The sequence below is a fragment of the Cryptomeria japonica genome, chromosome 2 (assembly GCF_030272615.1).
Source record: "Cryptomeria japonica chromosome 2, Sugi_1.0, whole genome shotgun sequence".
Lineage (NCBI taxonomy): Eukaryota > Viridiplantae > Streptophyta > Pinopsida > Cupressales > Cupressaceae > Cryptomeria > Cryptomeria japonica.
The window spans coordinates 315735225-315879403 of NC_081406.1; the positions used below are offsets into that span (position 1 = coordinate 315735225).

At 35.9% G+C, this 144179-nt stretch overlaps 1 protein-coding gene across 3 annotated transcripts; it reads right to left on the reverse strand.

Moving 5' to 3' along the window:
• Positions 1 to 23313: 23313 nt before the first annotated feature.
• Positions 23314 to 108362, reverse strand: LOC131070236 (proline--tRNA ligase, cytoplasmic). 3 transcript variants are annotated; one of them, XM_058005742.2, is made up of 15 exons: positions 108131 to 108362; positions 107945 to 107983; positions 107265 to 107403; positions 107034 to 107116; positions 106642 to 106734; positions 85998 to 86114; positions 85732 to 85919; positions 76423 to 76489; positions 72749 to 72871; positions 72467 to 72619; positions 61890 to 62174; positions 48789 to 49007; positions 33246 to 33339; positions 23785 to 23859; positions 23314 to 23628 (listed from the first exon to the last, which is right to left on the reverse strand). In XM_058005742.2, exons 2-14 carry the CDS (start codon positions 107954 to 107956, stop codon positions 23795 to 23797), a joined length of 1638 nt encoding a protein of 545 aa, XP_057861725.1. In that variant the 5' UTR covers positions 107957 to 107983; positions 108131 to 108362; the 3' UTR covers positions 23314 to 23628; positions 23785 to 23794. The 3 variants fall into 3 exon arrangements, with proteins under 3 accessions (XP_057861725.1, XP_057861724.1, XP_057861723.1); XM_058005741.2 differs by having other exon boundaries at positions 23779 to 23859; positions 107945 to 108060; positions 108168 to 108357; XM_058005740.2 differs by having other exon boundaries at positions 107945 to 108060; positions 108168 to 108356.
• Between the last annotated feature and the right edge of the window lie 35817 nt (positions 108363 to 144179).

Sequence of the window (144179 nt, forward strand, 5' to 3'; positions counted from 1 at the left end):
AAAATGGAGACAACATGTCAACTCTTCTCAAGGTTAGAAGTCTTCATCTCACAGAGAGAATGGAGTAGTTTCCTCCTCCCCTGTTCAAACACTAGCAGTCAAGTCTACAGATAGGCCGCTGAGTAGAAGCTCTCGGTCAGGAGGTGATGGAGAAAAGTCGGAAGAGACCATTGCTCGACTGAAAACCACTTGTGAGAAGGATGACCGAACTACACCACTCAAAGGAAAGTCGCCCCTCTCTGATTCTAAAGGTATTTATCAGAAAATAATTGATGATCATTCTTTCTCTGCTTTGCTTGAAATCCCCTCCTCTCCTATACAAAGTACCCCAGGTGTTATCAATAGAGGATCAAAATCTGAGATAACCTCTCCAACTTGGTTGAAGACAGAGGTTGAAAAGAAAAGAAAAGAAAAGAAAAGTTTCCACTCATGTCTCCACTAAAATTGACACAGTTGCATTGTTGCTGCAAAGTTCTCGTAAGCCTAAGAAGGCTAAATGAATGTCTCAAATTATCTCTGATTTTTCTTTTGGCCACCAAATCCTAGAAATTGTTGATCCTGTTGGGAATGTAGATGCAAGTAATGTAACCGAGAAGGATTATAAGATCAACCATGTGGATATGTGACCCTCTACTTTAGAAGAGGATGTTTATCATGCTGACTTAGTTCACGCATTGATCAAGAGAGCGGAGGAACAGAAGAAGAAGAATCTTGAGCTCCAATCTCAGGTGCAATCATTAAAGGATTTCATTTCATCTTTCATAAATCCTACTGCTAGGGATTTTTCAAGTTCACAACTGCAAGGGATTGATCCAGACACTGTGAGGAAAGTCAAAGGTAACTTGGGGTATGCCAAAGTTGTCACCTACTGGATCAGTGAAATGTATAGTGTTGGTGTGAGTTATGGCACTAAGTTCATAATGTTGTATGTAAATATTTGGAAGAAAAGAAAGGATCTATTAACAGAGCTGCAACAAGTTAGAAGAGAACATGGGAGTATTTGTGTGCTCTCAAAGGAAGTCACAAAGCTCATGTCATTAATACATGCCATATTAACCACTGAGAAAATAGTTGGACATCCTAGGGAGGAATCCTATTTGGCGTGATGCATTAGATTGGAAGGAAAAAATCTATCGTGACTATGTTGATGACATTGATAATGCCCTAAGACATTACTTGAGTGACTTGCTGAAAATAAAGGAAAACCTCTGTGCTCTGGATGTTGACCTTATGGACAGTTTTGAGGAGAATGTGCTAGAAGCTGGTGAAACGGTACGCCAATTAAAAGATAATTATCAGAAGAACGTTAGGGACCCTCAAAGCATATCTTTGGAATCCTTTAAAGTGTTGGGTTGTCTACAAATACACACCTCTACCTTTGAATCTGAGATGGACAAAATGCACAAGAACATAGCTGCTACTGATGGGTTGGTTGCCAAATCAAGACCAAGGTTGTAGATCACCATTGTACCTGAGGACCTGAATATAGAGCCAGCTGTGAATAGGTACCACAAATACAGACAAAAGATCAAAGCTAAGGAGGCAGTACATGTTGAGTAAGAGGGGGAGATTATCGAGGATGGTGAACCAAAAGCTGAATAGATGGTGGTGGTTTCTTGTTTAAGGTTTTAATTATTTTTCTTGATCATTGGCTGAGAGGCCTAAAGAATTTCTTTAATAACGATTTCCTTCAAGAAACCGTTATCTTTCATGTTTTAAATATCTAGACTTTGTTTCTAATCAGGATCTTTTGGGCAAACTTTATTTTTCTCATAAGAGCAAAATCTTTATGCATGTGGTTATCTACTATTTTAATATAGAAGAACTACTGGTGGCTTTCATATATTCATAATCTTTGAATTATGGTGTGTGAATTCTTTTATGTTCTTTGAAATGGATGTAAGTTGGTGAATTCATATTGAAGTGGTGGATGATTTGAAAATTTCAGTTGGTGTGGAATATTATCTGTGAATGGTGTTTCATAGTGGCTTTATTTTTTTTGAAAATCTGAAAAATCCAAAATAGTAGTTAGTATTGTGAATGCCTTTATAAAGCTTTCTGGTTAAAATCTCTTTCCTTATTTTCTTTTTGGTTAAAAGCATATGAGTTGTTTATTCATTCATTGAAAATCATTAGAAGGTAGCTGCCACCTTGTAAAATAAGCAGATAATCAATCAATTAATAGTTTGTTAGACTGGTTCAACTATGGGTACATTTGTCATCTTCGTGGGCATGAGAATATAGAATTAGGTGACAAATTTGTTAACCAACATGAATTTATGTTTTTTATTTATCTATTTATGTTAAATCTTGTCAATGTTGCATCCTTTGACTTAGTTCTTACATCTTCAATTCAATCATATCTAATCATATTCAATAACATAAAAAGGGGAACAATTGATCGCAATGTTTCGCTCTCTTAGAGGATTGAAGTTGAGCCTAATTTATTATTTCCCAATGAAAGATGTGGAAATCGTTCCTAGTTTGCATTCCTAGGCTAGATACAACCATCTTCACCATTTCAATGACATATTTTATGTACTAAGACAAATTATTGCATTGTTGTCCTTCACCTCCTTCACAATGATGTATAATTTTCTCCTATCATCATAGATAGCTTCCCGACCTTTTCAACAACACATGGCATGCACTCATTGACATAACGTCACATAGAATTTCATCGTATGACCCAATCTGAAAATTAACTATTGACAACCCATTCACCACTAATTTGTGTTGTTTTTGCAAGCATGAAAATTTATAAGGATTGGTATGTTTTCTCTTTTTCAATCCTAATTTTGCTACTATCTCCTCAAAAACCAAATTATTTGTACCACCACTATCAATAGTAGCTTTACAACACTTGCCTCTACATTTCAAAAAAAAGGCTTCTTCTCTAAGATGGTCCATTTTAAACATTTCAAAAAAGTCTTTTTCTTCGGAGATGGTTCGTCCTCTTCTCCATCTAATTTCACCAACTCTCTCCCAAACCTAAGAGATTCTCCTTCCTTTGTTACTTTTTTATTTAGTGATGCTAGACTTTATTCTTCTTATGCTAGGTGAATTCCATTTGTTCTCCTCTTACTACTTTCTTGGTGTAGTTCTGAAAAGTCAAAGACCTAATGAATAGCTTCTCCATATTGGAAACATTTTCCCTCAGACCCCTTTTTGATGTTGCTGCATCCTCCTACAAAATATCCCCTACCTCTTATTCCTTGACTTGATTCTTTATTCCATTTAGAACATGCTTCTTGTTCATAGGCCTTATTTCCTTTACTATTGTTTGTCCTCTTTTTGTTGTCATTCCTCCTCTACCTCTTGAACTATTTTGTTTTCTTCTAGATATCTTCTCTTTAGCCTTTAGGGCATTCTAGTAAGCCTCTTCAATTGGTATACCATCTCTTTATTCATATGGTATTGTCCAAATTTTATTAACATCTTTTGAAACTCATTCATATAATATTTTGCATGCATATCTTTCTATTTTAAAGTGTGAAGCTTCCTAAACAATTACAGTTCATAATCTCTAGGGATAAACATCACTTTCATTTTGGTAACCATATGATTCCACAAACTTATCCTTGTCTCACCATTTGCAACTCTTTCTCTCTACAACCCCCTCCACCAAAGGGCAACAAATCCTCTGGGTTAAGTTTGTGCCAACTTTATGTGGGTCAAATATTTCTTCCAGGTCAAAATATTCTTCCAAGACCCCTATCCAATCTATCAAATCTTCAAGGTTTAATGGTCCAAAAAAAAATGGTACTTTTATTTGATTACCCTTGGTAATCTTTACATGAGCTCTCAAAAATTGTTCTTATCCTTCATCCACTAGCGATTCATTTCCTCCCTCAGATTCATCATCTACCACTTGTTTATCACTCATGTGATCTTCTGCATTCTTTGGGTTTTTCCTCAAATATGCAACCAAAGTCCTCAACACATTATGTATTTCAGTTCAAAATTTCTCAAACATCTTTTCCATGTTATGGTTTGTCTTCTTTGGGACATCTTCAACTATCATGTTATTGATGTTGAAGTATAGCATCGGTCAGTAATCTACTGATCTGACCGAGTCAACTAAGTTGTCTAATTGGCCTTAGACAACTTAGTTTAACAATTAATTATATATTGATATGATAAAATAATAATCAATATACATTGTAAAATAATCGATTAATATGATTCGATTCTATGTAATGATTAATATATGAATCGATTAGTATATGAATCGACTCTATGTTAAATCGTATTAACTTACTTAGTCATTAAGCGTGTTGATGGTTGAAGAGAGACATGTTGTTTGGAATAGACATCGTGTTAAGTATATAGGATCGATCTCTCCCTCCATTAGCAGATCGATGAGAGTAGAAGACATAAGTATTAGTGAATTAAGCAACAAATTACATTCATATCTAACACATCGAATTTGACCCATTACCAATAGTAGGTTGTACTTGCTACACATCGAATTAAAGGCCCAGTCAAATTACTTATCTCTCTGTAGATCGTATTCCTTGATCTGCGAATTTGCTGTCACCTCCCAGTTTGCATTACACAAACAACAATCAGATCGAGTTCCCTCATTGTGGGGTGATTTATGTGTCTACCAGCAGATCATCATTATAGAGCAGATCGAACCCATAGGTTGAACTGTGTTGATACTTTCTTAAGAGGTGAAACTAATTCATTGTCAAATAATTTTGTAAATGTAATCTGATCACCAAAATTAACATGGTATCAGAGTGAGCTTGAGCAAAGATCATATCAGATTTATATAAGCAAGATTATCTTCTATTATTATCTTCTAGTTCATCTACTTCTATCAACGTCAAGATGGTGAATGGGATTAGAGTTGAAGACAGACTTAAAGGAGCATCAAACTTCGTATCCTAGAAGTTTAGAATTATGTTTGCCTTGGGGAAAATGAATTAGACAAATTTGTGAAGAAAGCCATACCAGAACCAACCAAAGAGGATGAGAAGCTTCAATGGAAGAGAAAGAACCATAAAGCAATGCAGATGTTGGTTGACTCGGTGAAAGATCACATCGTGCCAATTATCTCCAAGTTGGAGACATCATATGGCATGTTCAAAGCATTAGAGGAGATGTATGAGATAAACAACACAAGCCAATCTCTTGCTCTAAAACAACAACTTCACCATGTCAAAATGATAAAAGGTGAATCCATCACCTCATACTTCATGAGAATTACAGAATTGAGAGATAAACTCTCTACCATTGGACACACCATAGAGAGTAAAGAGTTAACCATGTTGGCACTCAATGGTCTCCCTTCTTCATGGGAATCGTTTATTTAAGGGATAAGCACAATATCAAAACTCCCTAAGTTTGATCGATTAAAAATGGACTGCATTCAAGAAGAGTCAAGATTAGTCACTAGAGGCATTGGTCAAAGTTCTACAAATGAAGATATTCATGTTCTTTCCTTGCACTCCTCAAAGAAGAAGGGTAAGAAAGGACACTCCGAAAGAAAGAAAGCTAAGGAATCAAATGGTGCTTCTACATTCAAAAGAAGGAAGGATATTTAAAAAATCCAATGCTTTAGATGTGACAAATATGGTCACTATGCAATGAAGTGTCCAACTAAGACTATGCTTCAAGCTTCCATTGCGGATGTTGGTGAGACTCCTACACAAAAGGATTCATATATATTCAACCCTTTCAAGTAATGTGCCTATCGACCAAAATACTTGGATAATTGATAGTGGTGCATCTCGCCACATTACCATATTTAGAGAACGTCTAAATAATTTAGTGGAGAGAACTTTAAATGAACAAGTGACCATTGGAGATATACTAGTTACTCTGTGAAAGGAATTGGGACCTCTTCTCTTCAACTAGATTCAGGAATTTCCTTGGAATTGAATGATGTAATATTTGTTCCGAGAATTAAGAGAAACATTGTCTCCATATCATCCTTGGAAGACAAAGGTTATCGAATCACATTCATGGATGGCAAACTCCTTGCATGGCCAAAGAAATCAAACATCAAGACAACTCAAGTCATTGGAGTTCGTCATGGATGTCTTTATAGACTTTGCACTCTCCCTCCTCAAGCCTTACTTCATGATTCATCTAGTACTTGTGAGATTTGGCATAGAAGATTGGGTCACCTTCACTTTCGTGCATTGCCTACAATGGAGAAGATGGTTACATGCCTTCCAAAACTCAACCAGGAGCATGAAGGAACTTGCAAAGGTTGCACATTGCAAAAGAACACGAAAAGCACATTTTATAGTAGTGAAAATAGATCCAAATGTATTCTAGAGCTCATTCATTTAGATTTATGTGGTCCTATGTTTTTTGCTTCCTTGAGTGGTTTCTTGTATTATGTTATTTTTATTGATGACTACTCTAGGAAAACATGGATCTATTTTTTAAAAAGTAAAGAGTCTGATGAAGTACTTATGAGATTTAAGGAATTCAAAGCTCTAGTAGAAAACATATCAGGAAAGAGGATCAAAGTCTTGAGATCCGATAATGGAGGAGAGTATACATCTGGTAACTTCCATAATTTTTTTATTGAAGCTGGGATTAAGAGGGATTTTTGTGTTCCCTATAATCCTCAACAGAATGGTGTGGCCAAAAGGAAAAATAGAACTATTGTGGAAGTAGCCAAATCCATGATCCATGACCAAAATCTTCAAACCTTCTTTTGGGCTGAGGCTTCTAGAACTGATGTCTATGTTCAAAATAGATGTCCTCACCGCATTTAGGAGAATAAGACTCCTGAAGAGGCATGCATAGGGTTGAAGCTAGATGTAAGTCATTTGAGGATCTTTGGTTTTCCAGTGTACATACATATACCCAAAGATAAGAGAACAAAGTTGGAGCCTTCTGGAAAGAAGGGAATATTTGTAGGCTATAGCGAAACATCAAAAGCCTAGAAAATTTACTTTCCAAGGAATAAATTGATTGAGTTGAGTAGGGATGTGAAATTTGAAGAGGATGTTGCATTCAGAAAGTCCAAGGGCATCCATGAAGTGGACATTGAAGATCAAGAGCCTCCTCAAAATATGGAAGAAGACGATGCTCCTGAGATCCAGAGGGAGACTCATGAACGTGAACAAGATGATGATCTAAATGGCCCCTTGAATCCTACTGATGGGCCAATTGACATTGTGATTAGTAAGAAAAGACCTCTTTGGGCAAGGAAAATGATGCAAGAAGCTGAAGGTTTTGCAGCCCCAAAAGGTACATTTAGAGAAAGTAAGAGACCTCATAAGTTCTCTAGCTATGTTGCATTGATGAGTCAAATCACTGAGTCACAACCTTCTAGTGATGAGGAAGCCGCTAGTCAACAAGTTTAGAAAGATGCCATGACAAAAGAGTATCAGTCTATTCTAAAGAATGATGTTTGGGACATTGTACCTAGACTAGAAGGTAAATTAGTTGTTTCTTCTAAATGTCTCTTTAAGATCAAACATGTTGCTGATGGTAGTATTGAAAAATACAAGGCTAGGTTTGTGGCTAGAGGATTCTCTCAAAGGGAGGGAATTGACTATGAGGAAACCTTTGTTCCAGTTGCCTGATACACCTCTATGAGAACCATTATAGCTATTGTAGCATCTAAAGGATAGAACATTCATCAAATTGATGTAAAGACGACATTTCTAAATGGTATAATTGAGGAGGAAGTGTATATTGAACAACCTAAAGGATTTGTGGTACATGGGAAGGAATCGCATGTTTGCAAGCTGAAGAAGGCATAGTATGGCCTCAAGCAGGCACCACGTGCTTCGTACGAAAGAATTGATCGTTACCTGATGGGCTTGGGTTTCTCCAAGAATGATGCAGATTCAAACTTGTACTTCAAGGTAATTAATGGGGAAGCGTTAATTTTGATTCTTTATGTTGATGACTTACTTATCACTGGAGAATATCATTTTATTATCAAATGCAAGAAGGAGATAGCCTCTGAATTTGAGATAAAGGATCTTGGTTTATTGCAATACTTCCTTGGTTTAGAAGTCTGGCAGAAATCTAACGGGATCATTATGAGTCAAGGAAAGTACACCATAGACATTCTAAAGAGATTTTGGTATGATAGATTGTAAATCCATGACCACACCTATGGAGACCAACTTGCATAAGCTAAGAGAAGCTCTAGCTATTTCAGATCTGGTAGACCCTACACTATACAGACAAATGATTAGATCTTTAATGTATCTGGTCAATACTAGACCAGATATTTGCTATGCAGTAAGTGCACTTAGCCAATTCATGTGCAAGCCAAAGAAAATACACCTAGTTGTAGCAAAACATATTTTGAAATACTTGCAAGGAACAGTTGGATATGGCCTGAGATATTCTTCTAATATGAACTTGAAGCTGCATGGATTTACTGATTCCGATTGGGCAAGATGTGTCACCGATTGGAAGAGCAACTCCGCTTGTTGTTTCAGTTTGGGTTCAACTATGATTTCTTGGTGTGTTAGGAAATAGTCTTCAATAGCACTGAGCTCCACAAAAGTCGTATATTGCAGCATATGTAGGAGCACGAGAAGCAGTATGGCTTTGGAAGCTTCTTGCAGGATTGTTTGGACAATCCTTAGAACCTACAATTATCCATTGTGATAATCAAATATGTGTAAAGCTTTCAGTCAATCCTGTATTTCATGATAGGTCGAAGCATGTGGAGATCAAATATCACTATGTTAGACACATGGTGGAAAGAAATGTTGTTCAATTAAGATATATTAGTATTGATGAGCAAACAACAAACATCCTCACCAAGCCTCTCTCCAGAGTAAAGTTTGTGTACTTTCGAGGTAAGCTTGGTATGGTGGAGAATGAAGCTATAGCTGAGATTGAGTCTCAACTTCATTGATTTGTTTATATTTGTTTATTTATATACTAATGTATTCTTATCTTCAAATGATGTTTAAAGTGTAAACTCTTGTTAATGCATTTCTCCTTGAGGGAGACTTGAGGTGTAATTCCTTATCTCCACCCTTTGATATGGTTCACGGTGGATGTCATGTGTGTGACACCATGACAACATCACGTGAGAGAGTTTGTGATGATTTTCTTGTACTTGTGTGTTTACCCTCTAGATGATCCATGGTGAATATCATTGTGAGGTGATGATCTCACAATGATAAACACTTGTACATCTTAACATTATTGTGAGGTGACGATCTCACAATAATAGTTGATATCTCGTGAAGTGATATCTATGGATATGCCATAATGGTGGATATCATGTGAGGTGATATCTATGGATAAGCCATAATGATAGCTCCGCCACTTGAGAATGTTGATTTATTTATACGTGTATGAATTTGAAGCCGGATCTCTTTTAAAGAATGATCAATGGTAGTGGTGGATATTACTTGAGGAGATATCTATGGTTGATATCACGTGAGGTGATATCCATGGATAAGCCATAATAGTGGACATCACATGAGGTGATGTCTATGGATATGCCATGTTGTTTGTTATCACGGTGAGGTGATACCTATTCGTTCACCATCCATGGGAGTAGCCATGGTGAATGTCAATATGTGACTCAAATCTTAAGTAAGATTCCTCCCTAGCTAAGAGGAAGTGTTGCAGTATAGCGTCGGTCAGTAATCTACTGATCTGACTGAGTCAACTAAGTTGTCTAATTGGCCTAATTGGCCTTAGACAACTTAGTTTACTAATTAATTATATATTGATATGATAAAATAATAATCAATATACATTGTAAAAGAATCGATTAATGTATGATTCGATTCTATGTAATGATTAATATATGAATTGAATCTATGTTAAATCGTACTAACTAACTTAGTAATTAATTGTGTTGATGCATAATCGATCTAAGGGGGAGAGACGTGATGGTTGAAGAGAGACATGTTGTTTGGAATAGACATCGTGTTAAGTATATAGGATCGATCTCTCCCTCCATTAGAAGATCATTGAGAGTAGAAGATATAAGTATTAGTGAAATAAGAAACAAATTACATTCATATCTAACACATCGAGTTTGACCCATTACTAACAGCAAGTCGTATTTGCTACACATCGAATTGAAGGCCCAGGCAGATTACATATCTCTCTGCAGATCGTATTCCTTGATCTGCGAATTTGTTGTCACCTCACAGTCTGTATTACACAAACAACAATTAGATCGAGGTCCCCCATTGTGGGGTGATTTATGTGTCTACCAGCAGATCATCATTATAGAGCATATCGAACCCATAGGTTGAACTGTGTTGATGCTTTCTTAAGAGGTGAAACTAATTCATTGTCAAATAATTTTGTAAATATAATCTGATCACCTAACAATTGATCTCTACTCTTTTCCTCCAAACTCAACCTCCTTGAGATTTTCGTGTCCCTCTCTCCTCTTTGCAATCGCAAGACTCCTCACAAGCTACAACAATTGTTCAAAGCCTTAGGGATACCTATCACTTCAACTCTTTGCAACTTCTCACCACCTTGCAACAAGAACCTTTCTCTAATACCATCTAATGTATTTGAAATTGGGGACTTCTATCGAATAGCCAAATCTTGCAACCAAATATAGAATGCAATAACACAATAGTGTTTCTAGCATAAATTGAACCCTAATTTTATTGTCTAGAAAAAATTACATTACGTGAGTACAAAATGGATCATTTCTTGATCTTATTCATCCCTCTATAATTCACCAAAAGATCCTCTAATTAGTGCAATGATCTAAATTTTATCTGTTGGTGGTTAAGAAGTCGAATCGGGTTTGATCTTGGTCATGATTTCTTGATGTAATTAAATTATAAGATGGTGAAATTGAATTCATTGAATGCATTTACATATAAATCCATAGCAACACATCATGCAAATTTATGTTTAGTTGATCCTAGTTGGGAAGGTAAAGGTGAGAGTTAGCTCAACTCAAAGTATTTTTTGGATTTGGGTAAGATGATTTTGTGACCAAAAGGATGTTCAGTTGACCAAAAACTTTTGCTGACACATGAAATAGTTCAAATCATTGTGGGTAGAGTAAATATGTAAATGCAAAGAGTTGATCTTACTTGGGAAAGGTAAAGGTGATAGCTAGCTCAACTCAAACTAATTTTTGGATGTGGGTAAGACGATTTTGTGACCAAAGGGATGTTACATTGACCAAAAAGTGTCATAACACATGAAAGAGTTCAATTCATAGTGGGTAAAATATGTATGGATATGTATAGATGCATAGTTGTAATATATAAGTGGATAGGGAAAATATCTAGAGATATGTAAACATGTTGATGAGAATGAGGTAATTTTATTACATCATTACATCATTCATTAACATGTTTATGTAGAAAGGCAGTCTCCTCAAAGTAAGCACAAAACTAAATTGGAAATTATATGAGTGCCAGTTTCACCAATACAAATATTCTAATGAGGTTTATAAATATCCTATTTTTGTCAACTTAACTTATTATAGATTCTTGATTCTAAATTTGCATTCTACTTCATTTATTAAAATATTATTCTCCAAAAATTTAATCATCTTTTCTATATGTTTTACCAAAAAAATTCAAAATATTCATCTATGATAACTAGAATATTTTTTCCAAAAAGAATTTTTCTAACATGTAGAATTTGTTCACAATTGAAAATTTCACTAGCATTTCCTACTAAATACCTCTTTATCTATGTCATTCACATTCATTTAAACTATACCACTAAAATATTTACTTGTAACAGAAAAAAAAGGTCGAGGGAACACAACCCATTATAAAGAACCTAACTATTTATGTCACTATTGAAGGTTCTTTTCAGTTGAATAATGTAAGCTCCCCAAAGATACCACACAATGACATAAAATCCAACCAAAGGTAGAAAACAATAATGCTCGTGCCAATTCAAAAAGCCTCAAGCGCATTACAAAATAGCTTCCACCTACTCAATGAGGGAAGCACACATGGTCCACTATGTTACATTGTCAATTAAGTCATGGGTTTCCTCTCATAAATTTTCAAATTTTATTTTTCTTCCCCTCTATTTGCCTACAATCCCATAGTTTGGTTTGGTTATTTTTCTCTATTTAGGAATACTAGTAGTATTGGGGAAGAAAACTTATTCTTCATTCTCAATGAGATCTTACATATATAACTCTTGTTCTTTTATAAATTTATATGGGAAATTATCACGATCCTAAAAAATCACTCCACACAATGTTGAATGTCTTCATCATTCTCATAGAATTGGTTTGCACAAACAAGATCTTATCCAATAGAAAAATAAATGTGGTGGAGGTCAAAGGATCAATTTCTTTGATTAAGAAAACATGATGTACATGAAAAGCTATGATCCCTTCATTAAAATCCCAAGGTAGAGAGCTAGTAGACTTAGACTACTAAAAAATGTACTCATGATTGCATTAGATGAAATTATTGTTATGGATGTATTTCCTCACCTATGTATTAAGGCTCACAAATCAAAGGCAAGAACTTTAAAAAGAGCACTAATATTTTGTGACCAATTATACTATAATGAAAGTAACCCTTCAAAATTCAAATCCACATACCCTATGATGAGTAATTTCTCATAGTATACACAACATGCTTGGAAATTCCAATCATGAGATGAACCCTCACATACCTAATCTTTAATTCTATCTACTTGATATCTAGTTTAGCAAACTTACCTGCTTAGTATATCAAGTTTTCGATGTCTAGTGTTCATCATAACCAAAGGAAGGTTATACATGTGCAACCAATTTGAAATTTTGGGAATGATAGCATCCATAAAATCAAAAATTTTGAACCACAAGGCCACAAATAATCCAACTTTTTTAAAGAACCATTGGTTGTTTTGCCTCACAACATTGAAGTGCTCAACAAAGTGAAACCACTTTTGGAAAAAATAAAATCATCTTCAAAGACCACCACTAAAAGAGTTGCCATCCTCCACCAAGTATTTTTAGTTTAGCACACAAAATCCTCAAGAGGGAAATTATCCAAGCACCTGAAAACAAGAGACAAACTAACAATAGTGTTTGATGTTATATTAACACAATCGTCAAGAACATGGAAATCAAAAGGCTCTACCACAAAAACCATCATTATGCCACCTAAAGAAAAGGCAGGAATTTTAGTAAACCATCAAAGAAAATTAGACAATTAAGATTTAAAATGTTATCTATAATACTTATTATCAATTCAAATTCATTAATCACAACAACACATCTATCAACCGACAATGGAGAGAGATTAGGGTTGTCTTTCAATATTTTTCTCTTGGGGTGGAAAGTGTTTTACACATTTTTGCACTCCCTATATAGTTGTGGATGCATCAATCCATCTATAACAAGTGTCCAACACACCACAATTGTAGTCAAGCATTGCGCGGGTGAGAGGAATTTCCTCCTAACCACACTTAAATATTCTTCAACCACCTTAGGTGTGGTACTCTTCCTCCAATCTACAACTAGGAAATGCCTAAACTCATTGTCACCACCTCCATCAAATGATAATTCTCATTCATTCTATCCATGCTCCTTCGTGTACTCATGTTTTGTCACTACTACTAATCTTCTTACAAAATTTTCTTTTAACATCTTTTAATCATTGTTTATTATTGAAACATTTCTTATCTAAAGCATATGAGTCTTCTTATTTCAAACAACTAAATGTAATGTGTTTCCAATCACCTCAATAAAAACCAAACAATTGCCAAGTGAGACAATAGTATTTCAATCATTTAAAGTCAAGCCTAATAATTACACGTGCATGCCTCTTACAAGGCAAAGCGATCAATGGATATAGAATCAACCATCTTATTTTTAACCCAAGTTACATAATTTTATAAATATCTATAATTGTTGATTATTTGTGCTATTCCTAAACATAAACTAATTAAAAAAGAAAAAGTAAGTGTTCCCCAATAAAAATAGACAACTATTGATCATTTTTTCAAATGAATGATGTGTAAAATTGTTATTGAATCATTTGATGTTTAATGAGAGTGGATTATTTTTCTATGTCTTGTAATAATGTAGACAGGAAGGAAGAGGAGAATTTGGAGATATAGTTGAAGTGGATATTTGCCAAATAAAATTAATAGGAGAAAACCAAAACAATAATATATATTTTGAGTTTAGAAAAAGAATTAGATGAGTTTTTAGATAGTTGTAAATCTTATCGGAATCATCTAGTACAACTAAATCACATTTTAATGCAAGTAAATATGGTTTTAGTTGAGTTTGTATTTTAATTTGTCTCTTTTACTTTAATTAGCATTCAATAATGAAGAAGTTGAGAAATACAACTTCAGAGATCCCAAAAACACTTGCAAGCAAAATACCTATCACAAGAGAAGAATGGAAGCAAAAACCAATGATAGCTCTGAAGAAGAAGATTATCATTCAGAGAGAGAATTTCAATGAAAAAGTACAATACAATCCTTATAAAAGGATATTAGCAACCCTAAAGGTGTGCAACCCTAAAGAAACCCTAAAGGGATAATGTGTATTTAATAATTAGAATAATTATTAAATACCTACAATATTATTAAATGCCTAAGTTTAGCTTAAGCGTATAATATAATAGACTACTAATTAAATAAATAATTATTAGCTAATACATGATAACTCTAACACCCCCCCTAAGATGAACTTAGTGAGTAGCTAAAAAACTAAATGCATGAAGCAAAAAATGCAACTACATGATGAAGGCAAATTTGAGTCCCGACAACAAAGCCTGATGAGGTACCCACTCACAACCAAATCTCTATGAACCGGAGAAATAGAGAAAACCACGTGGGAAAAAACTCCTCCAAAAAGAGATGGAAAACAAGTGAAGGACTGAAGAAGCCTCCAAACAAGAAGGTTCCAAAAGATAGGAACAAAAGAAGAGCAGAGGAATCACTGAAGCGTGAAGAACCAACAAACACCGTCGAAGAATAATTGTCGATCTGAAGAACCTCCACTGAAATAGAAGATGATCAGGTAGAGAAGACTGCAATCTGCATGAGTTCCCTAAAATAACACTACTCGAACCAAATGGCAAACAAAGGCAAACAATTGAACTCGAAAATACAGATGGCAAAAAACACCAAAGTCTGAAGAGTTGATCAATCGAAGATGGAGGGTTGCCTCCAAAAATAGGAATGAAAGAGTGTACTCCAACGAACCAAGGAAGCATTAGAACCAACAACCAACAAGAGAAACCCCCCCATAATGCTGACAAGGGAGAGGTGATAGGTACACTAAAATTGAATGCCAAGAAAAATTGCATGACGAAGAACTAGGAACATCCAAAGTGCAGCAGAAAGTACAAACACATATAAAAGCTAGTGTCGTGGAAGGAACACTCACTTGAAACACATCATGAGGCTAATGTCGTGGAAGGAACACTCACGTAACAAAGGTAGATGGAAAACAAAGCCAAACATCAAACCCCCCCATGGCACTTTATAATGGAGTGCGAGTACAATAAAGCACAAGATGTGCAAGATCCCAAGCATGCAAGGCATAGTGACACTTTATATCAGTGTGTTTGCAAAAAAATAAATGCTTACAAAATAATGTATACAATGCTAAAAAAAAGACAAAAGGCTGGAAATACATAAATAATAGCCAAAGATGAGTCATCCCACACAAAGATGAATAAAATGTACCAAGAGCATAATTTGTAAATAAGACCCATACCACTGGAAAGAGAACAGAAGCAACTTTCCAATGATATCTCGTGTGCCAAAAACGAAGTCTGGATGCTCAAGATATGCCTCCTGGAGTGCAATAAAGAACTTCCGGCTTTGATGTCAAAAAAAGTCATCAAACTAGCAAAAAAAGAAGGACAACCTCCATATTTGAAGAGATATCGGAAAGATCTTTTCGACGCCTATTCATTTTCAAAAATCTGACTTCATTTGCCCAAGTTATTACAAAAACACCATCTGCTTGTCAAAAAGCCTTCAAAGAAAAAAACCCCTCCCTGCTGGTGGCAGGGAGGTGGAGACTGGGCTGAGCGGCGACGGAGCTGGTGGTTGGGTGGCGGAGGTTTCCGGGTGGCGGGGCTACAGAGTTTTTCGGGTGGCGGGCTGCTGCTAGTGGACGGTTGTTTAAAAACCGTCGGGTGCTTGCAAACCCCAACGGTAACTGCCAAGGCTCCCATGGCGGTCTTGGAGACCGTCGGCGGCTCCAAGGCCGTCGCGGTTAGAGTGTCGACCTAGGAAAGCCGTTAAACTGCCCTAAAATATATTTTTTAATATTTTTTTCTCGAATATCGTGCCCAATAAGGGCAAAAATAAAATAAAAAATTGTCAGAGCCAAAGTTGTCCAAATTGGACAAATTTTATATGAAAATGGGGGTTTTTGGGTATTCTGAGCTCAATTGTGAGGTCTGTTTGAGCCCAAAATGCCCAGAAACAAAAAAAAATCTCCCCAAATGCAAATTAAAAAATCTTTGAAAAATCTTGAAACCCTCCAAAAAATCTTTTGAAAAATGAGAAACAAGTAGCAGCAGATGTAGGCTTTGATACCATGAAGAAGTTGAAAAAGACAACTTCAGAGATCCCAAGAACACCTACAAGAAAAATACCTGTCACAAGAGAAGAATGGAGGCAAAAAACAATAATGGCTTTGAAGAAGAAGATTATCATTCAAAGAGGGAATTTCAATGAAAAAGTACAATACAATCCTTATAAAAGGATATTAGCAACCCTAAAGAAACCCTTAAGGGATAATGCGTATTTAATAATTAGAATAATTATTAAATACCTACAATATTATTAAATGCCTAAGTTTAGCTCAAGCGTAGAGTATAATAGACTAATAATTAAATAAATAATTATTAGCTAATACATGATAACTCTAACAAATAATTTATCAAAATTCAACATGTTTATATTCTTGGTTTCCACTCTAATTCTACCATTACAGAAAAAATAGATTTGATGAACAATATCATTATAATATGATTGGATAAAATAGACAAATATTATAAAGACTATATTGAACACGTAACAATATTTATTTGTTGTATTGATTTAATTAAATTTTAAAAATATTTATTTATTTCAATTAATTTATTCATTTTCCCTATTCTATTAAGCTTGAATTTTATATTGTATTAATCCATTTAATTAATACTCTCTAGTCTCTACAACATGTTTGAGGTTAGTTTGTATTTATTTTTAATAAGTTTACAACATCTTAAGGATCTTAGAAGGATTGTAGTAGATCAAGTGGGTGTGTTTGTGAAATTTGTATTACTTTTGATATTTTAGATATTTCAAAGGTGGAAGTGATTCTCATTGCACCTTGTTCAAAAGAACAAATCTGCCCAATCACGTGGTCTTATAAAGATTGCATTATAAAGTTATTTTGTTAATTCATTTGTAGTTACTTGTATTAACCTTCTTTTAACTTAAATTTCCTTAAAGAGGCAACAAACACATATCCCCATTGGATTAGAATTAATATGAGTTTGGGCTAAGTTATTTAAAACTATGCTCAAATATGGAAGCAATTCCTTTATTTGGATTCTGTTATTCCATTTTGGGAATAGAATTTTTATAGAAAATCTTAGAAGAATATTCATGGAATTTATTAGGGGTTTGTGGTTTCTCAAAAGTTTTGAAAATTATTTACTTTCAAAATTTTCAAATGGAGCTTATGGGATGAGTTTCAATTTAGAGATGATTTCTATATGCTTGGGAATGTGTTTTGAGATGGAACAATCTCTTGGGTGTTTCGAAGGAGATTTTTCTTATTTAGTATTTTCTTGGAAGCCAAGTTTACATGTCTGTTGGATCTCTTCAAAGACTGGAGAAATGACAATTAGTTTTCCTTCATCTTGAGGCTTTTTTTTAGTAAAATGAAGTATTTTCTTTTGTTCGAATAATTTTATTTGCATTTTTCCTTAATAAGAAATTATGAGAACACTAAATATTATATTTCCATAATATAGAGCTTGTGTAGCTTTTTTTGTGCATTTGATGCAAAGAGAACCTTATAGGGATTTATGTTTCTTTATAAGTAAATAAAAGCTTTATGTTTGAGGTTTACCTTCTATAATTGGTTCAAACCCTTCTCTTGATATGGCTTTGTATAAATTTGTTTGGTTTAAAACCTTATTGCCTAAAGATGGCCTTGTGAATGGTGCTTATGGATTTAGTGTTTAACATTGTATGTGGCTTTATATGAATATAAGTTTTCTTCATTGGAGAAAGAAAACTTCATTAGTGGAGTCAATTATTTCCTCATGGTTGAGAAAACCTTATTTTGTTTGTAATAAAAAAATTAGTGGTTTTGGTTATGAATAACTCTTAGGTAAACCCATGACTCTTGAGAGAGACCATGTGTAAGATCTTGGAGTGCCTTATAAGAGACCACATGTGAGCATATTTGTATGCCTTTTGTTATAGCTTGTGTGTTGTTTGAGTTGTAAGCGTGATTGCCTTGTCAATCCATGAACCTTTTCCTAAAGCTTAAGGATCTACTTGAATAGCATTAACATCCATAGATCTTATTGATGTCATATGATCAAGAATTAGCTCTTAACTATTGACTATTAGGTGGTTTAGTTCTTTAGGGCTCTTTCTTGGTGAAGATGAATAATCTATCAATAATTAAATCCATTTTTATTTACAAGCAATTTTTAAACCTTCCTATGTATGTCTATTTAAAGAAAGTTTTATGGAAGTTAATTGTTTTACATATTTGTAAGGATTTTTTGAATATGTCCACTTTAAAATGCCCATTTATAATTTTTTATAGCTCAAGTGTGACAATAACTTAATTGATAGATCAATGGGCTATAATGCAAGTCCAACTTTCATTAAGTTATACCCCATATTCAAGTTTCATGAAGTTATTGAAATTTTTGCATTCATAGACCTTGCATAATTAATTATATGTTATATATCACTTGTTAATTGCTTTACCAACACAAAGTAGGCACTAGGTAACTTCTCATGTGAGAGGCTAGATAAATGTGTCTTCAAATTTATTTGAACATTTCCACTTCTAGATCCCATGAAATTTATAAGAAGACAACATTGTGATCACATCTAAGGTTTTACGATAGAATCTAGGGTGTTGTAGTTGCATCTACCTATCACAATAGCACCACCTCACTATGATTTTGTATAACTCATTATGGGCTACCCTCGTGTCTTGTACCTATAATTCTAAAAAATACTAAATTATAATAAAGTTGTGCATTCTTTCCAAAAATTTGCTTTGCAATTACCACTTGAAAAACATGTTTTGAAGGTCTTTCCTACATAGTTTAATAGGTCTTTAGTATTCTTTGAAGTTATTTTTAATGTGCAAATAATTATTTGATATATTCATTTGTTTTAGAAATAATTTATATGACCTTGTCATTTTTATATTATGGTTCATAGGATGTTGGTTAAAAATGTTTCATTTAGATAATAATAAATGTATGTTGGTATAGACGTGATTTGTATGGTTAAGAAGTTAATAAATCTCTAGTATTCTCTATAATTTATTGAAAGAGAGAAATCTTGCATGTGTGAATTATGACTAGATACATATTCTTGTTAGTGTGTGTTATACATATAAGAAAGCATCTATTAAAAATGAACAACTAGAGAAAAATGAAATTTTGCGTTCATCCTTTCCTAATAGAATATTGTCTGGGAATTGAGAAATTTAATTATCATTTTATACCTTCTCCCTCTCTTTAATATGTTTTTGATTAAAAAAGCAGCATTAACTAGGGCACTGACCCTTAACATAGATAGAGACTATCAAAAAAAGAAAAGCCCACAGGCAGGAAAAACAGCACATCGGAGCAAGCCCAGGACCAACAAGGTCGAACAAAGGGAACTTGTCCAACCTTCAACAAGTCAAACCCAACTCAGGGAGGGGTGTGGACACCCAATCCATGGGGGGGCGAGGAGGGCTTCCCCTTCCACCTGCGACAAACAATAGTCCAGGCGATACTACTCTCGAGGCCATCAAGGAATGACCAAGCGGAAAGGGTCCCACTTGTAAACCATCAGTAAAGCCACTGTCATTAGGAATATTCAAAAAACAATCAGGCGGGGAAGACCCCGCAGAGACACTGTCAAACTCTTGTTGCAGAACAACAGCAGAATGTTGTTGTAGAACAACAGCAAGAGCATAATCGCCAAGAGAAGAGTGAAGCAGAGGCGAAGGAGCAACAGATGTAGGAGCCAAGGGGGCATAAGAGTCCACGGTAGCGGTAATATCAATAAAGGCCTCATCAGCAGTAAGAGGCACCTCATCTTGAGAGGGTTCAACTGAAATAGAGTCTGAAGCATTAATAGTCAAGTGATCTTCAGTAGCACCCTTCCACCAAGTAGCAACACCTTTGCGGCAAGAGAGTGAACAGTTTGAAGCTAAGTGACCCATTGAGAAGCACCTTTGACAACGAAGAGGGAAGGCCCTCATAATCCAGCAACTGAGTCCAAGGCCTCTCCCCAACCATAAGAACCACATCCCTAGGGAGGGCCAGAGATATGTTGACATCAATTAATAGATGAGCAAAGGTAGAATGACCCATGGAGAACGTGGCATCATCAGCCTTCAAGAAGTTACCAATGGAGTTACCGATGGCCTCAAAACAAGAAGGATCCCAGAAATGAAGAGGGAGATTGGGGAGGCGGACCCAAACCGAACGAATAGAGAGATATTCAATAAGGGGGTTGAAGGAAGAAGTCCAGGGCTTAATAGAGAGGGCGATATCCCCCCAAGTCCACAACTTTCCCAGAACCAAATCACGATCAAGAGTAGAGGTAAAAGAAGCAACGAAAAAGCCTTTAGCACAAGGGAAAAGCTCAATGCCATGAGCAACTAAAGGCTTCCAAGAATCACTCACCCAACGATGAAGGTCCGAAAGAGAAGGCCAAAACCCAGCAAATTTGCAGACCAAATCATTGCGTTGATAGAAATCAACATTCTCCACTACCTCCCGGCCACAGACCACAACAGGGGAAGTCTTAGCACAAGGAAGAGGACGAACCCCCTTAGAAGGATGGGCAGCAAATCCAGCCACACGAGCAAAGCTACGATTCCTAGCAAAAGGAGGTCTGAGCTTAGCACCCACATGAGGGATAACAGGGAACTTGACACCAGCAACACTAGCCCCGGCCTCAACATCAGAGGAAGGAGCTTCGTCGGTAACAGGAACAGAAGGACAACCCCTCAGACCATTAGCATCACCAATAGGAGTCGTAGTAAGAGGAGTTGAAATAGTCGCAGCACCAAACAATAGCCTTTCAACAAAGAAACCATCCACAATATGGGGAGTGGCAACCACCCATCCCTCAACAAGTGCATCACTCTCGTAATTGAGAATGCCCACGAAGCGAGGTGCAGGCTTAGTCGCAGGTAGGGAGGGGTCTGCAACGGAGAAAATGCGGGGAGCGAGAGAATGCATTTCAAAATTCACGAGGAGTGGGCTTTAATATGTTATATGTTAATAATGTTGAGTGTATTGATGTATCTATTCATTACATTTGTGTGTCCAAGAAAAGAGAGGTGTTATATTTCTTATCCTCACATTAGTGAATCATGTTTGTAAATGAAGAGACACCATCTTGAGTGCATAGTGATGTTCTATTCTACCTCCCTAATAATTATAAATTTATATACTTTAAAAGAGGGAAGGGAACTTTTAAATGTATGTGTCATGATTGTTCCAACCTCATTTGGTGTATAGTTTACTCCTATGTATGGAAATAAAACAAGTATAAATTGTTATACATCTATTAAAGTAATCAACACGTCTCTTCCATATGTGTTTGTACAATAGAAGCAAATATCCTATGATGCTTGGGTTCACATATTCAAGTTGGCCAAGTTCCATTGACAACAAAAAAATCCACTTCTAGAGATGCTTTTAACCTTGGTATGGGTGCAATCACATGTACAAGCAAGAAATAACAAGGATTATCTCTCTCCTCAAAGGAAGTAGAGTATTGAAGACCAATTAAAGCAACATCTCATGCAATAGTACTTCAAATGATGTTTTTGAAAATGAAATTGTTGTGACAATCAAAGGGTGTTAAAGCTTGTCAAGAATCTAATCTTCCACAAACATACCAAACATGTGAAGCTTCAACGCCATTTCATCAAATTTGTAAAAGATAGATCAATTATGTTGAAAGATTATCCTTTTGAGAATCGAATTACCGAGATTCTAATCAAGTCTTTTGATTACTCAGAAATTTGAAACTTAAAATAAACTAGGTACCTAATAGATTGTTCATTTAGGTGTATTAATGTTTTATTGTAATATTTAGTATTCAATGGTCAACTTAATCATTAAGATAGACTTTAAGAGTATTCTTTGTTGTTTCGCTTTTTTATTGTACCTCGTCTTGTTGACGTCATTATCATATTATAACGAAGTGAATTGTACTCTTATTTAAGAAGACTTTTCTTCGTTTATCAAATATCTTGGTAATCATTGTGTTATATTTTTGTAGTAACATTGTTAGTGTTGCATTTGTTAAAATAAATAACATTTTTCCCTTGTTTCCACCCATTTTATTCTTAGCATTACAATTTAGAATGAGGTAGTGGTTTTCTTAATAATTTATTCTTCGTTACCTTATTTAAAAAACAATAATCCTTTAGAGAGAGAGAGAGAGAGAGAGAGAGAGAGAGAGAGAGAGATCCTGTAATTTTTGCGTTAGTCTAAAGATTTACTTAATGTTGCTAAAGAATAGACCTATTTTACATTGTTTTGCGATCCCATCCAAGATATAAGAGACTCAAGGACTTCTAACTAAATCTTATAAACAATTAGGTTAACACCACAAAGGAGGGCTTGCTTACTAAATTGTTAGAAATTACTTTTTTTCAAATAGTCTAAAGATTAGGATTTTTTTTTTTTTTTAAATTAAGGATCAAAATCCCAAAAGATAATACACCAACTTTAGCATGCAAATATACAAATAATAATATATAGTAAAAATATAACCAAGACCAATTTAATATGTTAAAATATCTAATGATAAAATTCACATGTCAATAATGGATGACTTGAAATTAACAAAATAATTGCAAATTGGTGAATTGTAAGTAGAAATAAATTTCAAATTAAATTATTTTGCTACCATGACATAATTATAACACTATTCAATTTCATTCAAAACATTAATAGGGCTGACAATTTAACAAATTATTGCAATGATTATTTGTAAAATCAGCCAATAAAAAAAGCACAATAAGATCAAAATATGACATACAATACTAATCATGTCATTCAAGTCATTAATACAATTGACATTTGTTTTAAAAAAGAAAATTTTAAGTTTTGCCTTGATTGTTTCTAATATAAACTAATAAAAAGACAAAAAAAAATGATATTTTTACAATCATTTAAAATAGAAAATTAAATAATAATTATAGAAAAAAAATTCAAAATTTTTATTGTATAAGATGATTGGTTAAATTGATGAAAGAAATTGCCTTCACAAAAACAAATAATAACTACAAATTTGCTAGTATTATTACTCATTAAAATATCTAATTTAATTATTAAATCAATTTGAACCGCCGAATAATCATTTGCTTTTGTTGTACACCTCCATGTAGTTCAAACCACGGGTTTTTTCAACGCAAGCATCAAAGCACACCGTCATCATTAAAGGATTCTACGAGGAGCTCTTTAACCCTTCATATAAATTTTACCACTGAAATCAAAGGCAAGTACCAATATTAATTAATCACTAATACTTTATTAAAGAAAATTTAAATTAATTAAATACCTATAACACACTGATAAAATCGAACAATGCACATTTAATTCATTAATTAACGAGGTTCCAAATAGAGGCCATTACAGCAACCTGGTGTGAATCAATAACTCCGGCCCCAAAGTGCCCATTTTTTGGCCGGTTTTCCGGACGCAAAACAAACAGCTCCTACAAGATCAAAAGAATAATTAAATTTTTCATTGCCAAAAAAGGGCCAATATAACAAAAGTAATATCAAACCACTAACTTTCTACCATTAAGCTAGAAACAACAGAAAAAGGGTCCTGGAACGAAATTCAGCTTTGCAATTAATGTATATGGAAAAACTCTGACAATGCGTGCTAGTGACTGGCAAAGACCAGAAGTGTAGGAGGGGATAGAGAAGTGGGGAGGATGGTGGAGAGTGTGTAGCCAAGTAGCCAGCAAACATAAAAGCACAAAAAGAGGTTCACCATAAGCAGTAGGGCCAAGGCTCGTTTGATGAATTATGTCACCACTGATTGAAATTCAGTTTCTACTCTAATCTGTTTACAAAAATAATGTGCACAAACTAAGACCACGCACAATACAAACTAGAGCAAAGCAAGAAGTAAGCAAAAACCAACATGTAGTATACTAATTAAACTAGTTTGCAATTTGCAGCTTAAGCAATGAACATACAAAAACTAGGCTAAAATGATAGATGAAAGAAGCTTTCTACTTGCATAAAAAGGAGGCCTCATAACTAGCTCTACAAGAACCTATGCACCCTGACAAGACTTTTAGCAACTCTTTGTACCTTCTTCTATCAAGAAAGCAAAAAGACCACTGTAAATTAGGATGAACACCGCTGTACAATTTTGATTCCAATCAACTGCAGCTTTAATGGAGGTTTGTGATACATATGAGAGCAAAATAGTGCATTATGTAGCAGTACGTAGAAATTATAACAGAAGATAGATAATCTCATAAGGTAAAGCAATATTATGGAAAACTGGAGAGGCTAGATGATCATCTACAGCATCATGCGACAGCACCAAAATGTTTAGAATAATTCAGTTCCCAAAGAATATCTCAAATTTAGGAATTGACTCCAGAGGAGGGAAAGGAAATCTTCGCACTTACACTTCTTGAATTTTACTTTTCTCCCAGATATTGGAGCCAATTAACTCAAGGGGAGGAAGTGGAAACCTTTGCACTTACACTTCTTGGATTTTCCTTGTCTCCTTGGTATTGGAGCCATGTATCAGTTATCAAGGTGATTTGGCATTACTATAAGGTGATGCATTGGGATTTAAGAGGCGCTAGTAACAGGAGCATTCAAAGCATTTACAATACATAATTGTTAGCTCTGATGTCCAAGAATTCAACCATGGACAGAATATAGAATCCAACAATAAAGTATGATGTGAGATCAGACATGCCACTGTCAAAAGAACTGATGAATGTCCAAAGCTGTTTTTACCAATATTTGCTCGCATGAAAACTTAAGTTGGGGAAATCAATCCACTTTTAGACACTTTTCATGCTTTCCACTGATTTACCTATTCACCAAAATCTGAATACACCTCTGTACAAGTTATTTTTCATGAACTGCTTACTCATGCATCATATACATATCATGACCTGCTGCATTTGCACGTTCTTTTTTTCTTAATGTTTTTATTCCAATCTGTTTTCCCCATTCCTCTATTGAAACTTTCAGCATTATGAAATCAATTTGCAATTTGTTTCAAAAGCCAAAATAATTTTTTTGGCTCAAGTCTCACTATCATATTTAATGTTCAGGTGACAAATCAATGCTAATATTTTATTCCATTTATAAAATTTTAACAAAGTCAATTCCTTCTTGCTGTAAGAACATTTCTGCTAAATCATGTACGACCTAAGTCACAAGGTTCGAATTCGACAGCCATGAAATTCGGATGAAATTTGACAAGGGAAAAATTCGAAAAAAAAATCGGATAAAATTCGCCTTCTATAATTTTGTTTATTTTTAAATATATGTATACTTCTAAAAAATTATCAGAATAGCGACCCTTGTTGGAGAAAATCCGAGGGCAACCCAGCAGTTGCAGACACCCATGATCCAATAGATACAAAGCATATACAAAGAATACCCACGACCAGCTGAGTTGTGTTTAGAGGCGGATAGCAGTGCTTTATAGAGGAAATTCGATTAAATTCGAATTTTTTTTATAGAAGTTCGAAATTCGATTAAATTCGAACCTCATCCATGAAAATCACCATATCCTGTGACTTAGCTGATAAGTAATAACTTAAATACTAACAATGCCATTAAACGGATAGGTGAAATCTGGCATATTAAAGTTGGAAAAATCAGCAAAAATCAAGCAGAAATGATTGAACTCAATAGTCAACAATTGAAAAATTTCACTGTTTCATGATTAATCACAATTTTCAATTTTTTCCATAGTAACATGGAGTTTCTTGACAAAGGAACCAAGGGCCTAAGTTTGGCGACGGCAACAGGGACCAGCAAGAGGGGGCTGGCGCAAATACATACAGTAATTGAAAGATTAGTTATAAAAAGATGTTAAAGGAACAAGTATAAGATTTGTAAATGAAACACTGGCATACTATATAACGTTTAAACTAACAAACATTAAAAACATGACAATGATTGAATTGAAATTTTAACATTAACGATAGTGGGCAGAAACTTTGTGAGCAAACCAAGAATAAGTATAAGAATTGCAAATGAAATTTTGGCATGATCAGTGGAGCTTGAACTAATAAACATAAAAAACATGACAGTGATTGCATTAACAATAACAATGGTGGGTGGAGATTTGGGATCTTGGAGTAATGCCCCCTTGTGGGGATTTTGGGCGGCACCCCTTGTGGGGATTTCAGGCAGTGCCCCTTGTAGGGGATCTGGGGGCAAAAGCCCCCAACAGGGTCGAGGGGCAACCACAAATAAGTGTTAGAAATGTTGTCATTAATGTCAAAGGAACCACCTATCTTGAACTAGTTGGGTTTAATATAGAAGAAAATAAAATGGTGATTGGAAAAGAAAGTTTTAAGAAATATATACAGAATTAAGGCAGATCTCGGGCAGATCATGAGCAAGAATTATTGTAGCAGATTGTGTGAAGGAAGAATATGCGGACCTAAATAAAGAGAATATACAGTTTTGAAATGGAATAAAGTGAACAATGAAACATCGTTTATAAGGCAGAAAATAAGATCAAATCTAGAGCAGATCTTCAAGGGAGAATTGGAAGTCATATTTATCAGATATATTAGAGCAGGATATATCAAATAGTGAATAAAATTGCTCCATGTAGTGTATAAGATTTTCAAAAAGGTAACAATTTAAAGAGAAGAATGATGAAAAAAAACCTCACCAACTAAAAGGGAAAGGATTGTCATTGCAAATTCAGCATATTGTATTTACATTTAGAAATTCCACCTATGCTTAGTTTATTTAAATTATTTTAATAGCCATCCCTACACCATCCCCAAAATTTGAGGAAAAATTTATTACGAAAAGTAATTGGTAAAAACTTGATTGATATTATTTACAGAAGCCGAAGCTTATAAAGAATCAAATAATTACCAAAAAGGAGCAAGTTTTTAAAAAGAAACTGCTGATAGATCGGAAACACGATCTTACATAATTATTTACATAAAATAAATTACTGACCATTAATAAATTATATACTAAAGTATAATTCTAATACCCTCCCTTAATAGTCAATCTGTCAACAACACCAAACTGCCCCCTGAATTTAGCAAACTTATCTGGACTGAGAGACTTGGTGAGGATGTTTGCAGTCTAATCCGCAGTTGGAACATACTGCAACTGAACTGAGTCGTCTTCAACAAGCTTTCTGATGAAGTGACAGTGAGTTTCCACAAGCTTGGTTCTTTCATGGAAGGCGGTATTCTTGGCAAGTTTGCGCACTCCCTGATTATCACAGAACAAGGGAGTCGGACCTGCTTGAGATATCTGCTTATCCGCAAGCATTAGGCGAAGCCAAACTACCTCACACGCTGCCTTAACTACTCCTTGATACTCTGCTTCTGTCGAGGAGAGAGCCACTATCTACTGCTTTTTACTAGTCCATGTGACTGCACCAGATCCCAAACTAAACACATATCCAGATGTTGATTTCCTGTCATCAACCGAACCTGCCCAATCTGAATCTGTGAAACCACAGAGTCTAGGATCATGACTCCTAGTGTAAAGAAGTCCATAATCAGAGGTGCCCTTCACATAACGCAGCACAAGCTTCGCCGCTACCCAATGATCAGCCGTGGGGGCTATCATGAAGCGTAAAATGTAGCTCACTGTAAAACTGAGATCACGTCTAATGGAAGTGAGATAGATGAGACTACCCACTAGTTGCCTGAATTGTGTTTCAAACTTGGCTGATAACTTCAGTCCTATCTCCATAGGCGTGGAGGCAGGTTTAAAATCCTGCATTTGAAACCTGTCAAGCAAGTTCCTGGCATACTTAGACTGAGAAATAAAAATGCTACCATCAGTCTGCCAAACCTCAACACCTAAACAATAATGGAGAAGCCCCAAATCTGTCATATCAAATGCCTTGCACAAGTCTTGTTTGATTTCTGCAATCAAATGTGTTGAACTACCAGTAATGATCAAGTTATCTACATAGACAACAAGAAAGAGAACATCATCACCAGAGTGTTTGATATATAGATTACTGTCAGAAGGGCTACATTGAAAACCATGAGCAACCAAGTACTATCAACCTTGATGTACCATGCTCGAGGAGCCTGTTTGAGTCCATAGAATGCTTTCTTGAGTCTACAAACTTGACGTTCTTTGCCAACAACCTTGAAACCAGAAGGCTGCGTCATGTAGACTTCTTCCTGCAACTCACTGTTGAGGAAGGCACTATTAACATCCATCTGATGGACTTTCCATCCAAACTGAGCTGCAATAGCGAGAAGCAAACGAATGGTACTCATCTTGGCAATAGGAGCAAAAGTCTCCTCATAATCAATGCCCTCCCGCTGTGTGAATCCTCGAGCAACCAATCTGGCCTTGTATTTATCTAAGGTACCATATGCATGATACTTGACCTTATACACCCATTCGCAGCTAATGGGTTTCTTCCTTGGAGAAAGATCAGAAAGAACCCAGGTGTTGTTCTTCAGAAGGCTCTGGTATTCTGCATCCATTGCCTGTTCCCACTCTGGAATCCCTTTCGCCTATGTAAAGGTCTGAGGCTCATAAATACTATGAATGTTGGCCATGAGAGCAAAGTTAATTGTATTTTGCAGCTTGCCCTTATTTCTGGAAGATCTACCCTCAATGAGCTCATTAGGACGAAGATCACTAATGGTCTTAGCCCACCATTTAGGCCGGAGAGTAGAAGTCCCAACATCAGATGTAGGAGGAATAACTGGAACTGGAGGTGGAACGGGTCCTGGAATAGGTGGAAAATTAGCATCATCCGAAGGAAATTCACGTAGTGCATCATCAAAATTAGAATCTACATCATCCCTCCCATTAGGTGAACCAAATGGAAGACGGACACCCAAATCAAAAGCCTTCAAAGGCTGATCCTCAGAATATTGCTCAAACGAGGAAAGCTGAAAAGGTCCTCGTTCTTCATCAAAGACAACATCACTACTTAAGGTAAGACAATCAGTGTCTATATCGATCAGCCGGTAAGCCTTGTGGTTGTCACTGTATCCTGTAAACATAAGCTTCTGACTCTTGGAATCCAACTTGGAGCGCTTGGCATCTAGAATCCAGACATATGCTAAAGAGCCAAAAACTTTCAGATGACTGATCCTGGGTTTGCGACCAGTCCAGGCTTCCTCAGGAGTCTTCCCCTTAACAACATGAGTGGGAGACCTATTAAGGAGATAGACTGCAGTAAACACTGCTTCTGCCCAATACTTCTTAGGAACATTTATGTGTTTCAGCATAGACCTAGCCATTTCTGTAATGATGTGTTTGCGATGTTCTACAACACCGTTTTTCTTAGGGGTTTATGGTGTGATTAACTAACGTTTTATGCCATGTGTATTACAGAAAGTGGAGAAAGCAGTAGAACAAAACTCCCACCCATTATCAGACCTAAGAGTAATTATAGAACAACCAGACTTTTTTTCTACTAAATCCTTAAATTTCTAAAATACAGAAAACACATTTGATTTCTATCTAAGAAAGTACACCCACATTTTACGACTGAAATCATCAACAAAAAGTAAGAAATACCTACACCCAGTAACAGAAGGAGTATTCATTGGACCACATACATCAACGTGGACCAATTGTAGTACCTTAGACGCTCGCCATGAGTCACCATCCTTGAACGGTGTCCTGTACTGCTTCACAGCCTGACAAGCTTCACAAACTCGTTGATTCTTAGTTTGAATTTCAGGTAGGCCATGTACTAAATCTTCCCGAACAAGCTGAGCAAGGTAATTAATGTTCAGGTGACCATATCGTTGATGCCACAGATTGGTAATAAAGGATGATTTAGTTGTGAAAGCATGCTCAAGAGAATCACCCGTATCCACGAGTCGGTAAAGACCATGATCCTCAATGCCAAAAGCCACAGTAGTGCGTGTCGCACAATCAACAATCAAACACTTGTGTGCACTGAATATCACATCAAGCTAAGGAGAATGTCGCATGATCTGACCCATAGAGAGAAGGCTTAGTATCCTTGAACGGTGTCCTGTACTGCTTCACAGCCGGAAAAGCTTTACAAACTCGCTGATTCTTAGTTTGAATTTCAGGTAGGCCATGTACTAAATCTTCCCGAACAAGCTGAGCAAGGTGATTAATGTTCAGGTGACCATATCATTGATGCCATAGACTGGTAATAAAGGATGATTTAGTTCTGAAAGCATGCTCAAGAGAATCACCCGTATCCACAAGTCGATAAAGACCATGATCCTCAATGCCAAAAGCCACAGTAGTGCGTGTCACACAATCAACAATCGAACACTTGTGTGCACTGAATATCACATCAAGCTAAGGAGAATGTTGCATGATCTGACCCATAGAGAGAAGGTTTAGTTCCATGCCAGGAACGTAGTATACATTGAGGAATATGAGATTCCTCCCACCAGACTATATTTGAACGTTGCCCTTGCCGACAATGGTATACTCTTCACCTCCTCCAAAAATAACTGAATCAGTATAGGGAGAGAATTTTGTAAACCAATCACGCCTGTGAGTGAAATGCCGATAAGCACAAGAGTCTATATACCAGGCAGAAGATTTCACGTGGTCTGCAAGTCTTTTACCCATTAAGGCATAAAAGGAAGACTCTTTCTACTCTTTGTGCTCAGCGACATTGGCTTTAGGCCGAGACCCTCCCTGCTTCCTTTGTTCGGAAGCTATCCGATTGCGACAACCTTTGATCATATGGCCATATTTGTGACAATAATTGCACTGAACCTTTTTCTTCTTCGAACCTTTCTGAGACTAGCTGGAGCCCTTCTGCTGAGATGGCTGAGATGTCTGAGCTTTGCCTTTATCCTTGTGAAAGGATTTGGCTGCAAAGGCTTGCTCTGAGGAGGATGAAGTGGCACCACTACCAAATTGTTGTTTCCAACGATCCTGCTGCAAAAGTTTGGTGCACAACTCTGGAAATTTTAAATCAACATTCGTAGACGTAATGTTCAATCTCTATGAAGTGCTCGTAGGATTTTGGTAGACTCTTCAAGGTAATGACTACCATATCCTCTTCCTCCATTTTCCGACCAATAGCTTCGAGCTGATCTCGAATGTCCTTAATCTTTGTGAGATGCTCCTATAAGGATATGCGTTCATCCATCATGATGGAGAACAACTGGTTCTTCAAGAAGAACGCTCGGCTTTTGTCGGATGTCTCATGCAACTCCTTCAAATGCTTCCAATTTTTGAGGCTGATTTACCAAAAGGGATTTGAGGTAACTGGTCATCTGTGACAGAGACCTTAAGAAGCATGGCAACTTCTCGATTGCGATCATTAAACTTGTCCTGATCTGCGCTAGTTGCGAAAGGACGAGATTCTTTTCCCAAAACAAGGTCATCAAGGCGACAATATTCAAAAATAGTTAACATGCCCTACTTTCAAGTGTTATAATTTTTTCCATTAAATCACTGACTGCCTTCCAACGTTAAGTTGGTCAATGACACCATCTTGCACGTTTCCCAAAGCACAGAAAACGAGAAAATCTGAAAAGGCATAAAACTAGAGCAAAGGCACAACCAGGTACAAACTTCAAAAATGTGAAGTACAGCTGGCATGAATTTTGAGACAATTCCACATGCATAAAAAATAAGGCACAAAAAACGATGCACCTAGAAAAATCCAAAGGCAACCCAGTTCAGATCTCGAAAAACCCACCCACGAAGAATCTACAATTTAAATTTTATTCCAACCACAAAATTTGAGGGTTTTGATAAAACCCTAGTCAGCAGATCACAGCAAAAAATCGCAGGCTGCAAAGAAGAAATCTGTCACCGTTAAAGAAAAAATTTGCCAAAAATTTCCATCGAAAAAAAAACAGAGGCAACGCGAAATAAAAATCACGGGTTGTAGAAGAAAAGTCGTGAAATCGCGTTGTGCAAAAGAAAAAACACGAGCTTGCAAAGAGAAATCGCGAAAAAGAATTCCCGCCACCTCCAAAATGCGAGACCTAGACGGATACAAAGAAGGATACGTCGCGCAGATACAAAGAAGGATATTTCCACCCTCGTCGCGAGCTATAGGTTGCAAAATTGCGAATTTGAGAGTCGCAAACTAAGCAGAGGCCATCGCAAGTAAAATGGTATCGTGGAAGAAAGCCAGAGAGACACGAAATGAAGTCGTGTCACCTAGATAACTACCTACACCAGAAGATGCAAGGAAAATCGAAATGACTAGAAACCTAGAAGGGAATAAAACGACCCTTAGACAAATTCGAATTCTAAAAAATTTCTTCCAAAAAAGTTTGAAAAAAAATTTGACGAATTTTTTAATGCGTTTCCCAGTCTGATACCATATTACGAAAAGTAATTGGTAAAAACTTGATTGATATTATTTACACAAGCCGAAGCTTCTAAAGAATCAAAGAATTACAAAAAAGGAGCAAGTTTCTAAAAAGAAACTGCTGAAACGGAAACACGATCTTACCTAATTATTTACATAAAATACACTACTGACCATTAATAAATTATATACTAAAGTATTATTCTAATAAAAACTTCCATCCAAGAAACTGCATCCAAGCATCCATTCCTAGAAACTTCGACAACACTGGCACACAATCATATTCAAATCAAGGAAACAATTGTAGATCTTTTTCAATTAATTGCATTCATGTTGCAAGGTTGTATACCAACTCATTCTACTTTGGCCACAACAGTTGTTTTTTCTATATAAACACCTAAGGTCAACCTAAAGAGCTAATCTGATAGATTACTTTGGCTGAAAAATTTTCAGTTATTAAGATTCTCTTTATATTGTCTCAATAATAATGTAAACACTAGCCTTTTGACTATATGGTGTAAGATGTCAGTTGGAACACACACATACACATATTTTAACAAGGAAAATAATAAGGTACAAAAGATGACAGAAACAGACCTTCAGGCAGATCTGGTTGATCAAAAGGCATGCACAGAGTCTTAGCTGCTCCTGTTTCTCCTTTAGTTCTTGTTTTAACATCCTCCTCAACATCCTGAATAGCACAATATTTAAATTCCATTGAAAATGTCAATATTCAGGAGAACCAAATGAAAAAAACAACCCAAAAAAAGTCTAAATGGTGACAAGATCAAGCATAGAATAGTTATGAAATGCAAAACTTAAGCAATATACAATTTTGACTATGGTATATTGGACGATTCATAATGAGAAATGAACTATTTACAATGGCAAATCAATCTATCAAATGATATCTGTGTTAGAATATAATATTACATCTGAATACTTACACAATATTAAGCAATACTAATATTTTACTGTTACTGTTTATAGTTTGAATAGAGGTTGTTTGGTTGGTCAGGTGTTTGATCAGCTACATGTTTACTGACTATTTCATTTGTATATGATGCAAACTACTTTCAATAATAAAACTGCACATTGCTTCTCCCAATTTTATTATGTTATCACAGTAGTAAACATTTCAGTGCCTCTGCATTACCAAGGTTTCATTTCACTGCCCTGTGATACAAAGGAGATTAAATGTACACGGAGTATTATCTTGTAAAGAAGCCCAAAGTCAGACACTGCCATAAAGTAAGTTTGAATGCTGCTGCAGACTGAAGAACGCAGGAAGCCCAACACAGGCTGCAGCCCAAAGGTGAAATGCCTACACAGAAAATAGAAATGCCTACATGATGAAGCACATTGCTGATCTTCCATTCACAAATTAGAGGTGACCATTGTGTGTTAGACAAAGAACATACTACAGTTCTGGACAAGACAAACGACCTATTACTGAAAGCCCCTCTCAAGAGTGTTATTGAATGGCATTATGGATAATCCTACAGAGACATCTGTTTCAATGTGTTGTACCTAAGCATATCATGTAAACAAATCATGAATACCAAAGTCTGAAAAATTAAAATTTTCTTTCAGAATAATGATTAAAGGTGCTCCATTTTCTTATTCCATCTCACTTTTCTAAAGTGTTGGTACCAATGGGATGTTTTACCTAGCTGGATCACCATCTAGGTTCTATTCACACTAGTTACTTAAGTTTATGTCACAAGTCATAAGGTTAAGTGTAATGTCCCCTATTTGTAGGCTGTCAATTCCCAAGAGCAACATCTATGTTACTACCTTCTATCATGATTACTTAAGCATAACTAACTAATTCTCTATAATATAACTTATGATGCCATTAAAACCATGCCTAAATCCAAACCAATCTGACCCCATTCCCAGAAGAGGGCTTGGCTGCCTAGGGCGCTTGACACAACCTCTTTAAGGTAGCCCAGATTACCGAACTCAGTCCATTCACCCTTGGGGCCTGCAGCCCAGATTTCAGGAGGAATCTTTCACCCTTGGAGCTTTCTATCGGATGGTTTTACTCCACCCTTCCCTAGCAGCACCCATCTCCCTTGAGGAATAGAAAATACAGAACTGATTATGATTTAGACGGTTTAAAGTCATTCTTATTTATGTTTCAGAAATTATCAATTTATTTGTTTATCTTATTATCTATTTATTCTTCAACCATGGATTAACTCTTTATTTAATATTTGATTTGATTTAAATCGTAAACTTGTTCTTTGATTTTATATATATATATATATATATATGATCAGTATTTATATTCTCCTTTAACTTCATACAGATTACTAACTGTTCCATTTGTATATATGATCAGTATTTATATTCTCCTTTAACTTCATACAGATTACTAACTGTTCCATTTGCATATATATATATATATATATATACTTAATGTATATCATAATCTTAAAATTATACAAATACAGGGAAATACAGAAATATTATTATATTTGCTATTGTAGTTACTAATGCTGGGTAATATTCTACATACCCGTGAGAGCAGAACGAAGTCACTGTTTACGTGCTTCTTTCTTTTTCTGTCTCCTTGCCATCTCCTTGTAATCTCCGCATTACCCCCATCTTTAAAACTGCTTTATGCATATTCATATACCTACATGGAACAATACGTCTTTTTCTGAAAAGTAATATTCATTAGTTTGTGACACTTAAAAGCTATTTGTTCCACCGTAGCTTCATAATGTTTAAGTTCCATCGTGGCTTTTCAAAGTCTAATTTTCATCGTGGCTTTTCAAAGTCTAAGCCCATGACTTTCTAACCGTGGCTATTCATATTAATATTGCAACCATTATGAGTATAAAGTAAATCGTGACTTTTCTTCAACAATTTGTTATTAACAATTCGTGGTATTAAACAATGCTTGGCTTTTGACTTTAGTCTTGTGCAAACTTATTAATATTATAATCATTAATATTTATAATATTGATAATGATTAATATTATAATATCTCATTTACATTTATAATATCTTGTTATTATATAATATCTTATTAACATTTATTTTTTTCTTTCTTTCTGATCACTACATTTGATATACACAGATCTTTTATATCACCACCTTTAGTCATCGTCTTAGATTGCTTCATAAATATAATCGCTGATCCTCTACAATTTTCTTAATTACATAATCATTGTCTCTTCTTCATTATCGCTGATTTATCCTTCCATTGAATCATTGCTACACATACTTAATTGCTTATTATTCTTCATAATCGTTGCTTTCTCTTGTAGTCACTATCATATATCGAATACCATGTAATCGTTGTCATATATTATAGGCTTATTCACTGCTCCTTATTCACTAAGGTATGTATATTGATAATGGCATTTGATCAAATTCTCAAAGAGGGGACATGACATTAAGACACATGTCAAGACCCTAGGTCTCACCTTTGACTATATAACCAAAGGGGTCCTCTTTGTATTCTTAATCAATCATCCCAAATCAATTATATTTATACTCTATCATTTTTACATCCTTTGATAATAGCATTATTCTTTCATATTTGATCTCTCTTGTGCTTCATCGAAGCTCCTAGATCTTGTGTGGCTACATTTTTACAAAAACTTGCATGTATAGAGCATTTTGTACCAACTCTTATATGGTATAAATGCACTAGAAGAGTTCCAATGTTCTTGGTGAGCTCAGTTCTCAGTTGCAATGAGTTTCAACAGCTGCTATTTATAGTAAGTGCTTCCATGGCACTAATCTTTCTAGGTTTTTTTGGGTTTGTTTCTTTGGTTCTCAGAGAATACTACTATTTATAGTAAGTGCTTGCATGGCACTGATCTTTCTCGGTTTTTTTGGGTTTGTTCACTTTCATCCTTGGAGAATACTGCTATTTATAGTAAGTGTTTGCATGGCACTAACCTTTCTAGATTTTTCTGATTTTGTTCTCTTTGGTCCTCAAAGAATACTGCTATTTATAGTAAATGCTTGCATGGCACCAATCTTTCTATAATTTTTTGAATTTGTTCTCTTTGGTCCTCAAGGAATACTACTATTTAGTGTAAGTGCTTGCATGGCACCAATCTTTTTGGGTTTCTTATCTTTGGTTCTCGAAAAACATTGCTATTTATAGTAGGTGCTCGTGTCGGCATATGTTACCATCTTCCAACTTCAGTTATGTTCCGGCACAATTGGGTTCCTATTTCCAGAGTCTTAGCAAGTTTCATAAGGAGATAGATATTATTTCAATATTTATACTAAAGTTATTAAAATGACTTTAAATTATTCACTTTAGTGTTAAATAATAAAGTGCTAAGTATTGATCCCAAAGTTCGACGCCTAGTTTGTAGGGGAAATATAACTTAAGTTGTTTTAAAAGCTTATTGAGAACTTTTTTGAGGGAAATTAAATATTTAAATTCTTTTGGAATGAACAAAAGAATTTCTTTTGGGAGTTGTTAAGAACAAAAAAACCTCTTCAATTTGCTGGTTTCAGTGATGAGAGATCCACCCTAACTGGATTTGGTATTTCATTAAGGAAATACATTAGGTTTCAAAGAATTTGGTGATTCAGGTCTTCAGAAGGATGAAATCTTCATGGGTTTTTAACTTTTTAATGATTGTTGAGACCCATATTATGATAAAAAAAAATTAGTGTTTATGGCATTGTTTTTTGGTGTGCTTGTGTAATGTCCCCTTCCTAATATAACTAGAATTCACCCTAGAATCATAATTGCAACAAATTAGGGTTAGGGTTACATCTTAACCAAGTAAATATTTGTTTAGATAATGTGATCATAGATTTGAATCTTGCAATCATAACATAAGCAACATACACAAATACATAAATACGTACATACACACACACACACACACACATATTAAATCATTAGGGTTAGACAAGATCACATCATATTCATTTATTATCAATAATATTATACAAGCATATTAGGGTTTGGAGGAAGAGACATGATGGGTCTGCCCGAAGTCATTTCTACACTAAGCCCAAGAGCAAAGTGAATGCCAAAGCCCTCTTGGCCTCACTGGGCAGTCAATAAGGACATATACCGAGGTGGCCTACTTAGTGGCTTGCTTGTAACTCCTTTCCCCATCAATGTCTCATCTCCCTAAAGACAAGTGCCATCTTGCGAAGTTGGGAAGAGGTCATACACTTAAGCATTATCTATTATGCATAAGCAACAAGTGATTGTAAGAAGGATAGTGCTGAGGAAAGAAAATCTGATATAGTATTAGTCTGTCGTATTCTGCCTGATCTGAAAATGAATTCACTTTGGTTTGTATGTTGTTCAACCTCTATGAGTCGATCCTAGACTGAAGTGTTGTTATGTTGAATGCTTCAATCTTCCTTGGCAGATATATTTATTTACTGACTGTGCTTGGAATCTGATTCTGCTTGAGAGATTCAATGATGATCCCCTTCCATTAATTGATTACTCTTTTTATACCTTCATATCTCATTGAGAAGACACATCTCTTTGGAAAGAGATATCCATTCAAATGGGTCATGTGTCCTCGTTGCTGTCTTATTATTCAAATTAGATCTGCATTTATGATTATTCATTACAATGCTTATTTTCTATTCCCCAAGTTGATCTCCCATTGATGTATTCCTCAAGTGAAATCGTCTCCCCTTTATATCTTCCCATGTGAGGGAGAGTCACACCTCTTCATCATACCTGCCCTTTGCAAGGGTCACAACCTTTGAAAATTATCACCCTTTGAAAGAGTTACAACCCTTCATTACTGCCCATTCCTTTCTACTTCCATTAATCCCTCCTTGTTTCACTGTTTCACATGCTCCCTTCTTTCTTCTTCCTATCCCCCATCCTCCATTCAAATGAGGTTCTCTTCTCCCTTTTATATCTCATGTTTGAGGGAGTCACAACTTTTCATTTCATGCCTTTTGACCATTCATTAAACTTAATTATATTTTTATTTTTAATTTTTATATTTTTATTTTAATCTTATTTTTATTCTTTTGCATTCTAATTGTATTATTATTATATATAATTAAATCCTATTCAAAGAGGGGACATTACAGTTTGATTTTAGTTTGCAGGGTTATGTTGCTGGTCAAACCCTTGTTTTCAAGCCAGTTTGTACGCCTACAATCTTGATGCCCTAATTGGTGGGCTGACCCCATGTTTATGGGTATTGCTTCAAACAATTCTACTATGCTGGATGACCACTTCCCATGAGAATTTGTGAGAATTCGTCATAGTTAAAACTAAAAGTCTCGAAATCAGAATGGACTCGCAAGCTTATTTTTTAGTCGAACTTGAACTTGGCACCCAAACTTGGCAAAAATTTGGCAAAGACTCTACAAATTGAAAATCCTAAGAAATTCAAAGATTTTTAAGTATTTAAAACTTGTTTAATGCACCCTTTAATAAATAAACCTTAAAGACACAATAACATCATCAAATAGAAGCTAATTTGATCACAGACACAAGTATACATCGATCACTTAAATATAAATGCAAATTGTCACTAAAGGAAATATCAATCTTAGATATATAAATATTGTCAAATGTATACAAAACTCATGGAATACGAAATCCATGGCATCAAAACAAATACCAAAACTAAAATTATAAAACTATGGCTCAAAGGAGGTTGCATTACTCATCCCAACATCACGACAAGTCATGTGTTGGCGTCTAAGATGGATCCTAGATGATGATGAAGCCATGATATTTGCTCGTGTCTCAATGACTGGTGTGTATATTCAAGTGAAGAATCTATTAGTATTTTTTTTTAAGCCTTAAATACTACATGTTTTTTTGTCAAGCTCATTAACAAAGAAGACTGGATTAGTAAAAAGATAAATGGTTATGTTCAATTTTTATTTTAGCTAGGATACTAATAACGGGCTTCTACTCTATGCAAAGCATGATTGATACATTTTGCATTGTGAAAATGGCATTTCTTGCCAACTATGACTTAGCTTGTATTCAACAGTACAAGGATTGTCGCATGCCAACTTTGCCTATGGTGGTCTTTGTATACTAAACAAGTCGTCCAATATATGAAACAAGATAATCTTGATTGTGGCTTTGATTGTGAATATGCAGAGATTTGCAACAAGGGATATGTATTTTGTAAAATTTTATAATCATGATTCATCATTGGCCTATTACTTGCTTAGACTTATAGTTTGATGGGGGTTCGCGGGCTACACCAAAACAAGGTTGATGGTAGAAACTCTCATGGGGGTCTGGAGACAATGCTCCCAACAGAGTCGTCGAAGGACACCACCCCCAACAGGGGTCTCGAGGTAGCACCACCAGTGGAGTCAACGGACGATGCCCCTCACAGGGTCCACAAGCAATGCCCTTGCCACCAAGCCCATATGAAAACCTTCAAAACCACACAAACCTTCATGGCACACACCATTTTCATATTCTTTTTTAAATCCTACATGGGCATGTCATAAACCAGAAAAACATTGAAATTTTGTTTTATTTTTTAAATAAATTAAATTGACCAGATCCTAGGCCCAAACTTGCCAGGACTCGACAAGTTTGGGTTGTTGATGTTTGTAGCTTCAGTTGGCGTCCTTCAGGCAGCCGACTACAATTAAATATTTATATTAAGGGGGGCCGACTTTGTGAAAGTCCGGCACCCTTGGGAAAGGATATAAGTTTTTATTATTGAGGGCCGACCCTTTGTGAAAGGGTGCCTCACTCATATATATACAAGATAAAATATTACAAGGGTAGATCAAATAAAAAAATAGTAGAGCAGTCTGCATACCGCAAGCAGGTCTTTACATAGGCACAGTGCTCAGGGGAGACGATAACAGTATATCGTCTATGGTTGGGAAGGCAACAGATCTGAATCGTTGCCTGTGGATAGACGAGCACCCCATCAACATTTCTGATCATAAAAACAACATGGGTGAGTGTCCACACTCAGTAAGTTTGGGAAAGACTCGACCAAGTCCGAGGCCAAGTTTCCCAAACTCAGCCAGCGTGGCTCGCCTTAGACACTGAATCTTGTTACCATGGTTTCGATTAAGTTCGGATCCACTTTCTATCACAGATACTTTCGGTTGTGTTGGTAAGGGTTTCATGTATAGCCGTCTTGTTGGGGTTACTAAAATCAGAATTGGTAGTGCTGCTGTTGTAATTTCAGACCTGCACAAGCTTATTTCGGACTTTTTTGGGAGTGACAAATCAGTTGGAGACTTTACTCCTATGTTGGTCATTATATGGTTATTGCCTTGGAGTGTTTGGAAGTAGCTGACGGTACTCAAGCAAATTTCAGACCTGTTTCTTTCTACTCAGTGGTTCAGACCTTAACGATTTGTTCATGATGCTTATATGAGGTATTTCATGTACTTGTTTATGTCTATTTCAATCATATGAAATGACTATATGCCTGCAAATAACATTTCAATTGAAAAGTTGATGTAATCAGAACTTGCAAGATTCAAATGACATAATATTTATTACAGCAGTGACCTATTCCATAGATTTTTGGTGCTGGTATCAACATTGGTATGTTTGGCATGCAAAAAAATTAATTGTGTTTTTTTTTTTTGAAATTTCAAAAAAAAAAAAAAAGATAAAATATATATTATGTATACCTACAGCCCATAGAAACAACAATCGGGAATAAAATGCGATTTTTCCGATTAATCGGGGATCGGATGGAATGCCGATCAATTCCCCAAAATCGCGCCTAATAATCGTTGACCGTTGAAAACGATTTTCAACAATTATTTACCGATTAAATCGTGGAAAATCGCGCGATTAATCGCGATCAAACGTCGTGCGAAAAAAAACCCCTAAACCGCCAAAAAAGGGCGCGAAAAATCATCCGTTTTTTTCTTTATAACCGTTTCGCGCTGCAGGTTTTCCATATCTCGCCCGATAACTTGCAGGCTGAGAGTGCGGTGTAGGGTTTGCAGGCTGAGAGTGCGATAGTTTGCAGATAGAATGTGAGTGGAAAACTTCCACTCAGAGCAGGTTTGCAGATAGAATCAGAGTACGAGCTGATTGCTGAGAGTGCGATAGTTTGCACTTTGCAGGTTTGCAGATAGAATCAGAGCACGAGCTGCTGCGAGTGGAACACTTCCAGGTATTTGCGCTCATGACCTGTGTAGGCATCTTAACTTTTGAACATTTTACTGATAATATTTAATATGACTGTAAATATTATCAGTAAAATGTAAATATTAAATATTACTAATTTTACTAATAATATTTACAGTCATTACAAATATTTTCAGATTTTTAGTAATGACTGTAAATATTATCAGTAAAATTAGTAATATTTAATATTTACATTTTATTGATAATATTTACGTAAATATTATCAGTAAAATGTAAATATTAAATATTACTAATTTTACTGATAATATTTACAGTCATTACAAATATTTTCAGATTTTTAGTAATGACTGTAAATATTATCAGTAAAATTAGTAATATTTAATATTTACATTTTACTGATAATATTTAAGTCATATTAAATAATTAATATGACTGTAATTATTAGTAATTGCTAAAATGTAAATATTTACAGTCATATTAATTATTTACAGTCATATTAAATATTATGACAGTAAATATTATATATGTAGATATTACTAATAATAATGTTTGTAAATATTATCAGTAAAATGTAAATAAGCATAAATACAATTATTAGTAATTTTAGATTTTTAGATTTTTAGTAATAAGCGTAAATATTTTGTTTGTAATTATTCGTAATTTTAGATTTTTTTTTTAATTAAACAGTTAAATATTTACTAATTTGTGTTTGGTATTTACTGTTAAATATGTAATTTGATTGTGTGTTACTGTTAATTATTAGTAAAATTTGTATTTCATTTTCATTTACAGTAACATTAAATTCATTTTTTGTTCAATATTCTTAGCTTTTAATATATGAAAATGTCATTTTCATTTAATATATACAGCCTATCATAGATTCAGAATGTCATTTTCTTTGAAGTTATTAACATTTAATATACAAAAAAATGCAAATTTTAATATAAATGTTCAGTTTTCATGATGAATGTCCAGCGTTAATGTACACAAACCCAACCCTAGATCCCTCAAAATTTAAAAACTAAGTGTAATGCTTTTGCAAAACTGATTCTTGATCACAATGCCACGCCAAAAAGACTTTGCATGGACACATTGCACAGCAATTCCTAGTAGCACAAAGGTCAAGTGCAATTGGTGTCAAGATGAGATCAGTGGTGGAATTTATCGTTTCAAATGGCATTTGTCAAAAGAACAAGGAAATAACACCGAGATATGCAAAAAATGCCCTGCAGATGTCTCGTATCAGGCAAAGAAATCTCTTGAAGGGATTGCTAAGAATAAGGCCAAAAAGGCAAGAATTGGGGTTGAACTAGGTTCTACTTCTACAAATCCTAGGATGCACGATTTGGGTGAGGATGGTGAAGATGAGAGTTTCAGGGAATCTGGGTCGACAAATAATTCTATAGCACGTGGACCAAACACAGGTGGAGGAAACACTAATGCTTTCTTCCAACCTCGTACCACACCAAGATCACAAACCACTTTGGAGAGTACAGGATGGAGGAAAACTGTCACTAAACAAGCAAAGAAGGCAATTGCTAATTATTGGTACTCCTCTCACACGGCATTCCATGCTTCCAGAAATCCATATTGGCAACCCATGGTAGATGCTATTGCAGCTGTAGGTCCTGGGTTTCAAGCCCCATCTTGTGAATCATTGAGGGTTGGTATGCTGAAAGATGCAGTAGAGGATGTTCAAGATGTTGTTAAACAACATCGATTGCAGTGGGCTAGAACTGGTTGCAGCATCATGTCACATGGTTGGACAAATAGAAGGAACCGAACTCTCATTAACTTCCTTGTCTCTTGTGAAATTGGCACTGTTTTTTTGAAATCTGTGGATGCATCTAATGTGATGAAATCCACAAATGCATTGTTTGAGATGTATGACGTGGTAGTTACAGATGTAGGGCCACAAAATGTGGTTCAATTTATCACAGACAATGCTGCTGCTTGTGTTGCTGCAGGGAGACTTCTGACAGATAAATATCCTTCCATGTTTTTTACACCATGTGCAGCACATTGCCTTGATCTAACCCTAGAGGACATTGGAAAAATTGAATGGGTTAAGGAAGCATTTCAGAAAGCTCACAAGGTTACCAAATTTGTTTATAATCACACAAGGGTTTTGGCTATAATGCGCTCTTTCACAAGAGGCAAGGAGCTAGTTCGACCAGGAGTGACAAGATTTGCAACATATTTCCTTGCATTACAAACATTATGTGAACAAAAAGGTAATTTGAGGCGAATGTTTGTTTCAGCTGAGTGGATGGAGTCTGGTTTCACAACTCAAGCAAATGGCATAGCAGTGGCAGAGTATATGTATTCTACCACATTTTGGGAATCTATTGAACAAATAGTAGAATTTTCAGAGCCTTTAGTAAAAGTCTTGAGACTAGTGGATGGAGATAAACCCCCCATGGGATATGTGTATGAGGCCATGGATAGGGCCAAGGAGGTGATAAGGAGTAAGCTGGAAAATAACAGGGATAAGTATATGCCGTTGTGGGACATAATTGATAGGAGATGGGATGGACAAATGCACACTCTTCTCCATGCTGCAGGATACTTTCTCAATCCTCTGTTATTCTATAAGACTGACTTCCTGGAAATTGATGCTGAGATCAAACAAGGATTCTTCAAGTGCATGGAAAAAATGTTTCCTGACTTGGAAAAATTTGATGCGGCTACAATAGAGCTGGAAATGTACAAGCATGCTAAGGGCTTTCTCTCTTCTAGGGCTGCTATACAAAGCAAAAAGACAATTCAACCAGGTAGACTCTATAAACTTTTGACAATCTCTTTATTTTGCCAACCATTAAGTTTGTTAAGATTATAAGATATTCTTAGTCTTACAATATCATCTCCATATAATGTGTTTTTCAGCTGCATGGTGGGCTTCTTTTGGAGATGAAATACCAAATTTAAGGTGGATGGCGGTGCGTATTTTGAGCCAACCATGTAGCTCATCAACTTGTGAGCGTAATTGGAGTGTGTTTGAACACATACATTCTAAGAAACGCAACCGCCTATCACAACAACGACTGAATGACTTGGTATTTGTTCATCACAACCTCCGCTTGAAGATAAGGAAAGCTCAAGGTGAGAATATTAATATATAGTTGCAGTTTTTTGAATTGTATTCACTATTCATTGGTTTTTCATTTGTGAGGGAAACACTAATTTCTACATGGGCAAAATCAGGAACTATTGAGGAATGCTTGCCAATTGACCTCGATGAGATATATCCAGAGTGCGAGTTGATTGCTGCTGATGATGCTGATGATGATGATGATGATGTTGATGATGATGATTATGTTGCTGCTGATCGTCCGCTTGTGTCTGAAGATTTTGATATCATGAGGCGAGCCAACTTTCGTCCTGAATGGGTTGAAGGAATTAGGACAGGCTCTTACCAAGGAGCTTCATCATCAGGGCCTCCTGCCCTCTAGCATGTCATTGCCTACATTTGAGATTTTGGAATTTTGTACTTAGTTTACAGGTTGACTTTGTTCAAAGTCACAAACTATATTGTAATTGACATTTTGACATCTATCACCATCTAGATATTATTTATGGTGTAGTATATTTTGTGGAACGTAATCAGTGATATGAATATAAACAACAAAAATCTATTTCCTGCAATTCATGTTTTCAAGTGTCTATTTTATTTGCCTACAATATCTCTCTATGCTATGGAAATACCCTAAAATATATAAAAAAAGAAGTTTTTGATTGTTTTTCTGCAATTTTTTACGTTTTTTTGTAAATCTGATATTTTCCCCATTTTTTCCCCATTTTTTCCCGATTTTTTGAAAAAATCTTATACTTTTGTTTTGCCGATTAATTCCCCAAACGATTATTGTTTCATTGCTACAGCCTACACAGTCTACAAGTACCACAGAGTACGCTAGTGGGGCCTACGTATGCCACACATTGCATAGCCACAGCTATCCACCACAACCGACGACCCCACCACAAACCAACAAGCCCCTCACTGAATAACTATGGATGGCCATAAACAGGCCAAGAAACATACAATAAAGCCCACCAAACCACTGTCAGTACCAAAAAGCAGTGTGCCATAAAATATATATTATGTATACCTACAGCCTACACAGTCTACAAGTACCACAGAGTACACTAGTGGGGCCTACGTATGCCACACATTGCATAGCCACAGCTATCCACCACAACCGACGACCCCACCACAAACCAACAAGCCCCTCACTGAATAACTATGGATGGCCATAAACAGGCCAAGAAACATACAATAAAGCCCACCAAACCACTATCAGTACCAAAAAGCAGTGTGCCAAAAAGTAGTTTTACACTTCAAACAGCGGGTTTTCACTTTTCACTCATCAAAGTGGTTTCAAAAATCTAAAACTGATTTTGGGCAGGACAACAAATATTTTGGCAATAGAGGGCATATTCTTACTAGCTGATGCTAACATTAGCATGACATCATCAATCCTTCACCCCAACCTGCTCCCTTCACAAATTGCAATTTTCATTTTGTACTTGATTTTCAAAGGCTTCATTTCCAATCATCAGAGCTTCTTTTTGCGAGCAAATTTTAAATTTGCAATAGAATTTCACAAGCTCCATAGTGGTGTAGAAAGTTTTTTATTTTGGTGTTTGGTTTTTTCTAAAAATTGCAAATTCTCACAAGAGTTGTCAGATAGTTCTCATTTTGATTACTTCTAGGGCTCTGCTTGGGTTCATAAAGTAACTTTTTTTTGGTGCAATTTTCTTTCAAAGTGCATATTTTTTCATGTACTTTGTTGTATTGTAATAAAATTTGTCTCATTCTACAAGAAAATTTTACTTTCAATTATGTGATCTAATTTAACATTTGCATGTACTAAGATCAAGACCACTTCATTGTTTTGGAGATTGGCTCTTGTAATTGCACTAAGTATAAAGAGTCAAAATCTTATATTGTTCAGGTGGATCCTCAATTAAGTGTTTGAAGGGGTAAGCTTGTGGTGGTTGATAACTTTCATTTCTATGCTATGGGTTCTTGCAGTGGAAAAACTCAAATTGAACTCTTTAACTCCATAGTCCATGTAATTATGCTTCATCAAAAAAACCAATATGAAACTATATAATGGGAAAAGGTTATCTAGGATATTGAAAAAAAATTATTCCTGAACCTACTGATTTCGGTGTGAAGGCAATGTGGGAAATCAATTGTGAGAAAACACTTGAATGTATCTGTTCATTAGTTTTTTAATTTACATTTTCATCTTGAATGATACAAAATGCCCAAGGAGGCTTGGGAGATGAAGCATAGGGACACACCCCCTAAGGGTACCAACTTGGATGCATCTATTGCGGAGTTCGCTAGAGATAAATCATAATACAGATGATGATGATGAGACTCTAAGACATGATGAGCGTAGTGGGAGTAGCGCGGCATTTACTTGTGGTTCAAATCATATTGAACCAAACGATGACCATGATCTAGATCCTTTTGATGGCTGATGAAGATTGAAGACAATTATTAAAAAAAATATTATTTCAATTTTCAAATTTTGTAATTGTAATGATTTTCATTTGAATTGTCCTAGACATATATGATATATGACATAATATTGAAATTTTGAACTATCAATTAGTATTTATCTTTATCACTACCATTGATCAACGATGAACTATCATACTGTCAAATTTATATACAATTCTGTATATTTATTAAATTATAGTATACAGCCATACCCAAGAGAAAAACTTCTTGTACCGACATATTGAAACACCATGCATATACCTGATCCCATACCAAAACCGGCAACTTAGCCCTTGGGCAAATAGCCACTACAATCTTTCACAAGTTTACAATGAATTTAGGATTAAACTGAACCTAAAACCTTGAGCATCAATTGTTACCAAACACAAAGTTAAATTACTTAACTAAATTAATCTCAATTTTTTTGCAATAAATGGGTACCTCGTCAAGCCTTATTACCTAGACCCATCTTTGAGTCCTTTTGCTCTTTTATTTTCCTCCCTAACTTGCACTTTGGGGGGGGGGGTTAGTGTGAACAAGGTTATTCCCTAAATGGTTTCCTTTTTGGGGTCCTTTTCACACCTACTTAGTTACTTAAAGCATTTGTACTTTTCTAGTGCGATGGAAATGTGCACACATGTGACTCCATCTCCTTTATTCTACATTGGTTTTAGATTTGCTTCTCTCGGTGGTCTACCCTATATATATAAACCTTTTTCTCTTATAATTGAACACTCTCTGTTGTATGCACATCGCACCCTTTGTTTAGGTTATTGATATTCTATTATGTTAATCTTCTTCTCTTTTTGTGAATAACTCTTAGGCATCTTGATCTTGGATAGGTACCTCCATGGCTAATCCTAACATGAAATGCATGTTCTGCTTGAACCATGATTTTCTTTAAGAAGTTGCATGTATGTACATGTTGTATATGAAATCAAACAAAAAGGTTTAAGAATAATTTGTATGATAGATAGAAATGTTGAATCCATTTAAATCTGTTCATACAATTAATTTTATTTTAGTAAAAGTATTTAGAATCCCATATCAGCTGTGTACAAAGTGTTAATATCATTTATTCCAGTTAAATAAAAGGAGGTTCCCCTTATGGAAGAAGATTGCTAGTTGCCTTCTTAAGCTGTACATTTGGTTTTGTCAAAAAAAGGAGTAAATAAAACATTAACACCCAATCCCAGGGCAGTTTGCATGTGCTTGGACTTATCCAGCCAACACATCTTTAGCCTTACAAATCTATTTTAACAATCAGAACTTGCATACAAGCATTTTTCTTACATATTCCTCATGACATCATGTTTCATGATTAGTATTCTCTAAGCCAAAGGTTTCATAATAGAGCCAATTAAAATTTTCAGACATACAATTTCCAAAACGGATTCCACATACTAAATATTCAAGTCAGTAAATCTTGTGTTAGGAAACTAAGAATTTAAAAAAGATATTTTTAGAAATGTAAAGGAAAAAGGAGAATCCAAAGCAAGATAACTGATATATGCCTTCAAGCAATTGTGAAAGAGAAAAAAGTTCGTACCGGCTCATCACACCATGGAGCAAGAACCATCATTTTGTCATTGAGAGCACACATAAATTCATCCCAATTCTCTACCTTCTTAATACAAGAGTCTCTTTTAAGCTTTGCTCTTTCAAACATGTCACTTTGAATCTTCTCCAAGAGTTCTCCAACACGTTCAGTTAACTGACCTAAAGGTACATCCTCCTTCACAAAACTATCTCGACGAACAACTCGAACCTGTCAGAGAGTATGATGATAAAATTAACATGTCAGACAAACACAGACTTGACCTGCAAATCAACTTTGGTTCTAATTTCATTATAAAGAAAATAAATGGTGCTCAAGTAGAGGAATGACTTCTAAGCAGTGTTTGAGGGTACTTAAAAATCAGCTCCATGTGTGCATATTAAGATAGTATAATTATGTATAGTAACACTCAAACAAATATTGTTTTAACTTTTAAGCAATATTATCTTACATGCATATGTACAAAGATACCAAAACCGAAACGTCACTACATTTCTGCACAAAAATTTATGTATCTAGAAACTAAATTGCACTATGTTGATGTAATAGTGTCAGTCGTATCCTTCTGGGCCGACTTAGACAATTAAAATGTCTAATTGGCCTATCGGCCTTAGACAATTTAGTCATATCGATTTTCCTATACTCATTCATATGCCGATCCAATGTTGAATCGAGTTTATTATCAAATAATAATTAAAACGTATTAATTATATTGCAACTGGTCCTTAACTAAGACGTGTTGATTAAACATAATGAAGAGGTATGGTTGTTAATTAGGAGGCCGACTCTTAAAGGAGACATGTTGGTTAGAATTACCAATGCGTGGGTATATATGTCGGTTCCGATTCACTTCCTAGGCAATCGAAATCATACACACAATCAGTTCGAATTATCAGCAGACAGAAACATTAGCAGATCGTGATCATTGGAGTGCATATACCTCAGCAGATCAAGGATACTATCTTCAGCAATATTGTCTCCAGCAGTTTGATATACTCTTCTGCATATTGTAACCTATCTACAGCAGTTCGACTTCTTCAGTTGAAGATTATTTTTGTATAAGGCAGATCGAACCTCCTATTGAAAGATTCTAAGTGAATCCTCTTATTGTAGTGCTTCAAAGTGTGAAGCATTTGTAAGACATTTTTGGTAATAAATTCAAGAGTTCAATTGCTGGGTTTTTCACCTTCAAGAGGAAGGTTTTCCCAGGGTAATTTCTGTGCACTTGTGTTTGAATTGTCTTTATCTAATCTGATCACCAAATTTAACACACTATATCCACTAGGGAAGATCTAAAAACACCAGAGAAAATAAAAAACAAACACACCCACAGCCTGATGAACGCTACCGATTGAACAAGGCATCTATTAGAACCAAACAAACAATTTAGAAAAAATTCGCATTGCATGCCTTATGTGCAAAGCAGTTAACATGTGAATCATGAACTGTGGGAAATAAAGATTTCCTTGCTTTCTGTTAATTGATCCTAGCAATACTTGAGTCTGGCCAGCATAGTATTGATATGATGAAAATGGCAGTGCTTGGCTTCATCACTTACTCCTCAAGACCATTCAATTTATATTGTATAAGGCACAATGTCAACATTTTTGTGTGTGTGTGTTTTTGTGTTTTTTGTGTGTGGATGTGGGGGTGTGTTTGTGTTTCCGTGCATGTGTGTTGCTGTATGCATGCATGTCTGTGTGTGCGTGTGTGAACAATTTATATTGGGCAGCAGTGGTTAATGAAATATTCAGGTAAACCAAATCTGATAAACATGATCTAGCAAACTTGATATTCCTAGAAATTGAAACAAAGATATTAAAGTTCATTCCAGACATAAATAGCAATTAAAAACCTCAAAATTTTATATTCAATGTGTTAGAACATGTAGGAGTTTATGATAAAACAAATTCCAGACCATGTTCAACAATTTTGTCCAAAGACGCACAGAGGAGGTCATTTCAGAAGTGTACCAGTCAATAGAAGATAAATAATTGAGGATCATAGTTAGTAAGACAGACTGTAAGGCCCATAGCCTCATAGGTACTGATGCCTCAATGTAACCATCTGGTCAGGGCTTATCATGACCTCCGATTGGGAGGCTGATGATCCATCTCCTTATGTGTTGTATGTTGCCTTTGGCTTGCTCATGATTTAGCATGTGAGCATTAACATGTTGGTGTATGGGAACCCATTGCTTACCCTTGTCTTGCGTAACTTATTGGTTTTGGAGGCAACTATGGTTAGATAGAGAACCAATTATCTTATGTTCTCTTTAATCACCTGATTCATCGCCTTGGATAGTTCCCAGGTGCCACATATGAATCTTGTATTTATTATTATCCTTGGATGCATTGTGATGCTCTAGAGTAGGGTAGTATGATTAACCCAGTTCATGTCTAGAAAGGGTGATTCTATAAATGTTGGTACTTCTTAGTGACCTCATGGAGTTTGATTATATAATGTTGAATGCCATGTATCCTCTATTTCCACTAATTAGTATTATTATTACTAATAAATAAAGTGTTTTTCAAAACTATATATATATGAATTAAAATTCAGTTTCGAACTTCATGCCCAAAATTGCATCCTAGACGGCCAAAACAAGAAGGTATAAATGCAAACTTTGGAGCACAATTGAGGCATCTAGTTGGCTTTCGGCAGTTGACCTATTTGGATTAATTTTTCTACTGTGTAAGAGAGGATGAAACACCTTGACTGCACTTCGTGAGGTTAGGACAAAAACCCTACCTGTCTTGGCAGATCCAAACCAGGGTTACCAGATTGGGCTAATGTTTGTGATCTCATTTTTAATTTCATGAGTACAGGTGCTGAGGGAGACTAGGACTATAATCAAGCAATGCCTATGCAAGAGTCGATCATCATAGTCAGGGAATCATATTATTTTTTGAGGTGGAAGGTGCCAAAGAGGGAATTATGTAGAGAGCTGATCGAACCAGATTCAGTTCCAATTCAATGCTGCTTTCATACTGCCAGATCTCTAAAAAAACACAAAAAGGAAAAAGGGATTACAATAAGGAAAAATGCACTGCAAGTGTTCATTAATTCAGTCTTCTATCCCCAATCCAGCTTGCTGGAAGGTACCAGGTGCAGCTTGCATTAGACCATGATCAGACCCTCCATTCTTGAGTCAATTCACCACTCAGGGCATCTGTGGGCAGAAGAAGAAGAATATAGCAGCTGCTCTGCATACATATGGATTTATTGTTCCAAATCTAGACCTAGACACTGTAAAGCTGCAGTCATTCATTCAGATCTGGGCACTGCACTGAGATCTACAGTGACTCCTTGCACCTCCTAAGAGGCACGAAGGCTGTTAGATAGCAAAATTAGGCTTGATGTGGGTAGGGTTTAGTTCTGGTTTGAAAGCAGATTGCTGGTAGATGTAACTTTGACCTCACAAACCCTTAGGGTTGTATTCAGATCTGCTAATTGTATGATTGAATCAAAATTTCAAATGTGTTTAGCAACAGAATATATACATGTTTGCTTTCAGACTTGTTCTACAGGTTGTGAGTTGTTAAATGTTGGTCTACTAATCTCCTAACCGAAGGAATATAGCAGAAATTATACCAGCAGAGATACGTATAACAGTTAGATAAATAGGGTGGACATCTCATTGAATTAAAAATTGATAAAGAGTTGCAACCTTTTGAGAAAGTGCTGAATGTCAACTTTAGTGTGAAATGAGACGCAAGCTTGATTGGCATTATTCCTTTCCTCTAGTTGACTACATGAATCTTGTTAGTACAGCAAATGTCACTAGAGATATACTCTATCGAGGAGAAAGGCTAGAACTGGTGCCTTAAAGGGCTTACAGTTTGAATTCAAATTGATAGCTGCTGCATTGCTCAATGGATGCTTACATAATGCCTCTTGATGGATATCTAGAAAGAGAAGAATAATGTGTCTGAAAAGCATGACTTTAGTTGCATGATGGAGCCTTAAAAAGAGCTCTATTGTGCTTTATAGCTCAAAAATTGGTTTATGCCTTTTGGAACAATGAAGTATGCAAGGAATGAGTTCCTAGCAATTAAAAAATGCATGTTCTTGAAAGTATGGTTATAAAGAACCTAAACAACGAAATTTCTTGAGAAATCTGAATCCTTGCAATTAAGAAAAGTGATTCTTGTGTTATATCGTTTCAACTTTTCCATTTCTCTCTCTAAAACTGAAAGTCAATTTGCAGTAACTGACTAAAACAAAACTTTAATCAAAATTGATTCAGATTGTTCAAACATGTTGGTTGAAGGGCGCTGATTTTTAGCTATTGGTAATCATTGTGTTGAAAAGGATGAAAGAGAATTAACATGTGCCATGTGATAGCAAGTGAAAAATAAGCACGTGGTTGTAGGCATGATACCTTGTGTTGTGGACTCCATTGTCCTCCTCCCTTGTAGGTGACTTGATTCAGTCATGTGGTGCACATACAGTGTGAAGTTTTTGAGACTGACCATTTACTTTTTGCTATTCATGATCTCTGTATTTGTCTCAGGGCGAAGAGTTATCATTTTATGTAGGTGTGTGAATAGTTAAGCCAAAATCTTCAAAAATTTATTATCGCATTACTCTTGAGATTGCATTTGATTTTATTGTTGAGAATATGCACATTTATTTATATTATTAGTGGAATTAATTTATTTCAATTTAGATATTCTTATAATTATGGTGGCTATGATTGTTTTATCAGATGATTTGAGTATGTTAATCTCATGTTAAGTGATGTGATCTTACAACCATATTCGGGAAGGATCCCTAGTAGATTATATAAGAGAGTGGACGGCTTGGTTTGCCTAAGATTTGTTCTTTTGTGTGTGTTCTCTTTTATCTTCTCTTGGAGAACTTACACAAATAAGAGAAACAAAATTTGGAAATACATAAAGGGGTCCTCTACAAATGACCCTGAGACCATCATTCACGCTGCTGCTATGATACAAAATTTTGGTCATGTGTCCCTGTCCCTTGGCTCCACCATGTTACTATGTCTCCATGGAACAAGGGATGAACCTTGTGATTTTTGTGATATTCATGTTGCGACATTTGTTTTAGTGAGACATAAATGTATAATGTACATTACCATATAAATTATTTGATCTAAAAACTATGCAAAAGAAGAGTTAAATGCTTGCATATGCATGAAAATGAATCATGGTGTCATGATGATAGCCAATATGAGAATTAAAAATTGCAAAAAATAGAGAAAAGAATGTTTCTTCTCTAATTGAGATAGCCTCATGGATGACATTTTGTATGAATACTATGGGAGTGGTGTATCTAGTAGTTAATCCCCAGGATTATGTTTGATCTCTGTGGCCTGTCTAGCCGTGTTCAAGCTTGATAGCGAGTTCTTGTTGATCTCTTTTGGTTACCTTCATTATTAACTCTATCTTGAGTGACTGCAATTGTGATAACTCAATTTTTTGGTTAACTTTATGTGTTGACTGTATAACTTGTAAGGTATATACAGTGAGGTTTGGGTTGCTTTTGCGTTCCACCTCTAGTGACTTCCAAGAGAAAGTCTATTTTAAGGGAAGGCATTGATGCCTTTACTATAGCCATCAAATCAGGACATATCATGATGGTATATGTGAATCTTGCTGTGTGTGTATCCATACGTATATGTGCGTATATGTGTATGTAAATGTGTATAGATATGTGCATCTGTAAAATTACATAAAATTTTACTTTATATTACAGTGTTTACTCTATGATTTTATATACTTAATTATTTCCATATGGTGCTATGGGGTTAGCCATAAAAATATGATGTTAGACCTAAATGCATGACTTGTGATACACCATTTTAGCATTGTGGATAACGCATCAGCTTACCTGGATGCATGTACATTGCAATTGTTGTTCACATAGACTTGAGAATCCATTTTAATGATGTGGTTGATGAGATGAATTCTATTGAAATAGAATCCACACACATGATAAATCTAGAGATGTAGGGTGCATTGCATGTGTGAATACTGCTCCTTAACTTTGATTTCTATTGCTTTGGCTATCAGTATTATTGTTTGATGTGGTTTGATGTGTGCAATAAGCATATAGGAAATATATATAACCTACCGCAAATTAATTTGGATAGATTAATATGGATGTGTGTTCACCATCTTAATCCATTTGTGAGATGAATAAGATGTGTCTATGCATTCCAATATAGACATATAATCCTGTGAGACTCTGGGTACCCTTGCTTTACCCCATAAATTATGCATAATATCTAATCCTTTAATTATGATGTATCGATATGTTCCAAGTATCTAAAAATGATTTATATTCATTTATAGATTTATTTGAGCATTTAAATTTATTGACAAAGTGCTTGGACAAATTTGTTTGAGAATGGCACCTTTTAGGCATCTTAAAAAGGTAATTTGAAAATTTCATGTTATTTGGGTGTGATTTGGCTTTTGATTTGCCATTTATGGATTTGGCATCATCTAGAAAGCCATAGGTGGCATTTTGAACTTTAAAAGCTAACAACTTAAAAGTTAATTTCATTTGCATTTTGAATTGCAAATTTAGATTTGAGTTTTATGTGAGTTTGGATTTGAATACGGAGAAGATATTTTGGATGTGAAAACATCATGGATAATACCTAATTTTGGAAATTAAACTTGCATTGCTATTCAAAAGTGGCTTTGGAGGAAATAGACACATGCCAAAAGTCTATTGGGTAAAGCTTTGCAAACTAGAGTAAAGTTATTTAACCAAAATGAAGCCTTGACAAGAGGGGTTGCCTTTTGGGGGCATTCATGATTTGCACATTGAGGACAGAATTTGGAAGCTTGAGAAGAAGACCAAAGGGGTTTTTAATTGTGGAAGGTTGAAAGCTTTGAGAAGTTTACTATGATTTTTGGAAGAAGATTTTGAACCTTGGGAAAGCTTGGATAGAGTGGGGTAATCACTATATTCCTACCCCTTTGATTTTTGGAATATGTCCCCTACTAGGAGTATACCAATTTCCCAATAATCAACACCCATTTCTTAATATTATCATGCCTTAAATTAATTTATTAAACTAAATAACCATATCTATTCATAGTACAATTGATAGCGGCTATATTCAAGCCCCAATTCTAAATTCCTTTCTAATCCTCAACCCTGGATGGGGATTTACTTGTCTAGGGTGCAATGACAACACCTCCATAATCAGGCCCAAGTTTCAACCTATGAGTACACTAACTTCTAATGTATTATGAATATATATGAAATTAAGTATGACTGTCATACATATTGCATACTACATTAACATTACTACTAATTCTGCCTAAGAACATTATCAGGCTTCATATATTAAGCATACATATTAAGCACATCCCCATGCATACCACCAAGAACAAGGATGTTGCTGCCTGTAACTTAGCTTGTATACCTATATTTAAAAAATATATGTAAAATATGCCGAGAGATATCTTATAATAGAAGAGAATCGTGTATAAAATAAATGTTCTTTTAAAATACTAAACACCAAGAATACAAATCCATTAAAGTCCTACATGCAAAAAGTTGTGAATCTAGCTGGAGACAAGTGGTGAGGGTTCTATTTTATTTGTAGTAATATAATAACACCTCCACAAAAGCTGAAACATGGCATATTTCATGCATTTACCTGTCATTTGCATGTCAAATTGTTTCAAAAATGGATTTTTGTTTACGGACATTTTGATGTCATTGTAGATGCCTCTCGGCATAATAACAGTTCTGATCTGATCTGATTGATGGTGATGTCACTGGATGCTTTTGATTCCTTTCCTTTATATCCCTCAATGTGAGGGAGATGTCACACCTCTTCGTCGTGTATGCCCTCTGGCAAAAGACACACCCTTTCACCATTAGCACCCTTCGAAAGAGTGAAACTCTTCATTATTTCTGCCCTTTGAAAGGGACACAACCTTTCACAATCAGATCTGCACTTCTGATTCCTAATTTTTCCCCCTTTGAAATGAGTTCTCTTCCCCCTTTTATACCTCATATTTAGTGGAGTCGCAACTTATCATTTCATGTCTTTTGACCATTTATTAACTTTAATCAAATCTAATTATATTTAATTATATTCATTTATATTTTAATTCAATTTTTATTTTTTATTCTTTTGTATCTTAATTTTATTATTAAATTATATTTTTAAGTGGGGCCATTACGTTATGTTATTTCTTCTTCCTAAACCTTCTCCTTGATAAAAATAGGATGCTTCCTCTTCCATGAGTATGTGTAGAAATGGTAAATGCTTCTCCTTCATTTATATTATACTTTTGTGAAAAATGAATGTCTTGGCATCCATTAAAGGAGCCTCGAGCTGTTGAGTTATTTTTTCCCCTTTGTGCATATTTATTATAGAATGGATGAGTCTTCTTCTATATTTGAAATGGTGTTTGTGAGTTATTATGGTTTTAGATTGTCTTAACATGTCTAGGATTGTTAGAAGTGTGGGAGGCAAAGAGTATATTTGGTTCTACTTATTAAGGGTATGAACATGCCTAGGAAGGGTTGATTTATGATTAGGAGCGATAAAGTGTGATTATGAGAAATTTGATGTCTTCTTCATGTTTGCTAAATACAACCTTGAGTGGGTAAAATTTTATAGCATATGATAGAGCTTTCAATTTATTCTCATGAAGGATGTTCTTTTGCGCATAAAGCTTACAAGAAGAAACTTACTAAAGCATACAATGTGGATTTGAGGTCCATTGAAGCTAGACACTTTTTGCTTTGGCCACTAATGACTCTCCTTTTCATGGTTCGAGTGTTCCATATTGTTCTTGAGACAGCCTCATGTGTATTTGAATGTTGCAAAGAGCCTTACTTGAATTTGTATATAAATGGATACATGTTTACTATCTCTTTGCAACAAAGGGTAATACTTGAGAGCATTCACATTGGTTGAGAGGTAGCTATACCTTTGTTGGCTTGAAGATTTGATGCTTCAAAGCTATGTAAACTTAAACATTTTTTTCTTACTTCATGTTTTGAAAAATGTATATCATAGTTGTGTATGCATTCTTGAATCAAATGAAGGTTTACACAATATTATACATGGGAATGGTTAGAGAGATCCTATTATACTCTATTTGAATTCATGAAATTATGCAAAAGAACCCTTATGAATTTTTATGATGAAGAGGGTTTACAAACATGAAAAATAAATTGTATGTTTTTGCTTTGTGAAAGATGGATTCTCTTGTTGGATAAATTTGAAAATCAATGAGCTATAGTGCAGGTCTATTGGCATTCTAAACCAAAAGATATGCTTAGAACCAACATGTAAATATAATTTCTAGATTTTGCATTTTTATGAGCTATTGTAATTTTGCAGTCCTGTTCGGAATTTTGTGGTCACATTTGGTAATCACAGTTGCATTGTTGTGCAGAGTCAAGTGTGTGCCCAATCCAATAGAAACACAACAGTAAGCTATGTCTATTCCATCCAAGGCTGCTAGTGGTAGTGGTGTCAATTCCATAAAAGAAAAGAGAAAGACTAGTGCTAGTGACAGACGGAGCAATTGCAACTATGATCAATATGCAAGCAAGGGATGTAGCAAAGCCTTCCATTACCAAATTTTTCTATGCCCATGCCATCCCATTTCATATGTCACATTCTTCTTACTTCAAACAAAAATTCAAAGATGTAGTTTTTGTTACTCCCTCATTTAACTCCACTTGAAGAACACAAACTACGCACTACCCTCCTTGTCAAAGAATATTCTACAATGACTTTCGTGATAGAAAACATCATGCAAACTAGGATTAGGATTGGTTGTTCTGCCGTCATGAATTGATGGATCATTATTAGACATCTGCCACTAATCAACATCATAGTCACATGTGCAACTATCTCTTATTTTATTAAAGCTATTGATAGTTCATGGAAGCGCAAAGATAAAGACTTCCAACTTCACATTTTGAAAAAGCCCATACACAAGGTTGGGGCATCAAATATTGTATAGATGGTCACTGATTTGGCATGAGTGCAAATTAGCTAACGTGATTGTGGAGGGTGCTTATAAACACATGTATTGAACCCCATGTTGTGTTCATGCATTGAAAGTAATACAAAAGATAGATTGGATGAAACAAGTGGTGGCAAAAGCTACAAATGTTCAAATGTTCATTTGCAACCACCACAAATCACTTGCTCATTTCAAGACTTGTTCAAATAAAGAATTTCTCAAACCTGTTGAGACTAAATAAGCCACTTATTTCATTTTGTCAAAGACGATGCTTGGAGTGAAAGGGCCTCTATAGTTGATGTTTGTAAATTTAGTGGAGTAGGTAGCCTAAAGCAAATACTACTTGAAAAAAATGTCAAAAAAAAGATCCTTTATGACAATTGGTAGTCCAATATGAGATAAAAAAATTGTTTATTTTATTAACAAATTGTTAATTTTATTATTATATATCAGATTTTAATATTTCTAAGTTTTTAACTTGTCAATTGATTGAGTCTTCTTCTTCTTTTTTTTTTTTGCAAATATGTTTGCTTCTTCATCTTACCTGTTGTAAATGTCATTAGATATGCTGATATAGACTCTCCTAGTCTTAGAGAGATTATGAGACATTTGACAACATGATTAGCTGAATGAAGCAAACAATTTGAGATAAGAATCCTGACTTGGGATTACAAGATCAGCATATTAAGCCTATTTTAATACAGCAATAAAACATTATGAACACCTCACTTCATATGGCAACCTTTGCTTTAAATCCCAAATTATATGCACCAAAGGTTGGGAGGTTGCCTCCTTGTAATGATGAAGAGGTGAAAAAAGGGTTAATGAAAGCCCTTCAAAGTATTCAAATGAATCAACTATACTCCATTCATAATGGCTTGGATTTACTAATCTTCAAGGTCCAACATTCAACAAACTAGATTAGAAGATAGATAGAGTTCATTAGCTCAAACTAAGCCTATTAAATGGTGGACATGGCATGAAAAAATACCAAAAAAATTGAAAATGCTTTGAGCTTTCCATTCGCCTCCTTTCATAGGTTGTTAGTTCCTCTGCTACAGATTGGAATTGGTCCACATACAATTTCATCCCTTCTATCAAGAAGAATAGGCTTACCTCTAGAGAAGCGGAAAAGTTAGTGGCCATGGATAGTGCCTTGCAACTTCGAGATCCTCAGACTTTACAGTAGCAATAGGCTCAACTTTACAATGGGATATTCATCCCAAAGATGCCACTCAGATTGATCAGGATGCACAAGAGGGATTGGTTAGGGATCCATTGGATGAGGCAACAGTGACAATGATTCAAAGTTGAACTCAACATTTGATTTAGTGTTGGCAAATGTTGATTAACGGAAGCAACATACTTTCTATGTTTTTGTCATTTTGTAGTTAAAATTTGCAATGTTCGGGCATTTTGTTGATTTTTTCAGTTTAATATAATATCTTAATCTATCAGACACACATTGACAATGAATTATAGAAGTGATTGAATTTTGACATTTATTAATTTATTGGCTTCCAATGTGAACTCTCAATTCAACTCTAATGTTATGCATTAAGGATCTATAATGTATATGATGAATGGCTTATCAATGTTATCAAATGAATATTTGAAATTTCCCTCTATCTCTGCAATTTCCCATATTTTTTTATATAGCCATCCCCTTTGCCATACCATAAAATGGCTTAAAAATATCTGTCCCCAAAACGCATCCCGTGATCCCCATTCCAGAAATTTGGTGGAACATAATGAAATGACTCTTGTGGACAGTATGGACAAAAGAGGATAGGTAAACACTAAGAATAAAAACTGATTATAAAATAGAAATTTATGACTTAAGAACAAAAATTAATTATCAATTGAAATTTACAAATCAAAAAAAACTAATTAACAAATAGAAATTACAATGAATTTTGCAATGCACTCACCAAAGTCAGCATCTAGATTGAGCTTGAACATATATTCAAAAATAATAAAATTTGATTGGATAAAACAAAAATTGATGTTTCTCCATGTATGGATAAGAACATCACACCATCTGAAAGAAAAGAAGCTGCAAACACTACACCTTATTACAGTCTCTGTTGAGGTTTAATTCTCTCGTTGCCTATGAAATGAATTTGGTTTTGTTAACATTAAAAAGCACATTTAAGTTTTAACTATCAATTCCCTTAATCCAATACTAATCAGGCAGATAGTTTGGGGTGTTACTACACTCACCCAGCTGAAATGATTAGCTCACACCTAAAATTTTCTTGTGCTGCTCAATACCCAACACGTCCTTATCATGTTATGAGTCCTCTGCCAATCCAATGTGAATGTAATGTTTCACATGGATGTATGTAAATTACCCAGCTGAAATGATTAGCTCACACCTAAAATTTTCTTGTGCTGCTCAATACCCAACACGTCCTTATCATGTTATGAGTCCTCTGCCAATCCAATGTGAATGTAATGTTTCACATGGATGTATGTAAATTAGGCTTAAGTATTTATGGTTTAAATGTAAAATGTCAAACTGTTGAAAAATAAATAAGAAATGAAAATAAAGATAACAAATGTTTAGATAATGGGCCAAACTTGAAAATAATAGATCCCTAATAGATTGTATAGATAAAATAGACTAAGTCAACAATAATGTCAATCTTCAAACAATAAGAAGTCATAATGTAACAGAAATCAGATGAATTACAATAAATATTTACAATAACTTTGTGCATTTTTTTAAATCACCTGATAAAACATTCTAGTACATTTTTAAAGATTATAAAACTGACAAAATGCAAAAAAAAAAAAAAAGAAAGAAAAAAAGTTTTCCTATATGCATGGAAACCCATATTAGACCACATACAAGAAAAGAAAATGCAAACACTACAGATTGTTAGAGATCCCAAATTTTCACTTTGTCCATGTAGAGAATTTAGTTTTCAGGCTATCCATGCTCTATACTTACTCCTCATTGGGAGAAAGGGAAACATAGTACCAGAACATCTATAGTCTATACATCATCTGATCACTGAATTCTCAAAATGGAAAGAAAATCAATATCAATATATATGTACACATAAAATGTAAGTACTGATACATAGTTATTTGTTTTTATCAATACCTGTTTGTTTGCTAGATCCTTGGGACCAATTTCAATGCGTAGAGGAACCCCTTTTAGTTCCCAATGAGAGTATTTCCAGCCAGGTGAATAGTTGTCTCGTAAATCTTCTTCTATGCGAATACCTGCTGCCCTCAGTGTTTGCACTGTTTTAATACATTCCTCTAAAATTGCTTGTGTGTCAGCATCTTTGTACGGAACTGGAATAACAATGGCTTGCAGTGGTGCCACTCGTGGGGGTAATACTAGACCTTTGTCATCCCCATGAATCATTACCATAACACCAATCTGAAAAAAATGAACAAACAAATTGTAAAGTTACTTCTCAAAAATTCTGAAATGCATGAAAAAGCTACTTCTCTTTTAGTATATGAAATGGTTTTAATTTGGCTTACAGCTTAGATCAATTTTGTTGTGTTTACTTTGTATCTTACACAAATTCTATCAATAGGTTTCAATTATTAAAAATACATGCCCATCTGGATTTTATATTCAGCAAGACTTGCAAATAACAATCAACGCTCATTTAATAAATTCATCACACAAACATACATCTCATCACATCCTAGACGTCATTATTTTGTATTGTGTTCTATGATTTCACATACTAGCGACAAACAATTATCTTTAATTGATATAGTTTACATTAGGAATTAAAAGATTACATTTTTAGAGTTTCTAACTTTGTTGCTGTTTAAACATATCTAATTGATGCTCAAAACAGGGGCATGGAACTACAAAATGGTGGTGGATACCATGACTAAAAGTGAACAATTATGCCTACTTGGTTTATTTCATTGTCCACAGCATTTATCTGGCTACACCATGTTTATCTTCCACAATGATAAGAACTCGTACTAAATATTTGTTTAGAAAGTTGGAATCTTTTCAATGGGTATGCTCATTTACTACAACAACAACTACAACTACCCATGATTCAAGCATAGAGTGCCTGACCAAACCCATGATGACTAGAAACAAGTACAACTTCTATAATTTTACAATGTCAATCCGTCACTACTTTAAAGAGAAAAATTTGCAAAGCTTTGTCATTGCTCCCAAGAGCACATTTGCAAGGGGTTTCAACTTTCAACTGTAAAGGGAGTTTCTTAGTGTTGCATAGGTTCACACAGTAAAAGGGCTCAAGCCATATTGCTGCATGCTTCCACTCATGAACTATTACAAACAAAACACTTCTCACTCCATAGTAAAAGCTAAATTTCAATGCTACTTTCATCATCATCACGACATATCCAGACTAAAACTTCTACTTTCAAGAGCTCAAGGTTATAGGGTATTCAACTGTAGAATTGAAGAGATGTCTCTTTTATCTTTTCAGCCTTCAGTTCTTATGAAAGGCTTGCCTCCTAGGTTCTCCCCAAACAATAACATTGCTGGTATTCTGGGACCAATTGGCTACTTAAATATATTGCCACCATTAAGAATTCAGAAGTCTTTCTAACAGACCTAAAATTTAACAACCTTAAGAACTAGCTAACATGTAAACACTTCAAGCATGCATAAATGATGGAGATGTATTATAATAAAAACAAATGAATAGAGATATCGTACAAGACAAACAAGCTTACTACTAAGATTGTATTGCTACTCATGCTCTCTCATTTTCTACTATGTTACTGTTATCACAAAAGCTTGCACCATTGCTAAGCTATCAACACAACAACCTTGTGAAACATGGAAACAACCCCGAAGTGTGGGACCTTGCGCAAGGGGGTTGAATCTCCGGAGAAGGCCGGCTTCCTTCTCATTCCAGGTGCAGGTGTTGAACCAACTCAACACTTCAAAACTTACTACTAAGCCTATCCTAACAACTTTCAGAGGCAAAAGGAAGAGAGAATTGCTTGGAATAAAAGGGGGTGATGCACCAAGAAGAGATTGTTTCTCTCCCTACCGAAATGACACAAGTAATTAAATGAAACACCCGGAAGGTGCACAACTTTTCAGTTGTATGAGTGACCCCAATGCATATATTAAGGTTAGAATTCACTGAATGCCAAGAGGGGAGAAGGATTCCCACAAGTCACACTCAGAAAAAACCAGTTAACACAGCATATATGAAGAGAAAAAATCACAAGACATACACCTATGATGGAGGTAAGAAAGCATACACAGCATACATAAGTTGAAAAGAGGCAAGAATGGTGATTTTCAATTAATCATAAGGCCAAAAGCCAATCTTACAGTTGCAGAAATACAAAAATTTACAAGTCTTCAAGAGAAGAGAAAAGCATAAGAAAGCTCAAGGCAGCAGGGAGAGAACCCTTTACAATGAGGCTTAAAAGCCATTATATAGAAAATGGTCACAAGGGTGATCATGACCCCTGCATGTCAGTCTGGAACTGCAGGGAAGTGCATGCACTTGACTTGTACATGCAAGCAACCTAGCCATACCTCCAAAGGCAATTTTGAGGAAGGTGGGGTGACAAACCTTCCAAAGTCAGGCATGACATAAGTCACCAAGCATGGCCCCATACCTCCCTTGATGGAAATCCTGTCAAAAACATTAAATGCACCCCTGTGGCTCCACAAAAAAAAGTGCATAAGTCACCAAAACTGTCGGAGCATTTAAAGCCTTGAGTGTCGATCACGCCATCCGAAAGTGTTGCAAGCCAGAAGCAAGTTTAGAAGACTTCGGGGACCGGGGTCACCGTAGTTGGGGAACTTCGGGGACCAGGGTCACCGTAGTTGGACAAGGAACTTGGTAACCTGGGGGTTCCGGAGTTCCGGGGTTGAAGAACAAGGAACTTGGGAACCTGGGGGTTCCAGAGTTCTGGGGTAGAAGGACAAGGAACTTGGGAACCTAGAGGTTCTGGAGTTCTGGGTTAGAAGGACAAGAAACTTGCGAACCTGGTTCCGGGGTAACTTCGGAGATCGGGGTGACCGAAGTTGGGAAGACTTAAGAACTTCCTTCTGACAAGACAACACTTCACACTTCATTATTCCATTGCTTTTCTCCTTGATCAACTGGGCAGCACTGGTCCATGGAACATATCTCTGATCGGTTCTCACTGATGGACCAAGGGTGTCATAAAATGACAACAGTTACCTTTATGCTTCTGTTATGCTAGTTTGGGTACAATCCATTTTGGGTTAGAATACCAGTCCAATGTGAGCGAGGGTGCAGCTAGGGTTCAGGATTTGGCCTGTGGGTTCATCCCGGATGAATCCAAGAGAACCCAAGAAGAATTTTTACTTTTTTTGAATACCTACATGTTACTTGTGTTCATTAACGCTAAAAGAAATATGTTCAACTGATCCTGAGTGGGGATGGAGTTGAACCAAGATATCGAACTGACTCTTGTGCTACTACTTTTGCCCATGCTCACTACAGTCCCACTCCATACATCCTCTTCTCGCACACATGTTTAGATTGCCATTTATTGGAATCACAAGACCACAGGTTAACTTACTACGTTGGTGGAACTATGATCTATGTGTTACTCTTCAGAGTGTTCCCATTGCTTAATGTACTACAACCAAAGCTTAAAGAGATGGGTATTTGCTATTAACTTTATTTGAGGAATCATAAATGTTGTCTTTCAAATTTAGAAAGTGTCATTATAGTTTCTGGCAAATGTTCTGCACACCTTACTGATTCAATCAAAGGAATTCCAGCTAGGCATGGTTGCATTTATTGACATTTTCTACTATAGAGCTCATACATGTTTGGCTTTTAAATGTACATGGATGTTGCATATGTAGAAATTGTTTAGATGATCTTATCCTTATACATTGCAATATTAGAGTATAGCAATATATAAACACAAATTCACCTGTGACAAAATTATTTGTTGTTTTGATCTGGGAATATACTCTGATGAACATGGTATTACATATATACATGGATATTGTCACATCGTTTATTGGAGTCATAGGTAACCCTATTTTTAGATATATTAATACCAATATGAATATTATGAATAATGATATAAGTTATAATTATATTCATATATTATATTTATCAATGTTCAACTAAGTTTCCTAACACGAAGACAAGGGAATGGGGGAATAGATTTCAGGGACAGGGCATGAGGGGCTAAAGTTTGAGGACAGCAGGGGGACGGCGGTAAAATATATAGTACTTGAAAAATAAGTTATAAATAGATGTATAACTATATAAGAAATAAGTAAATACATTGCGATGATTGCATTGAACTATGAACATTAAGTTATTATTATTAACAATAACATCTTAACAAGTGGTAGTTTTTAATAGTGAAAATCAAAACATAGACATTGGAATGAGAATTTTCAAAATTTCATAATCATAATTCACAATTACGATCAACAATGTTCAAACTTCAAACCTCAAAAACAAAATAGTAAATACTCGATAGTAATACTAATGACTCAGCACTCATGAGTCAATGGCTAATGATTTGATGCCTCTAATCATCCCCAAGTTCCTCACCAATCTCCTGATCACTAGAATTGTCGGACCCCACATGCTCAAGCTCATCTATACCAATACCAACCAGCCTTGTCTGTGTAGCATCATCATCAATCTATGCCGGCTCTACATCCTATCTAGCTGCTAGACTCTCCTTGTACATTTGCATGTTGTAATCAATGAGACACGAGCTATGTATAGCGACAAACATCTCTGCCCTCCTAGAAGCAAGCCTCTTCCTCTTAATGGAGTGGAAAAAGCTATAAGTAGACCAGCTCCACTCAGCAGCAAATGAACTAGAAACCTAGGACAGCAAATGAATAGCTAGAGTAGTAATCAAAGATCTAGGCCCATGCATAGTCCACCACAACTTGGGGTCTTACAATGACATAATCTCTAGATCTATCTTGGTTGCCTTTGAATATCCCCAAAGAGTGGCAAAATTTGTCTGCTCAGTATGAATCAAGCTGATCTCTATAGGATCATACAATTTCTCAATGGCCTTCATGAACCCATCCTTCACCTCAACATTCTCTATAGGTGTAATTCTGTTAAAACTTTGCACATACCACTTCGGGTGTAATGCATAGGCAGCCATGTGTAAGGGAGTGTTGAGCTTCTCCCATCTACGCTGAATGATCTGTTGAATATGCTCAGTGAAGAATTGTGTTGTGCTCATTGCACACCCATCCCCGTCCTAGACAGGGACCCCCAGTTTGTGTCTTTCAAGCTCGAAACACCAAGGAATCCTCAAATTCGTGAAGTTGGTATGAGCCGAAAGTCATTAATAAAGCCTTCATTTGCCCGAAACTTTTCCAAAGTCCAAATCGTGCATCTCGCAATGAAGGAGGGCGTTTGAGATAAAGTCGTAAGAAATCATCAAGGTTCACAAACTTGTGCATTCTACTCTGTGAACTCGAAGCCCTAGCTGTCGCTTAAAGCAAATTCGCACGATAAGTCATCCAAGCCGAAATGCAAGTTCGATGAAGCTCACAAAATAGGCCTCTAAGCCGAAAATATAAAAAAAAGAATGTCGCGAATTTGGTAAAGCATTTTAACTTTAAAAAAACTTTGCAAAGTGGCTTCTCAGCCCGAAAATTGAAGTAGGGCATCATTTTTGCAAATTTTTCAAAGTGGTTTTACCCCGAAAATAGGGAAGAGCGTCATTTTTTATAAATCGCGAAGTTTGCATTTTATCATTTTAACCCGAAAATGCAAGTCATGAGAAAGGCGTCACTTGAAAACTTGCAAAAAGTCGCTTTAGCCCGAAATTGGGCAAGCATCCAAAACGCAAAACTTATAACACTTTTCAAAACGCCCCTCTTGGCGGAAAATCGCGAGTTAAGTAAAGGCGGTAAAAATAAAACACTTTTCAAGCTTGCAAAGAATGGTCTTAGTCCGAGAATAGGGCATCACGATTTTTTCCTAAAGGGCGTTTTAACTTAGAACTCTCCCATGTTAATTTTAGATCAGATTGATAGCAATAATCAGAAGTAACACAATGAACACACAGAACACAAGAGTACCCTGGGAAAGCCTCCCTCTTGGAGGTGAAAAAACCAGCAATTAATCTCAGTTTATATTAGGCAATAATCAATATGTGACTTTACAAGTTTACTTCAACACTTGACGCAATATGAACATCAGCATATACACAGCAGTATGATGAACTTATCTACAATATACTTGACTGAAGATGATTTGCTGCTGCTGATCATAGGACCATTCGCTGATCAAGGAGTCAATTCGCTGACCATGAATGATAACTGCTGCTCCAGAATTAGTTCGCTGCTCTTGGAGATGAATTTGCTGCCATAGGGATATGCTCGCTGATCTTTATGATGCAGTTTACTGTCCTTGTATTTATTTTCGCTGACTGGAAAATTTCACTGCTGATCAAGGATGTAATTCGATGTCTTCCATTGTGTATAATGATGAATGAATGAGCCTTGTATATATATGTGATCTTAGCCACCTAATTCATCCTAGGTCGGCTCACAAGGATAATCAATTAATAATAATATGATGACCTAAACTTGGCGCCCAATATAGGGTCAGCCCCATTGCATTTACAAGTTACAATGTTCAATATAGGGTTAGCCCTATCCACAAGTTACATCGCCCATTATAGGGCCAAACCAAATTACAAGCTATGTTTAATTTTGCACATTTAACGTGACTAAGGCCGATAGGCCAATTAGTCACCCACAAGTTACATTATGGGTCACGCCCAATTTTCACATTTGCAAGTTACATACACATATCAACATCCTTAATGGTTACAAGTTACATAATGCGTTTGGGTCCAGCCCAATACCCAATACAAGTAATACTTATATTTGATCCGAACTAGCTATTATTTCAACATCCCAGTCCAACATCGCGCAATACGTAAAAGGGGCGTTTAACTTTAACATTTGCAAAAGTGGTTTTAACCCGAAAATAGGTAAAAGTGAAAATCGCGAGGTTTACATTTTGTTCTTCTAGCCCGAAAATGAAAACAAATGAAGGAGGCATTTAAAACTAAAACTTTCCAAAAACCATTTTTCAGGCCGAAATTCACGAAAATGCCCAGGAGGCCGAAAAGGTCAAGTTTGCATTTTGTCCTGTCAAGCCGAAGTCGCTCAGTATAGTGAGAGCGAAAACATTCTAAAGATACATCTCACAAAGAGCTTCACTGAGACAAAGCCAGACATTTAGAAATTTAATATTTATTAAATTAAATTATTTAATTTTTCAAATTGATTTATTAAAGTGAAATCAATGGTTTGCATGTCGCAGGACGTCATCAGAAGGAACCAGGAGAAAGCCTGAAACGACAAAGCCAAGCACTGAGAGCTAAAGAAGAAGATGCAGGCACGCGCTGCGGGAGAGCAACCGAGCATTGGGAAGCGTGTCGTTGAACAAAGCTGAAGTCCACCACCAGGACCAAAGACCAAAGAAAACTCTGAATGCGGCAAGTCTATGCATTCTAGAGAAATACACAGCTGGATTTAATTCCAGAAGTTCAGTTTCTGAAAACTAAAACTGTTTTATTGTAAAACTGCCTGTGGGCCCCACTCAGATATTTTGAAAGAAAGGGGAAACAAGTCAGTTGTGGACAGTTATGTCCAACTACCGGATAGACTCAAATTAATGCCAAAACAGTTGTGGGTAGTTGGGATAGTGGTTGGATAGATAAGTGAGAGTTTAATGGGCATGGGTTAGGGCTACCAGCTTCTGGAAGGCAGGTCAGGACCCTTGGATGCAGTCCATCCTAGCCTCTGATTCATATTGTAAAATCTATAAAGGCAGAGACCTTTCTTTTGTAAAGGGTTAGAATTTTTGGTGGTTAGACAGTTAGATTGTTAGAGAGTTAGAGAGTTAGATTTTAGAAGTTAGAATAGGTTAGATTAGAGCAGTAGCATAGAGATGTTGCAGAAATTGTTGTAATAGGCAACTGAAATCAATATATAGACATTGATTTGGTGTTTATCATCTTGTTTTCATCCTATTTGCATGGTTTCTTTAAGCATTTTAGATAGATCTTTCTGTTTTGGGTGTGCAGGTATTTGATAGATTCAGGCTCACACCATTGAGGATATACTGATTGTGTATCCTTTTGTATGGTTAACCTGAGCCTTTGAATTGTGCTTAGTTCAATTGCAGGTGTCCGTCTGAGCTGCGCCAGAATTGGGTGCTTAGCCGTGTGTTTGCAGTCTGAAAATCTTCCAAGTCCCTTTGAAGATTGCGCCGTTCCTGCAAGGTTGTGAGCTATTCTGGCCAAGCAGGTATTGGTTATGTTGAATCCGTCTACCCCAATACCAGTCTTGTTAGGTTTAGATCTCCTATCCCTTCCCTTTTGATTTTATTTCGCAGTCCGAGAATTGCAGAAGACCATCTAGTTGCAAAATCGTAAGACACCTTGTGCTCCCAGCAAATCACATCAACTACTAAGCTATCCTGCAGTCAAGACCTGACAACCGAAATATTGAGGTCATCCCCATTGATCAAAATTAACACAGCATTAGGGATTTCCTTATCTCAAGAGAGGATAGGATTCTTAGCATTTCTATTTTGCATTGGCCGGATGAAGTCGTAGTTCCGCGACTTTCGCCACGTCAACAAATTGCATTGTGAAGTCCTCTCGCACAACAGCCTTCATTTGATCAAGCATAGAATCAATACACTCATACACCTCTCCAAGGGAAGGTGCATTAGAATCCTCATATTTAATAGCTTTGAAGACTGGAGTAATGATGGAGGCAATATATTTGGCATCAGCCCAAAAAACATCATTATTCACCACCTCCATCACCCTCAACTCCTACTGTGTCTTCAACTCAGGCCACCGGTTCCATTCTGCTGTCATAACCATTACTTGCAATGCTTCTTGCCACTCGACAATCCTCTCCAACAGAATAAAGTATGATGCATACTGAATCTCTACAGGGTTCATGCTTAATTCTGGGTTTCTAGAGTTGTTTGTGGTTGTCTTTCCTTAAGACTAGATGTTTAAAGGTTTTGTTACTTGTGTACTTCTTGTCTTCTTTGGGATGGTTGGTTATTTCTAGTGTTGCTAGTTCAATTCAGAAAGATGTTTAAGATTTTTACCATTCAGTTTTGATTTTGTATCTTCTAGGTGGATCAAATTTAGCTTTTGTCAATTCAAACTATAATAATGCCTGTCTTTATTCAGGTGAGGGCCCCAATGTATCAAAAAGAACATCACAATAGCAACAACAAAAATGCAACAAATGACATGTTAGTGGAATTACCCTGTGAATGTTGTGATACCAAGTTAGAATTTCCAACTTTCTGACAGACCCAACTATTAACAACCTTGAGAACCAGCTCAAATGTAAATAAATCCAGCATGCTTAAATAATGAAGATGAAATAGAAGCAAAATAAAAGAAATATACAGTAAAAGAATAACAAGCTTCCTCGTAAGACTGCATTTTTGTTATTTCTGACAGACCCAAAACTTAATAACCTTAAGAACCAGCTCACACGTAACTACTTGCATGCATAAATAATGATGATGTAATATAAGCAAAATTAAAGAAGATACATAGTAAAAGAAGAATAATCTTCCCCACAAGACTGCATTTTTGTTACCTTATTGTTCCTCTTGCTCTCTCTTTTCCTCTCTTATCAAATGACTAAGAGCATCTTGTCTATATAGCAACTCAGGAAGAAAACTGCATTGAATGCAGGTGGTAGAAAAGTGGGTTAGTTGAAATGGTAGGTGCACAAGTTTATCCAGTGTGGACAATCCTAAATGCTAAAGCTAACAAAGAAAACTAGCCTAAATAAACTTAACATAAGAGGTGTATTTACACTAACAAGTATATCCATGGATCTGCTTCCTCCATTCTGATAGTCCTTGTATGCTTCTCCTCAACTTCTTAAAAAAAAGGATATGATCAGTAGATATGTCAAAGATAACATTTATCACCATACATTCAAGTCACTTGAGCCTTTTCCATGCAACCTTTCAGCCCCAAGATGGATTTATTGAAGCGTTTCTTACAGATAAATGAAGTCAAGGTTGTCCATCTACGCTCTCCCAAAGTATCCCCTTACCCAATTGAGAGGGGTTTCTTCTTTCTAGTTATGGTTAAGAGAAACAATCGTATTCCTTTGGTGATAGGATCGGTAGAATTTGTTATTTTTGTTTGCTCCAAGATAAGTAAACTGAAGAGCACTTTATTTTGATTATTTTATCTATCAAGAGATTTGAGGAAGATATCGCTATTTGTACAGGGACTCAAAAAGTTCCCTAACCACAGCTTTTGTTATCACATAAGAGGTACTTGGCCCTTTACCTTAAGAAGGTTCTTATTTTTAGACATCTTACCTCACCAAGTAGTAGAAATACCAAGCTGAGTACCTCTATTCAGCCTGTTCAAGCCATTGTAGGTGTCAATTGCCTTCTGGATACGCATTTGGATACTTAAGTTTTACACACAAAGGCAGTTATCATATGGTTTCAAATGTCAAATTTCACTACCAATTTTAAATAGAAGCTTCATTCTGGTACATATTCCAGTTTAAGAGTATTTATCACAACGAAAAATTATTTTTCAAAAGACTTGAATTATCCAAGTATTATGCAGGCATTAAATTACTCGTAATAACAACTGGAAAAAAATGTGTTAACCAATTCAAATATAATGAAATCTTACTGTACGAGTAGTATATGCCCATGAATTTTGCCAAACCATGGACCTTTCTCCTTTTTCATTTTCAAAAATTATTTCGAACATCTTTGCAAAATTTTGCCCAAGACAGTGCGATGTAGCACCCTGTATACCACGTCCTGTGTTGGGAATAAAAGCCTGCAACAAAATAACATACAATTCAGACCCAGTACTTCCAAATATTATGTTAAGTGTCATCCTAATATCTAAATATTATTCCAAGCAAGATATTTAGCACCTACTTTCAGATTACAGACAAAGCCATACCTCTACAGTAGTTGTGTAAAGACCGCCAGCAAACTTTTCTACCTCACTTTTCTTTCCCTTTATCACAGGAACTCCTAGAAATTCTTCATATATTTTGCGATACAGTTCCAAGATGGCAAGCACCTATGTTTAAGCAAAGAACATGTCAAGCCCTACAAAAGTACTTACTGAAAATAAGGCAAAGGCCATAGAAAACTGCTTCTCAAGAGGGAGATTTCATCTCATGAAAAAATAGGAAACTTCCATTGAAGTACTGGTCAAGGATTAAAATGTACAGAGACTAATTGCCTGAAACAAACACAAAGAAACGCATTCTATCATTTAGCCTAGTATTCACCAACAGAAAATGTACAGAATAATTGCCTGAAACAAACACACAGAAAAGCTTCCATGAAGGAAGTTGTTTCATATATCACTTGCCGAGAGTTTAAAAAGCCAGAACTGGCACATACAAAAACATGAAAAATGTAATTATATTTTGATTCATTAATAATTTTATCAAAATCAATAATAACAAAGACAGGAAAAGATGATAGTGAAAAGAGAACAAGAACTGAAATTTTCAAATAAAGATTGGTTTGAATTGCAATTTTCTTATGCCTCTAATTCTATTGCTTAAAAATTCACCAAATCGCCTTCATACAAGCTTCTTAGAAAGGTTACCTTTCCCTTCAAGTTGGATACACCTAAAAATGTGTCTTGGAATTGCCTGTTCAACTTAAACAATCTTCATATCTTGCATGATAATCAAGCAAGCCTTTACCTAGTGTTCCATGGGGACACATCCCCAAGGGTCCAGGTGACACTCCCAACATTACCGATGTTCTAGGGGCTTGGGAACTTGGGTACTGAAAAGAGACGTCCCATTTTTTCAGGCCTGGACAGTCTACTCCAAGTGGTGCATAAAATATAAAAATAAAAAGGTAACCTTTTAACAGAAAAAATAATGCTGAAAACCCCTAAAAGTCTAAAAGGAGGATCATCATTGCAAGAGCAGTACATTGTATTTACATTTTAAAATTATAGCTACTTTTAGTTTGTTTAAATTATTTTACTAGCCATCCCCAACATCCCTCAAATTTGGAAAAACGATTTCCATCCCTAAAACCTTGTCACCATGTCCCCACGATGTCCCAAAAGTCAGAGAAACACTCGATTTATTTGATGTAAGAAATTGTCTTTTACAGCCATTTCTTATTTTGCATTTCACTTTGGAAAGATTTAATTAACTTAAACATATTTAATTAAATTTTTCATTAAATTTTTCATTTTATTAAGGCACATTTGATCCATGATGAGTCCCAGAAATATCTGCAAGGCACTTTATCAAGGTTGTGATGCAATCTAAGTTTTCTACTACTTAAGATAATTGAGGTTCCCAAAAATTTCAGAAGAATGAAAGGAAGCATCCAAGAAAGAGAAAACCAACAAAAAAACACCACTGCACCGAAGTAGCAAACTGCAGATCTCAGTAAAACACAATGAAATCCTCAAACATGAACCAGCAATCTGCAAAACACACCCTCAGAGTATCACCATGCCAAGGCCATGCCAACAAACCAACACAAGAAACCGACTTCACCTTCCAATCAACCCAGGAGATCTGAGAACATATTACTAATAACATTTCACATAGTACCTGCATAATCAAAAGAAAAAGGTGGAAACACAAACACGCAAATTAAAACAAGAACATTAGGTACACTTCACTTCATTCATTCATTTTCTAAATTCCCAATGTCTTACACAGTAAACCGACCTCTTTAGATAGCATCACTAATCCAGTGACTTGTGATGCACAGCCCATATGAGATAATTCCACAAATTAAATATAGGCATGCTGCATATTGCAGTATTACATCATTATGTGAGTGCAAATGTGATAAATCCACACAATGCAAAATTAATATTGTAAAATAGATCTAACATCTTTCCATCTGTAATTAATAGAATATTAGGAAGAATGCCCCTGTGAGGAGTTATTTTCATAAATGTGACAACACACAGGAACATAGCAACAGCCCAATCAAAAGACTAGTTGGAGATATTTAACATGTTTCTACACATTTGTTATTAATTAACACAACACACATGAGCCCCACGCACACATATGAGCACTCAGCACATACATCCACACATTGATGGATCTGAAATTTGTTATGGTTGTATAACTATACGGATATGTATCCAAAACACAATACATCTAACCATTTTTGCAATGTTGAAAATAGTCTGGCATAAGGGACTGCCTAGCATTCCCTATATTCCAATGGATATCCAAATTCTCAGATATCTCCACAGGGAGCAGAGACTCTGCAGATGAGTCCAGATGTCTCAAAAGCTAATCATGACATCCAGTTTGAACATTAAACATATTTTTAAACTCTGCTTCATCCTTATTAAAGAATTGCATGCTGTAATTCAAATGATATTTATTTCAAGAGAACCTGTTGCCAAATCTTAAACAGAAACCTAAGGTTCTCAAACTGGTTTTCTAAAGCCAACTCCTGATAGGAATAAACCAACCGCATGAGTTGGAGCTAAAACATTTCTCCTCCAAGAAGGTGTGTTGTACAGTTCATACATTGACCAGCAAGGTATAACAGTGGAACAGCTTCATAATAGAAGATATAAAAGGGAAATGAATTCTGAAAATACTTAAATACACTAAGCCATAGGTACCTAATCTGGTTGGATTTGGTTCTAATCTGGTTGAGTCTGGATTTTGTGGATAGCCAGATTTGGTTCTGATTTGGTCCAGTCCAGAATTCTTGGAAAGCCAAATTTTGTTCTAATCCAATTCAGCCAGATTTGTTAGACATCAGGATTTGTCCAATTTTGTATGGATTTGAAAGTTCCTATATAGATATTTTACCAAATTCGTTTTTTCAAATTTCTGAATTTCCAAATTCTTTTGACCTTCTGAATTAATCAAATTTTTCAGATCTGGTAACTATTTACTAATCCACATTGAATGAAAAAGAATAAGTACAGTGACTGAAAAAATCAAGTCACAGCCCAAAGCAAAAAGACAAACTGCATTGTCAACATTGTTTCAGGTTTCTACAGATTGTCAGCTTTCCCAAAACAAGCTGAGGCAGTAAACATTATACAAGTAATTTCATTTTAATAATATGGAATGGCAATGTTTCAGGAGGAGACCTTGAAAAAATGGCACATATTTCCATGCAAATGATGGGCTAGCTGCTCAAAAATTACTAGAAACAATGCCAATGTCCTGAATTTATATGTTTCAGTCCAAAAATTACTAGAAACAGAATCACTATCATAGTCATACATGTCAATCTATTTCTTACTAAACTTATAGAACACCATATAATCTGAAAAGTCAAAATTCACCTCTTACTATATTTTAATTAACAAGGGAAGATGGATTCAACCTCCATACATGCAAATAACTTTATACATATCCTGCTAAGCAATCTTTCCACAACTCAATACAGAATCCGATATGGTAAAATCCTATTGAGACATACAAATCAAAAAGAAATATAAATAAGCCTGTCGAGAAAATGAATGCTAGATCAATGTTTTTAAATTAGGTCATTAGTGAAAAGATGTGTGCAAGCTCCAAAATATTTTGAAATATAATTACTGTAAGCAGAAATTCCATCAAGTAAACTACCTGGTTGTTTTAAGGTTTAAAGATGTACCTCTTCATCAGCTTCCTCCTTGGTAGCAAAAGCAGTATGACCTTCTTGCCAAAGAAACTCACGACTCCTGCAAACACACAAAAGAGTCTTTACTCTGCTAACCCAACCTCCCAAACTATGTTCTTCCAACTAATATTTCTTATCCACAAATTTTGAATCATGATTTTGTGAAGCCCTAAAACTATATCTTGTACTTCTGAATTGCTGAACCAATTAAAAGGGTATTATTTTTGTTATATTCAATGTCCTGCCATACCACATGCTCTTAAGAACCAGCAGCACTACATTGTTATCCATAGATTTGAAATACATTACAAGATCCTTCCTAGCCTATCCTGCATCCTCTAATGGTAATCACTTAAGGAGAAACTTCAAATATGATAATTTGATGAAAAGATTACAACTTTATATGCAATTTATCTTAAGGAGAAAGGATGCAGATTATGCAGAAATTCCAGGATGGAGGAAAATTCAGGCATTCATGGCTCCCATGTCTAAAGCACCAATATGAAATTTCAGAAGTTTCTACAAAATCCCTCTAGCAAATCAAGAATGCATTGATAATATTTAATTAGGTAACATAAGTAACAGTAACCATTATGCTACCTTATATGTTAATACCTTATAATTATCGTGACTCTTAGATGAGAGTAACTGTGTGATAACTAGCATTAGAATGTCAAAACTAGGGCACATAATTTGAATTAAAGGGTAAGAAAACCGAGTGGCAGACGCATTGAGTCGTCGGCGCCATATCAGTGCCATTACTGCAGTACAAATTGATTTCAAAAACCGTGTCCTACAATTGTTAGGAGGGGGTAGATATTACCAGCAGGTCAAAAAAGCCCTACGACTTGATTTCTAGGATCCAAGGTATGAAGGTTTCCAGTTTGAAACTGATGGACTACTAAGATACCAAGGTAAGATGTATATACCTAAGTCTACCAAATTAAGATATTTAGTGTGGAAAGAAGTACACTCTACACCCTAATCCGAACATCCGAGAGTTACTAAAACTTCTAGCTGATGTCAAACCTTTGTATTTCTGGAAAGGGATGAATAACGATGCCGTAAGGTTTATGGTCAGTTGTTTTGAATGTCAGCGAATTAAGGTCGAACATCAACACCCACCAGGGTTGACACAACCCAACGCAATACCTAACTAGAAATGGCAGATAATCAACATGGACTTTGTCCAAGGATTGCCTATGTCCAAGAACAAGCATAATACCATTCTGGTAGTGGTTGATAGATTAACCAAAGTAGCTCATTTTAATCCAAGCAACCTAACAAATGGAGCGCCTATCATAGCTTATAAATTTGTGCAAGAAATATTTCAGTTACATGGAGTACCAGAGAAAATAATCTCAGATAGGGATGCCAGAATGACATCCAAATTTTGGCAAACTCTATTTGCAGCCTTAGGAACTCAGTTGAACATCAGCTCCACATATCACCCTGAAACAGATGACCAAACAGAAAGAGTCAATCAAGTTTTGCAGGACTTTTTAAGAATATACTGCATGGATTGGCAATACAAATGGGAAGATTATCTTCCCTTTGTTGAATTTGCCTACAACAATTCCTACCAATCATCCATTAAGATGGAACCCTTCAAAGCACTATATGGAAGGAGGTGTAGAACTCCTATCAACTAGGATAAGCTGGAAGATAGGATAACCCTCGGTCCAGAAATGCTCTCAGAAATGGAGGAGCAAGTAAGGCTGATCAAAAAAAGGTTAGTAGAAGCTAACGATTGGCAGAAAAGCTATGCAGATGCAAAGTGTACTCCCAAACAGTTTGTGGGGGGAGAGAAAGTGCTTCTACGGGTAAAACCTAACAAGAACCCATAAAATTTGAAAAGTCTTCCAAACTAGCACCACGATATGTAGGACCCTTGAAGTCTTGGAGATCATTAACCCGGTCACCTACAGAATTGCTCTACCACCAACTCTTGCCCAATTACATGATGTATTTCATACTTCCTATTTGAAAAAGTATGTATTCGATTTTGTACACATGATTGATTGGAACCCCTTGCAAGTACAGGACCCAGGGGTGGTCAGGATCGAACCAGTCAGGGTGCTTGAGGTACGTAAGCATCACTTACGTAACAGAGAGGTTACTCAGTGCTAGGTCCAGCAGGATCAGTACTCTGAGTACAGTGCCACCTGGGAAGATTATAATCAAATCCATCAATGATTCCCTCATTTATTTAAAGTTTTCAACCGTTAAACTTGTTTCTTTTAAAATTGGATAAACAATGTTAATTTCAGGATGTTTTAAAAGGATACTTTAAATCATCAAGGACGATGATTCACAAGGGGAAGGATATGTTACATCTCATTTGTGCCCTAGTTGTTTTATGTGATATTTTCGTGAAGTTAATCGTGCCCTAGGTGTTTCATGTTATAATTGAGTGATGATGCCCTAGATGTTTATATTATAATTGAGTGATGATGCCCTAGATGGCATTTGTGCTCAGTACATTGAAATGATGACTTACAACTGTTAAATTGATGTTTTGATAGTTAACATTATGACATTAAGATGTTTTACTTTTGTTAATGATATTTTGAAATGTTAGGATTATGACAAGATATTTGAGCTAACTGGTTGAATTGGCCAAGTGTGTGCAGTAGTTCACCGTCCTTCGAGAAGGGAGGGGAAGTATCATCGAGTCGGGAGGTAAGGAGAGGGAGAACTCATGTCATCTGGAAACCCTAACTGTGAGGCAAGTTGTCTCATGATTGACCATGTTATTTTCATCAGCCTATCGTGTAAGGTAACCCTAATTGGTCTGTTTAGAGGTTTTAGGGTTTCACGACCCTAAGTCATCGAATTGGTTTCCAAGTTAGTTGGTTATTATTATTAAAAAAAATTTTGTTATTATTATTCTTAATAATTAATTAAAAATTGCATTGGCTCATGTTTGGTAACGTAAATATTTAATTATATAAATATATGAATATATTATATTAATGTTCTTGCAATGTAAGGTCCTTTTGTTTAAAGCATTGGCCAATTCTATCATGGCTATTTTAAAATATAGCCAAGTATAAAAAAAAAAGAGTTTAATATTGAATTAAATTATCCTAAATCATTCTTTAGCCGCTAAAGTATAAAGTGACACAAAGCAAGGATATCGAATTAAACACCAAACCTATTCTTAACACCATGCATATTAATCAAATGCTTAACACAATGTCTTTGTAATATTTTGTTAGGCATGATAATAGGAAATATGTGCGATGAACCCTCGGCATATATTTAATCGATATATTGAGATTCATTTAAAAGTGGAAAAAATTAAATTAAAGGCAAAGAACCGACTCTTCTGGAAGCTCAGAAGGCCTTTCGCGTGACTGGTATCTTCTCGGTGAAGACAAGCATGCTTGGTGTGATTCTTCCTGGCAACAGAATTGGGGGAAAATACATGGTATTAGGGCAAAATGGATTGGGGAATGCAGATGATGAAGCATATAGGCATTTTGTTTTGAAGGGCAATACATATTATTCACGAGGGGTTTAGTTTTGCAGAATATAGGAGCGCTGCGATTTCTGCCGTTTTTCCTTCTTGGAAGCGAAACGGCTACCATTTTTGGAAGGAATTCTTCATTCATATAAGCACAAAAGGGTTCACGAGAGTAGGAAGCTGCACAAGATTCATATTCTAGTCCAATTTAACCGAATTTCAAGTCATGTTATATTGACAGAACCCAATAAGCTTGTTTATTATTCCATTCTTTCTTTTAGAGTTCGAATTCATGGTAGAATTAATGGAAAAGAAGAAAATGCAGAAATACTTTCTGTTGCTAATCGATTTGGACTGTGAGTTGGGCATTCTAGAGTAGGAATATGGTATATTCTGAAAAACCTTCAATTCTTATTTGATTTTACTAAGTTTTGAACATTATGGAGTAAGAAAATCATGTAAATACTCAAGGATGTTAAATTGGGTTTGGGAATTCAATTAACTGTTAAGAGAATGTGTTATTCTCAGTAATTAGCGCCTAAGGATGTGAATATATAATTTTGATTTAAGAAAAACCCTACAGTCACTTTATATAGTATAGGGTTTGATAGAGAATGACTCTTAGTTAAGAGTATTCTCTATCAAGCCTGTATGCTGTACGGCTGTGAAGGCCTCACTTGAACAGTAGAATTTAGCTGGAAAATATAAATTTTGAGCTTATAATGAACAGCTGTGAGTAAACTTTATCAGTAGATAAAATAATACACCCTGTGTAGATACAGTATGGCTGTGAGTTTGCAGTACGGCTAGGTATACATAGTATGGTTGTACATATACAGCATGGCTGTGTATACACAGTAAGGTTGTACACTTACAGTATGATTGTGCATTTATGCAATATGGCAGAATTTCATTTCTTAGATGGATAAGGAAAGATATTTGCCTAATATGAAAAACTGGTCATGTAATCTTGTAATAAGAAACCTGAGTTGGGATCTCAATTAAACATTTAAAAACACTAAGGCACATTAATACTCAAATTATCCAAAAAGGTAATGAATGAGTTGTTTATATTGCATTTTCAGCTCTGGCATAAGACATACAAGAAAACAGTTACTATTTCTTCAGCTGAGAAGCTCTTCTAGAACTTGAGTTTAACCTTGCCTAATAAGATGGCTAATTTTCTCCTTAGTTGGAAAAAGGTAAGGTAGGCAAGAGTAGCTTTTCAAGTACTCAAATATACAGTAAGCATATCAGTATAACAGAGCACCTAGACATTGCAGTGACAGTAGAGTCATGGCATGAATGATAAACTCACGAATAATAAGAGTACAAGAGAGCTGGCATCTCTATAGTAAAACAGTGCGAGACACGCAATGGATTTCAAAGAATTGATTGATTTACAGAATGAGCAAGACGCTCATAAATAATACAAGAGTATTTACAAGAATAGCAAGTTTCTAATAAGAAACTGCTGAGAAGATCGTAGAAGATCTTTCTAAAATAGAATATACACTATTGAACATTAATACTAAAATTAACATTATCTTAATATTCTAATACCCTCCCTTAATGCTCAATCTATTAACTACACCTATAGACCCCCTGAATTTTACAAATTTATCAGGACCAAGGGGCTTGGTGAAGATGTCTGCTGGTTTCTCCGAGGTAGGAACATACAGCAACTAGATAGATCCGTCTTCAACTAGCTATCGAATATAGTGACAATGAGTTTCCACATGCTTGGTTCTTTCATGGAAGACTAGATTCTTGGCGAGTTTGAGCACTCCCTGATTATCACAGAACAAGGGAGTTGGACCTGCCTGGGAGACATGCATATCCGCAAGCAATTCGTCGAAGCCAAACCGCCTCACAAGATGCCTTAACTACTCCCCGATACTCTGCTTTTGTCGAGGAGAGAGCCACTGCCTACTGCTTCTTACTAGTCCATGTGACAGCACCAGATCCCAAACTAAACACATACCCTGCTGTAGATTTACAGTCATCAACCGAACCTGCCCAGTCAGAATCTGTGTAACCACTAAGTGTAGGATCAGAACTCCGAGTGTACAGAAGTCCATAATCAAGAGTGCCACTCACATAACGCAACACACGCTTCGCTGCTATCCAATGATCAGCCTTGGGAGCTGTCATGAAGCGGAAATGTAGCTCACTGCAAAACTGATGTGAGGTCTAGTGGCAGTAAGATAGATGAGGCTGCCCACTAGTTGCCTGAACAAAGATTCATCCACAACTGGTGAAGATGACAAAGCTGAAAGTTTGAGCCCGGGTTCCATAGGAGTAGAGGCAGGTTTGCAATCCTGCATTCTGAACCTGTCCACAAGACTTCTGGCATACTTGGACTGAGAGAGAAAGATATTGTTCTCAGTCTGCCAAACTTCAACTCCTAAGCAGTAATGTAGAAGTCCCAAATCTGGCATATCAAAGGTGCGGCACAAATCCTGTTTGATCCCAGTGATCAAATGTGTTGAACTGCCAATAATGATTAAGTCATCCACACAGACAACCACAAACAAAACATCATTACTAGTATGCTTGATATATAGGTTTGCATCAGATGGACTCCGCTGAAAACCATGATCTGTCAGGTACTTATCAATTTTCATGTACCAAGCCCGAGGAGCTTGTTTCAGACCATAGAGTGCTTTGACTAGTCTACAGACCTTATGTTCTTGACCAGCAACCTTGAATCCTGGGGGTTGCATCAGGTAGACTTCTTCTTGTAAGTCACCATTCAGAAAAGCACTCTTGACGTCCATCTAATGGACTTTCCAACTGAACTGGGCTACCAAGGCAAGAACGAGCCGTATGGTACTCATTTTGGCTGTAGGAGCAAAAGTCTCCTCGTAGTCAATGCCTTCTTTCTGTGAGAACCCACGAGCAACAAGACGAGCCTTATACTTGTCTAGGGTTCCATCAGCTTTGTATTTTACTTTGTACACCCATTTGCAGCTAATGGGCTTCTTCCCTGAAGGAAGATCAGAAAGGGCCCAAGTGTGATTCTTCTGAAGACTCTGGAACTCAGCTTCCATAGCCTGTTCCCACTCAGGTATACCTTTAGCCTCTGAATATGTCTGAGGCTCAAAAACACTGTGTATGTTAGCCATGAGAGCAAAATTGACTGTATGTTGCTGTTTGCTCTTATTACGGGAGGTTCTACTCAAGAAAATATTTCCGGCTGACCCAGAAAAATCCGAAGACAACCCAGAAATCCTTGCGAAAAACCCAGAAGGAATCCGCTGTCGGAATCTGGATCCACTGGCTCGAAAATCGAGGCACCCAAAAAATTTTGACGACAACCCAGTTGAGGTCTCGAAAAACCCACCATGAATCTATACTCGGAAAAAAATTTCGACTGAATCTGGAGGGTCAAAACCCTAGCCGAAAGTCAAAAAACACGGGTTTGATCAAGTTGCAAGTTGCAAAAAAAAATGGCGGGTCTGTACCGCGCCGAAAATGCCGAAAACCCTCGCCAGACAGACGTAAACAGGAAGAATCTCGTTACACAGCATAAACACAGTCCAAAATGGACTTTTGAACACAAAAAAATTTCGAAAATCTGCAGCAAAACTAAGAGGCCCGAAAAATCTCAGAAAAGAATTCACAAATTCTTTATTCAAACTCTGATACCATAAAACAGTGCAAGACACGCAATGGATTTCAAAGAATTGATTGATTTACAGATTGAGCAAGACGCTCATAAATAATACAAGAGTATTTACAAGAATAGCAAGTTTCTAATAAAAAACTGCTGAGAAGATCGTAGAAGATCTTTCTAAAATAGAATATACACTATTGAGCATTAATACTAAAATTAACATTATTTTAATATTCTAATATATAGTCTATCTTACCTCTTTACAACTAAGGCATTATTGTAAATTAAACTCATGTTGCCATAAATGGAGAAAGGAACAAATTAGGAAACTGCTTAAGAACTAATGTTTGTATACTTAATTTATGTTTTGTTCATGGGTGGCAATTGGTCACTAAGTGGTTGTGATAATGATCAACCAAAAACTTAAAACCCTAAAACAAACCTATACCTAAGAACCTTAAGTTACAGCTGAGAAGGGTGGAACTTGATTTCACACTTAAGTGTGATTGCAGTTATTTGAAAACCTTTGGGCCAAGGAGGTGCTCATACTAGAGCATCGATCAAGATGGTCAATTTATCTACAGAGTGGTAAGAACGACAGGCAAGAGTAGTATTTCAGTACTTGTTAATGCAGTTGGGCATTATAAATACAAATGCATTTAGACATTTAGTAAACAATACCTTAGTGTGAAAAGATTTGATAGACAAGGGAGCTTATAGCGCTTCTTAATGTAGATAGTCATATGTATAAAAATACATAGCTTCACTACTGCCTAATGTAGTTTGCATTCCTACAAAATATATAGTATCACGGAATGGTACGGTAACAGCACAAATGCTCATAATACATACAGAACATAGAAGCTAATGTTGATGAGAGAGATAGCAATATGTTGTCTATCTCATCTTTTCCGCACTAAGGTAAGTATGTCCGTTTAAACCATGCTACGATGAAACCAAAAGGGAACAATTTTTATCTAAAATAAAATAAGGCCTTTAACCTTAGGATGAGGTAGAGAACCGGCCGATAAAATCAACTATGTCAAACTATGGAGAACTATTGACTGTTTTGTTGATTCATGTAACATTCATGTGCGAAAAAGGTCATTATATGTTATGCCTTAATGGTCATCCTTATTTAGGAATTCATAAGAAATGAACCTATGTCCTAAAAGTTCAAGTTACAGCCATGAAGGGATATAATCATATGTTAATCATTTGCAGCTTAATGGCGAATGCCAGTTAATAAAGGCCAGGTATGAGCTACTTCTCTTGTGTAAACAACATTGAGACTGTGTGAAATATGAACTATTCGACTGTTGTACTTGTGAGAGAGCAGGTTGCTAGCTCAAGGGCACAAGTATGACTCCATATTAAATTAACATAGGGTTTTGACAAAAGATAGGTTACACCTTAAGAGTAAAGTCACCTCAAGTTTGTTGACCAACATGTGAAATTGGGTCCAAACATAAATGACAACAAATGAGCCTCATAGAGTCAGAATGCAGTAGCATAGAGACAAACATGAGGACTTGGTTACCGTCAAGAATTCAACCCAACCAAACAGAATGATGAACAATTGACTTCATGAATTAGCGTGTTTGCAATGACATAGAAACCCTCAGTCAAGGTGATGTTAATTCTGTAAGTCTCAACCAGTTTGTTAATCCAGTTAGACATCATACTAGTTAGGGGTAGCCTATAGTGTATGACCGGCTAGGGATCTATGTAGGATTACCCTTCAGTTCAGATGGCATGAGTTAGACTTTTTGTTACCTCCCTGCGAAGGGTCGAGCCAATCTAGTCGGATATGGCATGGAGGACTAGTAAGTCTGTGGTTGGACGGAAAAGCGCCCAAATGATACTTTCCCTCCTTATTGGTCTATTGATAAAATTATGAAAGATCCGAATTGTGGCATCTGGAAAAATGTATTTTTTAAACCTCTCTTTTCATTTAAATTGAAATGTTAAAGTTGCATTCATATCTAATAATTTCGCTCATAGCATAGATCTATGTTTAATTCAATATTCAGTTAAGAACAAGTTTCCTTTCAGTTATTTGATGTTCAAAAAAAAAGGGTAGTCTTTCCCTCCTTTTCTGCTACAAGGATGTAAAAGTTGTTATTTCAAATTTGCATAGGTTATTGCATGTTACAAATGTCATATACATTAACACTGAACAGTCAACCAAATCCACTGGCGTAGGATCACTTACCTGATAAAAGGTGTAGGATGTTTAAATTCCCATCTAACAACATTGCACCACTGGTTTAATTTGAGAGGAAGATCTCGATGACCCCTAATCCATTTTGAAAATATAGGGTACATTACAGTTTCACTGGTAGGGCGAATTGCTATGGGCATTTCAAGATTTGTTTCCCCTGATTTGGTTACCCAAGCAACCTGGAAAACAAGATTAACTGGTCAGTAAAACTATAAAGTAAAATGCAAAATAGTGAAGAATCAAGCAACAATATTCACCTCTGGTGCAAATCCTTCAATGTGATTCTTCTCTTTTGTCAGGGCTTTTTCCGACACAAAAAGAGGAAAATAGGAATTCTTGATTCCCATCTTTTTAATTTCTGCATCAAAAAAATCCTGCAAAACGAATATGACAGTCAGTTTCAAATTTTCAAATTCACTCAAACTATAATTTAAGTTCTATAGTTGCAGCACTGCGAATGTGACAGAAGAAACAATACCTAAACTGTCAAAATTCTAGAAATTATCATTGTTAAATACAAAATATTCATTTGTACAGTTACAACAATTAAATTGTAATTGAAATCTAAGTCCGTGAGATACAAAAGATGGGTGGGACTCAATGTCATATCCCCTCATCTTTTTCCAGATTGGGAAATGTTTTATGCATATTTTTATAATAACAATCTCCGATGATTACCATTGAATTATTAATTATTATAACATCTGATGGTTTTACTTTAACTATTAATTTATTGTTTGGCATTAATGGTTATTAACAGTAATGATAATAATTATTGACTACGTAAACTAAGAACAACAATGAAGGGGCAGCGACCTTTCAAAGGTGTTGCCACCACCTAAGAAAGCAACCATTCGATATAGCTTTCCCTCCACAATTACGGGGAGGATAAATACACCCCACCCCCCTCCCCGGCCCTCCCCTCCTTACACGGAGGAAAAAAAGAGATACGAATAGGGATCGAGTATTATGAAGAGAGAAAGGCAGGCATCATGGACGTGGCTGGCACACACAGCCAGGTAAGTAGAAAATATGTTTCCCTGCCAGTGTTTATACATACAGCTCAATCAGAATAGAGGTTCTGAAATATAGAAACACAAAATGTGCATTAAGCATTCAATAATAATAATAAGGGGAAATCTCTAACGTTGTTTTGCATTAAACAATGATATCTTCTGCATCATACAACGAATATGGTCTCTGGTGACATTATATATAAATAAAGGATAGTGCTGTTAAGCATATTTCTGCATATTGATCTATGTATACCATAATTTGAGTAATGTAACTTAATAATCTGAGTACTGTTCTTAATTATCTGAAGTACTGTAACTTAATTCATTAAGTCTGAGCACTATAAATCAATGTATGCTGATTACAATCTAACACTGTAAGATAGGGGGAACGGTTTATTAAGACACCCTATTGTATAAGGAAAGATAGGGGGAACAGTTTATTAAGACACCCTATCGTATATAGAAAGATAGGGGAAATGGTTTAATAAGACACCCTATCACACATGGTATGATAGGGTGAACGGTTTGATAAGACACCCAATCTGGTTTGGTTTGATAGGGGGAACAGTTGATTAAGACACCCTATCCGGTTGGACTTGATAAGGGGGAAAGGTTGATCAAGACACCCTATCAGGCATCCCTAATAGCTTACTATGCTTGTGGCTTCATTATACAGCCAAGGAGCCAAGTGAATTATGATTCACGTTTCTAACTTCTATTTTTATAATTCAATGTGAGCTTACTTGTTCTCTCTATATTTTATACATCAATCATTCTTTGCTTTGTTATAGTTATTGTTATGATTACTTCTTTATGTAACATAATTTGGTAGAATGTTTCCTAACTTAGTTTTGCAGGTCTTTACTCCTAAAAGAGATAAAGGTACCCCCCTTCTTCCCTCTAACCCTCTTCCTATTGGCGGTAAATCATATCTAGGGTCTCCTACAAAAAGGGGACATTACACTAAACCAGAGATAGGGCAGTGTGGTAGTTAATGTAACTCTTGTGACACACATTAATCATTCACAATTTCAATGAATAAAAGGAAAGGAGTGTGCAAAGTAATCCATACCTAAAAAACAACAAAAATGGTTTAATAAAAAGCACAAAACCTAGATATGTATGCTTTTGAAATAAATATATATATATGGGAGATACAAGGTGAAAGATTATGATCATTTCCGGGAAAGAGACCAAGGTTCAAACCCAGTTGGCAACCATTGGGTATGTGTGTGTATGCCCTGGTGAGACAGGCCAGCTTCTGCATAGGGAGCCATCGTAGTACCGATATTCATGTATGACTGGTGGCCTATAAAGCCCATGATTCATCTGTAATTGCTGAATGTAACGTAATATCCAAAAGCAAATCCAACAGAATAAATAGAAAGACTATCAGGTGCCCAAATTAAGGTAAAAAAAACAGAGAAGAAATAAAAAGAAACTCATTTCCACCCCTCATTTGTTAAATTTAGATCAGATTGATAGCAATAATTAGAAATAACACAATGAACACAAGAATACCCTGGGAAAACCTTCCTCTTGAAGGTGAAAAACCCAGCAATTAATCTCAGATCTTATTAGGCAAAAATCAGTATATGTCTTTACAAATTTGCTTCAACTCTTGAAGCACCACATGCATCTGAACTAGGGCAATAAACTGACATACACAGCAGTGAAACTTATCTGCAATATGCTTGAAGGAAGATGATTCGCTTAGCCAAGAAATAGGTTCGCTGTGCTGGATGCAACACAAGGTATTGATTCGCTGCTTCAGGAATGGATTCGCTGATCAGAAGATGATTCACTGCCCTAGGAGACACTTCGCTGATCAGAAGATGATTCACTGCCCTAGGAGACACTTCGCTGATCAGGAAATGATTCGCTGCCCTAGAAGATACTTCGCTGATCAGAAGATAGTTCGCTAATCAAGAATACAATTCGCTGATCAAGAAGATGCACTAGTGAAGGTATTCGCTGGATACTTAATTGCTTGGTTGTATTTGATGCTTGCTTGAACCTTGAATATATATGAGCCTTTTGCCTCCTAATATATCCTAGGTCGGCTCTACTAATACTAATAATATGCTCTTAAATTGGTGCCCATTATAGGGTCGGCCCTATTTGCAATTACAAGTTACATTTGCATATCACAAGTTACGTCACCCATTTAGGGCCAGCTTAATTCACAAGTTACATTACCCATTTGGCACTAGCTCATATCACAAGTTACATATTGAGTTTGCACATTAATGTGGCTAAGGCCGATAGGCTAATTAGTCACCCACAAGCTAGGTCAGCCCTAGAAGGAATCCGACCTAGCTACAAACATCAACACTCCCTCTTAGCTAGGGAGGAGTGCTTCTCAATGTCCGAGTCACATGGTGACAACCACCATGGCTACTCCCAGAGGGAGGGTCCATCATGGCTACTCCCAAACACAAGTGCGCATCACGGAATCATGATGTCATCATCTCAACATGACGTTCACCATGGCTACTCCCAGAGGGTGAATAAACACAAGTGCTAGGTCATGAAATTTCTCCCATGACATCCACCATGGCTACTCCCAGAGGGTGGATCCACCATACCTACTCGCAAAGGGTGGAACAGGGGCTTTCACCTCAAACTTCTCTCACAGAGAAGAATGCATTAACAAGGGCTTGCACCTCAAACTTCTCTCGCAAAGAAGAATGCATTAAAGTACATCTCAAGAGATCACTAATGCCGAGACTCCCTCTCAGGAAGGGCTTCATTCTCCACAACTCCAAGCTTGTCTCGAAAATGCACAAACTTCACTTTGGCAAGAGGCTTGGTGAGAATGTCAGCCAGCTGCTCCTCAGTACAAATGTATCTCAACTGAACAGCATTCCTTTGTACCATATCTCTAATGTAGTGGTACTAGATCTCAACATGTTTTGTTCTGTCATGGAACACTGGATTAACCAATAGCTTCACACACCTTTGCTTATCACAATGAATAGTAGTAGGCTCCAACAATTGTCCAAACAATCCTGCAAGGAGCTTTCGAAGCCACAATGCTTCACGAGTTGCCACACATGTTGCAATGTATTCTGCCTCTGCGGTGCTCAGTGCCACTGAAGTCTGCTTCCTGCTACACCAGGAAATCATAGCAGATCCCAAACTGAAACAACAACCAGAGGTGCTCTTCCGATCAATAACACTCCCTACCCAATCAAAATCAGAATAGCCTTCGAGATTTAGGTCCACACTAGAAGAATATTTTAAGCCATATCCAACTGTGCCACACAAGTATCTCAAGATATGCTTGGCTGCAACTAGATGTATCTGTCTCGGTTCATACATGAACTAACTAAATGCACTCACTGCATAGCAAATATCCGGTCTAGTGTTAACTAGATACATCAAGGATCCGATCAACTGTTTGTACATAGTAGGATCCACAAGATCTGAACTAGCTGCAGATTCACTTAACTTCTTCAAGTTAGTTTCCATAGGTGTAGACATAGACTTGCAATCAAACATTCCAAACCTCTTCAAGATATCAATGGTATATTTCCCTTGACTCAGAATAATTTCCTTTAGCCTTTGCCATACTTCCAAACCTAGAAAGAAACGCATGAGTCCTAGTTCCTTCATCTCAAATTCAGAAGTCAGTTCCTTCTTGCATCTAAGGATGAGATGATCTTCCCCGGTAACAAATAAGTCATCAACATATAGTACCAAAATTAACATTTTACCATTGAATACCTTAGAGATTCGGCTCAATATCATTCTTGTAGAAACCCAAACCTACTAAGTATCTGTCAATTCTTTCATACCATGCACAAGGAGCCTGTTTAAGACTGTACAATGCTTTCTTCAATTTGCACACATGAGACTCCTTCCCATGAATCACAAAGCCTTCAAGTTGCTCAATGTAGACCTCTTCTTCAATTACTCCATTAAGAAAAGTTGTCTTCACATCCTTCTGATGTAGCTTCCATCCCTTAGCTGCTACAATGGCGATGATGATCCTGATGGAAGTGTATCGAACAACAGGAGCAAATGTTTCTTCATAATCTATCCCTTCTTTCTGAGAGAAACCACGAGCCACAAATCTAGCCTTGTATTTCTCAATGCTTCCATCAATTGCATGCTTAATCTTGAATAGCCACTTGGAAGATACAACTAACTTTCCCTTAGGTCTAGGCACAATGTCCTAAACATCATTCTTAAGGATGGATTGATATTCTTCATCCATCGCATCTTTCCATACTTATTGGAAGCTTCCTCAACACTGGAAGGTTCAGCCTCAATAAGGTTACACATCAATGCAACATAGCTAGAGAATTTCTAAGGTATTTTACTTTCTTTGAATGTGCCTCTAGGAGCCGCGAACCGTTCTGCCTCCTGCATAGTGTTCCTTGCCCAAAGAGGTCTCTTTCGATTCACAACAATATCTCTAGGCCCATCAGTAGGATCCAAAGGTTCAATTGGATCATCTTCTGCTATAGGTTCAGTAGACTCCCTCTGAATCTCAGGAGCATGATTAGTGTCCATGACTTGAGGAATTTCATGAACTTCATCATCTATCTCCATGCATGAACCTTTGGATTTTTTGAATGCAACATCTTCCTCAAATGTAACATCTCTGCTAACCTCTATATACCTCTGACCTAGAATGTAGATTTTGTAGGCTTTAGAGGTTTTACTGTAGCCCACAAATATTCCTCTCTCGCCAAAAAGTTCCAACTTGGTCCTCTTATCTTTAGGCACATGAATGTATACTGGACACCCAAAGATCCTCAAGTGACTAATATCAGGCTTGATCCTTGAAAGGCTTCTTCTGGAGTCATATTCTGCTGAATCCGATGAGGACATCTATTCTGGACATACACAGTTGTTCTAGAAGCTTCTGCCCATCGAAAACTCTAAAGGTCTTGATCATGAATCATAGCTTTTGCAGCTTCAACAATAGATCTGTTATTTCTTTCCGCAACCCCATTTTGCTGCGAGTTGTAAGGGAAACAGAACTCCCTCTTGATCCCTACCTCAATACAGAAATCATGAAAGCTACCCAAGGTGTATTCACCTCCATTATCAGACCTAAACACTTTAATTCTTTTCCAAGATAAGTTTTCTACTAAGGCCTTAAACTCTTTGAATCTACCTAGGACTTCATCAGACTCTTTAGACCTTACGAAGTAAATCCAAGTCTTCCTAGAGTAGTCATCTATGAAAGTTACATAATACAAAAAACCACTTGGGGATGCTATAGACATAGGGCCACATAAATCAGAATGTACAGGGGCTAATATTTCTTTTGACCTACTTTCACTACTATGAAATGGACTCTTAGTGTTTTTACACATACCACAACCTTTACATGTATCATCATGAACATGACTAAGTTTAGGCATACCTTTAACCATCTTCTCTAATGTTTGAAGAGCCCGGAAGTGTAGATGTCCAAGTCTTCAATGCCATAGCTCGCTTGAACTAGAGGAGTCATGAAGGAGAGCTTGAACTAGACGAATGGAAAGCTTGTACAAGCTTTCATACCGATTTCCAATCACACAAGCAGATTTGATGCTAGATTTCTTTGGCCATGCAAGAACTCTTCCTTCTAAAAATGCTACTTGATAACCTTTATCCTCCAAAAGCTGAAATGGAGATAAGATTCCTCCTAATTCCCGGCACAAACAAGACATCACTGAGATGAAGAGAGATTCCAGAATCAAGGTTGAGAGAAGTAGCTCTGAACCCTCTCACAGAATAGCGAGCATCATCTCCAATGATCACTTGGAGATTAGACTCCCTCTCCACCAAATCTGAAAGATGCTCCCGATAGCCGGTGATGTGTCTAGAAGCTCCACTGTCAATCAGCCAGGTATCACTATATGTGGGAACATTGCTTGACAGGGCTTAAATGAAGAGGAATTCATTGGAGTTGTCTTCCGCTGCCTTCTAATTTGAAACTTTATTAATGTTCGCCTCTTGTTGCTTTGGCCTTGACAAACAATCTCTTGCGAACTGACCAAACTTGTCACATCTAAAGCACTGAATTTGGGAGAGATCTTTCTTCTTCTTCTTTGAATCAGGAGCAGATTCTGATAGAGGCAAGAACATGAGTGTCTTCACCATGGGAGCTTTTGATGATTCCTCTTGCATCCAATCTTGATTCCTCTTGGATGCAATCAGCACGAAGGCGGTCAAACTTGGGAAATTTGGATCTCCCACTTATGCCTTGGATAAATGGCTCCCAAGAGTGAGGAAGGCCATTCAACGCTAGCATGACAAGGTCCTTGTCCACAACTTCATCTCCAATGGCGCTTAGCTCATCTCTCAATTCTGAAATCTTCATGGAGAAGGATATGACAGATTCGCCCTTTGCCATCTTGACTTGATGAAGTTGTTGTCTCAATGCAAGTGCTCTACTTGTGTTGTTGATCTCATACATCCCTTCCAATATCTTGAACATATCTCTGGCTGAAGACATCTTGGAGATGATAAGAACAAGATGATCTTTCACGGAGTCAATCAAAATCTTTTTAGCTTTGACTGCATTCTTCTTGAACTGAAGTTTCTCTTCTTGGTCTTCATATTCGGGCTGTTCTTTTCCTTGCACAAACTCAAGAAGATCATTTTCTTCAAGGGTAACAACAATTCTGAATTTCCATGAAGTGAAATTCGAAGCTCCTTCAAGTTTGTCTTCAACTTTCAGACCGTACACCATCTTGAATGCAGAAATGGTGTGAAGAAGGTGAAGGAGGAGTGCTGCTATCACACAATCTGATCACAATCAAGTCAAACCCGCTCTGATACCATGTTAAATTTAGATCAAATTGATAGCAATAATCAGAAATAACACATTGAACACAAGAATACCTTGGGAAAACCTTCCTCTTGAAGGTGAAAAACCCAGCAATTAATCTCAGATCTTATTAGACAAAAATCAGTGTATGTCTTTACAAATTTGCTTCAACTCTTGAAGCACTACATGCATCTGAACTAGGGCAATAAACCTGACATACACAGCAGTGAAACTTATCTGCGATATGCTTGAAGGAAGATAATTCGCTTAGCCAAGAAATAGGTTCGTTGTGCTGGATGCAACACAAGGTATTGATTCGCTGTTTCAGGAATGGATTCTGATCAGAAGATGATTCACTGCCCTACGAGACACTTTGCTGATCAGGAGATGATTCGCTGCCCTAGAAGATACTTCGCTGATCAGAATACAATTCGCTGATCAAGAAGATGCACTGCTGAAGGTATTAGCTGGATACTTAATTGCTTAGTTGTATTTGATGCTTGCTTGAACCTTGAATATATATGAGCCTTTTGCCTCCTAATACATCCTAGGTCAGCTCTACTAATAATAATAATATGCTCTTAAATTGGCGCCCATTATAGGGTCGGCCCTATTTGCAGTTACAAGTTACATTTGCATATCACAAGTTACATCGCCCATTTAGGGCCAGCTTAATTCACAAGTTACATTGCCCATTTAGGGCCAGCTCATATCACAAGTTACATATTGAGTTTGCAAATTAAAGTGGCTAAGGCCGATAGGCCAATTAGTCACCCATAGGCTAGGTTGGCCCTAGAAGGAATCCGACCTAGCTACAAACATCAACATCGTTGACATCAAAAGTAATCTCTATACAACATTGTTTCTCAAGAGCTCCCCAATAATGTGCCTAAGAACATCATCATCTGAGTGTCACTATCTTTCAAATGAGGCTTGAAGAATGACAAAAATAATTGACAATATCAAGCAGATGTGATAAGAAAACACGGTAATCAACTTCCAAGGGTCAGATCCAAGGGACAAAGATAGCATTCAAACAATGAGAAAGGAAGCAATTTACCATTTGTTCCAAGGAGTTTTGAGGATGGTAGATAGGGAGATGCCAGGGACAGGTTTTGGAGATGGGGGAATGATAGATCCACATTTTCTACAAGCAACTGGCAACAGAGCTATATATATATACACAACATCGGCCCAAAATGATTTTTACTTTGTCTTTTGAAAGTAGAGGGGAGGAGCAGAGCCCACAAAAAGTTTGAGAATCGATGCCGCTTGCAGAAGTTTAAAGGAAACACACCACAAAAATGCCCCTCACAGAGTTTGTGTGGCAATACAAGGTGGAGTCAAGGGGGGCCCCACCACCAAAGCCCAAATTTAGGATTTCAAGATCACATGAGCCTCCATGGTGCACGCAATTTTTCATAATTATATCAATATATTTTCTTCAACACCAAATCTTCATTCCTAAAAGACTGAATGGTCAAGCTATAGAATCTAACTAGTCTAAATGATGAAGTTTCCCCTTGGCCAAATGCAGGTGCGTTGCCACCAACTAGGGGTCAAGACGGACCACCATATTCCTCACCCTAACTTGATGTACCATATTTGCTCCCTCTAGGAGGTAAAAACCATGAAGCATTTCATCTTCAAATGTCCCATTTACTATCAAGTGTGGGGAAGATACTATTGCCTCTATAGGGACACAAGCAACCATCTCTCTACTTTCTTTAGATTACCGAACCAGCTTTGTTTGGCCCTTTATCTTCGGAAGGTCATCAACCTTTAATGTAGATCCTTACATGAGGTCTCTCAAGATTCTAGATACCCCAAGTTGATCACCTCCTTCCAATACATCTAGGAGATCAGCAGCTCTAAATGGCCTTTGGATACCACTACATTTACAGGCGCAGATAGACCTATGAGATGGTGTCTCTCACAACTTCTGCCTTGACATGTTCCTCGTCGACATTATGGTCATGTTTCGTCCCAACTATGTAGTTCAACTTCTTTTTGGCACAAATCTACACCTCTCCAAGCACCCCCAAATGACAGCGGCAAACACACATTATATGTTTTTTCAATGATACAAGGGTCAGTTCAGCCTTAGATGTTAGATGTTATCCTAGGGGGTGTACACTGCTTGATCCTCTTACCCCTTGGCACTCCCCATTGAGTATTATCAGATCTTGTATCACTACTTTTCACAATGATCATTAATGGCACTAAATGACTTCACCATTTCTTGTTAAAGTAATTATTATTTAGTAAGAATCAATTAGCTTTTAGTTGTAAGCTTTGATAAAGTCGTTCCAACTTTAGGATAGACTTTAGGATATTATTTATGCTTTTATTAATATATTCATTTCATCCCACATTCATATTAAAATAATATTATGTCTATTCTATAATGGTCATCTTAGTTGTCGACTTAGTTGTCCTTTTTTAGTTCGTTTAGTGACTGCTTCTTTTATTAGAAGGCGTAGTTACCTTTTTAGCTTTTTTAAGCTTTTTTAAGCTTTTTTAAGCGTTTGTGTTGAAGCTTCAATTTAACCGTTCATTCTTTTTAAAACACCATCTTGTAATCTCTATTTAAGGAGCCTTCGTCTTTCTTTGTTAATACGTCGATTATTTGATCCAATTATTTTTCAATTCATAAAGAGGCTTGTCACCCTTCATCGTAAACCTATATAAGACAACTCACACTTCTTATTTTATTAATAAATATCTTGGTAATTTTTATGTGCTCGATTATCATAATATGGTATCACAGCTCAGCTACAGCCTTGTAAACTGCAAAAAGCATGAAGACCTAGGGACTGCTACTGATAGAGACAAATTGAGGGCTGGTTGGTGTAGCATAATAAAGAGCCAAAAGGATTCAAACAAAAGCTCATACAAAATTGTGTTGAAATTATTTTTGAAAAACTAAGGTTTTCTGGTAAAAATCATGGATTTTAATTTGAGGTAAATCGCAAGTCATAGGGCAAAATCATGGGTACCACAAAATGGAAACTATGTGCCAAATTTTATAATAAACAAATCCCAAAACTTTTTGGTCAATGAAAAACTGGGACCAATTTTTATTAATATCATAGTTTCCTAAGTTATTAATGCTCAAAAATGTAATATATTGTAATTTTAGTTTCTTATTAGAAACTTTCTATTTTGTATTTCTTTGTAATTCTTTACAATGATCTTCATGATCATTCGTAAATACAACAATCCCTTTTTACCAAATTACTTTCGTAATAAGGTATCAGAGCCTTAGAAAATTCGTTATTCTAAAAGTTTCGATTTTCGGAATTTTTTAAAGATTTTTGAAAAACATTTGTTGGGTTGTTTTTTGCAGGGTCATGAAAAATTTCATTTTTTTATGGTAGTTCATTCTCAGCAGATCTCTTTTCTGGGCGATTTTCTCTAACGCGCCTTCATTTCGCGCGATCATTCTCTGTCTGCACAACCTGCGGGTTTTTTCGTGGAGTTTTTTGCTGTTGCGTCGTGACGGATTTCACATTGTTTTTTACCTATGGCAGCTTTGCATTTCGCGATTGCTAGGGTTTATTTGGCAACGCGAATCTGTTTTTTTTCCCATCTACAATTTTTTCTGCCATTTTTGGACGGAAATCTGCATTTTCGACTAGGGTTTTTTCCCTTCAGATCAAGTCGATTTTTTTTTCTGATTGCAGATTCTTGGTGGGTTTTTTGAGAGCTCAACTAGGTTGTTTTCAAAATTTTGTGAGTGCATAGTTTTCCGTGCCTCGAATTTCGAGCCAGTGGATTTCAATTCTGATTTCATATTCTTTTTGGGTTTTTCACAAGGATTTTCTGGGTTGTCTTCAGATTTTTCTGGGTCAGTCGAAAATTTTTCTCGAAATCTGTGTCAGTCGTACTTCATCTATTTTTTGAAGTTTGTACCTATATCTGCCTTTGTTTTTTGCATTGGGATTTGTGATTTGTCTTATGTGCTATCGCCTCTTCTCTAATTTTCGTTTTTCGTGCATTGGGAAACGTGCAAGATGGCATCATTAACCAACTTGATGTTGGAAGGCAGTCAGCGAATCAACGGCAACAATTATAACACCTAGAAGCAGCGCATGCTGACAATCTTTGAATATTGCCGCCTAGATGATCTTGTCTTGGGAAAAGAATCTCGTCCTTCTGCAACTGAAACCAATCAAGACAAATTTGATGACCGCAATAGGGAAGTTGTCATGCTTCTCAAGCTTGCTGTCACAGATGACCAGCTTGTTGAAAATAGTAGCTAGCTCGGATACCTGACTATTGCATTTTAATGTTGTCTATGACAATTAAAATCCATTTGTATTATCTCTCATGTAATTCGGACTATTTAGGGTTGGGCCCAAACAAATGTAACGTGAAGGCAAATGATGTAACTTGTAAAAAGGCAATGTAATATAAATAAATAAATATGCAAGTCGACTTGGGGGATTGGCGCCAAAGGTGGATATAAAACAAACTTCAAATAAAGTCATTATCAATCATCATCTTCTACGAATGCAATCTGCTCTCTCTCTCTCTCTCTCTCTCTCTCTCTCTCTCTCTCTCTCTCTCTCTCTTGTGCGAACTTGTTTCATGTCTATTGTGCGAATTTATTAAGACTGATTGTGGGGCGAAGTTCTCAAGATCATCATGTGAAGTTGATGAAGACTCTCCTTGTGCGAATTTGGTCAAGTCTTCCTTATCCATCTGCTGCTGATCTTCCTTAGCCATCTGTTGTTGATAAGGGCTGCAATCTTCATTGTTGTGTAAATAAAGATTGTGATCTGCTAACTCGCTGATTGGACAGCAATCTGAGATAAGTTCATTGCCTTGTAATTGCCTACATTTGAGATAATACATATTGAATTTTGTGGTTGGATTTTTCACCTCCAAGAGGGAGGTTTTTCCCAAGGTATTGGTGTGTTTTTGTCTTGTGTTTTCATTGCAGTTACTGCTTATCTACAGTCTGTTATAATCTGATTATTAAAATTAACACAGCTACGTCAGATTCCTTCTGGTCAATCAGCCTCAGAAATTTGGAAGCATCTGAAGGAGTTGCATGAGACATCCGACAAAAGCCGAGCGTTCTTTCTAAAGAACCAATTGTTCTCCATCATGATGGATGAACGCATGTCCTTACAGGAACATCTCACAAAGATAAAGGACATTCGAGATCAGCTCGAAGCTATTGGTCGGAAAATGGAGGAAGAGGATATGGTAGTCATAACCCTGAAAAGTCTACCAAAATCCTACGAGCACTTCATAGAGACTCTCAACATTACGTCTACAAATGTTGATCTGAAATTTCCAAAGTTACGCACCAAACTTTTGCAGTAGGATCGCTGGAAACAACAGTTTGGTAGCGGTGCCACTTCATCCTCCTCTGAGCAAGCATTTGCAGCCAAATCCTTTCACAAGGATAAAGGCAAATTTCAGTCATCTCAGTTCTCTCAGTTGAAGGACTCTAGTCAGTCATAGGAAGGCTCGAAAAAGAAAAAGGTTCAATGCAATTATTGTCACAAATATGGCCATCTGATTAAGGATTATCGCACTCAGATAGCTTCCAAACAACAGAAGCAAGGAGGGTCTCAGCCTAAAGACAATGTCGCTGAGCACACAGAGCAGAAAGAGTCTGCCTTTTATGCCTTCATGGCTAAAAGACCTGCAGATCATGTGAAATCTTTTGCTTGGTATATTGACTCTGATGCTTCTCGGCATTTCACTCACAGGCGTGATTGGTTTACATAATTCACTCCCTATACTGATTCAGTTATTTTTGGAGGAGGTGAGGTGTACACCGTTGTTGGCAAGGGCAACGTTCAGATACAATCTGGTGGGAGGAATCTCATATTCCTCAATGTGTACTACGTTCCTGGCATGGAACTGAACCTTCTCTCTATGAGTCAGATTATGCGCCATTCTCCTCAGCTTGATGTCATCTTCAGTGCACATAAGTGTTCTATTGTTGATCGTGTGACACGCACTACAGTTGTTGTTGGTATTGAGGATCATGGTCTTTATAGACTTGTGGATACAGGTGATTCTCTTGAGCATGCCTTCGCAGCAAAATCCTTCTCTATCTCCCGTCTATGGCATCAGCGATATGGTCACCTCAACATTCATTATCTTGCTCAGCTTGTTCGGGAAGATTTAGTACATGGCTTACCTGAAATTCAAACTCAGAATCAACAAGTTTGTGATGCTTGTCAGCATGGGAAGCAGCACAGGACACCGTTCAAGGATGGTGACTCATGGCGAGCAGCTAAGGTACTGCAGTTGGTCCACGCTAATGTATGTGGTCCAATAAATACTACTTCTGTTACTGGGTGCAGGTATTTCTTACTTTTTGTTGATGATTATAGTCGTAAGATGTGGGTGTACTTTCTTAGACAGAAATCAGATGTGTTTCCTGTATTTCAGAAATTTAAGGCCTTGGTAGAAAAAGAATCTGGTTGTTCTATTATTACTCTTAGGTCTAATAATGGGGGGGAATTTTGTTCTACTACTTTGTCCACTTTCTGTGATACACATGGCATAAAACGTCAGTTAAACACACCATACACCCCTCAGCAAAACGGTGTTGTAGAACGTCGTAACCACACCGTTACAGAAATGGCTAGGTCTATGTTGGAACACAAAAATGTTCCTAAGAAGTATTGGGCAGAAGCAGTGTTTACTACAGTCTATCTCCTTAATAGGTCTCCCACTCATGTTGTTAAAGGGAAGACTCCTGAGGAAGCCTGAACTGGTCGCAAACCCAAGATCAATCATTTGAAAGTTTTTGGCTCTCTTGCATATGTTTGGATTCCAGATGCAAAGCGCTCTAAGTTGGATTCCAAGAGTCAGAAGCTTATGTTTACAGGATACAGTGACAACCATAAGGCCTACCGGTTGATTGATGTAGACACTGATCGTCTCATCTTCAGTCGCGATGTTGTCTTTGATGAAGATCGAGGACCATTTCAGCTTTCCTCCTCTAAGAAGAATTCTGAGGATCCACCTTTGAAGGCTTCTGATTTAGGTGTTCGTCTTCCATTTGGTTCACCTAATGGGAGGGATAATGCAGATTCTATATTTGATGATGCACTACCTGAATTTCCTCCGGATGATGCTAATCTTCCACCAGTTCCAGATCCTCTTCCACCTCCAGTTCCAGTTATTCCTCCTCCATCCGATGTTGGCACATCTACTCTCCGGCCTAAGTGGTGGGCTAAGACCATCAGTGATCTTCATCCTGATGAGCTCATTGAGGGTAGATCTTCCAGAAATAAGGGCAAGCAGCAAAATACAATTAACTTTGCTCTCATGGCCAACATTCATAGTATTTATGAGCCTCATACTTATACCGAAGCAAAAGGGATTCCAGAGTGGGAACAAGAAATGGATGCAGAATACCAAAGCCTTCTGAAGAACAACACCTGGGTTCTCTCTGATCTTCCTCCAAGGAAGAAACGCATTAGCTGCAAATGGGTCTATAAGGTCAAGTATCATGCAGATGGTAACTTAGATAAATACAAGGCCAGATTAGTTGCTTGAGGATTCACATAGCGGGAGGGCATTGATTATGAGGAGACATTTGCTCCTATGCCAAGATGAGTACTATTCGTCTTCTTCTCGCTATTGCAACTCAATTTGGATGGAAAATCCATCAGATGGATGTTAAGAGTGCCTTCCTCAATGGTCAGTTGCAGGAAGAAGTCTACATGACGCAGCCTCCTGGTTTCAAGGTTGTTGACAAAGAACATCAAGTATGTAGACTCGTTAAAGCACTCTATGGGCTTAAACAGGCTCCTCGAGCGTGGTACATTAAGATTGATCAGTACTTGGTTGGTCAAGGTTTTCAGCGTTGCCCTTCTGACAGTAATCTGTGTATCAAACACTCTGGTGATGATATTCTCTTTCTTGTTGTCTATGTGGATGACTTGATCGTTACTAGCAGTTCAGCACATTTGATTGCAGAAATCAAACAAGCTTTGTGCAAGGATTTTGATATGACAGATTTGGGGCTTCTCCATTATTGTTTGGGTGTTGAGGTTTGGCAAACTAATGGTAGCATTTTTATTTCTCAGTCTAAGTATGTCAGGAACTTGCTTGACAGGTTTCGAATGCAGGATTGCAAACCTGCTTCCACAACTATGGAGACTAGCTTGAAGTTGTCAGCCAAGTCTGATTCTCATCCTGTAGATGAAACAAAATTCAAGCAACTAGTGGGTAGTCTCATCTATCTTACTGCTACTAGACCTAATCTCAGTTTTGCAGTGAGCTACATTTCACGCTTCATGACAGCCCCCAAGGCTGATCATTGAGTAGCAGCGAAGCCTGTGCTGCGTTATGTGAAAGGCACCTCTGATTATGGACTTCTTTACACTAGGAGTCATGATCCTAGACTCAGTGGGTTCACGGATTCAGATTGAGCAGGCTCGGTTGATGACAGGAAATCAACCTCTAGATATGTGTTCAGTTAGGGATCCGGTACAGTCACTTGGACTAGTAAGAAGCAGCAGGCAGTGGCTATGTCCTCGACAGAAGCAGAATATCGGGGAGCAGTTAAGGCAACTTGTGAGGCAGTTTGGCTTTGCCGGATGCTAGCGGATATGCAAATATCTCAAGCAGGTCCGACTCCCTTGTTCTCTGACAATCAGGGAGTTCTCAAACTTGCCAAGAATCCAGTTTTCCATGAAAGAACCAAACATGTAGAGCTTCATTGTCATTACATTCGACAATTGGTTGAATACGGATCCATTCAATTGTTGTATGTTCCTACAGCGGAGCAGCAAGCCGATATTCTCACCAAGCCCCTCAGTATAGATAAGTTTGTAAAATTCAGGGGGTCTATTGGTGTAGTTGATAGACTGAGCATTAAGAGAGGGTATTAATATTATAGTTTCCTAAGTTATTAATGCTCAGAAATGTAATATATTGTAATTTTAGTTTCTTATTAAAAACTTTCTATTTTGTATTTCTTTGTAATTCTTTATAATGATCTTCATGATCATTCGTAAATACAACAATTATTTTTTACCAAATTACTTTTGTAATAAAGTCATAGGGCAAAATCATGGGTACCACAAAATGGAAACTATGTGCCAAAATTTATAATAAAAAAATCACATGATTTTTTGGTCCATGAAAAACTGGGACCAATTTTTTTATTACAAATGAAGAATTTTTGCTTGGAAAAATCACACGCAAGATATATGTATATCATGCAAGATTTTTTAATTAAAATTGCTCCAGTTTTCTGATTTGTTTTATGCGACAAATCAACAAAAAAAGGTTATGCAGGTATTAAAAAAAAGGGTCTTTTTTATAAATTTTTATCCAACAAATAGGGCCTTATTTTTATGACAGAAGTCTTCTTTGGGGGGGCATGAATTTGCAAAAGTTTTCAAGTTCCTACTAGGACACATTGGAGCTAGGGCAGAGTGACAAATTTTTATCAACATTTTTAGAAAAAATTCTATCAAAAGTTGGAGTAGAGCCATTTTTTCCTACTCCGAGATTACAAGTTGTAGGAGGGAAGAATAGTATAAATAGCCTCGATATCCAATATCATGTTGAAATGCGACCAAATATTCTCTGGTAAAATTGCAATACATAGAACCAACATATGTTAACTATTTTCAAGTACAGATGCCTCACCAATATTGTATTTAGTATATATTCTTGTCCAGACATTGTGGGTAAGAACCTAGACAAACTTGATGAACATGACAGAGAAACAATCATGTTGATCAAGTTATCTATGACAAATGAAATGCTACCTAAAGTCCAATCAGGGACAACTTCAACTGACATTTGGAAGCATCTACAAGATCTGCGTGAGACTTTAGATAAGGGCAAAGCCTTCTTCCTGGAAAATATGCTATTTCCGAACACAATGGATGTAAAAGCATCCTTGCAAGAGCATTTAGTCAAGATCAAGCACATCAGAGATCAATTGTAAACCATTGGTTGGAAGATGGAAGAGGACACGGTGGCAATCTGTTGATTGTAACTAGGTAGAATGCAGATTCCAATTGCCTTAAGGCAACATTGGAATCCGCCAAGGGCTGGGCCCTTCTCTCCCTTCTCACACGCCACACTAAAGGGGAAACGTGTTCCCTCTAATAGAGCCGACCCTATAACTAAAAGACACACGCCACTCAAAAGGGAAACGTGTTCCCTCTAATAGGGCCGACCCTATAAACAAAAGTAATAAAATAAATAAAAAGAATCAGCACCAAGCCGACCTCAAATAGGTCCTCGTGCCTCATATAAATAAACAACTACTTGACCTCATTCATCATCACATCATTCTACACATCATGCGAATTAGCTCTCAAGTTGAAGCGAAAATAGTCAATTATCTGCTGTGCTTGAATGCGAATTACATCTGCTGCCAAGGTGTAAACTTTAAGTGTGATTATCTCCAGTGAAAGGTGCGAACTGCTGTCAAGGATCAGGCGTCCAAAAGTGCAGACCAAGCCACTGGTTGGTGAAGTCAAAAGTGCAGATCTGAGGTGCAGACCTGATACTGATTAGTCAACTACATCAGCCCTAAGTGTAGCCATATCAGACCTCTTAAAGAGATAAGTGTTGTAATCAGAATATTGTGTATAATTCATAATCAGATCTGAGGATCTCTTCTTGCTGGGTTTTTCCTCCTAGGAGGTTTTCCCAGGGTAATGTAGTCTTGTCTCATTTTGTTTGCTTTTGTCATTTACTAAGTTGAAATCCATAACTAAAATAATCTAATCCTAGTTACTAAATCTATTTTATGAGTTTTTCTGTTAATCTGAAAGTAAAACTAACACAATCATTCTAAAAATTTTACCACATACTTATGAAGATTTTATTGTGACCTTGAATATCACCTCCACGAATGTTGACTTAAAGTTTGAAGAGTTGTGCAATAAACTCTTACAGTAGGACAAGTGAAAGGAACAATTTGGTAGTAGCAGTGAGATACAAGGTGTGCAACAAAAATTTACAACTAAAGTCAAGGGCAAAGGTAAATGGTCATAGAAAAGAAAAAACAAGGCAACCAGTAGGGAGCCTAATATAGTTTACAAACATTGGACCTAATTTAAGCTATTTTGTGACTTTCATTCCCAAATTCATGACAGCACCAAAGATAGAACATTTCACTGCAACAAGGAGGGTGTTAAGATATGTGGAAAAAGCACTAGATCAACGCACAAAGATGCCAACATTACTAGCCATGGTCAATGAGGTCAACCATATCTAATGGTATAACAACAAAATTGTGCTTCACAAGCCATGGCCAATGACATCTGCTACAGATGTACAACTCATATTCTTATATTCAAGTTTTATTTTATAAATATAACAGCCAAGATGTTTGCCAGTAGGTTCATATCTCTAGGAGTTATGAAAAAGAAGACGGTTCACCTCTTCATATTTAGATGTAGCCAACTTTCAAAGTTTTAGCATTTCAAATGATAGTAGTTTTACATCTCTACAGGTTATAAAAAAGATGGTTAAACTCTTCATATTTAGACATAGCCAATTTTCAAAGTTTTAGCATTTTGAGGGTTTCACATTTACATGATAATTCTAGATGTCTATGTGTGACAAATCATGCACGGTACGTTAAGTCACTGTTTAGTTTACAGAATGCTACAGGTTCACTGTTCTACCATGGACTTTGATGACAAAGCATCAGCTAACATGGGATAAGGCTCTGCACCCATAAAAGCTAAAAAATTGGAAACAAGAAAATAATTTTTTGGGTGCACTGTCGAAGAATAGAGCAGAAAGATGTTAAATTGTTTGGATTTGATGTTGATTCATCTCTTTGATGAAGGCATCAATTTGGATGCAACTCAAGATACTATAGTCAGTCCACTCCAAGACTAAACACTTACACAAATTAGTGGAGTGAAAACTGTTCTTTTTCGAGCTGGTAGAACATTTACAATTCATGAGCCAATGCAACAGCTGGAGTTTGTTATCATGGAGTCCAGTGAGAAAATGTGGAAGTCAAAGAAAGTGAATGCAAAAGAAAAAAGTTGTGCAAAGAAAGAACATTGATGTCATCTGCAAAAATATGAAGATTGAAGTGAAGGGATGTAAAAATGCATGGTAAGGAAGAGCCTTCAAGAGCCCAATTATCTTCCTCATTTTGGAAAAGGCAATGAAATCTTAAGAAATGTGACTGGCAATGTGCTGCCAAGAGTTTGGGCTCCTTGGTTGAAATAATTGACTCTTAATGGCAGCTATTTTTTTCTCGAGATATGTGGGCATTGCATTACAGGAGTAGGCCAGTCGGAAGCCACATTTTGACACCCAATTCCCTCACATTGTTTCTGCTAACTAGCTAGTAGCAGGACTGTATCCTACAAAGATATGTAAAAGACTAAAGTCTGTTGTCAAAGGGTTTTTCAGGCCCTCTCTTTAAATGTGTAACTGGCAGTTTAAGTTAGAGACCCTGCTTTAGATCACTGATAATTCAGACTGTGATGGAAGACTTTAATTCTTAATGATAATCATACATTTCACCAAAGATAATGTGGTTTTTTCTCTGATAAACTCTTGCTTTTCAGATTTTTGTTTCTTATAAATTCTATTGGGCATGTTGTCTGTTTTTTATTGACCCTATAAAAACAATCACTTCATACAGTATCAACTTGACTGAAAGTTTGTCTTTCTTTTCTACAATTTGTTAATGTTTGCTAACTCTCTTGCTGGTTTTCAGGGAAAAACATCCTGTTCCAGTTTTAGGCTTGGACCCTATCCAGTTTGTTCTGGGTACAGGCAGAGCCGATTCTGAATTTTTTTTCACATTTTTTTTATTTTTTCTTTTTGGCCTTCATAGGTTGACCAGCTAAACTGAAATCCTATTGTAAATTGTACCTCAAAACAACTTTAACCATGTTATGTATGTAGTTACCTTAACCTAATTCCTGTTTTTAGGCTAAAATATGTATATTTTGATGATTTCCATATGTATCTTTTATAGAGATGTGCCCAAAATGTACCCAAGCCAACAAAAAAATGTCATACCAGCATACCTGAACCCAAACTGGTATTTAGTTTATTAAACATGAAAAGTACATTTCTATTGGTTGTGATCACCAATTATTAAAATTGAAATGAGGTACATACTTTTAAGGAGTCCCATATAGAATAAGACCAGGGCCTTAGGATGTAGCACCCAGACACATCATAATATTCAATCATTTCACCTTGAACAACGACCTGCACTAACAAAAAAATTATTATATTAATGCAAAATAGAGAATATGGAATTGCCTAAGTAACAAAAAAGACAACTATTATATCACAAATATTGAAAGGAATAAAAAGCTTGCTAAAAATCAAGAAGAAATATGAGCTAGCTAAACCTAACAGTTAGAGACCAAACAAAAAAAGATGTTGATCCAGTAAGCATGTTCAAAAAAAACATTAATAATATTAGGTGAAATCATTTTTGCTTGATTCTGAGAACGACCATCTGTGTACAAATTAACAGTAACTTCTGAAAACGGCTAAAATACCTCAGAATACCAATCTCCAAAGTTTTCATCTTTTTTAACCGAAAGCCCCAAACCAGTATCTTTCTTCACTTCCTTCTTTTTTGCTACAAAAGGGGTCAAAGGTGCTGTGTTTATAATCCAACTTTATTCATTCCAACAAATGTGTTTAGTGATAAATCTGATGGAAACAAGAAAAGGTACTACAAAGCTACAGAAAACGATCGTCTAAATTAAGAGAAAATTTGTCCTCACCTATAGGCTTCTGAACAGTGTTATCCTTGGGAGCCTTTTTTGGTTTGCTTTTCTTCTCTACCTTGTTCGAATTTGGACTATCAACTTCATGGTCAATCCGTGCTGCTGAAATCTCCTTAACTACAGAATCAACGGTTTCCTGCACAACAAAGAAGATTCGAAATATTTATCTACATGGAGTAGCTAGGATAAAACAAGCAAAAGAATGGGAGAACTTCCTCCACAGAAAAATGGCAATACATTTGTAATATCAATATTGTTAAGTGCACAACAGAGAAGATTCAAAATATTTATCTAAATGAGTAGCTAAGATAAAACAAGCAAAAGAATGAGAGGACCTTCTCCACAGAAAAATGGCAATACATTAGGAATATCAATATTGTTAAATCTAAAAAGTTCAAACTAGATTTAATATTGTTAAGTCTAGTTAAATTCAAAACACTAAAGCAAGTGAAAAGAAACAAGGTTTGAACTTTAAACACGTTTAAGAAAATGGTATATGAAACTTGGAATTGAATTCGCTATATTTCGCTGATATAACAGCCATTCCTTTCAGCAATAAAAGGATACGAAAGATCTAATTATAATGGACTAGTAATTGTGCCAGGTTTTTGCTTTCAGCATTTCTCAACAGAAGGAAACAAGTTATAAAAAAATACAGAATAAAATAGAGGCCCTACACTGGTAGACATGTTGAGCGTGTAAATACGACTGAGTGCCTGCATTGACATTGAACGGAAGGAGGCGCGTAAGTAGCTCTTAATTCCTAACATCGAAACTATTCATTCCACTTACTCTGCGATGAAAACACGAAATTCCGATAAGCTATGAAGAAAAAATCAAATCCATTCCAAAAAAAAAAAAACCTGAAGTTCGCGTTGCACAAAAGCTTTCAAAAGATACACGCTCGTTAATGCCCTGTGAAACAAATCGTCGTATACAGGTGTTCAGGCGATGACTTTTTTATTTCTTTTAATTGGAGTTTATTTTAAATAATGAAACTGATTTTGAGAGCAGTGTTCTATTGTGCTGGACAATACAAAACCCTAACCTCCATATGTACTCTATGGAAAACATATGTTTATTTTATTGACAATAGTTCTATATTAGAAACTCGGTTGACATTTGAATATATTCTAAAAGAAAACTGTTCACGAGAACACATTTTTCCATAACAGATTAGTTTAATAACAAGGTTGTTTTCCATTTTTTATTTGAAATAATTTTATGAGTATCATATATTAATTGATGTATTTATTTTTGGAGGAATAGAGGTAAATTATGTCAATGGAGAGGAGCAAGGTCTATAGGAGGTCAACACAATCCAAAATAAAAACTAGACTCATCATGTAAAGTAGAAATTGGATTTGATTTTCTATCAACATTTTTTACATATTTTTTTGTAAATATGAGTAAATTAATTAATATTAGATCATTATTATAGTATGATGTTGTAATTAATATTCAATTATTATTATTAAGATATTATTGTGTTTTAATATATTCTTGTTATTATTATATTTGTATATTTCGATTAAACTCTTTACAAAAGCAAAAAGTTTTTAATATCAAATTATTATTATTATATTATTATATTTCTAGTAAACTCTTGAAACAAAGCAGAAAAAAATTATTGAGACTACATTATTATTATTATTATTATATTATCATATCATTGTCTGTCAGGGTTAATCTAGGCTCCAAAGAAAGTAGAATAAATTGCTTCTGAAAAAGGGTGGATCAAGGTGAACTTTGATGGGGCATCCAAGGGAAACTTTGGCCCATTGGGTGTGAGATATGTGGCCAAATATTGCACGAGAATTATTATCGCTTTAGGGGCATCAAGGTTGAGGGAAGGAATGAATAATGTAGCATAGGTTCGAGCGGCATTGTTGGCTATGGTGATGGCTAAAAAATTGAATGTCTCTCGACTTCACCTTGAGGGAGACTCTCAGGTTATTATCAATGCTTTGATCAAAGGGTAATAGGTGACTCGGTGGCTAAACAAATATATTCAAATCGTTGAGGAATATGCTTTCAACGTTCACTGATTTTCGTATTTCTCATATATTGAGAGATGGTAATACGATGGCCAACAAACATTCCAAGGTGGCATTGTCTCTTTGATGAGGATGGGTTACATGGCATATGGGACGACTATTGTGAATTAGACCTAGGGAAGTGAGCTTTACCATATGTTGCCAAAGCCAAATTCAATAATTTTTGGGGAAGGGCATTTATGGTGGCACGTAGGGTGGTAATAATGGGTTGGTGTGGCGAGAGGCTATTTATGAGGCGGATGGCATGAGTCAAGCGCAAAGTATTGTGTCATGTTGGGTGGTTTTAACAGTTCCAAATGGAGGCAACATTTACTCTCATCACATCAAGGTAACAACTTGCCTTTTGGGGGATCATGTCTAAGAAACAGTTGAGAGGTTTGTTTAAATTTGAGAAACTCATTTTCATTGAAATAATGCTTGGGAAAGAATTCTTGCAAATAGAACATCAATATCGAATTAACATTAACATTGTGTCAATGGTGATGACATGGGGGCTTGAGTTGGATAGGAAGGAGGAGGTATTGTGGGTGATGGAGCGATGTGTGGATGAAGACTGTTTGTACGGTATGCCCTCTATTTTGGCGAAAGCTCAATCTAGTGCGGGTTTTTTGTTTGATGGTGACGATGTGAATCAAGATGCAGACTCCCCTTGTCCACTCCAACCATTTATCCAATGGAGCAATTCTACATGTCATGAAGAGCATCCCATGGAAGCCTTGATCAGATGGGATGAATTGATAATGTTCTTGCGTGAGAAGGAGGTAGAGCGGGGTGGAGCAATGGTAAAGAAAGAAGGGAAGGCCAAGGATAAACGGGCTTTTGACTTGTCAAACTATTGGGTCAATGGCCCTTTGTTGCTCAATGTGAAGAAGAAGTAGTTTGGTTTACAATTGCAATTACATATCTATAAATATTTTTATGTATGGGGTTGGTCTATCGTGGTAGTCCCTCTATAGTTGATAGGGTTATGTTGTGCTTGTGCAAATTTTCAATGATTGCACTGTAATGGTGGCGTCACGGTCTTTTTAATAGTAGGGTGGAAGTATTTTGGCAAGGCCACATTTTGATGATAACAATTGGCAACATTTTTGGGGGTTGTAAGGATTTTTATCTTTGATACTTGTAGTTTGGCAAAGAATGTACTCGATTGTTTTATTATTAATAAACTATTACTATTATCGACCAAAAAATATATATATTATCATATCATTGTATTCTTATTTTATATTCGTTCTTATCCTTATCCTTCAAAAAATTAGTTTTTTCACTTTCAATCCCCCATAATTGATAATATTATTTCTAATCTATTACTATACTACTATTTTTTTATATTACATATTTATATATTTAAAACAATGTAGAATTTTTTTTTTGTTTTGATATATATATTTAATAAGAATATCAACATACTATTCTTGTAATAAAAATAATATAAAATCTAAAAATGATAATAAAATGATTTTTTTATATTTCATGCATTTAAGTGTCACAAACATGTCAAATTAAATGCTTCTAGTTTTTTTATTGACGAAATTTTTTGCATCCATATGTGAGTGTAATATGTCTTTGGCATAATTAGTAATATCTATATTTAGGGAAAAAACTACATAGAAGATGTCAATAAATATCATTATTGAAGAGACACAAGCAATTTCTTAATTTTGGCAAATGATTCCTTCACAATTGACCCAATTGTGTATTTTGTATCAATGTTTCCACCATTTTTCTTTAGTGCCATAAATGTAGGCTCTAGGTTAGTGATCGATCCCTCTCTAATAACAGACCAAAAATCTTGGAGTTGAATGCTTGATGGCAACCGATAGAAAGTTTGTTTCAACACGGTGACCCCAAATGAGGACTCAAGCTCTTCATTGATATATTAAGAGAAGCTCGGCATAGGTAATCTCTTAATACACACTATTTAGAAATACTAAAAAAATAACATTGTTGATTTTAAGTCGTTTAAAAGTGAAGTATACAGAGCTTGAATAGATTGTGCATAAATTTTGACCAATAATATGCTACTCTTCACACATCAATAGAGAAAGCCACAATTTACCAGACCAAAACAACTTTAAGTTATCATTAATTAATTTTTTTATAATAGCTCTCAAACTAAAGGAATGGTCGAGGACTACAGAATGATAGGTCCATCTTCATTAGTGTTTTTGTTATGGAAATAAGATAATACCAAAAGCCATTTGCAAATCCTCAATCCATGACAAGTTACATCATTGCATGTTGATCATCTTCTACAACTAGAACAAGTTAAATGCTACATTGGGAGTACACTATATAAATTCCTCTAGTTTAAATGTATTTTTTGTATTGATATTTTCACCATTTTTTTGGGTGCTAGAAATGCAAGCTCTAGGTTAGTGATTGACCCATCTCTAATAGCAGACCAAAAATCTTGGAGTTGAATACTTAATGGAAAGTTTACTTCAACATGATGATCATGGTACGAGGACTCAGGCTCTTCATTAATATATCGAGAGAAGCCCAATATGGGTAATCTCTTAATACACATTCTCTCTAGAAATTCTAAAAAAATTAACACTACTAATTTTAAGCCAAGTTTAAAAGTGAAGCATACAAAATGTGAATAGATTGTGCATGAATTTCCATAGATGTTGAGGAAAAATCAACACTACAGCTCCTAAGGATCACCTGCATGCAAACCTATCACAGAAGAAGAGAAGCAAAAACAAAGCTATGGAGGCCAAAATTCAATGATCCAGAATTCAAGGAGTCATAATGATTGTGCAAGAATAATGAAATACAATTACAAATTACAAAGAGAGAATCCTTATAAAAGGATACTAGGAACCCTAAAGGGACAATTTGTATTCAATAATTATTAAATACCTACAATATTATTAAATGCCTAAGTTTAGCTTAAGTGTAGAGGATAATAGACTAATAATTATTAGTTAATACATAATAACTCTAACACCCCCCCCCCCCCTTAAGATGAACTTAGGGAGTAGCTAAAAAAAAACTAAGGACTAAAAAATGCATGAAAAGAAAATGCATGAAAGCAACAATGGGTCCCAACAACTATGCCTGACAAGGTACCCAAGTACAAAATATCTCTCACAACTAGAGAAAAGGAGAAAACCTCATGGGAAAAACTCCTCTCCTAAAGAGAGAAATACAAGTGAAGGACTGAAGAAGCCTCCAAACAAGAGAATGTCCTAGAAAAAGGGAACAAAGGATGAACATGAAGAACACCACTGAAGCATGAAGCTGCAAACACTGTCGAAGAGTAATTGTCGATCTGAAGAACCTCCACTGAAATAGAAGATGATCAAGTAGAGAACACTATAATCTGCATGAGTGCCCTCAAATAACACTACTCGAATCAGATGGCAAACAAAGGCAAACAACTGAACTCGAAGATACAGATGGCAAAAACACCAAAGTCTGAAGAGCTGATCAATCGAAGATGGAAGGTTGCCTCCAAAAATAGGAATGAAAGAGTGTCCATATGGTAAATGATTTGTCTCACCGAAATGCATAGGTAACCATCCACTGCATCCGCCTAGTACATAGGAACAAATATTGAATACATAGCTCACTCCAACGAACCAAGGAAGCAATAGAACTAACAACCAACAAGAGAACCCCCCCCCCCCATAATGCTGACAAGGGAGAGATGACAGGTACTTTGAAACTGAATGCCAAGAAAAATTGCATGACGATGAACTGGGAACATCGAGAGTGCAGTCGAAAGTACAAACACATATAAAGGCTAGTGTCATGGAAGGAACACTCACTTGACACACATCATGAGGCTAATGTTGTAGAAGGAACACTCACTTGACAAAGGTAGATGGTAAACAAAGACAAACATCAAACCCCTCATGGCACTTTATAATGGAGTGTGAGTACAATAAGGCACAAGATGTGCAAGATCCTAGGCATGCAAAACATAGTGGCACTTTTATCTCAATGCGTTTGCAAAAAGGAAAATGCTTACAAAATGATGTATACAATGCTCAAAGAAGACAAAAGGCTGTAAATATAGAAATAATAGCCAAAGATGAGTCATCCCACACAAAGAAAAGGATCCCAGGAGCTGAAACATCCAAGATATTCACTAGAGTGCATAAATGCAAAACAATGAATAAAATGTACCTACAACAGAATCTAGAAAGAAGACCCATACCAATGGAAAGTGCACAAAACCAACTTTCCAACAATATCTCATGTGTCAAAAATCGAGTCCAGATGCTCAAGATATGCCTCTCGAAGTGCAAAAACGAACTTAAAGACATCAAAACAACAAAAAAAGAAGATCAAACCCGCAAATCTAAAGAGAGCTCAAAAAGAGATTTCCGACGCCTATTCGTTTACCAAAATCCGACTCTGTTTGCCCAAGTTCTGGCAAAAAAATGACCCCCCTATAAAAAAGGATGTAAAAACAGGGTCTGGTGGAGCTCTGGTGGCTAGTGGGCGGCATAACTGGCGGCAATGGCGCTCGGGCAAAGTAGAGATAACAGATCGAGGTGGGGCACCGGTGGTAGTGGTGGTGGCCAATTGGTAGGTTGCAATGGCAAACTGCGCCGGTCGATGACAAAACTGCTAACGGTCAACGACGGTGGTTACTACTGGACGCAGCGGTTAACAGATCGTCGAACTTGCTGATGGTTGCAACGGCTAGTAAACCATCGATTGCAGCAGGCGCTACGGTGGCTACAATCACCGTGGTGGTTAGGGAACCGCATCATCTTGGGTACGCCGTTAAACTGCCTAAAAATATTTTATTTTATTTTCGCCTCAATCCACATGCAGAAGGGAGTTGTACAGCCCTGAGCAAAAACAAATTGCCCCAGAAGTCAAATTTGTCCAAATTAGACAAATTATATATGGAAATAGGGGGTTTTGGATGCTTTGAGCACAACCATGAGGTCCGTTTGAGCCCAAAATGCCCCAAAAAGCTACCCCCAAATCCAATAGAAAACCTCTTAAATCTGAAACCCTCAAAGCTCCAAAAAATTCTTCAAAAAACAAGAACACGCAACAGCATATCTGAGCTCTGATACCATATAGATGTTGATGAAAAATCAACACTACAGCTCCCAAGGATCACCTGCATGCAAACCTGTCACAGAAGAAGAGAAGCAAAAATAAAGCTATGGAGGCCAGAATTCAATGATCCAGAAAAGAGGAGTCATAGTAATTGTGCACAAATAATGCAATACAATTACAAATTACAAAGAGAGAATCCTTATAAAAGGATACTAGAAACCCTAAAGGGATAATGTGTGTTTAATAATTAGAATAATTATTAAATACCTACAATATTATTACATGCCTAAGTTTAGCTTAAGTGTAAAGGATAATAGACTAATAATTAAATAAATAATTATTAACTAATACATGATAACTCTAACAATTTCAACCAATACCGTGTTACTCTTCACACATCAGCAAAGAAAGTCGTAGTATACCAGACCAAAACAACTTTAAGATATCATTGGTTTTTTTTATAATAGCTCTCAAAATACAAAAATAATCAAGGACTACGGAATGATAGGTCCATCTTCATTACTGTTTCCATTATGAAAACAAGATAATACCAAGAGCCATTTGCAAATCATCAATCTATGACAAATCACATCATCACAACTTGACCATCTTCTACAAACAATAAAAGTTAAATGCTACATTAAGATTAGAATATGTAATTTCTTCTAGCTTAAATGTATTTTTTTGTATCAATGTTTCCACCATTTTTCTTTAGTGCCGGAAATGGAATCTCTAGGTAAGTGATTGGTCTATCTCTAATAGCAGACCAAAAATCTTCGTTGAATGCTTAATGGCAATTAGTGGAAGTTTGCTTCAACATGGTAATTCCAATACGAGGACTTGATCTCTTCATTAATATGTCAAGAGAAACACAACGTAGGTAATCTCCTAATACAAATTCTCTTTAGAAATTATAAAAATATTAACACTACTTATTTTAAACCAAGTTTAAGAGTGAAGCATATAAAACTTGAATAGATTGTGCATAAGTTTTGGCCAATGCCATGTTACTCTTCACATATCAGCAAAGAAAGCCACAATATACCAAACCAAAACAACTTTAAGTTATCATTGGTTTTTTTATAATAGCTATCAGAATACAAGAACGATTAAGGACTACAAAATGATGGTTCCATCTTCATCAGTGTTTTCATTATAAAAACAAGATAATGGCAAGAGCCATTTGAAAATCTTCAATTTATGACAAATTACATCATCACATGCTTAGCATCTTCTACAACCAATAAAAATTAAATGCTACATTAAGATTACAATATGTAAATTCCTTTAGTCTGGCTATCCATAAAAAAACAAGCCATAAAGACACACTCTCCTGCAATAGTCAAAGAAACACATTTACACATTCATGAGATTCATAGACTAGATGCAAACATCAATATTTAAAAACCTTCCTCAAACATTTATAAAATTAATATACATATATTTAGAGAATTGATACACTTGAAGAGACTTTTATAGAACCTATAAATTATCGTCCAGGATTGTTTAATACACAAATCTTTCTGACATATATAGTTAACATGCAAAGGAAACAGGGAGCAATTTGAAATATAAAATTACAAAAATAATATTGGTTAGAAAGATGAATGATAATTGTAGACACCTAAAATTATCTAGATGTCTGAAAACGACATTTTACTAGCTTTCCTCTTAATTAATTAAAATATTTTAATTATTTTTAACATATTCTATCACTAATTAAGTACTTTTTATTATTTAATTAATATTCCCTAGCACAAATAATTAAAAAGTTTTTATTATTTAATTATTCTAATGTTCTTCTATCATGCATGTTAAATAAATAATATTGTAAATGCAGATCGTACTCCTCTCAGATTTGATAGTTGATAGATTGTAATTAATATTTATGAATATATGTGATTTATGATTCTAATGAAGGTTGTGTTTTGCATATCCAAACAAGGCTAAGAATGTTCGATTTTTAATTGCTCAATATTGCCTTATTGGGTCTGCATATATACTTGTATCGGGGGGGTGGGGCATGTCTCCACAAAGTGGAGGCATTTCCGCTCAAGACGTGCCTCCTCATCGATGGCACTTAAACAGTATTATGAATACCGTTTTATGAACGGTCACTTACTATTAGTTAAGTAGTCACTAACATATGTTTAATATGTCGATAAGAAAGGTATTCAATGTATATACAATGTAAGCAATGTTGATCGATCATTACTCGATCGATAATGAAATCAATATGATATTAATCCATGTAGATTGAAAGCATTCTTTATTTGATCATGATAATTAATAGTGAGGTGGTAAACTGATATATTTCATTGTTGATTCTTTATCTGTCGATGCTGTAATTTTAACACTCCCTCTTAGCTAGGGAAGATAAAGAGTAAGAATATTATAATGGACTCTGAGAGTACATTGCCATACTAATAGCTATCACATAACTCGTGATAAGAGTTATCACCTAATCTCGTGATATGAAGTATCACCTGTCTCGTGATACTAAAAGATATAATATACTCACGAACATTACATTCTCCTCATATATCCTAGTTATGGTATGTGCACTGACATTAAGTCACATAATGTCTACCATAACAAATCATACAAATCCATGAATAATGATATCAAGTCACATGATATCAATCTGCCGAACATTATAAGATCGTCACCTTATAGTGTCAAATACAAGTGCTCATTATCTAAAAGATCATCACCTTTCATAAATGTACACAGGGGGTGAGGCCCATAAAGTCATAGAGTCACATATATGACAAAAGAAGTTTACACCAGTCTGACTCAATAGAATTTCTAGCTCTTTTAAAAGCTATGTCTTCCTCAAAAATTACATCTCTGCTTAGTTCAATCTATCTCTGACCAGACACATATATTATATAAGCTTTGGAGGTTTCACTATAGCCTAAAAAAATACCTTTTCTCCCAGAAGGTTCTAGCTTAGTTCTTTTCTCTTTGGGCACATGAATGTAGACAGGACAACCAAATATCCTCAAGTGACTAATGTCTGGTTTTACACCAGTGAAAGCTTCTTCAGGACTTTTGTCATCAATATGGGAGTGAGGACATCTGTTCTGTATGTAAACAATAGTACTAGAGGCTTTTGCCCAAAGTGATGTTTCTATGTTTTGATCAAGTAACATTGCCCTAGCAGCTTCTACAATGGTTCTATTTTTCCTTTCAATAACCCCGTTTTGTTGAGGGTTGTAGGGTACAGTGAACTCTCTCTTAACCCCAACACTTTTACAAAATTCTTTAAAAATATCTGATGTGTATTCTCTCCCATTGTCTGTCCTTAATGTTATAACTTTCCTCTCAAAAGAGTTTTCTGTAAGGGATTTGAATTCCTTAAACCTTCTAAGGATCTCCTCAGATTCTTTACATTTGAGGAAATAGATCCAGGTCTTTCTAGATAAGTCATCAACAAAAATTACATAATATAGGAAACCCCCTAAAGAAGGTACATGCATGGGTCCACATAAATCTGAGTGGACTAATTCTAATACATCATTTGTTTTACTATAACTGCTTTGGAAAGACCCTTTTGTGTTTTTCCCTAAGGCACACCCCTTACATGCCCCTGAATGATATTGTTTGAGTTTGGGTAGATCTGTACTAGTTTTTCTATAAAAGATAGGGCACGGAAATGGAGGTGTCCTAATCTCCTATGCTATATTTCATTAGAGTCTGCAATTTCTTGAATTAGGGCAAGATTTAACTCAGTACATCATTTATATAGATATCCTTGTCTATAACCTATGGTTTAAGCCTTATTAATAGTAGAGTTCTTTGGCCATGCCAACACTTTGCTATCCATGAAGATAACCCTATATCCATTGTCTTCAAGTGCAGATATGGAAACCAAGTTCCTCTTGATACCTGGTACAAATAATACTCTGGTGAGTTGAATAGAGATACCGGATTTTAATTTGATGATACATGTTCCAACACCTCTGACTGGATGTGTAGGGTCATCTCCAATTGTCACTTCCTCATCAGTTTCTTCTATCATGGAGTCTAAGAGTTCCCTGAACCCAGTGATGTGTCTTGATGATCCACTATCTATAACCCAAGTGTTGGATTTATTTGATACTTGGTTTGAAAGTGCAGAGTAGAATACATATTTCTCGGATTCATGCTTTGTCTTAGACTTTCCTACTTTGGCAAATGATGCTTTTTGCTTTGTTTTATCAGGACATCTGACTACATAGTGCCCATACTGATCACATCTAAAACATTGGATTTGTGAAACATCTTTCTTGGATGAACCCTTCCCATGGTGGCTTTTCCTCTTCTTGAAGTGCTTCTTTTTTCCTTTCCTGTGAGAATTAGCATTCAAGACATGGAGATCTTCATCTACGTTCTTTTGATTGAATCCTTTCTTTGTCTGTCTTGATTCCTCTTGAAGGCAGTTTGATCTTAACTGTTCAAATTTTGGAAATTTATACCTTACACTAATGCCTTAAACAAATGCCTCCCACGAATTTGCTAGACCATCTAAGGAAATAAGTGTTAGCTCCTTACTTTCAATCTGGTATCCAAGTGTTGATAGATGATCCCTTAGTGCAGATATTCTCATAAAGTATGCGTTGATAGATTCTCCTTCATTCATACTTAATATGATTGATTTCTCTCTTTAGAGCCAAGGTCCTGTTGGAATTATTTATTTCGTATGTGCTTTCAAGTGACTTAAACATATGATATGCGGTCTCATGTTTTGGCAAGATTGGCACGATGTGATCTCTAACTCCATCAACTATGATTTTCATGGCCTTTTCATTTCCTTCAATCCATGTCGTCTTCTCGGGATCATTCTCTGGTTCTACTTTATTTTCTTTCACAAATTACTCAACTTTATTCTCTTTTAATATCATCATAATCCTGAACTTCCATGATGAGAAGTTATTTCCTCCTTCTAGCCTATCTTCGAATCTAATTACACTCGCCATAGAGGAAAGTGATGTACTTAGATTTAAATCTGAATATCTCAAGTTCGATCGCTGCTTGGATCCTCCTTAACCTGGCTCTGATACCATGTAAATGTAGATCGTACTCCTTTTAGATTTGATAGTTGATAGATTGTAATTAATATTTATGAATATATGTGATTTATGATTCTATGAAGACTATGTTTTGCAGGTCCAAACAAGGCTGAGAATGTTCGATTTTTAATTGCTCAATATTACCTTATCGGGTCTGCATATATACTTGTATCGGGGGGGCATGTCTTGAGTGGACATGTCTCCACAAAGTGGAGGCATGTCCGCTCAAGACGTGGCTCCTTATCGATGACACTTAAACGTATTATGAATACCGTTTTATGAATGGTCACTTGCTATTAGTTAAGTAGTCACTAACATATGTTTAATATGCTGATAAGAAAGGTATTCAACGTATATACAATGTAAGTAATTTTGATCGATCAATAATGAAATCAATATGATATTAATTCATGCAGATCAAAAGTATTCTTTATTCGATCATGATAATTAATAGTGAGGTGGTAAACTAATATATTTCAATGTTGATTCTTTATCTGCAGATGCTATAATTTTAACAAATATTAATTATATAATAAATTATTTTTCTATTACTTTCCCTTAATTAATAATATTAATTATATAATTATTTGATGTGCCTATTAATGGGCTTCCTCGAGTTGATTCGAAGTGTCAAGACATGGTCAAAGTGGAGTGGAGGAAATCGGATCAAGAATGGATCGAAATTAATTTTGATGGTGCATCAAAAGGGAATTTGAGTCCATCATGGGCTGGATACATGGCTTATAATTGGAAGAGTGATATTATTTCCCTTGTCACGAGATGGCTTCCAACAAAGACAAATAATGAAGTCGAGGTCCAAGCTACACTTTAGGGAGTGAGGATGGCCACACGGTTTGCAGTTTCTAAGTTGCATCTTGAAGGGGATTTGTTAATAATTGTTAATGCCTTAATCAAGGGGGAGGAACCTTCATGGAGAATAGATAAATTTATAAAAATATTATTAAAAGACATTAAAGCATTTGAAAATTTTCAAATTTGACATACCCTACGAAAGGGCAATATCGTTATAGACACTCTATCCAAGGTAGGGATATCATTAAATTTCACATGAGGAGAAGAGATATGGGAGGATTTTCAAGGGATTGAGATGGCATATGAAGATGAGAGTACATCGACATTTGAGAAGGAATGATGAAATTTAGTGGCCACGATGGGCGGTGAGTGATTAAAAGGACACCCTGCATTGGTTCCCATTTCAAAGCAAGGTGGAAAGATAACAAACAAAGGCATCAAGGAGATGGAGAACTGGTGTAGAGAAAAGAGGATGGAGGCCAATTTTTCACTCCCATTGTTAAAACAACAATTGGCCTTTTTGGGTAAAATTTTAGAGAAGAGGTTGTGTGGCATTTTCAAGCATAAGGATCATATTTTTATCCAAATTTTGGACATATTGTTGGGGGAGGATTTTATGAAATCGCAAATCAGGTTTCACACTAATGTAGATATAGTGTCAATGGTGGTTTAGTGGGGTCTAGAATTGGGCACTAAGGAAGAGGTGGCGTGGGTGCTCCGAGCTTGCATATCAGAGGTTTATCTCTTTGGGTTTAAATCTTTGCTTGCAATAGAAATCCTAGGGAAAGGCTTGTGAAGGAATGTGAGTGAAGGCATTTGTACTGGTGAAGAAAGTGTAGATTTTATGCCTTTCATTATGTGGAGGGATGGTGAGAACAGAGAAGAGCGGCGAGAGGATGCCCTAATTGGTTGAGAGAGTTTGAAAGAGTTTATGCAAGAAAAGGAGATTGAGAGGTAGATGGCTTGGGAGGAGAAAAAGAAATAGGGTCATCAAGGCCCAAATTCAACCCTAAAGATTACTAGGATAATGGCCCAAGTAAGCCAAAGCTGCAAGGTTCCCAGTGAATGGCAATAAATTGGGGATGGAGCTGGTTTTTTTTGTTTTCCTTGGTTTTATGAGCCCTCAATTTTACTATTTTTGTAGGGTTTCTAATAATACATGTTATGTTTCTAGTTGGGGGGTTCAAGGGGTGATGTTTTAAAAAAAATTATGGTATATGGAGACCATTTTTCTCGAAGGTCAGGTGTTGATGGAAAAATTGGTGAATAGCTATTTTTTTGTACAATGTAATTGATAAAAATCTATATGGGTCAAGGGTGTCTCGGAGGGTGGCAATTATATAGGGTGGTTTTCTATTTCAGTCGTGGTGGATTTTAGATAGATATGTTTCCAAATATAATATGTAATCCTTTATTTTTATAAATAATTAAAATCATGTATTATCGATCAAGCAAGAAAAATAACTATATTAATTATTTAATTAGTTAACTAAAAATCTCTTATAATTAAATAAATTATTTAAATTATTTAATTATTCACCTTTCTTGGTTTCTCCTAAAATAAAATAAACAATCTATTTTATTTATTCAATTCTTTCTATGCACATGTTTAAATAATTTTAATTATCTATATATGAATTAACTCCACCTCTTAACTGACACTCACTTTGAGTTCCTCAATCAATTAGCCTGCTTCAGTAATCAATCAATTCTCTTAATAGATTCATCAATTCACTTAATGAAGCAATTAAGTCACTTAACCGATCAATTAATCCCAATCACAAAATTAATTAACTCTCAATCAATTCTCAATAATTGATTGTCAAACCTTCTCCTCGAACCACGACCATTGGTCGTTATTAGGAAAATCTATAAATGCAACCTCGATCGTCATCCATAAATAACCATATTCTTCAAGCTTTCTTGTGCCCCTGCTATGATAATAGTGCTACAGATTTTGAGAGCAACAATACTATAAAGCATAGAAAGTGAGAAGAACAATGGAGATAAAAAAAGGATGATTTGCACAGAAAAGGTATATTGGTTTGATTTCAATTTGCATTCATTTCATTTATCCATTGTGATGATTAGAATTTGTTGTTTTTATTAGGCTTTTTTGTGGTTGAGCTTATCATTGAATCATAGTGTTTTAAATTTCCTGGTCATACATTTTGGTATGCCTGGTGGAACCCACGTCCTTGGATCTAACAAATTTATAAAAAAAAAATGCTTTTGTGAGTACAGGTATTGTGCAACGCAATTAAGGAATCTTGCACCCTACATTGCAATTCAAGGTTTTTGTATTGCAACTGACTAATATTGTTTTCTAGGTGCAAGAATTTTGGAACATAATTACCTTAATTAGGGCCACAACTACTTTTACTTTTCAATTTGTTGCATTGGTTAAGATGGTATTCATTTATTCTTTGTTTTATTGCTTGAATTAACTTTTATTGAAGGATAATAGAGAAATTGAGTATTTCTAGGCATATTTGTGGGTGTGTTTTGATCTTTTCAACTGCACAAATTTGGCACCACATCTGACACAATGCAACAAGCCTATTTTACAACACACTTGACGAATTTTGCTAATGCAATTGTCTTGAGTTTTACTACAACTGATAGATTGTGTGATGCAGTCACTATGTGTTACAACATAGTTGTTTATTTTTTTGATGTATTTGTTTTGTGTTGCAATGTAGTGATCATTTTTCAGACATATTTGTAGAAACAAGCAATGCATCTACAATTATAGCATGAAACTAACTAGTAAAGTGAGGTATAAGGCTTTTATGCAAGAATTTAATCATTTCAATCAATCTTCATTTGCATAGGTCAGAGATGTTTTGGGTTACTAATCAAGTATATGCAACACATTGGTGATTGTTGGGGAGAAGATAAGCAATTTAAAACTATGAACATATTGCTTGTAGGTTGCGTGTTTGTATTTTTATAGATAGAAAACACTTCAATTTCATTAAGGAAATAGATTATTGTTATTGTTTTATGTGATTAGTTGAATTGCATGAATTTTTGTGTAAACCCAAAGTTTTATATATGTATCCGCTCCTCTTGCATTCTAATACGAGCCTGGGTGTAGGAGAAATATATCCAACTTCCAAAAAAATCTTTTGAGGAAAGGAGCTTACTTTGGTACCTCACCACCCATTGCTATGACTCCAAGCACATATCTCCAATGAGCTATATAAAAGGGCGAGATTGAAAGTTGTAGCCCAATCCAATCATCATCATGTTTGGTGTATCCTTGGGGCCACTAGTGATTCAATACACAAGGTGAAGGGACCTTCGCTTAATCGCTTAGGTCTCATGCTTGTACATAGATTGGTGTTCTTAGGAATTCCTCCACTACAAACCATTGTGTTATTTTAGAGGTTATCCTTCAACATTATTTAACTAGTGCAAGGGATGTGTATTATACCCTAAAGTTACTCAACATGTGCCCTCCTTAGTAAAATATAAATTCCTTGGTTATAAGGTTTTCAAACCTTCGGGGCAAGAGGAAAGATGATCCAAGTGCTCCGTGTTCACACCACTAGACCCATAGCTATAAACTCTAGAATGGTGTTGAGCATGGACCTGGTCAAGTAACTGACCCACTTGAGTATCTAGGTTGTGCTTGTTGTGGTATATCAATGCAATACCACTTTTGGAATAATTTAGGCCCCTTGCCATATTACAAAGTTTATATTCTTATAGTCATTATGTTTTTATTGCTTGATGTGTTTTCTTGCCAAAAATTCAAACAATCAATAGTCAAATAGGTCAAAAAACTATTCCAAGTGCCAAATAAACTAGAACATCGAAAAATATAAACTTGACTACACAACTTATGAGTTTTGTAATGCAATTGATATATCTTGCAACGTATTTGCCAAATTTTGTAACATAGTTGTAGTATTCTTCAACATATTCAATTACTTTTCCTTGTCCAACGTTGACAAAACCTCACTCAAGAGGACATTAATGACTTGTCTCAATATTCTCGTATCCTTACAATCATGAATGGACTTTTGTCTGCTAATCCAAACATATATTTTTTAATAATTGCAAGAAATGGAGCAAAATTTTATCTTGAATTTGACATATCTATTGTGAAGGAACCTAAAGTCCACATATCATCACAAAACTTAGGATTTCACACATACCACCCCTATCTATCAACCTCATTTCCCAACAAGTGCCCATAAGTATACCATTGGTCAAAACTTCCCATGACACCACTCACCTCAACATACTTGCACCACCACATATGGCCTACAATTTAACAACCCTCTCTTCAAAGCACAACCCTTAGATCAAACTAACACCATCCCAACTCAAAATAACACACTACCAAAACTAAACAATCAAAACATGAATCATAAAATGCCACCACAAAATCAAAAACCCAACATTACACCTCTCATGTCTTAGGTAAACAACACTAACATCTCCCAACCACCAATCATATCTACCATACCCTAAACACAAATTGTGTTCCCATTAGGTACTTCAACACACAACCAACATTCTACCTCTCAGAGTGCACCAGCCAACCAAACTCAGAACTTACAACATGTTCCCCTGCCATCACAACAAAATACAATTCCTACAAATACATACAGCCAAGCCCCAAACTCACATCCCAATTACTTCTCTCAACACAACATAATGACTAACCCTTAATACACATACATCCTCCCACCTAACTCAACATTTTCATCCAACTTCACCTAATTTGCTCAACCTATGACATGTTACAACACATGTCACCACAACTTGCACCAAATTACACACACCTTTAACCAACTCTCGATTCACCAAAAAAAAAAAACTTTGCAAATATTAACCTAGTGTACCATCTTCAAAACAACACTCACACCCCATTAACACCAATATATATCCTAGTACAATAAGTACAAAATCTACAATAGCAAATGATGAACCTTTAGGCTACAAGACCTAAAAATAAATACATGATGGAGCACATATGTCCTTATCCATTTGATAGGACATTATCTATGCCACCCTTCTCACACAATTTTGAAATGCCTAACATTGATGAATATAAGGGGAAAGGGAGATCCTAGGGACCATATTCACACATTTTATATCACTTATCTTGAGATTGCTTGTAATGACACGTATCTTATGTGCATCTTTCCATGTAGTCTTGGTGGGCAAGTAATGGAATGGTTTTCCCACTTACCTCATGGTATACATACATGGAACTAATTAGCAAAAAAAATCATTGCCCACTTTAGCTATAACATCCAACATGAGGTAACAATGATAGATCTTTGTAATGCAAGACAAAAGAATGGTGAATCTTTTGCTTTTTTTTCTCTAGTGATGGAGGAATCTTATTAGTAAATGCCCATGTCACATATCTAAGAAGCAATTGGTTCATATATTCACACAAAAATTAAACCAAGAGATGATGTTTCATCTCCAAGTCCAATACACAAATATATTTGATGATGTCATTGAGAAGGGTATCTCTATTTAGAAAGTTCTCATCACCAAAGGACTTGTAAAGATCTTTAAAGAGACCAATAACAATATCCCCAATACATAAAATAACAAAACAAAATTTTGGTCATGAAATAAGAATATAATAAACAATGGCATTGTCAACACCAAATTAATCAACAAGGCTCATCTTGTGGTTAGTCTTCAAGGACCTTCAAATAATGATGTAACAACAATAAACTATGTGATAACGATTATTCAACAAATGTGAATCAAACAAACCAACAATATGGTCCACCTATAAATAGTAATAATAGTCCCAGAAGAAACTGCATGCCCTCAGGAGACCCCATTGAATAAACTTTGAAGAAGCTTGTCCAATCTCACGTCATCACACTACCAAAGGTGAAAAATTATAGCCTTGGAAATTTTAAACTAGTTTAGTGGAATGATAATGACTTCTATGAATATCACAAAACTAAAGGACACAAAACCTCAAGTTACCACAAGCTTAAAAATATAATTCAATATCTCATAGACCGAAGAGAAGTAGCAATTGATAATCCCCCAGGATCCTCAAACACAAACCATGATTTCTTTAAGGATCCCCTGCAAAATCATGGTAAGGGTAAAGCCTCTAGTTTAAGGAACGACAATAATAATGCCAACTATACTAATGTTTCCCATGAACACACAATCAATCATATCCAGCAAGTTGGTAATAATATCTTAATTATCACAATAGAGAGAAAAATGTATGATTGTGTTGTTGCAACATGTCGATCCAAAGTGACTCCACAAGGGGCCCTTTCAAAAACACAACTTGCATCCCAATATAATTTTCTAGATCATTTACAAAATATGCATATCCAAAAATCCATTTTTGAACTATTATGTATATTTCCCACTCACAAGGTAGTCCTAGAAAAAGCATTATAGGAGTATTTCATTCCCAATAATATAAATGTTGATGAATTTTAGATCACCTTTTGTTGAATAGATCACAAGACTGGGAGGAGGGGGTGAATTAGTCTTGAGAAAATCCTTAAACTTTTTTTTTCACAAACATTTATCAATTATCTTTCGCCATCCAAACACTAATGGAAGATGAAGCAATAAACACCAAACACATGAACACCATATTTTTACATGAAAGACCCGATATGGGAAAAACTACAGTGAGAATCACACTCACTATATGAATAGCTGAATATAATTTTTTAGGCATAAGGCTAAGGAAGATCACTACTCTTATTTTGGACTTGTAGGATAATCCGCACAACCTTAGGGAAAGATATAATGGACTTGCAAGGTGAGACACACAATCCCAAGGCAATATACAAATTTGTACAAGCTGCCAAAAGGACTACCTATCTTCTAGCAGAAATGGAGAAATGATGAATTGAAATGAATAAGATCTCCTAATCATGGAATCATCCTTGAACCTCTGATTCAAGCAACCAAAATCATTGCCTAAAGATATGATCATCAAGGCTCATCACAAAATTATATTTGTAATATTGCTTCCCACATATACTTTCCATGTCACCTTCAATCATTCCACACTCAAATTCACGCATCCACACATCTATTTATATCAACTTATTTTTTGAAACTCTCAACTAGGTCGATCACAAATAAAATAAATATAATTTACACAAATTATGCCACCCTGAGCAACTGTGCTTAATGCAGTCCACTACAAGAGATAAAGAGGACCCAAATACATCACAATGTATCTTCCTAAGTTGATTCCAATGATCCACGCAAAAAATACATCTTCTAAAGTGGACATCACACATAACGTGTAGATAAACATTAAAGTACATTAACCAGTCAATCTAAAAATATTATCCAATGCAAATGACTTAATGTGGATCCTCACATGCCATGATAAGACCCATAATAACACCTTAACACAACCTCCAATGCATATTCAAACCAAAATAATCTGATCCAAATAAGATGAACCAACTAAGTCGGCTAGAGACCAACACAAATGATAACGTCAAACAACATAACTTCACTTGTGGAGCAAACCAACACTTGAATTATAAATTGGAACACTGCACAAACAATATGAACATATCCTCCAAGCTACAACAAATGAAATAACACTACAAAGTGATGTGAAGCATTCTCCGAATCAATCTTGACAAACCACTGCATTGCCAACAAACTACAACAATCAACTTCAATATATGAACTATTGAGGACCGACAAACATAATAGTGCAAAATTCATATAATAGAGACATAAATTCAGAACCTCAATCCATCATCTTCAAAAGCGGAGGAATGCAAAGCATTCTCCCATAAAGACTTTAAATACTCTTTCTTATATATATCAACTTCTAATATTGTCACCTTTTATAAACACCACATACTCGTTCAATATCACCACCAAACATCAGATGTGACAAATTTCATATCCAACACCGTTTCACCACTTTATATTATCCTTAAAGTAATGTTCAATTTGAGGTGTCACACAAAACTATATTAAAAATCCTAAAGAAAAACATCAATGATGTTGGTCGGGACTGACACATATAGATAAATCTTGCCTTATGGGCTTAAAAAATCAATATTCATACTCCTACGGGAGCCACCCCATTTTCCCTTTTCTATGGATTTGAAGTTACACTCCCTATCGAGGTTGAGTTACCATCCTTGAGAGTATCTTTGCAAAGATTGATTTTAGATGAATAATATTAAGTATCTAGATTACACGAGCAAGAGTTATTAGATGAGAGATATTGAACCGAATTAACACATTTACATACTTACCAAAATCCTCTCCATCATCATTACAATAAAAGGGTTAGGGTTAGACATTTTGAGATAGGTGACTTGGTCCTACAATAAAATGAGAGAAATTTGACATAGAGAGAAAAACCGGGCAAGTTCGAACCAAATTGGTTAGTTACCTATATCATAACAATAACATATGGATCTGGTGCATAAGTTGGCTACCCCTAAATGTGAATTACTACCAGATCTTATCAATAGCATGCACCTTCACAAATTATATACACAACCCTTGTGGAATCCCTTAAAAAATACAAAAAAGAAAAAAAGTAAAAAAAAATCGAAAATAAAAAAAATTGGTCACCTTCATGAAATCCTAGCAAGTAGCTGGCATTTTGTATGACACACAAAAAAAAATAAGAGAAATTTTTTGTCCTATGGTGAAAAATACTTCGATGGAACCTTGGACAAGTATCATGAAAATCTTTTATAGGGATCACGTGTAGTTGACAACTACTCTTCCATCTACCATTATTCTATCAAATTTTCCATAATAACCAAGCACATATCTTGCCACCATACATTCCAATTTCATTCATTCATTTAATAAAAATCATTAGCACACTTCTCATAGCCTAATATTTTTCATCATCTAGAGTCGCAAAAGCATATCCATAATAAAGTTAGTCCATATCACCCATTTTGCAATAAATGGTCTTATGATTGACATGGGGCAATTCTCAACCTTGGTTTTTAGTTTGGATCTCATACAACATGTCACACACTTTCCAAAATCCATAATAAATTTTCACATAAATCCACTACTCACAATAAACTATTTTACAAAGAGTGATACTTTGTTTAGACAAAAACAAAATAGAAATCACAAAATAAAAAACAAACAACCATATGGCGACACAACCTAAGTGATCCATTGCCTACTCAACATCATGAACCTTTGGCTGTCAATTGTCCTATAATAGGTTGAAAAATTCTAAAAAAATAGATTTAACATCTTACATAACATGCTCCATTTCGAAAAATAGGTACAATCTTTAGCATTTTAACAAGAACACGTATATTTGGTAAGAATATCTCAATGGTTGTCAACTTGTTTGGTATACGGATTCTTATCTTTTCATTTAATTTCTTATATCTCATTCATATGGTACTTGAGGATATACACAAGTGATCAGAGGAGCGAGGACGAAACATGATTTTTATCATTTGATTTCTATTTGTGGTTTGTCTTGATAACATTACTGGGGCAACTAAGATCCTGTGTATTATTGGGGTTCCCATTTAACATAAAGAAACATCATATACAAGTTAAAGGTCAACTAACACTTTCTTTCATCATGATCAACACACTCTATGGTTACTTCCTCAAATATACTGACAGGGTCTATTGCCACCACTATGTGTCAAGATACTTCTTGTTTGCAATGTGTACATCTATGCACAAGGACAGTCTTCACTTTGGTCTTTCCATAGCTTGGTGCAATATATCCATTTGCAAAATAAAAATGCCTGTGATGATAATTTTGTGCACTAGTAATGATGTAATGAAATCTCAATACTAGTCTAACAATCACATTGTGAACAAAATTATCAAAATTATCCAAATCTAATGTTGTTGCACTCTCGTATATTCCTCACTTCACACTAAATTTATCTTCTCACCAACAATTATTTTGTTAGTCTTCACATATTTTGGTTTAGTACATTGGCACGCAAAAAAGAGAGAAGAAGATCATATTGCATCCATACCCGTGTCAGGAAAATGCATACAAATACAAATCATCATCATAATTTGCATAAATATAATAAGAAAATAACAATCATATAGGATTATGGTCATCATACATCACACATGGTGATTTCATTGCATCACATAAGCACTGGACATGTAAATTGCATATCCATTAAACAAAGCATCTTGCATACATGGATACTAAGTATACTTCATCAGACATCCATATAGGCATTGCATACATACATCATACATAGTAGCATTAGTGCATGTAATCACACATAATCATGTAGACATAAAAGATTAAATAACAATTCATATCATAAGAACCTATAGAAATAAACATGCATCAAAGGATCACCATATATAACACAAAACATAAACAACATATAATATGCACATAAAAACATAAATGCACAACAAATCATATAGACATCACATATAGTCACCACCAAAATCATATATCATGTGTGTGTATGCATATACATGTATATGCACATACATACATACATACATACATACATACATACATACATACATACATACATGCATACATACATGCATACATACATCATACATACATACATACATATATGTATGTATATGTAAATGTGTGTGTGTATGTGTCTATATGTATATATACGCGCGCGTGTGTGTGTGTATAGAGAGAGAGAGGTGTATGTATGCATGCATGTATATGTATATATACATATATGCATATACATGCATGCATACATATACATACGTACATACATACATACATACATACATACACATCGACACTTGACCTTATGTATGTATGTATGTATGTATGTATGTGTATGTGTATGTATGTGTATGTGTGTACATGTATATGTATGTGTGTATATGTATGTATGTATATGTATATGTATATGTATATGTATATGTATATGTATATGTATGTATGTATATATATGTATGTATGTACATACATATATATACATATACATATGTATGTGTACATGTATATGTGTATGTATATGTACATGTATGTACATATACATACATGTACATATACATACACATATACATGTACACATACATATGTATATGTATATATATGTATGTACATACATACATATATATACATACATACATACATATATATCCATATACATATATACATACATATACATACTATGAGCTCCAAATTGTGGAATCAACCTGCAAGAGGAGAAAACAACCAACAAGCACACACATGAAACATTATGTTAGAGTTAGAAATATAAAATAGAAACTAAACTAGCTAGCTTCAAAATCAAAAACTCTAAGCGCGTCTCATATTCTTTTATCTCCAAGGATCCTTCAAATCAAGGTGGCTCTCAGCTTGGAAGAGCACTTGATTCCTAGGATGACTACCTAAAGAATGAGAGATATGTATGATTATAAGATCTAAATGGAATGCAACTAAGATCTTAGTGAGATGATCAAATGATAAGATCTAATTAACCTAAGATGAATATGACAATGTTATGAAATGATGTGCAATTAATCTAAATGATTAATCTAACATATGATAGAATCTAGATATGATGTGCAATTAAGATGGCCTAATGCTTGAGAGAGGCACAATGAGAGCTTCTAGATAACCTGCAAAATAACTATAATAAGGATGCATACAAATTGGATCTTTTTTAATAAGAGACAAGGGCTTAATTTATAGAGTTGAAGGCTTAGGAATGGGTGGCCAAGATTGATTATCAATCAAGGGTCAAGATTGGAGGATGAATATGGTCCCAAGTTGAAAGGCCTAGCCTTGTGACAAATGTTACAAAGGGGAGAGGGTGAGGATCAATGTGGTCCCACAAGTGTGGTCTCAGATTTGTAAGCTTAGCCTTATGACAAGTGTCACAAAGGGGAGTGGGATGAAAAGTCAATGTGGTCCCACCTTGGGAGAAGGGGGATATGTGATCACACATGTGTGAGCAACCTAGGAAGAAACAAAATGGATTAATTAGGATAATGAAGGGATTAGATAGGTTCTAGAAGGATGATTAGGAGGCAAGTGGGATATGTAGGATTTTGTAAGTGGGTGAGGGAAAATAGGAATTTTAGTAAATTAAAAATATTTATTTTAGCCAAAAGAGGATGCAACTTGCATTTGTAGGATTTTTCAAGTTGGGGGGAGGGGGGAATTTAATTAAATGGAAAAGAGGATTTTAATTAAACAAACAAGATTTATTTAATTTAATGGCTAAGGGTATTTAATCAAACCTTACTTTAATTAATGGATTAGGTTTTTAGAAGAAAGGTGTTTAATGAATTCTTTAATTTGATTAATAGTCTAATTAGAAGAATAGGGATATTCATTAAATCTTAATTTAATTAATAGACGATTTAATGATGATTAAATGAATAAAATCTATTTAATTAGTCGTGCCAATTTTAGGTGTCTACATTTTGCCCTTGTTTTAGGTGTCCATTGATTTGATATGAAAAGTCAATATGAAGCTGGTGTCGATATGATGCTGATATGAAATTGATGTCGATATGCCCCCTCGGGAGATAAATTGATAAAAATTATGATTTCTGGGGCAGTGACGCGATGCAAGATGATTTTCGAAAGTTTGGATGAATTAAATTTTTTGATATTTATCTACCGATCAATTTTAAAAAGAATATTGAAGAAATGAGGAAGACTAATGTGGTCATAGTGTGTACATGACCCACACGTCCATCGAGGTCATGTTGGTATGAATCCTAATTTTTGATATGGGTCAAGTGTCAATATGTTTGAAAGGTCGATATGGGTCTTGATTCGATATGGGTCTTGATTCAATATGGGTCTTGATTTGATTTGGGTCCTGATTCGATATGGGTCTTGATTCGATATGGGTCCTAATTCGATATGGGTCCTAATTCGCTATGGGTCCTGATTTGATATGATTTTCGATATGGAACTTGAATTGATTGATTCTCGATATGTTGCTTGATTCATAGACTTTGTTATTGATATGATAGCCAGGGACTTTGGAAATTTATTTGTTCTGACTGACGATTGGTTTTGACTTGTATCATTGATTTTCCTTTGGATCAGCATGTGGTCACACATGTGCATGATGATATGATATGGATGCAGCTATTTTGATGTCGATGAACTATATGATATGATTTTGGTGACTTTTGCAGATGATGATGCAAATGATGTGATGTGTGTGTATTTTTTATTTTCATGATTTACATGCTTATATGATGATTGTAATGATACTATATGTTTAGAAGGTGATATGCAGATGATGGTTGGATTTGATGATTGCAAATGTTTTTGATAGATTTATAAAGCACTGAGAGGGGGTGAATCAGTGACACCAAAAACAATACTACTTTAAACACTGACCGATAGATATACTTAACAAGTTTGTTAAACACTATGCATGCAATCCAAAATGATATTATTGCATCCATAATAAGTAAAACATCCATTATAACACAAGTGTTTATATGTGGAAAACCCAAATAGGAAAAACCATGGTGAGATGAGACTCACAAGTTAACTATCTACAATAATAGGTAATTGACCAGTTAAGGTCTAAAAAATGCTTTTCTATGAGTGAATCCTGTTAAAGATCCCAAAGCTCTGTTAGGAGCTATACCCTGTTGAAAGTAGTACCCTGTTAGGAGTAACCTTGGTAGAGGATTTCTGAATCCAAACTAATGGATCACCTGGTTAGAGGATTTGTACAATGAAGCTTGTTAGAGCTTACCCGATTAGGGGATTTGACTGTTGTAGTGATTAGAAAACAATAGGTAGTGTGATCTAGAAATAGCATAACTTGTTTGAATAGATCCTCTTCTACGCACTCACAACTGCATTACCAACATACTCTGCAACTTAACACTTTTATCTCCACATCAAATCATCTCATATCATATCTCATCATGTATCATCATAATGTCATTATATAGACATTTAGATTTCATACCAGCCTTAGAAATTATATCACAATTTCCTAGGTGTGGTGTATCTAGACAATCAAACATAACTCATCACAAATTACTGTCAAAATTTGTCGGTTAGGATAACTCATCATGACCGGTGATAACTCATCACACAATCAATGAATACCGGTTGGAACACAGATATTGGTTGGAGTTAACCTCTATCAACATATAAACTGATTGTCCTTCACTTATTCTTTGATAATCTCCATTGGATCTTCAAGTTGGTGTCAGAATATTCCTGTATATATCGGTTGACGACATGTACTGGTTTGACACCATCACAAGCAAAACTTCTAATACTAGTAGCAAACTAATACAAATAAATTTGAAGCAACACCGGTAGACAAACATATGTGTGTGTGTGTAAATTTTCTATCAATGATAACATATGAAGTCATTCATTACAATCATCATCAAGCCAACAAACTCCCCCTTTGGCATTGATGGCAACACTTAGAAAATTTTCAAACTATACAGCTAAGTGTTCTTACAAAAATTGTACACATATATTTTTACTCCTACTCCCCCTTAAAAATACATACAAATTTTTCACAACACACATACATATTTCTACTCCCCCTTTGACAACAATGTCAAATTGAAAAAGTAAAATATATACATATATGGCAACAATTTGCAGCAAAAGTTTACATATACAAAAACTTGAAAATAGGAATCAAGGATTGTTCATTGTAATTCTCAGAAAAATGTCACTAAAAGTACGCTTCAATTGAGAAAAATAATTTTCCCATGTCTCCAACAAGGTTTCAATGAGCTCGATTGTAGCCATGACCTGTGTACAAAATTCTTCCATTGAATCAAGTGTACACGTCTCTGTAGTAGCCAAAATTGCTTCTGCATTCTTGTATGCTCTTTGTAACATGTCCACTTTTGGTCTGAGTAAATTCTTCAACTCCTTCAGGGATCAAAGTCTTTTTGCCTGTTCACAATCATAGACATCTAACCAGTTTTGGAAATCATCCACAAATTTGCCAAAAGCTAAAATTGAATCTTGTAAAGGTATGTAAGCATGACATATCCTTTCCAGTTCTTGCTCAGTTTCTATTCGCCTTTGATTAATATCAGTATAAAAGAATGAAACATTAGATGTAAATGCAATAATTTTTCCTCCTGTTTCAATAGCTTTTCTTAACATATCTTTATTCAGTGATAGGGTAATTCTCCATGTATCAATATCCTTCATGATCTGTTCTCCTCGTTTCTTCCTGTAGCTCTTCTCTACATAAGTTTGCGCTACTTCCTCAAGGGACTTAAGTTGGTCAGAGGCATCAACAACCAACAGGCCAAGCTTGCCAATGGGAGTTGACAAGTTCCCTGTTGCAGTTTCTGGTAGAAGGCTTGACAAAATATCTACAACATTTTGAATGATTTATGCTTCCATTCTCTATTCCTTAAGCCTCTTCTTCTGAACTCTGGATTGCATCACATTTGCAAACTCCAACAATTCTGATGCACTCATGTTATCAACATTTATTGGCCCTTTGATGCCAAATGAGTCATCATCATCATTATTCTGTTGTTTAACTAATGCCTTTTCTGGTTCAACAGATTTCTCCTTCTCAATTTTCTCTTCCTTTTGTTCTTTCTCCTTCTCCTATTCAGAGGTGTGTTCATCAACTTTTTCAGCAGGTTCCTCCTGAGTAGCCTGTGAAATCGGTGGGAGTTGGGGTTTCACTTGTTGATCATTTACCAGTGGGGGTGGAATATCCATATTTGGTTGAGTTGTCGGTATCTCTACTGTATTAACCCGTGAATCAGTAATTTCAGGTGGCTGCATATATGGTGCAATGATGTTTCCAGATAGATCTATTGTATCATGAATATCATCAACAAATATTACTGGTTGGGAAGTAGTGTCATCCTTCTTCTTGATAGGATAGACAATATCAACTTGCACTATTCCTTCCTCATCCATTTCCAGTAAATCAATAGTATTTTGCTCATTATCCTATTGAGACTCTATCAGTTTACACATATTCTGAATTTCCTTCGCTATCTGATGAGTGTCAACTTCAACAGGTTGCACCTTCCTGTGTGCCTGAAAAGTGGAATAAGTATCTGCAAGTTGTAAGACACAACACTTCAATTAAGTCATTACATGTATGGTTAGATAGATATAAACATGAATATGAAAACCATAACAAATTGACCCATTGCCTTCTAAAAGATGCGAGTATAGACTTGCTCTCAGATTTGTATAAGTAATACCAGTGACTAGACTACACCAAGACGAAGGATTTAATCTATATGAGCATGAGAATAAGCTAAATGGATGAAAGATTAAGCTATATGAATTCAAGCAATCATAATTGAACTAAATATGCAAAAAGCTAAACTAAGATGGAATAATCTCAAAAACAAGCACAATATATTCAATGACTAGAGAAAAAACTGCATAATAACAATAAATCTCCAGGGTGTTTTGAATGAGAGATGATGGCTGAATTTATAGAGAATCACAAGAGAGACCAATGATCAAGATCAATTAGCAACGAGCGGTTGAGATTATTCAAGAAAGAGCACAATTTAGGATAATTGAAATAATTGAGAAATTAGATTTAGTTAACCTTGAGATAGATTCCAATTATAGCTTGATTAAAATGCATTCAGATTATAAGTTCGAGTTTGTATTGGAGATAAAATTCAATTAATTCCATGCACTTGAGATAAAAATAGGTGATTCCATGCATATCTTTGATTTATTCAAGATGAAAGTCTTTTCAATGCAACTGAACTTCTTTTCTTTGAAGCTTTGAGTTCCAATTTTAGAGAATGATTAATAATTCAATTTATTTGTTTTTCTGATTTCAAGTTATCTCAATTTAGAAGAAGGAATAATATCTCAAGTTTGATTTCTCTCTCAATTCAATTCTTTTATTCTATTTTCAATTTAACTCTTGCTTTGCATATTGATTCCTCTTTTGTAATAAATTAATTCCTTTTTTTACGATTAATGGCAAATTTATTAATTAATTAAATATGCTAGGATATTTAATAAATTAAATAGGATAATAGATCAAAATGATATTCTTAGAGTAATTCAATTAATTAAATAAATATTTAATTAATATTGAATGATTCACTTGCCATGCGACATTTGATTGAAGAATTAATTAATTAAGTGCTCAAGATTGATTTAATTGCCTTTGGTTAGGACCTTGGTGATGTTGTCAAGATTAGGGGTCCATGGTTTAGATGACCATTTTTAGGGTATTAAATTTGCCCCTCTTTGAATTAATGTGCGAGCAGTGCGTTGGTTCAAATAATAGTTGATGTCTAGGAGATACTAGTTATGAACTTGATTGATCACAAACTAGATGAAGAGCGAGGTGTTTAGCTTGATTTGAAGTGATGAAACTGAACAGATTTGATTAAAGCGATACCGATCCTAAACTTGATTGAACCAGGACCGATGAAGAGCAAAGATACCAAACTTGAACTTCATTGATCAAGAAGTGGATCTTACTGATCTAGAACTTGATTGAACTAGACACAGTGAGCGAAGATAAAATCGATCTTGAACTTGATGGATCAAGACACGATGAGCGAAGATAAATTGTCCAGCTTGATTTGATGAGATGAAACCGAACAACTACTTAGATTGAGTGTGTGATCAAAGATACTCTTTAAACTTTTGATTGAGTTTAAACGAATAATCAACTTGATGAAAAGTGATGAAACTGATTAACGTTAAGAGACTGATTCAGACGAAGACAATATCAGCTTAATTTGAAGCGATGAAACTGATATTCCCCTAGCGATTGATTCGATTCAGATGATTGAGAGATCTCAACTTGATATGAAGCGATGAAGCTGAGATGTCCCTAGGGATAAGGATTTATTTGATTTTCTTTAGTTAAAAAAGAATTTTGCTCAACTTTTGATGAAGATTTGAAAATTTTATCGACTTTGAAGATGTGAGGTCATAAGGTCATGAGTATGCCCCCTCAGGAGCGAAATCGAAAGATAGCGAGGGTACATGATTTTAGGCAATTATTGACGATGATAATTATTTGAGCACGAAGAACGATTCAAAGGAATATTGGAAGATTTAGCGATGACTAATGAGAAATTGAGCGCAAGTTGAAGAAAAGAATGAGCATTTGATGAAAGCGCTAAGTGATCTCAAGTTGTACAAAATTGACTAGGAGAATGATCTCGGATTTTGATTTCGATCTCAAAAATGGAATTAGGATAGGCAAATTAGCTTAGGGTACAGTTTTCATGTCCATCGGAGCAAGTTGAAAAATTAGAGTTTTGGCTATATAAGGGGTCCAAGTGTCATTTTCAATTCATTTTAACCTCTCCAAGTTTGAAATTTGAAAAGCCTTATGCGAAGAAAAATGGTCATTTTGATCCAGGAGCATCGATTCGAGCACCAAAGATGACATAAGCAACCATAGAACTATGAGCCAGCGGTAAGTGTTCAATTTTAAGCCCTTGCATTTCATCAATTTTGAATTTTTGTTGAGTTTTTTGCTTTTTTACGTTGTCCAAAACTGTGCAGTGTCGTTTTGTCGTGCGAGACGATACTATCTCTCAGACGACAAGCTATCCTTTAGTGGTTTATCATTTAAGGCCATATGTTTTGTCGTCTAGGGTCATCCCATGTGGCGTACGAAATGTTTCTTGAGAGACCATATTATCGTGCGAATGTGTGTTTTGTGTCGTATGAGAGTCTTTTGTCGTGCTGCATCTATTCCTGACTCATATGAGTTTCTGCTTAGACTGTGGAATGTCGTATGGAAAACAGTGAGCATTTTTAAGGGTCAAAACATGAAATTTTGACTTTGCAATTTGCATATATGGGTTTGCGTGATGTTTAACTTGTTTTGTAGCGAAATTTGAATGACTTTTTGATGCTCTATTGTTTGATTCTTGCAGGTTCGATTGACACATGTCCTTTTTCGGTGTGTCTACCCTCTTATGATGAGGCTAGTCCACGAGCTATCAGATGTAGATAGAGCACATATTGATGTGTGTGGATTTACTCACTTATTAGACATGCCTGACAATCGTGCGAATCACGAGATGCTTATTGGTTGAACGATTTCATTCTGAGCATAACACCTTCCATCTACCAGTTGGGGATATGACCATTACTCCAAAGGATGTTTACAGGATATTGAGGATTCTGTTTGCTGGGGATAAGGTCGATTATGATTTTGCTTAGCATCCTAGTATATTATCCTTGAGATAGATTTTTCATGATGAAGACATTCTTGAGTGGGCCATCAGCTGGGATGATATGATGGCTAGGTATAGTGAGCAGTTTCCACTAGCATGTGTCTTAGCAAGGTTCATTGGTTATTTTATTATGCCAGACAGGGGACAACATGGCTTTCTGTGTGGTTGGGCCAGGATGTTGGAGAGACTTTTGAATGAGCTTGAGAGGTTAGGGTGGGGTTCATGATTATTAGCCCACATGTATCATGAGATGCATGAGATTGTCTACAGGGAGGAGAAGAGCATGGTAGCAAGGGTCTTAGTTCTTCAGATATGGGCCTGGGAGCATATCGCAGTTTGCAGACCTATTGTGGATGATGCCAAATATCCACACCAGCTAATTGTTTACAGATATTCTGGATACGTTACTCAACCCCATATGGGCAAGATCAAGTATTGGCGATGACAGCTCGATGATCTGATCATCGTTGTATGCAGACCATATAGGGGTCTGGAGCTGTGGGATGACTGGAGAGCTCAGCGAAGAGACATGTTCATGACTCGTCCTCTTATTGGTAGGTCAGTTACTGTTATTGAGAACTTTGTTGTATCTCTGGTTATGAGGTAGTTTGGCAAGCCTTAGGGGATTCCATAGGACTTTACCACCTACGCCCATTATGGGGATGAGGAGAGACGAGAATGGGCCCCTAGGTTGTCCTACGCATTGAGCATGCAGGAGCTAGTCAGATTGCAATGACCTCAATGAGACTATCTGGATGATATTGCAGATGTGGGGGTATTGCCCTAGTACAAGGATTGGTTCCAGCGACATCCGTTTCCTAATTTACAGATCCAGCTGAGCATGTGCCTCTCATAGAAGAGGTTGAGGATGAGGTCCCTGCATAGGCACATGGACACAGACGGAGAGCAGAGGCTCCGAGGCGGATAGGTGGTGATCTTGGTGGTAGTAACAACAGAGTACCAGTTGGGGGAGATAGAGGCAGAGAGGGGAGGGCGGATCCCTTGGAGTTATTGGTGTGGGGGTTAGTGGTGCTAGGACATCGGAGGGTGGAGGCGAGGAGGGGCGAGCAGCTCTTAGACAAGTTCAATAGTGGAGGGATGAGCAGGGTGGAGAGGGAGGCAAAGATGGAGGCGGAGAGCTTGTGAGGAGCAGGGGGTAGCTAATCCACTACGGTCCATGAGAGCCAAATTAACAGGTCTGCAGTCACAGTTGAGAGTGGTTCAAACATAGCTTGCAAAGCGGGACCGACAACTAGTGGAGGTCAGGGCAGAGTGAGATAATCTTCAGCAAGAGGTTTTGCACTAAACGAGTCGGGCAACATATTATGTTGTAGCTTATAGTGTAGTAGTTCTTGTAGCGCAACAAGTTGTCCCATATTCTCAGTATATGGTGCAATCTGAGGGAGAGGCACCTAGGCAGGACGTCGGTCAACAGGTTCCACCTCCTCCACCACCTGATGATGAGGGAGAGGCAAAGAGATAGATTTTTATAGCTCTTAGATTTTGCTATATACCCCAGTTTTTGTAGCCCATACGATTCTTACTTCGATGGGAGATTGTAGATGACAGTTGATATCATTTGTACCCTGAGACTTTTATTTGTACTCTGAGATATTTATGATGATATATATGAGATCATGATTTGATTTCATCGTACTTGTGTTGATTGATTATGAGATGTTTTTTTATATGCTTTATTTTATATGTATGCATATCTCTTTTCAATATGGATGTATGTAATGCAGATGAATATGGATGTTTATTTTTTTGTTTCTTTTTATATGGAAATAAATGATGAAAATGAGTAACTATTAATGCAATTTTTTTATTTTTCTTATGCAATAATATGAATGCAAATGAGTATGTAATGAAATGTATGAATCTATATAAGATGCTTATGTATGCAGCTAACATCTCAATACACAAGTGAGTATCAGAGAAATGATGAAAAAGAGACCACTTATCTGAGAAATGATGATACTTCAAACTCTCATTCAGAAGATAAAAAGATCATCGTTATCATGCAGGAATCACTCGAAATGCATAAAATGCAGAATGAATGCAACCTAAACCTAGTCACTTGATTTGGAATGCTTAATTTTCATCACTAAGCGTTTACAAACATAGCAGGCAAAATAGAGTTCCTTTTTTTTCATGTGCAATATGAATTATCTTGTCCGTAATGACCCTTTTTTTCATTCATATCCTTGGAGAGATTACACATGCATTCAGATTGCACATTAAAGAAATTCCCTCAAAACAGACAAAGAAATGATGCCAACCTCCCTGTAGCATACAAATAAGCGAAGTCGAGGTATGTGTGGCAATTTCACCTTAATGTGAAAGCACTTATCACAGACACCCAGCTAATTAGATGTTTCCAGATCATTAGAATCAATCCTACAAGCAGAAAACAAAGAAAATATTATGCCCCCAATCCTTGCTCCTCTTAGTCAAGATAGACTTCCTCAAGTTACTCAGAGGAATAATAATCGAAAACCAATATAAAAGATAACACACAAAGAAAATTTCATGCATATCTCAAACTATTTAGTGATTATTTTCAATAATATTGTTTTGCTTGTGTACTCAGTGATAAAACTCTTCAGTAGTTAGGAGACAGGTGACTGACTCAAATTGGACGACTGACTATCACTGATGGAAAGATGACTTGGTTGATACTGCTTAGGACACGTAAATTGCTTAGTCGATTACCCTAAGACTAGGACATTGATCAGTTTCAAGCCATGAGGGTTCCAAAAGAACCAAGATTTCACAAAAGTGACTAAAAGATATGTACAAGAGAAAGCGTAGATGCATGAAAGAGGGAAATGCCAACGTTGCGTTGATAGATGGAGTGCATAAGTACAAGAGGCGCCTGTTTGCCAGGTTTTCACCTGCTTGGCAAAGATTCTTTTTCTCTCTCTCTCATTTTTTTTAGGACTTTTTCAGCTGTACAAGTTGCTGGAGCAGAGAATACTAAGTGAAGAACTTCTTCAAGTGGATGGTGTTGATCAGTTCACGAAGATGTTATCCTTTCGATGCATGAGAGCCAAAGACTGTAGTAACGATGTAAGGACCCAGCCAGTTGGGTTCAAACTTCCCTTTGTTGTCTCGAAACTATTGATTTTTAGGATTTTCTCTTAGAACAAGGTCACCAACTTGAAAGCAGGAAATGCCAACATTGCGTTGATAAATGGAGCGCTTAAGTACAAGAGGTGCCTATTTGCTAGGTTTTCACCTGCTTGGCAAAGATTCTTTTTCTCTCTCTCTCTCTTTTTTTTTTTGAGGACTTTTTTAGCTGTACAGGTTGCTGGAGCAGAGGATACTAAGTGAAGAACTTCTTCAAGTGGATGGTGTTGATTGGTTCACAAAGTTGTTCTCCTTTCGATGCACCAGAGCCAAAGACTATAGTAACGATGTAAGGACCTAGTTAGTTGGGTTCAAACTTCCCTTTGTTGTCTCGAAACTGTTGATTTTATTGGATTTTCTCTCAGAACAAGGTCACCAACGTGAAATTATCGTTGTCAAAACTTCTTGTTATAACCCTTAGACATTCTCTTTTGATACACTCTTAGATGATCAAACACCACCTGCCAATGTTCATCCAACAACTCGAACTCTTGCAATCTAGATATTCTATAGTCCTCATTAGTAACAAGACCTTGCAAAGAAACTCTTAAAGACGATATTTCCACCTCGATAGGTAAGACTGCTTCGGATCCATACACAAAAGAAAAAGGTGTAGCCCCAGTAGGTGTTCTGATACTTGTTCTATAAGCCCATAATGCAGGATTGAACTGCAGATGCCAATCCCTTCCAAATTTATTTACTGTTCTGTGTAAGATAGTCAACAGATTTTTGTTAGATGCTTCAACTTGTCCATTACCTTGAGGGTAATAGATGGATGACTAGTGTTGTTTGATTTTGAATTTCTCACAGAGTTCATTTAGATCTTTGTTCTTGAATTGCCCTCCATTGTCAGTTACAATGGATGAAGGTATCCCATACCTGCAGATGATATAGTTAAGGATGAACAAAGCTACTTGTTTATCGGTTGCTTCGATGAGCAGAACCGCTTCTACCCAATTAGTGAAGTACTCAATGACAGTTATGATAAATTTGTGTCTGTTAGATGATGCAGGATATATTCGGCCAATGAGATCAAACGCCCATTGCTGAAAAGGTCAATGTGTAATGAAGGGTATGAGATTCCTTGCTAGAGCATGCATGAGATTCCCATGTAGCTAGCACTTATCACAAGTTTTAGCAAACTTTATAGTATCTTTCTCCATATAAGGCCAGTAGTAGCCAGCCCTTAGTAGTTTTCGAGCTAAAGTTAGACCGTTCGAATGAGATCCACAAATACCTTAGTGGACTTTAGATAATGTGCGTTGGGACTCTTCAGTTTCTAGACACCTAAGAAAAGTAATATCCAAACCTCACCTAAACAGATCGTTAGCGATGATGACATACCGTGAAGCATTTCAGATTAGGTTCCTTTTCTCATTATGGGTAAGATTTTCTGGAATAATTTAGTCTCGTAGGTAAGAGTAAATGTGGTTGTAGCGAGATGAATCATCTCCAATAATGGAATAGACCATCTGGGACTCACGAGAATCATAAGAAGGGTAATGTAACTCTTCCACCAGGAATTCAAAGCAAAAAATAGATTCTTGTAACTCTGGTATAGATGCCAAGGTGGCCATAGCATCTGTTGCTCTTTTTGTTGATCTGAGAATCTGCTGGAATGATACAAAAGTAAAATATTTCTTAAGATCATCAACCATTCTCTTATAAGGCATCAG

Coding starts and splice junctions, on each gene's coding strand:
- LOC131070236 (XM_058005741.2), bottom strand. CDS start 108,037: ATGTTAGGAATTAAGAGCTACTTACGCGCCTCCTTCCGTTCAATGTCA. Junction 107,117..107,264: donor CACTGTTCAGAAGCCTATAG/GTGAGGACAAAT, acceptor CCCCTTTTGTAG/CAAAAAAGAAGGAAGTGAAG. Junction 85,920..85,997: donor TTGAAGGATTTGCACCAGAG/GTGAATATTGTT, acceptor CTTGTTTTCCAG/GTTGCTTGGGTAACCAAATC.